Source organism: Zootoca vivipara, chromosome 9 (genome assembly GCF_965207765.1).
Source record: "Zootoca vivipara chromosome 9, rZooViv2.hap1.1, whole genome shotgun sequence".
Classification (NCBI taxonomy): domain Eukaryota; kingdom Metazoa; phylum Chordata; class Lepidosauria; order Squamata; family Lacertidae; genus Zootoca; species Zootoca vivipara.
This window is the reverse complement of record NC_142592.1, coordinates 44,062,922-44,206,399: the sequence shown is the minus strand read 5'-3', so window position 1 is coordinate 44,206,399 and position 143,478 is coordinate 44,062,922. Positions and strand designations below refer to the sequence as shown.

General features: G+C 45.9%; 3 protein-coding genes and 1 long non-coding RNA gene across 4 annotated transcripts; all 4 read left to right on the top strand.

Moving 5' to 3' along the window:
* Positions 1-27,064: 27,064 nt before the first annotated feature.
* Positions 27,065-35,363, top strand: LOC132592733 (uncharacterized). Its single transcript, XR_015945808.1, has 3 exons — positions 27,065-27,166; positions 33,413-33,545; positions 35,150-35,363. It is a non-coding gene; the product is annotated as an uncharacterized LOC132592733 (long non-coding RNA).
* Positions 35,364-38,619: 3,256 nt separating this feature from the next.
* CDC42EP1 (CDC42 effector protein 1) lies at positions 38,620-56,260 on the top strand. The gene is made up of 3 exons (XM_035128003.3): positions 38,620-38,864; positions 44,876-45,932; positions 50,964-56,260. The coding sequence occupies exons 2-3, from the start codon at positions 45,515-45,517 to the stop codon at positions 51,788-51,790; spliced, it is 1,245 nt and encodes a 414-aa protein (XP_034983894.3). The 5' UTR covers positions 38,620-38,864; positions 44,876-45,514; the 3' UTR covers positions 51,791-56,260.
* Positions 56,261-78,869: 22,609 nt separating this feature from the next.
* Positions 78,870-100,439, top strand: GGA1 (golgi associated, gamma adaptin ear containing, ARF binding protein 1). The gene is made up of 17 exons (XM_035126672.3): positions 78,870-79,395; positions 81,375-81,459; positions 82,843-82,918; positions 86,391-86,489; positions 87,011-87,134; positions 90,315-90,415; positions 90,930-91,010; positions 91,643-91,780; positions 92,700-92,781; positions 93,162-93,269; positions 93,547-93,705; positions 94,211-94,275; positions 95,327-95,508; positions 95,629-95,915; positions 97,159-97,328; positions 98,458-98,568; positions 98,814-100,439. The coding sequence occupies exons 1-17, from the start codon at positions 79,353-79,355 to the stop codon at positions 98,922-98,924; spliced, it is 2,022 nt and encodes a 673-aa protein (XP_034982563.3). The 5' UTR covers positions 78,870-79,352; the 3' UTR covers positions 98,925-100,439.
* Positions 100,440-105,482: 5,043 nt separating this feature from the next.
* SH3BP1 (SH3 domain binding protein 1) lies at positions 105,483-142,980 on the top strand. The gene is made up of 18 exons (XM_088652096.1): positions 105,483-106,100; positions 118,912-118,954; positions 120,951-121,055; positions 123,437-123,513; positions 125,553-125,664; positions 128,374-128,450; positions 129,896-130,031; positions 131,453-131,521; positions 132,145-132,235; positions 133,274-133,416; positions 133,490-133,601; positions 134,196-134,277; positions 135,733-135,813; positions 136,013-136,129; positions 137,682-137,779; positions 138,260-138,389; positions 139,022-139,134; positions 140,870-142,980. The coding sequence occupies exons 1-18, from the start codon at positions 106,039-106,041 to the stop codon at positions 141,304-141,306; spliced, it is 2,085 nt and encodes a 694-aa protein (XP_088508222.1). The 5' UTR covers positions 105,483-106,038; the 3' UTR covers positions 141,307-142,980.
* Positions 142,981-143,478: the final 498 nt, after the last annotated feature.

Here is a 143,478-nt window from a genome sequence, read left to right as displayed (position 1 = left end):
AACACAAAACTTTCCCTGCCCTCCTCCCATTTACTGAAGCGGCAAGCACCCAAAAGTCTCTAGGTCATGGATGAGGACGCTTTCCTCCTTCGGGTATTAATGGACTACAGTTCCCATCCTCTCTGACCATTGGCCATTTCCCTCCAAAGACTCTTTGGATTTTTATCCAGCATTTAAAAGTTGGACATTCCAGATTAAAATGTGTGCTTAACATCTCTTGCCGGGGGCATCTAAATGTCTAAACATGAGCAAATGAGGAATTATCCTGCTTATGTACCAGATAGTCAAGTACCCAGGTAATTTCCCCACCAGGCTGTCTCTAAGAGAGTAGGAGATTGATACCCATTTAAGGTATTCCAAGCAAATCTTCTGACTCACAGAATTAGCATCTTATTTCTTTGTTCCTCTCTCCATCCCTCAAACAGGCTTGTTCTGAGGGCTAATCTCCATCTCTCTCAAGAGACAATGGGGGGGGGTGAAGTCAAACTGCTGTGATTCTAGATTCAGGTAGGTAGCCATGTTTGTCTGACGCGGTCGAAATAAATTTAAAAATTATCCAGTAGCACCTTAGAGACCAAGTAAGTTTGTTCTGGGTATAATTTTTTAATTTATTCAAACTGCTGTGTTAGCAGCACCGAAATGACCTCCTCGGGGTGCAAGCCTGGGAAGTGTGTCTGGGGGTCCTGGGTTGCCCAGATAACAAGACCCTCCTCTCGGCCTCACTGATGTGGTCCAAAGGAAAGCAGAGCAATATGCTTGGCACCAGCTTGGCTGCAGGAGTTGCTAGAAGCAGGCATACAAGGCGCCATCCAACTGTCTTAGGGACTTCATTCCAGATTTGTGTAGGGTTTTCTTCTCCCAAAGATATCCTGCAAGGCAGCGGAGGACTAATCTCAATAGGGTTGTTGTTTTTTTATACTGTATTATGGCTTTGAAAAGTTCAAAGTGATGGGGACTACTTTCTCCCTGCCCACCTGGGGTTGGGTGACTCCAGACAACCCCTTGATTGGTTTGTTTTCAAGATCTCTATGCCTCTTTTCAGCTTCTGCTAACCAAGGCAGTGCATGCAAAGCAGTCACATAAAACGCTGTAAAATGCTGCATTAAAACGAACATCAACACTTAAAAAAATGAAAGCATATCATAAGGTTAATTTCCCTATTCCTTACTTCACTACACGTGTTAATTAGCTTGGCAATGCTAGGATGGTTTTAACAATTTCCAGACGAGTGGCCAGCATGTTAGTCTATTGCAGCAGAGAGTCTTGTAGCACCTTAAAGACAAACAACTTTAATATGGCACAGGGACTTTCATGAACGAGAGTCCGCTTCATCTGGTACGTTAGGATTGCGGAACCTTTGGCCCTCCAGATGCTGCATAACTACAACTCCCAACAGCTCTAGCAAGCATGGCCAACGACTGGGGATGATGGGAGTTGTAGTGCAGCAACACCGGGGTGGCTAAAGGTTCCCTTCTGCTCAGATACATACTGCAGAGCCACACCAAGCATTTAAAGCACATTTAGCACACATTTAAAATGCACGACTTCTCCCAAAGAGAGCTACACTTCTTTGCACTCTTAACAAACTGCAGCTCCAAGTGTTTTCCTGAGTTGCTGATATACACATGCTTGGGTGGGAAGGGGCAAACAGAGAGGTCAGAGGGAAATAAAATTCACAAAGTACTTGATAAAACACATTATCCTGATTTAAGCCAGAAGTGATGGGAGCGATTCTCTTGATAATTTCTAAACTGTTTCCTGCTTGGCAGGGGGTTGGACTGGATGGCCCTTGTGGTCTCTTCCAACTCTATGATTCTATGGTAGCTTCTAAGAAGCAATCTCTAATTTCTATACATTTTAAGCTTTAGTTGAATTGCTGTAGGCTGCACATTTTGCATTTCATTGTCATTGGGTCCTCCTGTTATGTTGGGTAGAGTGGCTTGCAGCTGTTCACAGGTGCGCACTGGTGAGCCAACAGCAAGGGCAGCCAACACAGTGGCCTCCAGGTGTTGGACTACAACCTCCATCATCTTTACCTATTGGCTGGTTGGGAGTTGTAGTTCAGCATCTGGAGGGCACCATATTAGCTACTCTTGGCCTACAGCAAGGCATGGCCAAACTTGGCCCTCCAGATGTTTTGGGACTACAACTCCCATCATCCCTAGCTAACAGGACCAGTGGTCAGGGACGATGGGAATTGTAGTCCCAAAACATTTGGAGGGCCAAGTTTGGCCATGCCTGGAGCGGAGGCCTAATTATGTTGGCGGGGCAGATTTCTTGCACATAGCGCTAACCCTGTTTGATTTGATTTGATTTTGATTTATTTTATTTCCATGCCGCTTTTCATTCAAATGAATATCAAAGCGGCTTGCAATCAATAACAGTAACATAACAAAACATCGCATAAATCATATAAAATAATTAACAAATCATCAATAAAGCACTAAATGTATTAACAAAAGCAACTAAAAATAAGCTGAACATCACAATTACAGCAAAAATCATATTATATTATTAACAAATCAATACAGCATTTATAATCTATAAAACATTATTAGCAACATTAAGAAAACAGTAACTTTAAAAAACAAGCTAAGCAGAGTTAACGTCATACAACACTCTCCACACACCCAGGTCCAGTGCTTTTTTCTGGGGGGACACATACCCCTAAACATTTTGTGAATCTTTGTACTTTTGTCCATTTACTGTATTTATTTTTCCCAATTGGAACTATAAAATGGTGATTTTCTTGAGTCAAAATAAGAGTACCCCTAAACATTTTTTGTGGAAAAAAGCACTGCCCAAGTCTATACCTGGTAGGAGTGGGGGAGAGTACCATTTTCTGCTCTGCCCCAAGAAGCAAAATATGTCTGAGTTCTCAAGGGGGGGGGGGATGCAAAATGTTCAAAAATAAATAAATTGGCTGTAACAGTAGCATATCCCTCTTAAACCAGAAGTACTCCAGCTACAAAAAAGTTTAGGAAACACAGTTCAACTTAATGGCTTTACTTGCCCTTAAGTAACAACAGGGTTCCAAACTAGATGCACAGCTTCATATCCAACTGTATTCCCCCACCCCAATACATCACACTGGTCTGCAGGCAGGCAGCCGAATTAGACGACCTCCACATCTTTTATAGGCCTACGATTCACCAGTCCCCAGAGAGAAAAGGATTGGTATGAGCCCCTTACTAGATTATGGCCACTTTCCTCCTGTGTTCATTAGAACCGCAGGCCATGTGCCGGGGCAAAGGAAAGCAGGGCTTGAGCGCCTGCAGCAAAAGCAAATCTTAGATACGGTCTTTTAAATGGAATCCATTTTTCATAACTGAATCATTGCTCAGTGCAAAGCTCGGCCCATCCTTCAGCCAGTGATGAATAAGCCTGCATCAGAATTAAACCATAAATCTCCATCTTCAGATAGGTATACCCCTGGCTCTGCTTCCGAATTGTCTTCTTATTAAAATACTGACTTATTATTAAAATACTGTTGTGCTTGCAAAAAATAAAATAAAATAGCTGATTTTCTCCCTCTATCCTTCTATATCTCTCTCACACACACAAACACACACTTTCAACCCAGACTTTAGTCCCTGGTCCCAAAGCATTCAGAAGCGTGTGTCTTATTGAAGCTGATTAGGATGCTACAGGGGAACCTGTGGCCCCGCAGATGTCACAGGAGAAGGATCTAGACACATCAAAGAAGCGTTTCAGTTAAACGTGTTGCAAACTTTGTATGAGAAATCGGGTGAGCAAAAATGAAACTCCACAGCGCCACCTGGTGTCACAGTGTTAGAATGCATAAACAACGCATATAAAGGGTTTTTTTTCTTTGCCACTGTTGCTGAGTCATGGCTATAGCTCAGTGATAGAACATCAGACTTGGATGGGGAAGGTCCCAGGTTCAATCCCCAGCATCTCCAGATAGAGCTGAGAATCTCCTCTGTTTGAAACCCTGCAGAGCCGCTGCCGGTCAGTGCTGAGCTGAATAGACAGAACGTCCAATTCATTGTAAGGAACATTCCTATGTTCCTGCTTTCACCAGCCGCAGTCAGCCTGGCTAATGGTCAGGGGTGGTGGGCATTGTAGCCCAACGTCATGTGGTGGGCTCATTGCTCCTGGAATAGCAGGTGTTTGAGGCTTTTAATTGCCCCTCTTCTGCCCCATAGCTCCCTCTTTCTGACAGTAAGAGCTGGTTGGCAGTGGAACGGTCTCCCTCAGGAGGTGGTGGACTCTCCTTCCTTGGAGGTTCCTAAGCAGAGGTTGGGTGGCCATCTGCCATGGATGCTTTAGCTGAGATTCCGACATTGCAGGGGTCCCTTCCAGCTCCACAATTATAGGATTCTATGTATGTCTCATCCTCTCTTGTCCCTGCTATCATACAAGAGAATCCTGAATACAACTTTTACCAGGTCAGACTATTCATCCATGTAGCTCCCCATTTCCTGCTCTTATTGGCTGGAAATTTTCAAGATCTCAGGCAGGGGGGTCCCCCGCCCTCCTCTCTGCTACTTGATTATTTCTTTGAGACTGAACTTGGGTGCTTCTGCATGAGAATCCCGTGCACTATCCCCGAATCACGGTCCTTCGCACACCACTGCCCAAATTTTTATAATACTGCATTTATTGCACTGGGGATCTATAATGCCAACTTGAAATTAAGAGCCTGAGAAGTTGCTACGGGTTTTTCCTTTGTTTTGTTCACTGGCAGAACAAAGAACAACACGTAGCCCTGTGATGAAGGCAAACAAAACAAGTGATCAAAGAAATTAACAATTTAATCCAGTTTAAACACTCTCTCTCTCTGCTCTCCAGCTCCCCTAAGCAACAGTTCGGAGACTGTGCATCAGCTCAATCGAAAAGCTTTGCCATTTCTATTAGCAAATACATAAGAGCTTGATTCTTCACTGTCTGGCCTCGAAACAGGAAGGAGCTGGAATCCTCCCTGTAGACTCGAAGCACAAATTGGAATTACACGTTGGCTGTTGATTGCAACAACACCCACACCCACATTGCACTCAAAGGTAGCTGGCTAACAGAAGGCCAAAACTGGAGGTGTCCATTGCTTAAATGGAATAAGCCAAAGTTACAGGTTGGATAAAATATTGAAAGAGCCACAATGGGAGTATTAAGGCTGTGGGGTGGAGCGTGGCTTTCTTTCACCAGTGTGAGATCTAGCTACTCTTTCTATGTTCAATGTGCAGACGTGGGCTTATGTAACCAAAATGACAGCCTCCATGCACAAGAGAAAGAGTCAGCTGTGGTAGGGGAGGGGGAGAACCAGAGGTTTGTAAAAGTACAAAAGAAAAAGAAAAACCCTCAAGGAAGGGTAGATATGCTAAAAAAACAGCCAATAGGGGATTGAGCATGCACAGTGGCCATGGAGTGCTGATCAGCAATGGGGTGGGTAGGAGAAAATCTGGAGGGTGGAGCAATGGAATGATTGTTTGTTTATACATACATACATACATACATACATACATACATACATACATACATACCCTGCCCATCTGGCTGGGTTTCCCCAGCCACTCTGGGTTGCTCCCAGTAGAATATTAAAAACACTATAAATATATCAATCCTTAAAAACCTCCCTAAACAAGGCTGCCTTCAGATGTTTTCTAAAAGTCAGGAAGAATAATAGAATCATCGAGTTGGAAGAGACCACAAAGGCCATCCAGTCCAACCCCCTGCCAAGCAGGAAACACCATCAAAGCATTCCTGACAGATGGCTGTCAGGCCTTCGCTTAAAGACCTCCAAAGAAGGAGACTCCACCACACTCCTTGGCAGCAAACTCCACTGCCGAACAGCTCTTACTGTCAGGAAGTTCTTCCTAATGTTTAGGTGGAATCTTCTTTCTTGTAGCTTGAATCCATTGCTCCGTGTCCGCTTCTCTGGAGCAGCAGAAAACAACCTTTCAGCCTCTGCTATATGACATCCTTTTATATATTTGAACATGGCTATCATAGCACCCCTTAACCTTCTCTTCTCCAGGCTAAACATACCCAGTTCCCTAAGCCGTTCCTCATAAGGCATTGTTTCCAGGCCTTATGACCATTTTGGTTGCCCTCCTCTGGACAACCAGGTAGTTGTTTATTTCCTTCACATCTGATGGGAAGGCGTTCCACAGGGTGGGCGCCACTACCAAGAAGGCCCTCTGCCTGGAATGGCAGAGCTGCAGTTCTGAATGACAGCTCTAGATTTCTGTAGGGTTTGATCCTTAGCCTTTCATTCTCCCAAAGATATGCCGCCGGTTAGTGGAGGTTTTGGACCAGAGTTTTCCTTCTTCTAGATGGGTTACCTTGCCAGGTTGACTAGCTCCCTGCAGGGAGGGAGGGAGCCCTCTGAAATGCCCACAGTTCAGCAACTGCGATGTAAACGAAGCAAGAAGAGCAAGGTGATCTGTTGGGCTTTGGGGCAAATCCTGCTCCACTTTGCTCCGTAGGAGGCTTGCTGCTGACTCTGCACTTCCATCCACAGCTCCCCAACTAGCAGCTTGTATGAATTCATTGAGAGATTTTGGTTCTATTCGCGACTCTCCCACACTGCACAGTAGCCCACTAATGACTGCCGCATCTCGGATGCATGTTGGCATCCTCCGAGGCCCAAAATAAATATTTAACGTCCCCCAGCTGGATGTGTAAATTCAGAAAGATATTGTTTTCTTCCCTCTCTTTCTGGAGCAGCGGGGAGTTCCGAGCTGCCTTCCCAAGGTCAGTTCTTTTCAAAGAAGAGTACACTGAAGCCTTACAGAGTGCTTGAAAAAAAAAAAAAAACCCGCTTATTGCCACAGTCACATGTAAGGAGGGAAGACATGGGGTGTGGCAGTCCATGCTGGGAGGATTGCCAGCCCCAAAGCAGAAACTGTGCAGGCCTAGGGGGGCTACGAGGGGTGCTTCCAGACTAGGGTTGCCAGACTCAATAGAGGACAGGAGTTCTGTGCCTTTAATTGCCCTGCTCTCTTTTGAGTCTGGAAACCTTAAAGAGAAACCAGCAGACCCTTTGTTTAATTTCCAAGCAAAGGGTCTGCTGGTTTCTCTTTAAGGTTTCCAGACTCAAAAGAGAGCAGGGCAATTAAAGGCACAGAAGTCCTGTCCTCTATTGAGTCTGGCAACCCTATTCCAGACTGTCACTATTTTGGGGTGGGGTTCAATCATTGTTGTTGGCACCTGTCTGACAATGGAGTGTGCTTCCAGGGGTGAACTTAAACCACTGTGTTAGCAGCTCTGAAGTGACCTCACTGGGGCTCAAGCCTCAGCAGTGGGCATGGAGGTCCGGGGCTGCCCAGACGACAAGACCCCCCCCCCCTCTCAGTCCATCTTTTGACAAGCAGAACTCATGGCCACACTGCCCAGGCCTCAGAGACAAAAGCAACTCAGAGGACTGGGTCTAGGCCAGGTGTGGGAAACCTTTATCCTTCCAGATGTTGTTGAACTACAATTCCCATCACCCGTGGCTGTTGGCCCTGCAGGGCCATCTTAAGCCCATCCAGCGCCGTGGCGCAAAGGTCCCTCCAGCGCCCCCCTCTGAAAGCACAGCACCGAAGTGATCATGCTGAGGCAGCCGCCCTTCTATGAGCTGGTGGGCTACAGGCAGCCCCCTCCCGCCTTGCTGGCCAAGCCAGCTCCTGAGCGGCCAGACATTGCTCCAGAGCCTCTCCAAGGACCCGGGAGTGCCAAGGCAACCGTGGCAGCAGCGGGAGGCCACCTCTGAGGACTCCGCACCGTGCCTCCTTCTCCTTTCCCCAGCGCTGGGTTCCGCTCAGTCGAGCTTCGCCACCAGTGCGCACACCGCGGGACCAGCAAGAGCCGCTTGGGAGCTGTGCACGCGCTGGTGGCGAAGCTCGACTGAGCGGAACCCAGCGCGGGGAAAAGGAGAAGGAGGTGCAGCGCAGAGTCCTCGGAGAAGGAGAGAGATGCGGCGCAGCCTCTCAGCTCGTGGAGCGCAGTCCTGGCCAGACCGCCAGAACCCCGCGCTCACTTGGCACCCTCCAGCGCCCTCCAGCGCCCAGCGCCCAGCGCCGTGGTTCACTGCGCCACTAGCCTCTATGGCTAGGACGGGCCTGTGGCCCTGCTTACTAGGATGGGTGGGAGTTGTCACTCAGCTTCATCTGGAAGGCCAAAGGCTCTCCACACCTGGCCTAAGCAAAAAGTGCCTCAGATAAGGACCTAGCTGCAAACTGCCACCATTTATCCTCCCGTTTCATAGCAAACAAAATTGGGCCAGGAATGTCAGGGATTCCTGTGGGGCATAGTTAAAAGCCAGTGTATTAATTACTAGATTATTTGATGAAAGCTTAAAAGAAACATTTTGCAAAGGAAAACCTAATTTCTCTCCTGCATGCACCACCCGTGTCTATGCTATCAAACAGCTACTAATCACGATACCCGCATAACCGCCAACATTTCGCCAACGAAAATAGGGGTGTCCAGTGTTATTTTTCTAGGGGTGGCAATGGTGCCCTCCTGGTAGGTGCCAGAACTGAGTTCCAGCTGAAATAAAGACCTGGAGACGTCCTATTCCTCCTCCCCACCAACAGTTCTCTGATGAAAATAGGGACGACCTAAGGATAAGCAAGACTTTCCAGGATCAAATCCGAAACCAGGATAGCTTCTGTAAATCCAGGACTGTCTCCGGAAAATAGGGGCAACTGGAGGGTCTGTACCCATTCAGCACCTCCGGGGACCCGGGGGGAGGCGGGAGGCAGGACCCCTCTGAACACTTGTTGCCTTCAAGTCCTGCTTGAGGACTTCTCAAGAGCCTCTGCTTGGCCATGGTAAGAAGCAAGACCTTTGCTCCAATCCTGCAGAGCTCATATTAGGTTCCTCTGTTACATGAAAGACCACCCTCTACCACTTAAGGCGGGTCACTGGGGGTGGGTTGGGCTTCTGGCTGGAGAGGCGTTTCTCTCAATTATAACACCCCATTTGTGGAATAACAGTGCCCCTGCCTGCTGTCTGGTATCATTTTGGTGCTGGAGAAGGACCTATTTCTTTGCCAGAGCTTTGTGCGTGCTGGTTGTAAGTTTATTTTCCCCTTTTTATTTGTAAGTTCTCTTTTCCTTTCATTAGTTCCAAGTGAAGTTGGTGGGGCTGGTGTTTTCGCTGCTTCTCGCAGGAGTTTCCCTGGAGTCTTACTGAAGAAAATCGGAAAATGAAATATTAGAGGCTATTTAAGCATTTGTGGTGGGCGGATGGGTAGGGAGAAGAGGAAATAAAGCTCCTAGATCAGATTGTTTTACTTCACGTTATTACAAAACCTCGGCTGTACTGGTGAATCTATTGGGGTGGGGAAACAATGAATAGAATACTGACGATCAATAAACCACCATAACCACGGCAGGATCCAACCATAACAGTAGTAGGCAAAGATTCAGCAATAGGTTCATACAGACCTGTGTCTATTTCACACACTTTTTATTTTTTATATATCAGCATTCTCAGCTGGGAGATTAATTAACACCATATGCAAATATATAAATCAGGATTAATCAGGTTTCTTTTGCCAAGTGAGATAATTTATCATTTAAATATTATACTCCCGGCACAGATAAGCAAACTTTAACGAAGAAAAGGCTGTTCGACAAATCTTGACAGCAATATATTTGATACAGCTTCGGGATTACAAATTGACAGCTCACATTTACTCCCGTCTCCTGGGGCGGGGGGGGGCACTTGCACTGCCATAAACAGCCACAAGGAGTCTCTCTCTCACTCTCTACTCGGGTAGTACAGTACAGTACAGTATATGAATTGGCTTCCCAGGAATTGAGAGGAGGAGAAAATACATTTCACGAAGTTGCGGGGGCAAGGATATCCAGGACTGGCCAAAATTGTCACATTTTTTCCCTTTTATGGGAAGAGTGCGAATTTTCATCAAATTCCAAGGCCCCCAAAAAAGCAGGGAATGTGAACTAATATTTGACACAATGGCAGCGTACCTAATCTGAGCCAACATTGCCCTCTGCTGTTCAAAGGGGTAACTTAGTCTGTGTTAAACAACAAGGGCTTCCGCAATGAGTGTTTGCCGTGATTTTCCTGCCCCAGGGCCAGCCCAACCATGAGGCAAAGTGAGACAACTGCCTCAGGCGGCAGGATCCACAGGGGCAGCAGATCAGACCTCCAAGGAAGGCATCGCCCACTGCTGCTGTGGCACAATCCTTGGAGGCCGTAGTTGTCACTTGGCATGTCGGAGGCTCTGCTGGTCTCTTCGAACCCCTAGGGAGGTAATGGCAGGGGCTGCTCTCTGGGGTCTCCTAGGCTCAGTCTGCACCCGCCTGGTGTGTTTCAGAGCAGGCCCCTTCCTTCCCCAGCCCCAGCCCCAGCTGGGAGGAGCTGCATGGTGCCTCAGGGCTGTCACCGTGGGGCAACCCTGAGATGGGCTCCACAATTTGTAGTTTGCTAAGGGTGCTGGGAACTGTAGCTCTGTGAGGGCCAAGCTACAGTTTCCCAAGATTCTTTGTGGGGAGACGTGTTTGAAAAGTGTGAATTGTGCCCCAAACAGAGCTGCAGGGGGTAGGGTGCTGTTGATTGAGGGAGGGGGGCCAACTAAACCAGGTGGGTGTGAGAGCAGCTTATCTTGCTCTTCTGTGTTTAACAGTAGCCCGAAGTGCAGAAATCAGCAGGGGAAGCTATTCACAGCATGGAGCCAACCACAATCTATTGACTGTGCATTAAGCTGTCAAAGGCACAGCTAGAGTGGCCTGTGTGTGTGTGTGTGTGTGTGTGTGTGTGTGTGTGTGTGTGTGTGTGTGTGTTCCTCATGGCACTGCACAGGTGAAAACAGGAATACTTTTGTAACAATATCCTCACATCCAGAGAGAGAGAGAGAGAGCAAATCTGTTTCTGTTGGTGATGACTTTTCTCCCACTTCTCTCCTCCTTTTATTTTTCATTTACTCTGAAACAGCCTATCCCAAGCGAGCTTCAGGAGCAGAATGTGTTAGTAGTAAACTGGCCACCTGATGCCGAAGACTGTAAGTCCGTAAACGCTTATGCCATCATCAATTTGTTAGTCTTTAAGGTGCCGCAAGACTCTTGGCTGCTTTTGCTGTAACAGGCTACCGTGGCTGCCATCTGGAAATTGATCATAACCATTTGCATTTAAGACTATTTTGTTCCACATTGGATCTGGCTGCGCTTATTGTGGAACAGCTGCAGCTCAAAATGCATCCAGCCACACTTGCTGTCTGTCTGGAGAGGGGCTTTCGAGGAGACTGAAAAGGATGCAGAGTGCTGGCCTTTTCAAAATGACCGTAAAGGACGCTCTTATGAGGAAATGTGCCACATAGCAGCACATGGAAACAGCAGTGGAACTAGAGGATGCTGGAGGCAGATCAAACAGCTACTGTGTTTGACCAAGTCAGGTCACTGGTCCAGCAAGCTCATTAATGTCCATCTAGGCTGACTGGCAATGGCCCTCCAAGGTTTCAGACAGGGGACATTCCCAGCCTTACTTGGAACTGAGTTCGAATTCATTGAGTCATAGAATTGTAGAGTTGGGAGGGATCCTGAGGCTCATCTAGTCCAGCCCCCTGCAATGCAGGAATTCTGCCCACAGCTGTCCCTGATCTGCTACCCGATCCTTCTGTCATTGAATTACTTTGCAAAGTTAGCACACAGCTTGGAAGCTGGCTGTATACTGAATATTTGCTGTGGAACACATCTTCTCTTGCTCTGTGCTAGACCCAAAGCTGAGTTTGCGGCATCCCTGGAAACCTAAGCAGCAAAGCAAGATCAGTTGGGGTGTTAATGCCACGAGCCTCTCCAGCCTGTGCTCAGGTTGTATATATAGTGGTACCTTGGAAGTTGAACAGAAGCAGTTCTGGAAGTCCATTCGACTTCCAAAACATTCAGAAACCAAGGCGTGGCTTCCCATTGGCTGCAGGAAGCTCCTGCAGCCAATCAGAAGCTGCAAAAGTTGCGTCGGACATTCGGGTTCCAAAGAACGTTTGCAAACTGGAACACTCACTTCCAGGTTTGCGGCGTTCAGGAAACAAAACGTTCAACTTGCAAGGCGTTTGGGATCCAAGGTATGACTGTATGTGCAAATAAAACCATGTATCCTAAAGACACCACAATCTCCGCTGACTTTCATTCCAAGGAGACTGAACCCTGTAAGTGCTGGAATCCCGGGAGTCTCTCACCACTTGGAGATTAGGGTGGCGTGCAACAATAGGGGCGAGTGGAACAGATAGTCAGGTTGTTTCAATTAAAGTGAACCCTGAACTAGGCTGGAACCTCAAGCTATGCTGAATCACAGGCACACCACCAAAAAAATGCTACCTTTCATTATGTGTTCCTGCATGTTTAGCCTGGAGAAAAGAAGGCTGAGAGGTGACACGATGGCCACCTTAAAGTATCTGAAGGGCTGTCACATGGAAGACGGAGCAAGCTTGTTTTCTGCTGCTCCAGGGGGTAGAGCCCGAACCAGTGGATTCAAATGACAAGAAAGGAGATTCTGAGCCAACATTAGGAGAAGAACTTTCTAGCAGTAAGCTGTTTGATGGTGGAATGGCCCACCTAGGAATTGGTAAACCTGGTTTATGGGAGGGGAGGTTGTGGCCTTCACCTGCCCCTCCTCTTTAAGGGTATTCCGTTAAAGGGATCCGGGGATGTGGATCCTGTCTGAAGCCCGGGTATGGGCTAGGGCCATGCCATGACCCCATCGGTGACCCTGGGGCAGCTCACAGTTGATGCACACATCAACAGGGCTCCCCCTACTGGTGGTTAACCCTTATGAGACTACTTGGATGACGGGCAGGAGTCAGATATAGTCTGTTCAGTTCCAATCCCTAAGCCAGGCATAGGCAAACTCGGCCCTCCAGATGTTTTGGGACTACAACTCCCATCATCCCTGACCACTGGTCCTGTTAGCTACAGATGATGGGAGTTGTAGTCCCAAAACATCTGGAGGGTCGAGTTTGTCTATTCCTGGCCAAAGCCCACCACTCATATCTGTAACCAATAAAGTTGTGGCCTTATTTATCCCATTAACCCAAAATATTGGTGTCCATGTGTTTCATTATCTAAGAAATGGGGTGGGGCTCGGGGGCTCGCCATGCAAGAACTTTCTGGCAGTGAGCTGTTTGACGGTGGAATGGCCTACCTAGGAATGTGGTGGCCTCTCCTTGACTTGAGGTTTTTAAACAGAGCTTGGATGGCCACCTGCCAGGGATTCTTCAGCTGTGATTCCTTCACTGCAGGGGGTTGGACTAGATGACCCTTGGTGTATTTTCCAGCTCTACAATTCCATGATACTATGATGACAGCTGACATTTCAGAAGGACCTTTTAAGGGCAACCATTCGACGCAGGTTAGTTACTACTTTGTGCACTCTAATTACTCTTTTGTACACATAATCAAAGCTATTCCAAGCGGAGTCTCTCTGCTGCATTAATGTTAAACAGCTGGCTCATGTAAGCATCCTGAGTGACTCCCACTTACAATTTTCCTTGCTCTTTGCGGGACACACAATGGAACTCGAAACCACCCTTCTCCCTTAACAGCTTTCACCAGCAGGAGAAAATGGCTAATTATCCGAAGGCTGTCCCTCTGTTTTCATGTATGGAGGTTTCTGTGGGAGCTTTGTGTGTTCCTACATATGGAGATAAAAAAGGAACTGCTGTTTTTAGTTATGCTGCGATTTCAGGCTGGGGAGCATTTTGGTGAGGAGTTCACTGACTGTTGAATTTTATTGCACTGCTAAATTTTAACTGTTGTATTTTACTCTGTACACTACTTTTGGGTACTTCGAAAGGCCAACAGGTACAACCAGGTCATGCAAATAAGCTAAACCTTGGGGTGTCTTTACTCATCCCATGCACTTCATTGCAGAATTTACACAGAGGTAGACCTACCATGCAGTGCTCTAGGGCATTGTCACCTGCACAGAAGCCTGGTTTGCGCATAACGTTAAGACACAAGCCAGCCCTACAGATGATCAAACCAACCATGGGCAAAATTTTCTCCAAAATTGGTTTCGTTCACCAGCTGCTCTTTCTTCACACCTTTGCAGACTGAAGAGCACCTGTGGTAGAATGGGCAAACCAAGCATGGTTAAAGAAGGATGCTAGGTCCACATGTAATGCCAAATGGTAACTAAAAGAAACCAAGGTGGGTAAGCCAGCAGCAAGCCATGACTTCAGATTGTGGTATGTTGGCTGTAAACCAATAATAATAATAATAATAATAGTTTCCCCAGCCACTCTGGGCGGCTTCCAACAGAAATGTTAGAATACACTAATTTCTTAAAGATTAAAAGCTTCCCTAAACAGGGCTGCCTTCAGATGTCCTCTAAAAGTCTGGTAGCTGTTTTTCTCTTTGACATCTGATGGGAGGGCGTTCCACAGGGCGGGTGCCACTACCGAGAAGGCCCTCTGCCTGCTTCTCTGTAACTTGGCTTCTCGCAGCGAGGGAACCGCCAGAAGGCCCTCGGCACTGGACCTCAGTGTCCAGGCAGAGCGATGGAGGTGGAGACGCTCCTTCAGGTATACTGGACCAAGGCCGTTTAGGGCTTTAAAGGTCAGCACCAACACTTTGAATTGTGCTCGGAAACGTAGTTTGGGCAGTGTTTGGACAATCAAACAAACCATGGTTCAGTGTTATGTGCTAACCAGGCCAATGCTTTCAAATCTGATCTGTTTACCATTTCCACTTCTCTCTCTCTCTCTCTCTCTCTCTCTCTTTCTCTCTCTCTCTCTCTCTCTCTCTTTCTCTCTCTCTAAAAAAGAAAAAAGAAAAGCCTGGAACAGCAGCAACAACCAACCAAGAAAACCAGCTGAATTTTACACATTGGGTGCTATTTTGTCCCAGCCATTGTAACCTGTTGGGGTAAAAGATTTAAAAACAAACAAACCTTATCCAGTGTTGCAGGTTTAAATACTCTGATGGAATTTGCTTTTGAGCCTGGGAGGAAAAAATACTCTGAGAAACCTATTGATTTTTGCCACAGATTTTTTTTTTAAAGCGAGCCGATATTAACATATTTAGGATGAAAATGTCACACAGCTTTTTCAGACAAACACTTAGGTGCCCTTCTCCTGACGCAATGCGCATGGTTTTGCTGGACGCCGAGATACATTGGCATTTCGTTTGGGGTAGAAAAATGTCCATCAAAACCGTTTGTGTTAGTTTTTCGAGGGTCTAGATTACTGTCAACCTCCCATTAGTAGAAAATCCCAAGGCACACCAGGGTCAAAAGTGGAAATCGCTTTCCTTGCTCTTTCAGTAGCTATTTATGTGTTGTCAAGCAATGATATTAATTTATGTTAGCAGCTATAAACTCAGAAGCTCTAAGAGGGATGGGGTAATTGTGGCCCTCCAGAAGTAGCCTAACTGCAACTCCCACAATCCCTGACCGTGCTGGTTTATTAGGCTGATGAGAATTATAGTCTCTCAACATCTATAGGGCCACAGGTTGCCCATTCCCCAAGTTAAAAGAACCAAGCAGCCTCAGTTATTCAGACAGGCTTAAAGACGTCCTTGTTCAATTGGTGCTATTTATTGCCTCTCTTTTCAAATCATCCACTGCTACATTCTCCACTATTTCCAGGGCTTGATGTCCGAAGCCAACATTTATTTTCTCTTCCCGCTCCCCCAGATACCTACAGCAGCCAAGGACAGAGACAAGATCACATTCAAACCAAGATAAACAAAGAAAAATCTATAGACACAACTTGCTCGAGGGAGCCCCGTTGCGACAATATTTTGTGCCAGAGCCCTTGAGAGACAAACACCCAGTTTTTCTGTACCAGGAAGAAGGACATTCATCCCTGGAGAATCTGACCCAGGTCTCGACCTTTAAGATTAATTAAACTGTAGTATCTGCACTTTGAAAAATCAAAAGCTGAGCCACACAGCAGCAATGGAATCTGTGCCACAGCCTCTGGGACAATAGCCTACCTGGGAATTCGTTGAAGGGCAGGATATACAAACCTCCAGAATAAATAAGTAAAATCAATAGCTGCTTTTGCAAAACGCAGGGTTCTAAGAAGGTACACAGCTACACAAGGAGCAGAAAATGGTAGCCTCCTATAGGGCATTGAGTAGCTTCTATAGAAATTGGAGAATCTAGGCCAGGCATCCCCAAACTTCGGCTCTCCAGATGTTTTGGACTACAATTCCCATCTTCCCCGACCACTGGCGTGTTAGCTAGGGATCATGGGAGTTGTAGGCCAAAACACTTGAAGGGCCGCAGTTTGGGGGTGCCTGATCTAGGCATTTGTTTTAATTTCTAGTTCTCATTGTTATGGGAAAGAACTAGAATTAGAGGTATGTTGATAGTTTCTACTGAACATTAAGTCAATACAGTGGTACCTTGGGTTAAGAACTTAATTTGTTCTGGAGGTCCGTTCTTAACCTGAAACTGTTCTTAACCTGAGGTACCACTTTAGCTAATGGGGCCTGCCACTGCTGCCACGCCGCCACCGCACAATTTCTGTTCTCATCCTGAAGTAACGGTCCTAACCCGAGGTACTATTTCTGGGTTAGCGGCGTCTGTAACCTGAAGCGTCTGTAACCTGAAGCGTCTGTAACCCGAGGTACCACTGTACTTATTTATGTATTTATTTTGCATTTCTTTCCCACCGTTCCTCCAAGCACCTCAAGGTGGCGAACATGGTTCTCTTCCTCCCCGTTTTTATCCTCACAACAACCCTGTGAGGTAGGTTAGGCTGAGAGACAGTGACTGGCCCATGGTAACCCAGTGAGTTTCATGGCTCAGTGAGCATTTCTTTATTTCCCAGCGCCACATGTATCGTGGTCGCGCATGAGTAGGACGTGCATCATTTGGGGGGATGCTTGTATTATGAGGATAAATTCATGATAAGATTTCCATGAGGATTTTTTAAAAAAACAAACAAACAGCTGATTGCTGCAGAAAGGAGTAAAAATAGATTGGGAAAAGAAGCAACCAAATTGCAGCTCGGCAAAATCAGGAGGTCGCCAAGTTGGAGAACCATTTGAAATAAACTACATCAGACAAAGAGAGGTTAGGATGCAGTTTTATGCCAGATCCCTCACTCCTCAGTCACAAGGAGGCTTTTCAGCTGCAGCCCTTCATCGGAGACAGCGAGGCAGCCTGCCTCCCTGCCAAAACACATGCATGTGTACCCACAACAGGCCGCTGAGATTGCTTTTGGTTGAGCTGCAGCCACTCAGACCCACCCTGGCTCGCTCCCTCCCTCCCTCCCCTGTTCTTGGGGTCTGTAAGTCGCATAAACAGGAAATGCCTGGCCCTCTCCCCCCTTTGGAGTTAAACAAGGCTCTGTGTTATGTGTGCAGGGCTTCCCCCTTCCCCAAATCCCAAAGGAGGGACTGCTGGCTGGCCCTTGACCTCCATGCATTTCCTGTGGCAGTTGAAAAGGCTGCCAGAGACAGATGCTTAAGCCCCTTTACTCTAGGCAGGGAGAGACGTGAAAACACAAAAGCAAAACACACACACACACAGGCAAGGAATACGATTTAAAACAACAACAACGAGGGGACAGTCTGGGGTTGTGGTGTCTGAGATAAGGGACATCCATTATGTTCCATGGCACCAGGATGTGCTGGAATAAAGACTAACAGATTGCAAGAAGGAACATCCCTTCAAATAAAATAAAAATGGGAAGGCAGATGAATTGGGGGAAAGGCCTTTCGGTTTAGGCAGATCCCCGGAGTGGAAGGAGCCGCATCCCACATCACCTGGTCCCTGCTCTCCCCCCCCCTCCCAAGTGGGCCTGAGCTTCTTTGCCTGCTCAGAGAAGAGGGAACATAAGATGCCATCTCACACTGATGTTGGGTCCATCTAGCTCAGTACTATATGATGTGCTTTGACTGGCAGAACCTCTCCAGCGTTTGAGACAAGAGGGTATTCCCAGCCCTATCTGGAGATGCCAGGGAATGTGAACCTGGGACCTTAGGCATCCAAGGTACATGCTCAACAACCGAGCCATGGTTCCTCAATAACATCTGAACATAAGAGTGTAAGAGCCAACAGAGCCCATCTAGCTGTCAGGCTTCACGGAATCCAATCCCTCCCACAGTGGGCAGCCAAGAAGCAGATACCAAGAAGAGTTCTTACCCAGTCCTTTCTTCAATATTTACAGAGAGAGGCATTGAGAAGTGCCTCTACTCTGCAGTAATGGCATTGCTCCAAGGAAAGTCCCACGCGCTCCGTCTCTCCTATCATATGTCATCTGTGCTTTCTGCCTCTGAGATTTCCGTTCTCCTACTCTCAATGCTCTCCAGGACCTGGGGGGAGGGGGGGACCTGGCATGCTTTCCAAAGACACCGAGTCTGTCAGCTGTCTCAACCCAAGTGCTCCTCCTCTCCCAATATTTTCCAGCTTCTACCCTCTGCAGCCTCTAAACCAAATCTATACTGTCTCCCTCTTCTCTGGGAAGTGCAGGAGGAGGGGGAAGGCAGTCTCCATCATTCCTCCTCAGTCCAGTCCCCAACACTAGCCCAGCATCCTGTCCGCACGGTGGCTGACCTTATGCCTCTGGGAAACCCTTAAACAGGACTTGAGCACATTTATATGCTTAGCAGCCATTGATAGCCTTCCCCTCCATGACGTTGTCTAATACTCTTTTAAAGCCAACCAAGTTGGTGGCCATCGCTGCCTCCTGTGGAAGAGAGTTCCATGGTTTAACTATGAAGAAATACTTCTTTTATCTGCCCTGAATCTTCCAAGATTCAGCTTCATTGGAGGCCCACGAGGTCCAGTGTTATGAGAGGAGGAAAACTTTCCATGCCATGGTGTTCCCAGCCCTGCCTGGGGATTGAACCTGCAACCTTCTGCGTGCAAAATGAATTATTATTATGTTTTACCAATGAGCCGCAGTGCAGCCCTTTCTCTCCTCCTGAGCTACAGCTCTGTGAGGTCCTCAGGCTGTTTTCTTAGTGTCGCTGGGAGGAAGGCAAAGCGAGGGGAAACTGCTAAGGATTTCACTTCCACCACCTTAGTCCATTTCAGAGTCCATTTTTAGAGGGGTTTTTTTTTTTGCTGCTGTTGTTCAAAGGGAGAAGGGGGGGGCGCAAACAGAACCTCTGTGGTGCTATTCCAGTCAAACCCAAATCTCAAGTTTGGTGTGGGCTGCTGCTGCCAAGGAGGGTGCGGACTTGGTGAGGCCTTTAAAAAAAACCCTCCCAAAGTGCCCACAAGGGAGGGGCCCCACTTCCTCCTCCCGCAAGTCTGGATTGATTTGCCTTCGCTCCCACCATCTGCCAGCTGCCAATGCGTTTTAACCCTTGGCACCTCGTGCGCTTGGATTGAGGAAAGGAACCAGAGGGAATGAGCAGCTCCTCGGAGACAGAAGCGCCTGAAAAACCAAGCAAACAAACAGTAGCAGAACAAGGCATGGCCCTGCTCCTTCTCTCAGCCATTGCCAACCCCATAGGGGAGTGAAAGGCTGAAACGAAGAAGTGAGGCAATCTTGCAGTGTGAGTATGCGATAGAGGCAGCTGTGAAAACAGAACAGAGGAGTATTGATCTACCTCCATCCATTTTTGCCCCTCCAGAGAGGTGGCTCTGCTCATATCCCCCAAGTGCCCCAGAAAAAAGGGGCACCCCAATTTTCGCACTAGGACTCGGCAGCCCTTTTGGGTGCTGTGCTCTTGCCCTGGGAAAAGCACTTTCTGGAGGGGGGGAGAGAGGTGAGAGCAAGGTGCAGGTCACATGACTCACCCATCAATAGTTTTTTAATTCAAAATATGTTTAGGCCCCCTTTGTGAATCTCCCTTTCTCTGGAAGTATGTCATTTATCCTCCTTGCGGGGTTTTTGTCATTAAGACAAAGGCTTTGGGGACATCTCAATGTTCCTGTGAGGTTGGAGTAGCTGCTTTAATCTGTCTTCTGTTCTGCTATTGCTTTTAGGTGTTAAATTGCAGGTTTTAATTCTTTTTCATGTTTTAGTGATGATCTCGAGATGAATTGTATTTCATTGCCTTTAGGTTGAATCATGAACCACCCTGAGATCTTCATCAATAAAGAGGGGTCCATAAACGGGAGCAATGAATAAATAATGCCACCTGTAAAAGTAAAACTCTCTCAAAGCAGTTTCCACCAAAAAAGAAAAAAAAAACATTAATATCCAATGCAATATACTCACGGATAAAATATTAACAAACCAGCAACTCATAAAACAAGCACACTGGCCCCAAATTGCTACGGCATAACCAAGACCCCCCCCCCACACACACACACGCACAGAGTAGAACCTACCAGCTGAAACCCCTGGATGAACTGAACGAAAAAGCCAGCAAAGAGGAGAATGATTTCTCAACCGTTTCCAAAAAGCCTGCAATGTTGTGGCCTGACAGAACTCCACTGGCAAAAAGTTCTTCAACTGGACACTGCTTTCCCCACTACGGCAAAACATGTTGTGTTTCTACTGAAATCATGTTCATTATTTCTAAATTTGCATCGATACCCATAAATTATCCTATGCAAATCTACACCCTCTCCTTGGGGGGGGGGGTTGATGCATAAATGGCTATCCTACCTATCTTGAGGGGAGAGAGGGTCTTGCCTAAAGACTCCAAGTAATGAGTACATATAGGGACGCGGGTGGAGCTGTGGTCTAAACCAGTGGTCCTCAACCCCCCCGGGCCACGGACCAGGACCGGTCCGTGGATCAATTGGTACCGGGCTGCCCAAGGAACATTGAAATACAATTAAATTAAAATTATTAAATCAAAACAATCTAAATAAAATATAAACCAGGCCCTTCCCCCCAGCGGGCCGCGGTAAAATTATCAAACGTTGACTGGTCCGCGGCGATAAAAAGGTTGGGGAGCACTGGTCTAAACCACAGAGCCTAGGCCTTGCTGATCAGAAGGTCAGCACTTCAAATCCCCGTGATGGGGTGAGCTCCCATTGCTCGGTCCCAGCTCCTGCCATAGCTGCCAAGTTATCCCTTTTTTAAAGGGATTTTCCCTTATGCTGAATAGGCTTCCTCGCGAGAAAAGGGAAAACTTGGCAGCTATGGCTCCTGCCCACCTAGCAGTTCGAAAGCATGTCAAGTGCAAGTAGATAAACAGGTACCGCTCTGGTGGGAAGGTAAACAGGATTTCTGTGTGCTGCTTTGGTTCACCAGAAACGGCTTAGTCATGCTGGCCACATGACCCAGAAGCTGTCTGCGGACAAACGCCAGCTCCCTCGGCTTATAGAGCGAGATGAGCGCTGCAACCCCAGAGTCGTCCGCAACTGGACCTAATGGTCAGGGGTACCTTTACCTTTTCATGAGTACATGGCAGAGACATTTGCATTGGAACTTCCTGATTCCCAGCTGCATCAAACAACTGGGGAAGCTCAGTCGGTAGAGCATGAGACTCTTAATGTCAGGGTCATGGGTTTGACCCCCACATTAGGTAAAGTATTCCTGCATTGCAGGGGGTTGGACTAGATGACCCTCATGGTCCCTTCCAACTCTAAAGTTCTATGACTCTATGTGATGGTGCCAGCATTAAGAACCTGGGCTTGTCCTTGAGGCTAGAGAAACAGATGGAGTATGCATGCGTACTCAACTGCCTAATGGCATCCATGTCACCCAGGAGATCGCAGCCACAGAGATAAGTAAACAAGAGTCATTCTGTTATCTGGAGAGGTCACTTCCTGGTTTGCATAGAGAAGCCATTTTCAGCGGAGGCCAGCAATGGAAGTGCTAGGGAGAGGACAGGCTGGTGAGGCCCCCTAGATTTAGAGGCCTGATTTGCTCTGCCCTTGCATGAAGTCTTGGGTTTACAATTTTGGGAGAGGGGAGACTGCGGCACTGGGGAGAGGGCAGGCTAGTGAGGTCCCCTAGACTTAGAGGACCAAGTTGCCCTGCCCTCACATGAAGTCTTGGGTTTGCAATTTTGGGAGAGGGGAGACTGCCCGCTATGGGCGGGCTAGCGAGGCCCCATAGATTTAGAGGCCCTAGGCTTCAGCCTACTTAGCCTATACATAAATCCGGCACTGACCGAAGGGCATCACAACTATGACATAGTGAATTGAGCAGAACAGAAGGTGAGAGGTGGAAGGGCTTCACACAGTGCGACATTGAAATTTGAAATACCAAAGTCAGTCCCTTATATATGTCTTTGTGTGAACAGGTTCTCGGGGAAGTAGGCTGTCATCAGAGTAAACTTAACAAGAAGCCGAGGGTCGGAGTCTGTCAGGCGGCAGAGGATCCAACCCCCACGGCAGGTTGCCAGGAACGGATAAGACAAGGAAAAGTTCTTACCAACTGCTTTTTATTCAATATTCACAGAGAGGGGCTTGGAAATGCAGCCTTAGAAGAATGGTGATGCCCCGAGTGAGTCTCCACCCCTCTCTCCCTTCATGCTTCATCACTGCAGGTGCTGAGAAGTGCCCTCTACCTCTGAGCTCTTCGCTCTCCTACTTTCAATGCTCACCAGGTTCTGGGAGGTGGGGTCTGGAATGCTTTCTAAAGACACTGTGTCCATCAGCTGTCGCCCCTCTGGTGCTTCTTCTTCCTCCTCTCCCATTATTTCCCAGCTTTCCCCCTCATCTGCCTCTGAGCTGTGATCTCCCTCAAACTCCTGTTGTAATTCTGAACTGTCTTCTTCTTCTCTGGAAGGGTCAGGCTGGGGAGGCGGTCTCCACCATTCCTCCTCTGCCCAGTCCCTGACAGAGACTATGGAGGGCAAGATGGGTAGGCATCTTTAGAATGCCCAAGCCAGGCTGGGGCCAGTGCCAAGAGACCTGTGCCAGAGGGCAGGCCAATGCAAAAGCATCTCTATTTAAAAAGATCAGTGAGGGCTCTGCAGAACTTCCACCAGTCAGAGCATAGAATTCTGGGCTAGCAGGAAAAGCACTGTGGTCTTGTATAATTTCCCTAATGAATGCTAGTGCTGCTGAGACCTAGGCACCATGCAGAGGTGGTGGATGAGTGAGCAAATCCATCTCAGAAAGTCCAAGTTTAAGGCTCCCTGCTGCGTAACACAAGTTGGATCAGACACTGCAGTTGACATAAGCGTAGCAATGTGTTCTGTAAACTTACTTTGGAAAAGCTCCCCGGTGCTTTCAGCGACTGGCTGAAGCACAGGTCAATTTGACCTGTACAAAGGCTCACTTGGTATTAAAGACAAATGCTCAACAGTAAGAGACTTGATAAAAGAGGAGCTTCTCATCTGTAGTGCTAACTGCAGGAAAATCTCAATAATCTCTGTAAGTTATGTCATCAAAGTGAAATGGGAAGGAGTGTGTGCAAAAACACTTCATGGAGAGTACAAGGTATAAGATTAGGATATATATTTAATAGACCCACTACTCCTTTGCATTTGACTAAGAAAACCACGAATCTACATGAAAATGTTCATTGCCCAGCATGTAGAGATAGGGGATAAATTGCATTTTCCAAAACAATTTGCAAACTGAAACACAGGCTGCCCTTTGAATTTTGCACTTTTTCGAAATTTGCAATGTAGTTCTCCAACCAAGTAGTACATACAAAAACGCATATATTCACGGAAATGAAATGCAACAAATGCATTGTGTTAGGGAGCATTGTTTTTGTCAAAAAATGTATATTAGGAAAAAATGCAAAGGAACTTTTGCCTGTTAGGATAAATTCACACTACAATGCTGGTGAAATTTCATGATGACTTTAAAAAAGAAAAAAGAAAAAAACTGATGTGGAAATATGTAGAACAGAATTTAAGATTGGGGAAATGAGAAATGGAGAGAGAGAGAGAAATGGTCAGATTAGCCTAAAGGGTAAACTTGTGGGGAAGGAGAACTGGGAGTTTTAAAAGCATCATGGGAATGGTTTGGCCAAGACTGAGGCAGTAGAGGCTGGGCCTTCCCATGACACAACATAGAGCAAAACGACTGAGGTTACCATTGCCCAATAACAGTGTATCATTTGTTGGCTTCACCCCAGCTACAAGAGTTCCTGCAAATCAGCCCACACAGCTCTGCCTGAGTGTCACATGCCTGCCGCCATGTCAGCCGTCTGGTGTAGAACGGCTATGGAATGCCTCCGGGTGCCTGACAGAAGCCCCCTCACATTCTTGGACTCCGCTGTGCGTCCCCCTCAGCCCAGGAATGCAGCTAACAAGTTGCGTGTGGGAAAATGGACTCAGCAAAGACCTTGAATGTGTCAGCTCCCAGTTGAGTAAACAAGGGGTTTTTTCTGGCAGGAATTCGGCCTTACCCATCGGAGACCTTGAGCGAAGGGTTGGAAAGAGGTCCCCCGGCACAAAGTCGAACAAGCCTCATTCCCTCCCTCCTCCCCTGCCTGCTCTCCGCGGTGGTCACTGGCCGGCGAGTCATCCTGTCAAGACCATAAATGTCGGGTGGCAGAAATCCTCTCTGCTCCGAACGGTCGTTGACCAAGCTCGGGACATTCCAGTAAAACCTTCTTTAAAAGGCATGAAAGAAATAGACTTTGTAAACAGATTTTCCCACAAACTGGGTTAAGGCTTAGGCGAGGACTCGAATACTGGAATGAGAGATTGTCTCACCCTTCTGAGCAGACAAGAGTCTAACCATAGGAAAATTGAAAGCTGTCGTAGGCCGAGTCAGACTATTGATGTATCTACCTCAGTAGATGCTCTGCACCTTCACCCCAAATGTTTGCTGCTGCTACCCAGTGGCAGGTGAAAGACTGTCTGCATATGCCCAGAAACACCACTGTCTTAAATATTACATCTCTTGTGCTAATGTTGGAGCTCTGTCAATTGGGGCGGGGGGTTGATTGAAGTCCTGGTGAGTTCTAGTTCTGGAGAGATCGTGTGCATTTTCACCAAATGTTTATAATCAGTGCATGAACTTCATTTCCTGCTATCCCTTCCACCTCTAGCTCTTATCTAACCTCTTAGCCCAGGAGCCACACCCTGGTCTTCTAGGGTTGCTTCTTATGCCTATTTTCTGAGCTCTATAAGAAGTCAATCCTGACCTCTATACAGGCTCTCACTGTCTTGCAAAGGAGTCTGTTCTCTCCCCTTCCACATCATACTGGCCAGTTAAGAGAAAAGGATGCTGTCTGGTTTGCAAAGGGTGATGGCATTGTGCAAGGCATCAATAACTATTCTTCCTTTCACCCTTCCATACACTTGGAGACTTGAGGGGGGGGTTGAGACCCAATGCCAGCAGGCTGGCCACTTGCCCGCTTCCCTATCGCTGAGCACCAGGCATTGACTCCAGCAGAATGAGCCATTGTTCCGCAGCCTCCAGGCCTTTTCCTGTCCTCGCAAGAGCTGGGACACAAACAAAGGCAAAGCCAGACAGCTCAGGGCGGAGACCAGGCTTGCTCCCCTCCGCACCACACCCTGCCCCCAGCACCCACGCAAAAAAACCCCAGATGGATTATGGACAGTCACTTTGGGGCAGAAAAGCGCCTATTTTTAGCTGCCCGACTTCTCCGCTTCCGCAGGCCAAAAATACATGAGCGGCGTGGAGAGGCAAAGCACTTAAGATAAAGTAGCTCTCCAAAATTCTCCGGCCCTCGGTCTCTCTTGTCGTCCTCTTGCTTGTGCTCTTCACATCTGCCCTCCTCTGCCACGTTCATTCTCCATGCTTGTTTATTTTTGACACGCAGCTAAAAGAGATGATGCTTCTCCTGTACTGTACAGGAATATGCAATCTTCTGCTTAAATCTAAACCTGGGATGAAAGTGTCAGTCGTCGATCCAGCCATCATACGAGCCCCTCACTCACTCTGGCTGCCAACCACTACATATGTAACTCTGGGCGGGGAAAGACATGCTTAAATGCCTTGATTAATGAATTTTATAAAAATATAATAAAAAGGATAATTGGTAGGCAGGCTGAGTAACTGTTCTTGTGGCAGTGGTTGCTTTCTTTATAGAAGCAAACCACATTTTTTAAAATTCCACATCAGATATATTGGGCAGAGCAGTGCCGGATATACGTATAGGCTGAAGCCTAGGGCCTTTAAATCTGGGGGGCCTCGCCAGGCCTCCCGCTCTCACCCGCTCTCTCCCTTGTGTAATGGTTTCTTCGGCAGTATACATGTGATAGGAGATTCCTCAGAGCAGCAGTCCAGGTCCAAGTGACTCACATTGCTATTTTATATCCCAAAGCATATGAATGCAGGGAGATTCCATTGTTAAGTAGTAGACAGTGATGTCAACTTTCCCTTTTTTTGCGGGAAATTCCCTTATTCAGCGCCCTTACTTTCATATCTGGGAGTTGACAGCACAATAGGATTTTCCTTATCTTCAAATCTTGGGGTTGACAACTATGGTAGTAGAGCGCATGTTATGCATAGAGAAGCACAAACTTGGAAAGTTGTTTTTTTTTTTAAGGGAACTAGATCTAGTTCAAGTTCAAAATGGAACTAATTTCAGTTCACTGTTGTACCTTAAGGAACAAATCTTTTCATGTTCAGTTCACAGTTCAGTTCAAGTTCCTCCTAATAATCCTTGGCAACTCCCCCCCCCCCCCCGGCATTAAGAATGTTACAAGCTGCTAAACTGAACCACAGAAATATACTGGGGAAGACTAAGAAAATATCCAAACATACACACACAGTGGAATGGGAATTGTTTTATTTCTTTCCCCCAAGAACTATGATCTTCAAGTTTAAAGGCCCAAAGAGTCAAAACGGTAAAAAGCACATGGAACAGAATGAACTTAAAGATGAACTAGAAATCATTCAGAGGTTTACCCCCAGATGAACTTAATTCACATTCGGTCCACTTGGTAATTATGAGAAATGCTTTCACATGCAGTTCAGATATTTTTTTAACTACAGGTGGCGACCATTTAGCACGGGGCTCAATTTGCAGAGGTTGGATGGCCATGTGCCATGTATTATCTAGTTGAGATCCCTGCATTGCAGGGGGTTGGACTAGATGACCCTCAGGATCCCTTCCAATTCTACAATTTTATGATCAGCCTATGCCAGCTTGGAAAAAGGCCAGGGATAACTGGAGCTGCAGTCCAACAATATCTGTAATGTAAATCATGGGTGTGGAGACACAGATTTTGATGCTATAATGCTACACAGAAACACCATGTTCTTAAAACATCGAGTTTGGCCTTTAATTTGTTAAGTTGCATCATGAGCCATGTTGAGTCACTGCAGCATGAGTCACATTGAGGCTCACATGAATCTTGGTCAAGTCGCTAGCTGTCAGCCTGTCCAACTTTGCAAGGTTGTTGTGAAACTAAACCCCTGCTCTGAACATCTAAATGAACTCCTTGGAGGAAAGGTGAGTCACAAATGTGATAAGGAACAGGAAGAGGTGTTGTCCCATCTCTCTTCATTTGATGAAACTGTTTTACCCTAGGATTATCTCAGAAGGAAAGGAAGAGTTAAAGAGGGGAGGGAGAGAATAAATTGCAGTCAGATCACCGTAAAACAGAGGAACTAAAAGTGAGTCTGAACAGCTGGAAGGGCTATAGAAATGTCAGTGGAATTTCAGACACTTGGGATAGGATCCCACCTACTTTCCCCCCAAATCCCCTTTAATTCTCTAGATCGTTTTCATAGGCCCTTGGAGGGCTGGCATTTCAAGTATCTGCTTCCCCTCTTGCAGGAGACTTGATGGTAGCAGTAGATAAAATATAAGCCGATAGGCACTTTGGGGTCCATTTGTTCTCACTTCTCCATGCTTTATGTTCAACAAGCTGAAGTGTGTTTGTGTTTGTGACTTCTGTAAAGTGTAATCTGAACAGCTGCATTGAAAATCTATGCTGAGAGCTGGGGAAAAATAGAGGCAGAGGAAGACAGAGAGAGAGAAAGAAGGAATGGTTAAATATTAGAAAGCAGGGGCAGGACAGCAAACTTATATAAAAAAACGCTTTATTTAAAATACAGTCATATCTCTTGTTGTGATCCACTCTTCTTACGGACTTTCAGCTTACGAACGTGGCAAACCCGGAAGTGTTTACTTCTGGGTTTGCCGCCCGCGCATGCCCAGAAACAACCTTCGCGCATGCGCAGAAGCAACCAGCGCACTTCACACACGCAGAAGCGCTCAATCACGTCACGCACATGCGCAGAAGAGGCGCTCTAGTTGCGGACTTTTTGGGTGCGAACGGCACCCTGAAACGGATTAAGTCTGCAACTAGAGGTACCACTGTAAACAAATACAGCTCAGTTCGCTAAAGTGTGGTGCTGATAAGGCCAAGGCTGCAGGTTTGATCCCCACATGGGACATCTGCATATCCCTGCATTGCAGGGGGTGGACTAGATCAGGGGTCGGCAAAGCTTATCAGGCATGGGCTGGATCACTCCCACGGAGATCCTCCGTAGGCCGGACTGGTGCAGCACAACGCCGGAAATCACTTCTGCACATGCCCAGATGCAGAAAATCGCTTCTGCGCAGAGAATTGCTTTTGCAATTTTCAGCGCTGTGGACATGTGCAGATGCAATTTCTGGCATCTAGGCATGCGCAGAAGCGATTTCCGGAGCCACGGAAGAGAGTCCCCACGCTGCGCCGGTTTATCGCAGTGCACGCGGACTCGCTGAGCGGGCGGCTCAGTTTGGGGGTGGCTCATGGGCTGGTGAGGCCCCCTAGATTTAGAGGCCCGAGTTGCCCTGCTGTCACATGAAGTCTTGGGTTTGCAATTTTGGGAGAGGGGAGACTGCCTGCTGGGGAGAGGGCTGGCTGGTGAGGCCCCCTAGATTTAGACGCCCTAGGCTTCAGCCTACTAAAGCCTATACATAATCCGGCACTGCCTGCAACTGAGCAGTGCTCCCAGTTAATGAGGAAACATGAGCCAGGAGTGGACTCTGGGCAGAAACAGGATACTTGTTTCACCTCTGCAAGAGTAGACACCCTCCCACCCACCACCTCAACCCTCAGCATCATTCCTCTCCCCCCGCCACACTCAATCAACTCTTCCTCCTCTTAGTGCGGTTTTTATGCATAATAAAAAGACTGTTTAAAACCTTTCCAATGGCAAATAGAGCTTCATCAAACAGGAGCAATTTGCTAAGGAGTTATTATTATTGCGAACTTGCGTTAGTTGCTTTTCCGACAAAGTAACTCAAGGTGACATACATTGAAAGCAATTAAAACCAGCGATACAAACTTAAAAACACAGCGACACAAATTAAGGGCTGAAAACACAGCCGTGGCTTAGCTGCAGGGCTACAGTTACTGCCCAACTAAAAGAGGCCACAATGGCGCCCTTCATGTTAGGACCCAAACACCCAGAAAAGAGAAACGCCGTTACCTAAAACGGCATGAAAATGGCACCAGGCCATCATTGAAAAGGACTGTTCTCATGTTGCCACCCTCCAAACCACCCGTGGAATGGGCACTCGAAGAAGGGCCTCAGATGGTGGCCGCAGGGCTTGAGTGGGTTCATTGGGGGAGGGGAGAGACAGTCCTTGAGGTACCTTTATGTGCCTAAATGCCACATATTCTTATAGGCAGCATGTGAATACTTCAAATGTCCAAAAGGGGCATCCTAGGGGCATCCCACATTTCATTATGCTGTAGGGCAGAGATGGGGAACCTACAGCCTTCTTGGTGTTTTTGGAACACAGTTCCCACCATCCCTGGCCATTAGCCATGCTAGCTCAGTGTGATGGGGGCCTGACTCCAACAACATCAGGAGAGCCACAGGTCCCCCACCCCTGTACAAGCCTAAACAGCACAATCCTATGCATGTTCACTCAGAAGTGAGTCCTTCTGAAAGGAGCGCCATTTGGGAGCCACACGTAAGCCATGCCATGACTGAAGAAAGCTGGGATTAAAATGTCAGAAAGCATTAATAAATAAATAAGTATTAAGTATGTTTAGGATTAGTGGGATGCGGGTGGCGCTGTGGGTTAAACCACAGAGCCTAGGGCTTGCCGATCAGAAGATCGGCGGTTCGAATCCCCGCAACGGGGTGAGCTCCCGTTGCTCAGTCCCAGCTCCTGCCCACCTAGCAGTTTGAAAGTACATCAAAAGTGCAAGTAGCTAAATAGGTACCGCTCCAGCAGGAAGGTAAACGGTGCTTCAGTGCACTACTCTGGTTTGCCAGAAGTGGCTTAGTCATGCTGGCCACATGACCTGGAAGCTGTACGCCGGCTCCCTCGGCCAATAGAGCGAGATGAGCGCCGCAACCCCAGAGCCGTTCACGACTGGACTTAATGGTCAGGGGTCCCTTTACCTTTACCTTTTATGTTTAGGATTGCAATTTAAGCACACTTGCCTGGATCTTACTTTTGAGTAGACATGTGCAGGATTGCCTTGCCAGTCCCTCTTTTCTATTTCTTTTGCTATTTTAATGTGACATCTCCCATACTACGGAGTCTTTCTGGAAGCTGGATTTGCATTTATATTTATGTCTCTCTATTTATTTCCCAGATTTATGACCCCTCCTTATGGCTCAGCTGGGGCCCTCGATGCAGTTTACAACAAGCACTTCTATTCAAAACGTAACATAAGAATTACAAACGCAAACACTTAAACATCTCTTGTGCCAAAACACATTACTGATATTGCCAAAAGCAACGTTCCCTCCCCCTCCCCCCACCTCCCGAATTATGGGGCCTGTACTTTCTTAAGAGCCCTGGGAATTATAGCTCTGTGAGAAGTAAACTGCAGTTCCCAGGATTCTTTGAGTGAAGCAATTGCTATAAATGTAGGGTTTTGTGGATAGGATTATTCCTGCTTTCCTGTATGGTGAATAGAGGACTGTGTGTATGTGTTGAAATTAGCCTACAGTTGAAAGGTAAAATGTACGTGTATTCCAGACTCCCCAAGTGTCCCTATTTTACAGGGACATCCTTGAATTAGAAAAGCCAACCCGGTTTCTGATTTGAACCCGGAATGTCCCGCTTTTCCTTAGGACATCCCTATTATCATTGGAGAAATGTTGGAGGGTGTGGAGTTATCCGACCCCCAAACCGCCTGAAGGCAACCTCGTAAAGCGAAGGGCTTTTGAAAAAACGTTTAATGTTTTATTATGTTTTTATATATGTTGGAAGGTGCCCGGAGTGGATAGGGCAACCCAGTAAGATGTGTGTGGTATAAATAGTAAAATTATCATTATGGGATGGGACGTCCCTATTTTCATCGGGAAAATGTTGGAGGGTATGGTATGGTATTCCTCAGCCCCCTTCAGTCTGTGACTGCATCCATTACTGGCCCCTGGAAGACCAACCAGAAAAGAATGTGGCCCTGAGGCTGAAAAAGTTTCCCCACCCCTGATATTTATCATCATTATACAGTGGTACCTTGGTTCTCAAACTTAATCCATTCCGGAAGTCCGTTCAACTCCCGAAACCATTCGAAAACCAAGGTGTGGCTTGCAATTGGCTGCAGGAGCTTCCTGCAGCCAATCGGAAACCACGGAAGACATTTGACTTCCAAACAAAGTTCGAAAACCGAACACATCTGGGTTTTTGGTGATCAGGAGCTGATTTGTTCAACAACCACACCGTTCAAGAACCAAGTTACCACTGTATATTTATTGATGTATAAATTAACCACCCTTCACTCTAAAGCAGAGTGTCCTGGACCCCTGGCCTACCTGGCAGCAAGTCAATATATCTGGTCCCCAGTCCAGGGTCAAGCCACATGTCCAAAGTCCAGACCAAAGCACAGTCCTGCAGAGCTCCAGGAGCATCCAAGTCAAGGCCCATCAACCTGGGCAGTTAAGCAGACACAGCCCCTCAGCTCTGCTTCCCTTTTGTACCCTGCATGCTGATTGCAGTATCTGAGCCAACCCTCACCTGTTCCAAGCCTCCTCCTGCTGAGGAATCACATGCCTTTTGCCTGCCTCAGCCTCTAGACCTAGAGCATCCCCCTGCTACTCCCTACGCCCCAGAGCCCGCCATGTTCATGGAGACAGGAGCCCCCCTGGCTCTCGTGATGGGTCCTGCCGCTCTGGTTCCTGTGCATTGACCCCCATCCCCTCGCCACCCTCTGAGTTCTTCTTACACCAACCTCTCCTTCCCCACCCCCAGCTTGCCCGGTGTGTCCTTGTCCTGGCTACACCCCTTGCTGGAATCCTCTTCCTCCTTTCCCCTCTCCATTGTCCTGCCAGTTCATGACATAAACCCTTTCCCTGCCACCCCTTGTGCCCTTGGCAATCACCAGCTCTCCATCTTTCTTTGTGTGTGTGCACCCCCAGGCCTGGGCCCTTGGTGGGGGCCAACCTAGGTACACCCCTGCCCTACAGTCCCAGGGCAGGTTACAGCATTAATTTAAAACAGCTTCCTGTTTGCTCAGTCATTTTTGATTTTGGAGGATGCTTGGAATTTTGTCGTATTCTGTTACTAATTCCCCCCCCCCCCCGGCCAAGTTTTGGTATTTGCCTCTTATCTCCTAGTTTTCTGCTGCTATGTTTATTTATTACTTTTAAAATGCATTTATATGTTGTGCGAATTAGTTTTATTCACATTTTTGTACAGACGCTGAAGAAATATTGCAAGCAAGACAAACAATCTTTCTGGCCTGTGCAGTTATACTTTTTCCCTCTCCTCCATAATCTGGGCTCAAGGAAGATGCAAAGTTTCACGCACCATCCATTTGAACAGAAAAACTATGTCCTGCAGTGTCTCCACGCAGTCTTCCCCAAACCTGTAGCCTACAACTATTTTGCCCAACAAGTCTGATGGGAGCTGTAGGCTAGAACAACCGGTGGAGTTCAGGCTGGGGATGCCTGACCTAACAGAGGAGTGATAAGAGTAACCTTGCTCCCTTTGTGACTTCTCTGCCCCAGTGTTGGCAGCGCAGTGGCCTGATCCATGGTGGTCCACTATTTAAGCATGCCTAAATAGGAAACCTTCATATTTAAGAAGATAAGGATGGAATCACAACCCCGGGTGGTCTGACTGCAGGACCACAAGGGAGCGTTCCATCCATTTTATTGGAAAAGTTAGCGAGCCTTTGCTGCCCTGGAGTACAGAGATGCTGAGAGCTAGTGGGGGGAGAAAAAGGGGGGGGATGGAAAGGGCTTGCAGCCCCTTCCAGCTGAGAGTCTTGTGACTGCACCCCCACCAGACCCCAATCTGGAAGAGATTTGTTCTGCATTCCCAAGCAGGGATGATTACAGCTTCTTTGGAATCAACTCCCCCCCACCCCACGACAATGAGAGAGTTTGGGGGCGGGGAGGATATCCCATGATCTTCCAGCGAAGGGGTGGACATACTCATCTGGCTAAAGTTAAAACTTCTGCTGAGCAATGCCAGCTGGGGCAAAAAAGACAGAGTGAAATAACGTTCTGTGACAGGGGATGGGTTGTATGGCACCCTCAAGGTACTACCCTGGATGAATGGGCGGCTGGATGGGTTCAGAAGCCAGAGGGAATGGACAGCTGCTTTTAGCCAGGACTTGCTCAAACATCACGCCCTGGTGCACCCAGATCTGTAGGTTTGGCAGAAAGCCCCACCCCATCCGCCAAGGCCGAAAGAATGCAGCACTCCTGCACGTTAATAATAAATTGGTCTAGCAAGTCTGGCCTCAGAAGCCCGGCTGTGGGGTAAGTAATTGTTAACCCTGTTTCACAGGAATCCGAACCCTCCAACATTTGACAGATGCCACATCAAGCAAGGGCGAAAAGAAGCATGCTTTATCGAGCATGGAAAACCACCTTTTAAATGCTGCTGTTGCCGTTAGTCTGAAACACCAGCCATGTATCTGGTAAGTTATTGTAGAAATGTTGAATTTAAGAAACGAAGGCTGAAAGTGAGTTCACTGGGGGCATTGCTGGGTGGTGAAGTGGGGGTAGCTGAGCCTCTGGCCTTTTGTGTCGAGCCCTGAATTTCCGCTCCTGCCTCGCTTTTAGAAACCTTTACCATTTTGCTTAAAGGGCAGGGGAAGCTGGTGGCAGTGAACAGTGAGTGCTGGGGGTGAGACACCCCCAGCTATCCATCTTCTCAATTTGCCCAGAGGGACATATACGTGTACATTATAAGATGCAAATGTTATGTCAATTTGTACCAGGAGCATGTGCTCCAAACCCTTTAAGTGCCAAGCAATGCCCCTGGGGCTCATGGTATCAACTGGCCTGACAATATAGGATAGAGGTAAAAGGTAAAGGTACCCCTGACCATTAGGTCCAGTCGCGGACGACTCTGGGGTTGCGGCGCTCATCTCGTTCTATAGGCTGAGGGAGCCGGCGTTTGTCCAGAGACAGCTTCTGGGTCATGTGGCCAGCATGACTAAGCCGCTTCTGGCGAACCAGAGCAGCACACGGAAACACCGTTTACCTTCCCACTGGAGTGGTACCTACTGTATTTATGTACTTGCACTTGATGTGCTTTCAAACTGCTAGGTGGGCAGGAGCTGGGACCGAACCACGGAAGCTCACCCCATCACAGGGATTTGAACCACCGACCTTCTGATCGGCAAGCCCTAGGCTCTGTGGTTTAGACCACAGCACCACCTGCATCCCTTAGGATAGAGGTAAGAGTGCTGAATTACATTTCCAGAACTGTAAAGATGTAAGAGATGGAGGGCTAAACCCCTGCACAGTCATGATGCTCGCTGGGTAGCTCTGAGGATGCAGGTGGCAGTGCCCAGATCCAGCTGTCATTTTAGACAATAATCACACAAAACATTTGATGAGGATGAGCATCGCATCAAGAAGATGCATCCAGCCAGTTGAAGAGGGATTTGACAAGTGTCAATCTATAATGGCAACACTCTTAGAAATTTCTTCATTAAGTTTTGGAAACAGATTGGTATAGAATTAGCGAGAAGTGTGGAAATATCTAAATTAATGGTTCTTATTGGTCAGGGGTCCCTTTACCTTTTTATTAGCCTGGGTAGCACTGGATTAAAAACAAAAGAGGAATGTAAATGGGTAAAATTGATGGTAATTGCAGCTAGACAGGTTAGAGCAAGTAATTGGAAAAATGCAGAAGAGCTAGGGGTGAACAAATGGAGGGAAAAATTGAATATTATAATTTTAGAATACCTAACTGTGAAGATGCGTAAAATGAAATGGTTTAAGGTCAATGAGAAAGAGGAGGATTGGTTTGAAAAGATATTGAATCATTTGGGTAGGTTTGAACAATTTGGGGTAATTAAAATGTTAAAAGTGAAATAAACCTTGTGGAATGTGGAGCTTAGTATATATAGAATTGTCCATATGGTTGATTTAAATATTTTTATTATTGTTGTTGTTTATGTATACCTAATGTATCGGCCGCCTGGGGGGTTTCACTGTTTGTGTTTGGTTGTTGGTGATTTAAATAAAAATTTTAAAATAAATAAATAAATAAATTTCTTCATTCACACAGATCTGCTGCCTCTATTGTACTTCAGGCTTCCTCAACTTCGGCCCTCCAGATGTTTTGAGACAACAACAACAACAACAACAATCACAATAATTTATTATTTATACTCCGCCCATCTGGCTGGGCCTCCCCAGCCACTCTGGGCGGCTTCCAACAGAAAAATAAAGCACAGTAATCTATTAAACATTAAAAGCCTCCCTGAACAGGGCTGCCTTCAGATGTCTTCTAAAAGTCTGGTAGTTGTTTTCCTCTTTGACATCTGTTGGGAGGGCGTTCCACAGGGCGGGCGTCACCACCGAGAAGGCCCTCTGCCTGGTTCCCTGCAACTTGGCTTCTCACAATGAGGGAACCGCCAAAAGGGCCTCAGCGCTGGACCTCAGTGTCTGGGCAGAGCGATGGGGGTGGAGACGCTCCTTCAGGTATACTGGACCGAGGCCGTTTAGGGCTTTAAAGGTCAGCACCAACACTTTGAGCTGTGCTCAGAAACGTACTGGGAGCCAATGAAGGTCTTTCAAGACCAGTGTTATGTGGTCTTGGCAGCCGCTCCCAGTCACCAGTCTAGCTGCCGCATTCTGGGTTAGTTGTAGTTTCCGGGTCACCTTCAATGGTAGCCCCACATAGAGTGCATTGCAGTAGTCCAAGCGAGAGCGAACTAGAGCATGCACCACTCTGGTGAGACAGTCTGCGGGCAGGTAGGGTCTCAGCCTGCGTACCAGATGGAGCTCATAAACAGCTGTCCTGGACACAGACCCCCTGCAATGCAGGAATATTTTGCCCAACATGGGGCTCAAACCCACTGTCAGGGGATTGTTGCGGCTGCTCTCGAGTAAAGACGCACCAGTCTGCTCTGTCTTTAAGAGCTTTATTGTGCATACTATTTACAGTGCAGAGACATCAGAAAACATGACTGCCTAGTCTGATTCAGAACCCGGCAATGGCGCTTATCTGTTTTTGCACCAGCATAATAGTCTGGGAACCCCAAAACGCCGCCCCCTTGCCCTATGTCTGGGTGCATGACCCAACGTGGGCGCCAGAAGGGGCTGCGTTCCTTCTCCCATCCTTTGGCTGGAGCGTTGCAGAGGCTCCGACAGCTTGCTGCGCTGTCCTTCCTCCTCTGGCCAGCTGGGTCGGTGCTGAGGCTCTGATACGTCTTGGAGCCCCTTCTCCATTCCGCTCCATTCCTCATTCCCTCCTCCTGACCCGCTGCTTGCATTGTCACTGGGCGAAGTGCTGGTCAGGATGACTGGGGGAGGGTCCCTGTATTGAGTCCCCCAGACATCCACGACCCCGAGATTAAGATTGAGCTCTCCCAGCTGTTAGATCTTCCCAGTCAACCATGAGCCCAGTGGAGGGCAGCATCAGGGATGCCAAAGAATGTTTCCTGGGTCCTCAGGCCTGTGTTATCATCCTATCTGCCTGCATTCTGCATTTAAACAGCATGTCATTATGTAACTTTGAGGAAGTTAGTGCAGCACATACACGAATCCCCCCCCCTCCTTTAATCCCCACTTGTCTGAGAAATAATTATCTTGTTATAGCATTGATGATAGGGACTCTCAGGCTCAGAGGGGCCTACAAGCCACACCCCTCACTGTCCTGCCTCTGCACCCTCCTCTATCTTACCGGGCTGGAATATATCCTTGAGTTGTGTTAAAACTCCTTGCTTGATTGCCTTGATGGATGGGCAGATGAACGACGGAGTGTGGGGTGTGTCCTGGCCACACCCACTACTGTTATGTGGCCCCCTTCCGGTTGCCCACAAGTAAATGTGGCCCTCGGGTTGCAAAAGTTTCCCCACCTCTGCCGATACAGCCTGACCTAAATTACAGGGCTTTTGTGAATGGTCCCACCCAGTGCTGGCTCTGACTATCGACACTGGTTTGCAGCACCTGCCCCAAACACCAACCCGTTGCTACATCTGGCCAAATGTCCCCTGCTTCTGTCCCTACTGCATCAAGGACTCAGTAACTGCTACAGACGAGAGTCTCCCATGTACTTACTGGGAGTCACTGCACGGGTGTGTTTGCCCAGGGAACTTTTATCTCAAGACTTAGCAAACTGTTTTCACACATGGAACCCGGTCGTACCAGGTAGGATTTGCATATTTCCAGGATAAGACCTGCAGCGGAAAGTATGTTTTCTGAACTACCTTAAAATGCCTGTACAGGATGCCAGTGTTAGAAAAGAATCAAGGACAAGATAGCAAAGATCTGTGTTTGGTTTGAACCGAGTCCAGAAACAACTTGCTAACCAGTTTTGCTAGAAGAGAATAGTTGTAGTATTATCTCATCTACTGACTCCAGGCCGAAACCTGGTAGCTGCATTCTGAACCAAAGGGCAGTCCCACCTGGAGCTCATTATGGCAATCTGTTCTGGAAGTAACTAGACTCACTATAGTAAGGATGGAGAACTTGTGGCCCTCCAGAGGTGGTGGAGCCCAGCTCCCATCAGCCCCAGCCAGCATGGCCAATATAGACGCAACTGTAAAGGATGGAAAGGTGGGGAGGAGAGGAGACAAGACAAAAGTTTACTGTGTGCTGCACAGCTGAAGGTCTGCGGTGTAAGGCTTATTGAGCATGCATTCTGATTTGCTTGCCCAAAGCTTACACAGAAGTTGCCTGGCCTTCTTTGAGCATTTGTTCTGATTTGATTGTGGGCTGGTTACACATTCATCCTGATTTGCTCCTGGGCTGTTGTTTATCTATGCTTACTGGTGCATCCCATGCATAGGAGCCGACTCCTAGGGGTCGAGGTGTCTTGAGGGGGCCCAAAAATATTTGAGGTGGGTCCAGCGCCCCCCCCCCCAGTTGATGGACATTGCCATTCAAATGTTGCGCACACATCACGTCATGCAATTAATTATGCTGGGCGGGGCCGGGGCCTACTTGTCCCCCCCCCATATTTTATTCAAGTTGGCACCCCTGATTCGACATATTTCAGTGCAACCCCCGGCGCTTTCCTATCCTAACCACAAGAAGTCAAAATGGATTTGTTACGCTAGTGCAACAGAGCGCTTGAAGACACTTGGATGGCGCGCGGACTTAAAACTCCCCGGTATGCGCTTGAATCCCTCCCTCCCATAAAATAATGGACGGAGGGCGTCGAAAAGGACCCCGCTGCGCCACTGCCTGAGATCCACGCTCTCAAGTCCCATGCGCGCTGCTGCTCTTTCCGCACGTGTGGCGCACCGTCTAGTTTCCCCCTCGAGTTTTGGGCGAAAAGTGGGTCTTGTTGGGAGCGCGCGGGAAGAGGCTGGCCCTCTTTCCCACTTCGCGAGGCGGGAGCAGCTAGAATGCCAGACGCTTCGTGAGGCGGAAGTCTCATGTGGAAAGACGGGGGGGGGAAATGGGGCTCAGGAGTTCCTGAATTTCCCCCCTGGCCGGACTTTTGAAATCCATTCCTCCGGACTTCGTTCCCTGACGGCTCCGGATTGGTCAGGGCGGGCTGAAACTCCGCCCCGCGCTCTCCACATCCCTCTCGTGCCTCCTCCAGCGGCTCCAGTGCTGGATGCCCGCGGTGAGGGAACGGAGGGCGAAGGATTTGGGGGTTTCCCACGTCACTGGCATCTCTCGCGGCGAAGGGGCGAAGGGAGGGGGGGCAAGAGTGTAAGAAGACCGCTCTCCCCGTGTTGTGGGCGTGCCAGCAAGTTTGCTGTGGGTGGAACAGATGATCCAAGCTCCTCAGAAAGTCTTCTCTTTTTTTGTCCCCTCACGATAAGGTAAAGTCCAAAAGTTTTGGGTATTTGTATGCGTGTCACGCATGAGGGGTGTGAGGCAGACTGGGCTGGCAAGGGAAAAGTGGAGTTGTGGGGTCTTAAAGGAAATAGAGCTCTATGGCAACTGCTAATAAAATCCTCATCATCATCATAACGGAGGGAAGCTGTAATAGGAAAATGTGGATTTAAAGAGGCCAGGAGGAGAAATGGAAGGCACGTTGTTTGCGGGATGGGCACTGGAAGGAGAAGGAGAGGGACAATGTAAGAGAAAAGAGAAATGTAAGTAAGTTGAAAGGGGATTTGTAGATGGGGAGAAATGAGCAGAGAGGGAAGAAGAGAGAGCAGGGTGGAGAAAGGTCTAAGGAGTCAAGAGGGAGCCATGTCACAGAGGAAAACGGTCACTGAAGCAGAAGTTGTGATGTGTGTGTGCGCTGGGTGAAAGTAGTTTGGATCATCTTTTCTTTGAAGGGTTAAGCAGGCCACTTTGCTTTTTCAGGCAGGAAAGGGAAAAACGGGGGGGGGGAGTGTGTATATCTGAAGGGACTAGGAAGTACTTTGATCAAAGTCTTGTGGCTCCTTAAAAACTAACAAATGTATTATGGCGTAAGTTTCCGTGACTACTATTCACTTCACCAGGTGCATATGAAGTACTTTGACATTCAAAATCAGATAAAAAACCACACACACACACACACACACACACACACACACACACACACATCACTTTGCTTTCAAGGCTTATGAGGCTGACCTTCCAAACTATTCTCCCGATCTGGGCAGGAAAACTGTCTCCAGCGGAAGGGTCTTCTAGACATTTGCTGGTTCCAGTTCCACATGGCTCAGCTGATAGGGCTTTAAGTGTTGCCTAGCAAGGGGAAATGGGCAAGGATTCGTTGCACTCAAAAGTGTGACTCCAAACAGTTCTAGTTCTGTTCTCAGACCGCCTTGAACCATCTCTTTCAGCCTTTGGTGTGCCTACCTTTAGGGAAGCCAATTTGGATTCTAGCTGTTCCAATCAAGGAGACATCTGTATCACTTCCCTTTCACTCTTATTTGAAAGAGAACGATCTCTTGTGACCTCTTTGAACTTTACCAGGTCAAAACTGAAAGCCTAATGGGCAAATAACATGATACATTGATTATGTTTAGTGTGACTATGACAGCAAGCCAGAAGAATCCCCTAAAAAATAAGAGGCTTCATGAAGATGGTGGCCATTTCATGTTGTTCACTCTCTTCTTTCTTTCGGGTTCTTATAATAGGCAGGACTGGGGTGAAGGAAAGCTGGGTGTCCAACCTGAGAGATGCTAGAAAGGGGGGGGGGAGAAAGTACCTGTGCCAACCTGGTGTCCTCCAGATATGTTGAACTACAACTCCCATCAGCAGGGGCATGCAGGGAGTAGTGGCCCAAAACATCTGGAGGGCCCCAGGTTGGGAAAGGCTGTTCTAGACAGATGGCCAGGGTGGCAAATGCTGTAAAGCAATGGCTGCAATCCTATCCACCCATATATGGGAGTGTGCAACTGTTGAACTCATTTGGACGAGCCAAGTAAATACGCTTAGGAGTCCACTGCACATGTGACAGACGAAATACATAGACTGAGGAGCAGAACAAAAGCCATTGTTCATCTGTTGACCACGAGAGCTTTCCTCAAACAAAGGCATCACTGGATGTTTGGCCTCTGAATTCTAGTGAGTGGGAAAGATTTTTGTTGTTTTCCTTCCAGACTAATTTGGTAGTCTCAGCAGTTGAGGCCTAGGTTGGCTGGAAGGAGTAAGAACGAAAGAGGGAGCAGAGCCAAAGATGGAAGATAAGGAGCTCTGTGGAGCCAGTGGCACACTGTGGTTTGGGCATTAGACCAAGGCCTTCCTGCTGCAGGGGAAGGGCACTGCTTGGCATTTGCCACCCGGGGCAGCAAGGACTCAAAGAGTTAGAGTTTGAACTCGTTGTATGTGTCAGGAATTATTTATTGTTTGTTTCATTATATTTTTGCCCTGCCTTTCTTACAAGGAGCTCAGAGTGGCATACATGGTACTTCCCCTCACAACAACCCTGTGAGGTAGGTTTGGTTGAGAGAAAGTGACTGAACTAAGGTCACCCACTGAGCCTCACTAGGAATGCAGGCCTCCTAGCCCAACACTCTAGACCAGGGATAGGGAAGCTGTGGCCTGTAGATGTTCTCCCTCAGTGTTAAACCATGGTTTAATGTGATGCGTCAACCAGGCCATTGTACACAAATAAAATGAATAGGTCCCTACACTCAAATGCACAAATGGACTGAAGTACGAGGGACTTGGAGGGAAAGGGAGAGGACAGACGAGTTGGTGCTTATCCCTGACTGTGCAGTTGCAGAGATATCCCATGAACATGTAAAGGCTACTGTGCAAGCAATGAGAACATACACACTTAGCTTCCTGCAAAAGCTGCCATGTTGGTCACATGATGTAGGGAGTAATAGAAATATAGTACTGTAGCTGCCAACTACAGTACATTCAGGCTTGCTCACTGGCTGCACTTGAATGTGACGTAACAAAAAGCCTGAATGGGCAGCTCTAGACTGACTGGATGCAAGAGATGCCTGGTGCTTTGTACTTGATAATAGTTTGTGGAAGAGGGAATTGCAGCAGGTGCATCTTTTCTCAAACATGCCACACTGTGACAAGACCAGCTGCAAATATTACATTTTCTTCAACGTTGTCAAAGTTACAGGAGATCCCGTTCTCCCTTGGTTCTGGTCACTCCATGTGTCTACCTTAACCAGCACACATTTTTCTTAAAACAGCGTATATTACAGTTCTGTACATTCCCAATTTCTGCTCTTAGCCTGCAAAGAGAGAAGGCTCCAGAGGAAACAAGGCTCAGGTATGCACCCCCTTCTTCTGCAGCCTTTCAGGCAGTATGGTCCACTGATGGCTCTAGACTCCATCATTCCTGAACCTGGTGCCTTCCAGATGTTTTGTACACCAGCTCCCATCAGTCCCAGCTAACATGGCCAAAGGTCTGGGATAATGGCAGTTGTAGTCTAAAACATCAGCACCAGATTTATGAAGGCTGCTCTAGGAAGTGGATTGTATCTCTGTGGTATATAGGGAATGGGAAAACTAAAAGCAAGATAAATTTTCATCAACAGTCCCTTCTTTTTCCCCTGAAAGGACTCCTGTGCTTTTCATAGCTGCATGACACACAGAAAATCCAGCTGGAAATATTCTCAGCATGGAGATACGTTGATAAGAAAAAGCCTGGGACTCTTGAATTTGTGCTTGTTGTGCAGCTGTGAAATGTACAGAAACACTGCCAGAAAAAAGTTGGCAACTGTTATTTACAATAACTGTATTTTAGGTTGCCACTATTTGTTACTGGCAGGGCTTTGGGGCCTTTAACAGCTGCATGATGGGCAGAATTCAACTATTGCATCTCTGTTCTTGGATAAAAGTACACCTATTGAATTTTGGCCCTCCATGCGGCTGTTAAAGATAGGAGAGCTTTGCCATAAAGAAGGTGGCAAAACTGCTAGCACTTCTGATGAAATATTTTATTTTATTTTTTAATATTTGATTATTATTGATACATATTATCTATTTGTCCTGGATTTCTTTTTTGAAAAAGGAAGGTGGGCTACACATATTAAAAATAAACAAACATTGCATCTTGCAAAATAAAAAAAATCCTTCAGTAGCACCTTAAAGACCAACTAAGTTTTTATTTTGGTATGAGCTTTCGTGTGCATGCACACGCACACGAAAGCTCATACCAAAATAAAAACTTAGTTGGTCTTTAAGGTGCTACTGAAGGATTTTTTTTTATTTTGCTTCGACTCAGACCAACACGGCTACCTACCTGTAATTGCATCTTGCATTCCTCACTAGCTCTTGTCATGTGTGAGAGAGAGTATGTTTGAATTAAGCACATGTATTACCTCCCAGGTAGGGCGAGGGTGGAGGCAGGGAGACAGCCATCTTCTCCTGCCCCTGAAGCATTACAACACTTTGGCTTTTGACATGGAGGGTTCTGCTCCATTCCCTGATGCTGGAGAATATGTCTCCCAAAATGCAGGGTGAACAAGCTTTTCAGGGTCAAGGGCCATATTCCCTTGGGGAAAGGTGGTTGGGAGATGGTGGCAGGTGGAGTAAAAAGAAATGGACATCAATTCTCTCTCTCTACCTGTCTCCTCATCATTCATGTATCATCCATCCATTCAGTCTCTCTCCACACACACAAACACCCATTCTCTCTCTCACTTCATTCATTCCTCTTTCCTCTCCATTCATCCACCATTCATTCATTCTTTCTCTCTCCCTGCCCCATCCTGAGTTTGGGTGCTGCGCCAAAGATGGTGAAGGGCTGCATGGAGCTCAGGTGGGCTGTGGGTGGCCCACCTGTGTACAACATTATCAGTAAAGGCAAGCAAGCTCTTTCTTCAGTAGTGATGGAAGCCATAGTTTGTTGGAGAGTGCACATGGTAGAAGAATGTCCCAGGCAGAAGGCACCATCATGTGCTTAAGACAAACTCCTTCCATTATTTAATAAGAAGGATATAGCACTGCTGGCACTGAATGCAAGCAGCAAATAGCAAATCCACTGGGGAGAGGGAGTTGTTGTTGTTACTGCTACTACTACTGCGATCCATCTTGTGATTTTTTTCATGCTGCCTTTCCCTTCCTTCACCCCCATGGGTGACCACCACTTCTGTGTCCTTTTGTAGACAGACAAGGGACACTGGCTACCCAAGGAATGAAGGGCAGTGGGTCACTGTTTTCTACCCCTCCTGGGGTTGGGGGGGGAGGGCAGTCAACGACTATCATAAATCCCAGTTTGAGGTTTTTAATCTTTCATTTGCCAGCTATGTAGATAAGAGGGGCCCTGAGTGAGCAAACATGAGCCAGGGCTGGGAAGGAGACGTGGCCCTGGCACAGAGCATGGCATTCTAGCCTGCCTTGGCACCTGTGCTTTCCAAGGTGATCCGCAAGAGAGGGAACAAATGGAGAGGGGGGGGATATAGCTCCTGAAAAGGCTAAGGGCAGGGCTGGCCCACAAGGCAACAGGCTAAAAAAAAGTCTTCAGCTGAGAAATGGGCATAAGAGCATTTCTTGGGAGCCAGCTCAATGAAAGGAAATTTTATACTGAAATCTGGCAACATGTCAAACCTGTGAACTTTTCGCCGTTGCTGAAATTTCAAACCCTGAGCAAAATACCATTCCGAAACATTTTTAAAATTATGGTTTTCTGTTGTTGTTTTTTTTATATAAAAAAAGTCAGGGCAATGAACAAGGTGAACAGTTGAAGTCAAAACAAAAAAGCATTATCTGCTACAAGCAGTGAGAACCCGCCAGAATAACAGTGCACAACATGCATTGAAAAACAAGTGAGTGGAGAAGCCAACCCACCACACTTCACAGGGCAAGGTCAGGTGTGTCTTCATCTGGGTGCTGCTCCTTTGGAAGGTCCTCCCACCCCACTGAAGCAGGCTTCCCACCCTCCATGAGACACAGAGAAGGGCCTCTCTGGATCTTAAGAAGCAGACAGGACAATATGGAAGGAGATGGTCCCCAAGGTATCCTGGACTTAAGCCATGCCAGGTTTTAAAGGTAATCATTGGTAACCAATGAAACTTCTGCAGGTAAAATAAATTAGGACAACTCCCACCCGCCATCACATTTTGTTTCAGACTACCTTGTTGGCCATCCTGAACCATGCTAGCAGAGTGGGGAGATAAGGGAGAAAGTTATTTTTACCTGCTTATTGGAAGGCCTTGTGCCTTCTCCACAACAATATTGCACTAAATATCAACCACGAGAGCACTAAAGCATAACAGGCAGAAAACCTCACCCACCTGGTGGGGCATCTGAGAAGAAGTCCTATTTAATGGGCCCCGTGGAGCACAATGCAAAAAGTGCGCTTTTGCTACACAAGTTGTGCAACAAGAAGCAGTTGAGCAAAGTCTCACTTCTGAGGTTTTCAGTTTCGGACCATCTCAGCTCAGGAGCCTCACCTTCATTTCTGTCTTTTTTTTTTCAGAACTTCTTACAGCAGGAATCCAGGATCAAGGCATTTGACCTAAGATTGTCACTCTGGCTCTGGCGACCTGTTGTCCCATCTGTTAGCCAGCTCCCATACCGGTGGGAGGTGGAATAAGAGAAGCGGGGAGAGAGAAAGAGCAGGCGGAAGAAGAGTTAGCGGATTAACATTAATCCTCCAGCTTTGCACACTTCCAGCCAGACAGGAACAACGACCGGTGTAACAACAGCCTCCTTGATAACTGCTTCTCCGCCCTTCTGTCCAAGGAGAGAGAGAGAGAGAGACAGGGGTTCCGCTCTACACACATCCTCTGCATTCCTGAAGGCCCAAACCTGGAAGAAACAAATTGGGCTGGTGGCTTCCTTAAAGCTGTGAAGAGGCGCTTTCTAGGGGGTCTACAGAGGTGGGTGGAAACCAGGTGCCCACACCCAGCTGGAAACCTAGAAGTTCTATGTTGGTCTTCAATAGGTCGGAAGAAAGACCTCTGAAGCAAGCAAGAAAGCAAGAGGGACAAGTGATGGAGGGATCCTGGACTGTGACCAGTCACTGAGACACAAACACCTCCAGAGTTGTGCCCACCTCTCTTGAACGGCACCTCGCTGTGTTTCTGAGACAGTGTTTCGATAAACGGGCTAGGAGATGAGTCTCGGGAAGCTGCCGGTGATTGGTTGGGTGTCTGGCTCCCACAGCAAGCGCCGTCTCAAAGTGGAGCTGACGCCGGACATGATCAGCCCACCGCTGGGAGACTTCCGCCATACCATGCATGTGGGTCGTGGCGGCGATGCCTTTGGGGACACTTCCTTCCTCAGGAACCATGGCGGCGAGGATGCCAAGCCCAACAACTTCTTTGCTCGGACACTGTGGCACGTGAGGAGGAGCCCGCTAAGGAGCCGAGGAAGCAGGAACAAGGATGAGGCCTCTCCTACGCCCCCTGCCATCTCGCCCATCATCAAGAATGCTGTATCACTGCCGCAGCTGAATGAAGGAAGCTACGGGAGTGATGGCTTTGGAGTACCCTTTGCCTTCAAGAGCACTCCCAACAGCTTCTCTGGCTATGGTAGGTGGCATCTGGTGATGGGTTGGTTTGTCTTGCTTCACAACCTTTGCTGTGCCATAGTTTTCTTAGGTGTGCAATCAAAACAATCCCACGCATATGCAAATACTTCGTTATTGAATACTTTTGAGATTTCTGTATATTTAGGAGTGCTGTGCATGTTTAAGGGCAGCGTACTGAACTTGGCCTCTTCCGTAATAGCACAACTATTCTTCATCTCTCTTTCTCTGTCTGCTCCATTAAATCTCTTTCCTTCAGTTATTTCACTTGTTGCAACACAAGTCTGCAGCTTGCTGTACTAACAAATCAGTACTTTCTCCTGAGTCATTGCAACGTGTCCAATAACCAACATGAAATGACAGGCTTGCAGAGTTGTTCCACGGGCATCACCGGCAAACATGACTGTACATATGTTTAGGTCTAGAGGACTTTAAAGTGAGTAACATAATATAAAATAAAAGCTAAGGAGATTGGAGGTTTTTGGTTGGGACGTAGCACTCCAGGGCTCTGAGTGTTTTCATGTATCCCCCTCCCCCAAGAAAGCAAATGGTAGCAAAGCATTTAAGTATGCGCCATAGATCTCATCAGTTTCCTTGGGATGGCTTTTCCAATATACTTCCACCAGTGTACAAGCAGTGATATTTCTGCCAAGTCATGCAATCCCAGAATGCACTGGGCATAGTCCTGGCACCATTAAGAAGAGGCTAGAAATAGCTACCTATGTTTTCTGGTCTACCCAGTTCTCCACAGAAGTCTGAAAGACTGATGATGGGAAACATGGTTTGGAAAAAAAAACAAGGGAAAAGGAAAGGAAGGGGCAGGGTATATCTCTCATTGCAACTATACATGCTGTTGGTGAATATTACAGGATAGGATAGCAGAGTCCCTGGATATTTTCAGGAATGACTAATGTTTCAGAGACGTCTTATTTTCCTAAGAGTAAACATTAGGTCAGTGCGGTGCATAGGGTCTTCTATAAGACAGCTACTGATTTTTTCTTGTTTGCTTGCATACCTCCACTACCCTGGCTTATTGACTAGCTTATTCCTTTTTTCTCTCATCTGTTTCTTCATTGTTTACTTTAAATCAAAGCGCTACTCTCTGAAGTCCTTTGCTGATTTATTTTCTTTCTTTCTTTCTTTCTTTCTTTCTTTCTTTCTTTCTTTCTTTCTTTCTTTCTTTCTTTACCATGTTACTAGCAAATAAGCAAGCTTAACTTTGCAAGAACTAAACTGGTATAAATTAGAGCAAAATAAATAAGAGCAACAAGATCAGCTTTGCAGACATCATGAGCAAGCCAAATAAGATTAAAATGTACTAGCAGACCAGGAGAGAAAAATAATTGATGTCTGCTGTACTGAGAACAGTAGCAGACAGTTATATGTGGCACCATGGCTCACCTGGCCTCTCATTGGTCACATTGCTGCTGCTTACCAGGAAGTAATGGGGGAGGGGAGAAGTGGGTGTGGTGCAAACACACCAGCAGGAGTGCTGGATTGTCCCTGCCAGTGTGTTTGCACCATGTTGGCCTTGCCACTGCCTCACCTCTCCACGCTAAGCAGCAGCAGTGCAAGCAACTGGAAGTAAGGTGAGCAGCAACACCCCACCCCACCCCACCAACTGCAAATGGCGACAGTATGGAGCATCCTAAGGGGAGGATAGTGCTATTGCTGTCCTTGCTAGAGTTGCCAGGTCAGGTCAGGAGCATCCCAGACCCTGAGATTTCAGGGCCCAAACCAAATACCTTGGGGTGGCCCTTGGTGATGTCATGGAGATGGGTCCTGGAGACAGAGGTTAATTGGGAGAGGAGAGGAGAGGAGGGGAGATGCGCACACAGTGTGTCTATGCTATAATTTGCAGCCAGCTCATGCCAGACTGAAACTTGCAAGCTGCATGCACTATCTTCTAAATATATTATTATTATTATTATTATTATTATTATTATTATTATTATTATTATTATTAAATGCAGCCTTGCCCACTTGGAGATTCAAGCCTTTCACCCACGACCTGGAGAGGGCCAGGCAAGCCCTTCAAGTCTGGAAACTCTAGTCTTCACTTCTACCTCATCTGCATGCTCAGTGTTATTTGTGGAAAAACCCTGCACATTTACAAATTGTAACTCTGGAAAAGACAGATTACCCCCAACTGGCATACAGAACATATGTGTGTATCATTTGCACAGCATGGAAAAACTTTCCACAACTTATGCTGAATGTGTGGGTGCAAGTAAAGCTAGTGTAACACTTTTGCTTTTAAAATATATTTGATTTGTGATTGGAATCAAGATAACTAATGAGTCTTGCTTGTCATTGTTCCCATGTAAGCCATACTGGCAGCCTTTTCAGTTTAGATTTTTTTAAAATAATAATAATATGTGAAACAAAAACTGGCTGGTATTTTACTGGCATTACTTTAGGGGTTAGCAAGTGTGGAAGAGAAGGAAATAAAAGACGGAGAAAGAAGTCTAAGGCTTCAGTCCTGTGCCCAATTGTTTTGGAAGTCTTAAATGTGCAAATGCAGTGGAGCTTATTTCACTGTCACATAATTTAGGATTGGGCTGCACATCGGTTTCCTGGTTTGTCCAGTATCGTCAGATAGTCATGGACATGTAAGGTGATAGTTAAATAATTTGGGAGCAGCCTTGTCAGAAGCTCTGGAAAAGCCTGTCTTTTTTGTCTCGAGTCTGGATGTTTGTCTCAGGCAACAAATGCCAAACATGCAGCTGTTGGGCAATAGGACTGTGTGTGTGTTTTGGGTAAGGAATTTGCAGCATGTTTGGCAGAGGAGAAAGGAAGAGAGGGGGATATGGGGGAAAGGTGACAGTAACATGGGGGCCCTGGAACAGAGAGTATTGAACGGAGGGAGAAGCAGACAGAGAGAGTACAATAGGGCAACCCTGCTCCATTGGCAAAACGCATTGCTCCCCTAAAAGGGAGAACCTAGACTTCCACTAACCAGCATAACTAAAGCTTCTAGCCCTATGGTGATTTGAGCTCAAAGCTTGGCATAGCAGCTAGCCTGACTTTCACTGCTTAAACAGAGACGCTGCTTGCTCTGTCTAGACTCTGCATGCCCAATACGAAATGCCCACACTGCAGCATTTGCACTGAGGTGGGACTAGGAGGGAGGTGAATAATGGTCTCTGTTCTGAGCTCCTGTTGCTGCAGAATGGCTTTCCCCCAGCTGCCTGGCCCCCTCTAGCATTGCTGGCGCCTGCCTGGCTTTCATCAAGGCAGAGAGCAGGGCAATGCTGCCCTCTGTTGAACATTGCAAGCCATGCAGCAGTTGCCGCACGCACATCCTTCTGCCCCCAGATTTCTTCATACCGTATCGCCTTTCCTTTTCACCCAGATTAATTCCAGCTTTATGAGTAAAAGAGAAGCCTGGTCAGTCATTCAAATGTAGACCTGGTTCCCCATTCTCTCCAATTTATCCAGCCAATATTGCAGTGCAATCAAGCCTGCAATCCCATTGCTTGCTATTTATTTGTGGTGCGGCCAACCCTATGATTTCATCACTCAGACCAAACATCCCTGGTGCAGAATTCGCCCTGCTCTTACACAAAAGACTGAAGCTTATTCACAAAGGCTATTAACTTAAAAGTGATCAAAGTATATTTAAACCAGTGAGCCCCACACTACTTGTTGTAGCACTTGAGAGGGACTGGAGAGTGCCTTGAGTTATTAGGCAGTTATTGAATCGCCCATCAGTTTGTGCAAGCAAGGCAGCATCGATACCCCTCTTTCTGCCTCTGTATGGAAAGTGATAGTATCCTGATAGAGGACACAGCCCACCCTACAGCTGACAGGCATAGAGGCAGGGGTAGCCAATGCTGTGGTTGGACTCGCAGCTCCCATCAGCCCCAGCCAGTATGGCCAATGGCTGGAGTTTATGGGAGATGGAGTCCAGCAACAGCTGGAGGGAACCACCTTGGATACCCCTGGCTTGAGGTGATGTAAGAAGCATCCTTCTTCTTATTCCAAAATCTTGGTATTTCACCCCTGAGCCATGACTGATTGGGCAAAGGAAAAGTATTAACTAGCCTGCCCCCCCCCCCTAACTCCAAGGTAAACACCTTTCTCCTACCGTTCTGGGAGCTGACTGAATAAATGATGTGTTTTTGTGAAAGTACATTGTGCCTCCAAGATGGAAAAACACCCTCTGCCCTGGTTTTCAAAAGTTTGGGAAGCTCAGGCCACAGAGTTTTATTTGCCAAAGGATGGAAAAGACAAGCAAGAAAAGTGGTGTGCCATTATCATACTGAGATGTCACATATTTCCTCTCCTCTCTACATCTGATACAGACTCTGTTGGAGGGAGGGGGGATACCGGGTGAGCTCAGGGATGAACCATTTGCTCTTGGCACCGAGAGCTGCTCATTGGAAATAGCTCATAAGCCACTGAGCTGTGGCTAATTTGCATATTTTAGTTGCATGCTATTAACACAACATGCATGAGCATAGCAAATGTGAATCAACATTAGCTTGACACAGTGCGCTCGTTCTACGATAACCTCATCTTGAAATTGCTATCCTCTGATGCAAAGAAACCTTGACTAAGCACTTGAAAAGCAGCAAAACTGGGTCTTAGAAGCCATATCAGTTGTCAAACGTAATAAATGTGGTCTTCATTCTGACATGCTTGCTTAGTTTTTACCCTTCTTTTGCTATCACATCTGTTAACATCTCTCCAATTGTGAGGGACAGAGACTCGCAGCGTTTTAAAAAGAAGGATTGGGCCACACGAAACAGCTTTCCCTTTCCCTGGAGACTAATGCTGACCCATCCCTATGTTTTGCATCATATATGGATAAGAGGATTGCCATCCTACACCAGCCTCCCCCAACCTGATTCTCCCTAGAAGTTGTTAGATTACAATTCCCATCCTAATGGATGTGGGGGTGCTGGGTGTTACATTCAAAAACATCTGACGGGCACCACATTGGAAAAGGCTGCCCTGTGCTCTCGTGTGTACTACAAAGGACAGGTTCTCCCATGTTTTGTTCTCACCATTGGTTTCACTGCCTTTTCAGGAGTGGAATCTGGATTCTGCACCATCCCTCGTGTTCCTCGCTCAGAGAAGACCCAGGAAAGCTCCCACCGTGCCGAACCGGCGCTGAATCGCTCAGACTCCTTGCTGTCTTTCCGCCTTGACCTTGACCTTGGCCCCTCCCTGATGAGTGAACTCCTTCATGTCATCAGCTTCTCGGGAGATCACGGTCGCAGCAACGTGGAAGAGGAGGAAAGAGGGGAGAGCAAAAATTCAGCCTGCAGCGACACTGCCTCACCTCTTCGCCCAGAGGACACCAGTGGGGAGGACTCATTGCCCTGGAGACCAGGATCTCTTCACGCTAAAAGTGAAGAGAGCAAAACTGCACCAAGCTTTTGGGTTCACTCCGAGGCCAGTTCACCACTGGTGCAATCAGTTTGTGCCAATGGGGATTTTCATTCCAGAGAGTCGTCACAGGAAGGGTCACCCTGCTCTAGGGGAAAGAACCCGCCCTCTGAGCTGGGAGCAGTGCCGAAGGAAACCCACTGGCAAGGGCACCAGAATGGCTGTGACATGGAAGCAGGAGAATTCAACCAGGCAGCCCAGGTTTTAGCTTCCTACCGCAGCCTGCAGCAGCGAGAAGAGCCAAGAAACCAAGCCTCATGGGAAAGCCCAGATGCCAACATGTGGCGATTGAAGGCTGAACAGCAGGAACGCAAAGCCAGATGGCACCACAGAGCAGATGAGGAGGAAGACGAGGAGGAGGAGGAGGAAGAAGAGTTCTACAGAGATGGGGCAAGCATTGCTAGGGAGGGGCACAGTGATTCCTTTGACTATGTTGATGAGGAGGACGATGAAGTGAAGGTTTGAACAGCTGTAGCTGCTCTCTTGTGACCTCCCATCACACTTCCAGGAGAGACCGGTGTTAAAGGGAACTATGCACCTTGCAGGCCAACTGATGTGTGAACTCACAGGGTTAGCCTTCTTTGGAGATGTTCTAGGTGGTGATAGGCCGGTGAAGGAGGGAGCTCAGTTATCTGCTTTGCTCTCCTGCTCCTCCTTCCGGCTTTGGTGGTCTAAAGAAAGGGACAGAAGTAAAGCAGAACCATACAATGGAGATGGCCAGCCCTTGTTGCTCTTTCATTGAGGTCATCGCTCTGCAATGCAGCCAGCAATTTACAGGTGTTAATGAGTTCACATTTCCCTTTAACCCCTTTGACTGACTGATTCTGTCACTGCAAATTGTGCCATGACCCCTCCATGGCCTGGTAAAAAGAATTTATCCTTAAGGAAAGAGGGGGGGAACCAAGGAGACTCTGCACACCACTATCAAACAATTATAAGAAGGAAAGTTTTTTGAAAAGGGAGCAAACCTGAGGTCTAGGTGGAACAGGAAAACCCAAAAGATGCTAGGCTTCCTTCAGTCCTAAGGCAACATTATTCACCTATCAGGAGATACTTATGTCCTCTGCTTGAGGTAAAGATCACAGTAACTAATCTTCCAGTCCAATATTCGAACATCAAACCATCCAAGATGTCCTCTCTCCTCTGATTATAAGGAACACCAGACTTGGATTGGATTTGATCTCAAACTGTCTCTTTGGTGTTCCATCCATTTCTTCATTTACTGAAACCTGGATTGGACCTGGTCTGTTTATCCTTCCTTTTGCAGTCTAGTGAGGAAATGTACATTTTGGTCTTCTATGAGGTATCACTCTGAGCTCATTCCAGGGAAGCCTATCTATGAAGTTGTTATTCACCCTGCTTCCAGGGATTGCACAGGAATTCAGTTCAGGATCCTCCATTTTGTGTAAGTGTAGGAATCCAATTCACAAAATGGGAGACAGAGGGAGACCTCTTTTCACCCTGCTCCCTGGGTCTCCTAAAGCAGGAATAGGGCATGTAAGGCCCATAAGCCATACCTGTTGTTGTTTTTTAACTGTGTCCTCAGCACTCACAGCCTCCCTGCCATTTTGGTAGCTCACCCACAGGCTGTTTGTTCTGGAAGAAAAGCACTTCTCAGGGTATAGCTGGGTGTAGCCCCTCAGTCTGCCTTAACATGCCTAACTTGTCCCACATGGGAAACATGTGGCGCTCCAGATGTTGGAACCAAATTCCCACCAGCCCTAGCCAACATGGCCAATGGGCAGGATGATGGGAGATGGAATCTAAAAACATATGGTTTCCCCCATCCCTGTCCTCAAAGATGTGGCCTCGGGGGGCCATTCAGACAAACATAATGGCATTATCGAGTCCTCGAAGACTGCACCCCACCTCAAGTTTCACTAACAAAGTGGGGAGAAGTACGTTTGAAATGTACCTCACAGGAAATATTCTCCCACAGCAATGATTTCCCACCCCAGAAAGAGTGAATATGGTCAAGCCTTCTCTTTGAGCTGGTAAATTACACTTAGGGGTGGTTTTGGCGGGGAAACACCTCATGTGAAACATGAGGTGGGTCACTCTGAATGATCTCATGAGGCACATTTTGAAGAGGTCCTGACAGAAAAGCCTGGGAGTTGTTGTCATCTTCTCCTAGCATAGTAACAACATTAGAATCAGGCTCCAAAGTACAACTCTCCCCTTGCCCCCCACTCTGCATATTTTAGGAGATACTAATACACAGCCTTTTCCCAGCCCTGTCTGCATTTTTCTGTGGTCAAATCACTCTGCTCTCAAGAAACTATTTAGATGATAAACAAAAGGGATGAGGCGGATGCCAAAGAGCGAAGGCTTGGTATTCAGAGGACATACCAGCCATGAGGAAGAAGTCATTGTACAGCATCTGATATGGCTGCCAGTAAGAATCAGAATGCACCACACAACATGATTTCCCATAGAGATCATGTTTAGAAAGACCCAAGAAGATGCATTTTTGTTGCTCTCCCTCCCTGACTCAGTTACTGCAAAAAGATTCCATAAAGTTTGTTGTCTTGGTGCCTAGCTCGGTTGACTCAAGCAAACACCAGTCCAGAGTAGGGTCTCTCTGCCCTTCTCCCCAGTGTTTGGGAGGGACAGATAATGCAAAGGAGTCTTTTCTTGCACATAATATATACCCTTCAGGAGCTCTTTTCTCCCCGATTCTGTCCAGCAAGGTCCGGTATTGTATACTGTTTGTATACTGCTAGTTCTGTCCAAGAGCGTTAATGATTAGAGCACACAATTTCTCCAAGGGCTTGGGGAACCCTTGCCTGTCCTTTCCTGTCCTTCCTGGTGTCTCTGCTCAACAAGGGGTGTTGGATCACAGCATTCCACGTGTCCTCTGGTTTAGATGCCTCTTGGCAATGCCGCCTCTCTGGAATGAGCCCGTTCTCCCCGACGCTCACACAGAGAGGTTTTTGTGCCAAGGCAGAGATTTCTGGGGGATGAGGTCACAAAGCTTGTCCCTCACAGCACTCTGATTGTTCAACGAGCTGGCAGTGGGCTGGAGGAAGCCCATTCCTGCAAACACTGCCAAGGAGATCTATGTGGCTGGAGCAGGGAGAGGAAAGCAGGAAGTAACAGCAGGAATATAGTAGGCAAGCACTGTGGAGGAAGGCTTCGCCAATGGCTGTTCCTCACTCCCGTGGGTTTTGACTTGCTGACCTCAACCCACTGGTGGCCTGAGGAACTTGAAGAGTTGCAGTTGCAGTTATACGTGAATGGCATTTGTGGGGAGATTCAATACTCTGCTCACACTGGTATTCCAGGGCTGGTCATCCTGGTAGTTACTGCTGGGTTCTAGGAAGCACTGGGTTAAATCTAACAGCCAGACTAGATACAGGTAGGTAGCCGTGTTGGTCTGACGTAGTTGAAACAAAATAAAAAAAATTCCTTCCAGTAGCACCTTAGAGGCCAACTAAGGTTGTCATGGTATGAGCTTTTATGTGCATGCACACTTCTTCAGATACCACTTCAGATATTCTTCAGATCCTTATTAAGATACCTCTTCTTCAGATACTTCTTCAGATAGTATATGAAGAAGTGTGCATGCACACGAAAGCTCATACCAATGGCAAACTTAGTTAGCCAGACTAGACGTGGTGTTAAGTGTGTCTTTGCATTTAACATGCACTTTTTAAAAAAGGAAGCTGCCTTATACTGTCAGCTAATTGGCCCACCAAGCTGAGTATTATCTCCACTGATGGGTAGTGGTTCTCCAGAGTTTCAGGTGGGTGTTTCTCAGCACTACCTGGGAAGGCCAGGGCTTGAACCTAGACCCCCAGCATACAAACATTCCCACTGAGCTACAGCCCTTGTCGTCAAAGGAAGTTTTGCTCCCAAGGCGAACAGCAGTTTCGAAGGATTTTTTTGTCAGGACAACAGCAGGGAAAGAAAGAGTTACTCTCCTCCACTCTGCCTGCTGTTGTGCAAGTAGTTATCAGACATACATGCCACAGCTGCTAATTGCATTGTATATTATGTGTGTAAATGTTAAATGCAACGGCACATTTAAGAACACGTCTAGTTTAGGCCTAAAGCAGGGATAAGCAACCTTTTTTTTTTTTGCCTGTGGGCAAACCAGAGAAAAGTGTTGCTGCAAGACACCATGCTCACACCAAAACCAAGCACGCATAAATACATGGCAACTACACACACATGCAAACTCCCCCCTCTGCCAGCAATTAGACTTGGGGGGGGGAGAGTGTTGTTGCTTCCTTTTGCAACCCCAGTGGAGGTAATCTTCCTGGAGAGTGAGGATGGGGAGGCAAGAGTTATTCTTCCCTCCCCAAGCTCCAATAATCAGGATGATCGCTTCCCCTCCACGACGATTAGGCTGCTGTATTATTATTAATTTATTAAATTTTTATACCTTCCTTCATCAGAACACCACAGGGCAGTTTACAACATAAAAGGGGGAAAATATGAATCTTCAAAGCCTAATTGTGGTACGGGTGTGTGTGTGGATTTTTGGTGGTGGTGGTGGTGTCACAAGCCACCCTCTCCACATTGCCCTTGGCTCCACAATTAGCCTTGGAAAAAAGCTTTCCACTGGCTCCAATTTCCATTGGCTTAATTTCAGCAGGCAGGGAAACTGAACCTTGTGGGTGCCAGTGAATGTGTCTGTGGGTGGGTGTGGGCCCATGGGTGTCATGTTGGCAACCCATGCCACAAGGGATTGACGGTGTGTGAAAAATCAGTCACCCACTGGAGCTTCCAGAGCTTCCTAGCCATTGTTCTATATGTTATAGGGAAGCAGAGAGGGGACCTTGTGCTGCTTGCTCTTGACAAACATCTCTCCAAGATCTTTCAGCTGTATCTGATAAGCTTCAAGCCAAAGATTTCCCCCCTTCTGTGTATTCCTTGCACTTATTACTGTTCTCAATATTACGATTTTTATACACATATATTATATACTGATTGGTGATGTGGTAGTCTTTTTTTCCCCTTTGAGACTGGGACAACTTTAGGGATCTAGAATAAGGGTCCTTGGTTGCAAGACCCACCCATGTACCCTACACCAACATATCACACCCATTCAGAGTTCATCCTGCAGTTTCCTAACAACTGAAGTCTCCTTCCTTTGGCTAGTAAAATGGTGATGAGACTGGGGATGAATGAATGACTAATGATTTTACCAGACTCCTAGGAAGAGTCTGATTGAACAGCGTTCTTTGGTTGTGAGTCTACATGATGCATCAGAGGTTAGTTACCCAAATACTCAGAACCACAGAAGAAGCATTCTTCTTTCTTGCAGCAACACATGCCCCAGAATTCTCAACCTCTTTTTGCCTTATAGCCAACCTAGTTCACGAATGTTAACAGCCCCCTTGAAAAGCATCTTTTGCAGGCCTCAGCCTTTGTGTTTCTTACCCTGACTTCCTGCACCAGTAAGTTTAAAAGGGAGGAGGTGCATTTGAAAAGATGCTTTTAAAAAGATTCACAAACACAGATAATTCACAATCCCATTTCAGGCCCACCACCATCTTGGCCCAATATGTGTATTTGTAGAACGGTTCAACAAATACGTATTCAGTGCTGATTTAAAAAAAAAATGGGGACTGGGGAGAATTAAGTTCACAGTCCTCAGAGGAACAAGTATTATGTGGGCTGGTAATGTGCAAAGATTCACTTCTAGATGCAGAAGGCCAAACTGAAATGAATTGATGTGAAAGTGCAAGACACACCCGAGTGCCTGTAATGCTCCAGGTCACAGCAATTTCTGGGCTTCATCAGATGCTTGCTAGATGCTGCCTGTGGCAGATGATTGCAGGAAGGACACAAGCTGTCAAAGAGTTTTCATTCTGTAGCAATTCCACTCCCCCTCTCCCAGCTTGAGGAAGATAAGATATGGCAAGGCCTAGTTAATGCCTAACCTGGCTGGAATTTCCCTAGAGATAAAAGAGAAGCAAAGATAATATAAGAGGAGGACTCTCCCTTGATGTGCTTCAAAGCACAACACCTGGGTGCCTCTTTCCCCAAACTGAAGGTGTCTGGTACTAAGATGAAGCTGCCTGCTTCTGCATCAAACCACTAAGTTTAGGCAGACTGGCAGAGAGAGGCCATAGTGCTGAAACTTGCAGGACAAGCTACACTTGTTGAAATTCCCTCTTCTACATAACTATTAAAACCTGTCCTCTTTTTCACCTGACCATACTAGACTGAAATGGTACTGTCCGTTCTTACCACTTCATCCTGACTGATGCAGATCTTGGACTTGCACACAGCTATTTCTGTTGCTAGGTTTCAAACAGAAGAGCTAAGGCAGCGGGAACCATGGAATGGTTGGACTTGCTGCTTGGCACCAGTTGTTGGCACCAGTGTCATGCTGTTCTGTGCCATAGGCAAGGCTAACTACTTACATCAGCCCCCACCCCATCAAAACTGCCACATTTATTTTAAATTTCAAGAAGAATAAATACAGCAATCTTTGGTGATCTTTCTCAAATGCAAAAGAAAATGTTTTTAGCACGCAAATCATTCTGAATGATTTTGTGACCTGTGAGTTCACAACATTTAGGTCTCTTAAAAGTTTCAATTTCAGAAACCTCACTTTTGTGTGCCTTCTCCTTTGCAGATTTTGTCACCAATGTCTTCAGGTCAAGTGCTAATGCTTGGGCATATTCAGTTAATATAGTTGCTAAGCCAAGTTGCCTCTTTAGCAACATTGTTGAGAGTATGTAATTTTTTTTAATAAGTTTGAGCTTTAAGAAACTGTGTTCGCTACTTGCCACTGACACTGGAAGTATAAGCAGGATCCTTAGAGCAGGGGTCAGCAAACTTTCAGCAGGGGGCCGGTCCACTGTCCCTCAGACCTTGTGGGGGGCCGGACTATATTTGAAAAAAAATATGAATGAATTCCTATGCCCCACAAATAACCCAGAGATGCATTTTAAATAAAAGGACACAGTCTACTCATGTAAAAACATGCTGATTCCCGGATCGTCCACGGGCTGGATTTAGAAGGCGATTGGGCCGCATCAGGCCCCCGGGCCTTAGTTTGGGGACCTCTGCCTTAGAGCAACAGAAACATTAGGCACATTATACAGGTGTTTTTGTTGTAGTATGAAGAGAAGTACTCATTGTGGCCACATGTCTTTGAGTTCACAGCACAGATCTTCCGCATCAATATCATTGTTTCCATTGTGTATCAGTGATTTTTCCAAATTCTTGCAGGCCTTAAGTACATTTTCAGTAGATTTTTTGTTGATATTTTATATAACATACACGAAACCAAATAGGAAATAATATTGGACTCTCTCTGCAACAGATTGTATGGCCATGTCTAAGACAGTATAGCAAAAATCTACTTTGAATTTCTATTTTGGATCTTGTGGTGCATCTCCTTAGGCCTCATCCTCGAACTTCCATTTCTTTCTCCTTTTCTAAATTTCTCCTTTTTCTAACTTGTTCTGCCTCAAAGTTTGGTAGTATTTTTAGCTCCTTTGCAATCTCAGTAGCATCTCTCAAAACTTAGCAGGTTCACTGTAATTCAAGTCAGGCACAATACCATCTTCTTATGCAGACTTTGCAGACTCTCACTTTTCTTGACATCCTCTTTTTCCTCTGAGTGTTTTCTATAAATATATCCCATTTGTGAAACTTCCGCCTTAGAGTTTATATCATTTGCAATAGGAGCACCACATTCAGCTCCCTCAGTGCTTGTTTCAACAAGGGGATCGTCATACTCTTGTTCTTCAATTGCTTTCTGTGTACAAAGGTATTTCAGGAAGAACCCTCTTGCTTCGATTCCTCCTTAGCTTTCTCTACCTCTCGTTTGCAGTACTGAGCTCCAGATGGTGGGTTGTTTTCCCCCAGCCATAGCTCACTAGAAAAAGGAATACATTTTCTTTCCTTTGTACATACATTTTTTATTAAACCTTTCTAACGTTTTCACAATAACCTTCAAATCAACTACATTGTTTCGTAAGTTGTCCTCCCACCTTCACCCCTGCAGTGTTTTTACTGAAACCTCCACAGTGTTTTTACTCAAAGCTGCAAAAGAAAGGGAAAGTGGTCTGTAGCTGTTTTATCTTTTTAACCTCTCTCTTATTGCATAAGCACAATGTTTGATAAAAGAGAGCAGCAACCCAGATTATGACTGCAATGATGATGATATATTGTGTATACTCCACCCACAGTGTGATAGATATATCCATTTGCCTCCTGTTTTAGGCTTCCCTTGTCCCAGTGGGTCTCCCATGTTAAACAAACACACAAGCAAGTAGATATGAGAAGGCATAAAATAAGACAAACCGAAGAGGACATTCCCACGGCAACTTACTTTGTTTATTGATTTATTATTACATTTATACCCCCACGTTTCCTTCAAGGAGTTCATGGTATATGCAGTTCCACCCTTTCCCTCTTTTATCGTCACAACAACCCTGTGAGGTAGGTTATCTGAGAGAGCGTGGCTGACCTAAGGTCGCCCACTGAGCTTCAGGACTGAGCAGGGTTTTGAACTTTGCTTTGTTCCAGTCAACGCACCAGAAAGATCAATGGCAAAAAGGGAGGCATTACATTAGCCAATAACTTCAGCTGAGTGTAGCTTGTGTCACAAAAAGAAATCGTATTTCTGCATCAAGGCAATCCTAATTCTGTGCCATGAAAACCTGATTGCTGCATCAGTCCCATCCTGACCTCTTGAGATGTCATCCTACGTTTTTCACTCATTCCAATATTTCTTTATGGAAATAGGGAATTATAAAATTCCTTAAGGAATTTTTATAATTTGCTTGTTAAACTGTGCTTGGTACCATATCCCACCCTTGTCATCAGCTTCCACAGAATACATGACATCTGAAAGAAACCCTATTCAAAACCTTTGCAAAAAGAAAAGGTCATGAATTCTGACACTGATCCCCAGGCCAAAGCAAGGAGACACATTGGATTGGGCTCAATTTATGCCTTCTCGACAGTCAATATATATACCAGATGTGGATTTATATCACAGGGTGTTAGAAAGAAGCTTGGGCCCTGACTACAAATTGTAATAATATAACATGAATAAAATTGTTTCTGTTTTTATTTTTATTTTAAATGAGCTTGGGCTTGTTCGCTTATCTTTAAGTAGATCATCTCACACTTTAGATACCCAAGTGTGAAGTCATACGATTGACTGGATCAGAATTTGGGAACTGGTGCAATTGTTCTTATTTATCTTTGTAACAGACAGAGGAAGGAGGTTTGGAACAATTAACTTTGCAGAGGAAGATAGGTTGTGATGAATGACACAGAGGAACAGGAAAGGAATGAGACCAGCGATGAGCAAAGTGCCAACACTCTTTGCCTGCTGGAATCCTTCTCATTTCTAAGCATTTACCCTCCAGAAACACATACTCTGTTTCTTTACTGTAAGAGAATTAGAAACCTGATTTAAAATAATAAAATAATAATAATAAATAAACCTCGTTCATGAGCTACATTTAATGCTTCCTGTTTCCACACAGCCATGCATGAGCATAGCCAAGGAGGGGGCAGGGAGGGGCAGCTGCACCCCACCAAAATCAATAAAAAATACATAGCAAACAGCTTCTGCCCCCCCCCCAGCAAAAGGCCTGCCCCCCTAACAAAAATCCTGGCTTTGCCCATGCAGCCATGTATTCTTTTTACAATAATTCATTTTGGTACAGTTGCTTTTTCTGTGGATCTTCTCAGTAGGTGCCCGCATAAATATATGGTTGGGATGATGATGATGATGCACCCCCTCAGCTCAGTGTTCTGTGCTGGAAAATCACCCACCACCCTAAATCTGGTGCTACCTTAATCTTATGCAGCAGAGATGCAGAGGTTGTCTGTAACCAGATCCCACTGAAAGCAGTAGACATTGCAACCATTCATTTATTGCATTTTTGGCCCACCTTTCACCCCAAGCAGCTCAGGTGAGCATACTCCCTCCCACCCCTGTTAGGCCTTCCTTTTCTTGTCAATCATGCGTTCAATCTCACTGTCATTCTCATCAAACCAGTCCTGGCGTTTCTTGGTTTGGTATCCAATAGTTTGTTCCCAGGGTGCAATAATGGATGTTTTTAGCTTGGTCCAGTGTTCCTCGATGTTATCAGGGAATTCTGAAAGCAGATGGTCCTCAAGAGTTGTTTGGAAGCAATCCCACTTAATGGGATCTTGAAGGGCTTGGATGTTAATTTTGCGCCTTGGTTTCCTTCCTTTAAGCCTGCATTGAGGTACAATATTGATAGCCATTGTGGAGCGTATTAGTCAGTGATCTGTCCAGCAGTCTCCGGTGCTCGTCATAGCTCTGGTAAGGAGGAGAAACGTGCTAAGAGGAAGGCACGCTTGGCAAATCCACACCGTGATCAACTCCTGCCCGGAAACCAATGTCCCCACTGTGGAAAGATGTGTGGATCCAGAATTGGCCTTCACAGTCACTTACGGACTCACTGTTAAAACCATGTTTATGGAAGACAATCTTACTCAGCTACGAGTGATCGCCAAAGAGAGAGAGAATTGCTGCAACAGCAGCAGTACAAGGCAAATTAAGCTGTGTGATTGTGACTGACCCGAGGTCATGCTGTTCGGCAAAGGAACAAGTTGTACGATTCAGGTACAGTCTTTTTGCATAACAAGTAAAGAGAAGACGGGATGCTATTTCCTCCCCCTTTATTAAAGATGCTCTTCTAGGAATTAGATTAGACTGGGAGGAAAACTAATGGGAGTGAGAGAAGAGAGAGCTTCATGGTGGAAAAAGATGCAGAGGAAAGAGGGTGCATGAGCTAAGTAAAAGAAATGTGGGTTTGACAAGGAGAGAGAGAAATTGATAAAAGATTGGGGGTTAGTGAAGAGAGCAGAGAGACGTCTCAGCAGGTTGGGGAAAATCAGATATGCAGAAGAAGAAGAAAAAAAATCAAGAGGAGAGTGAAAGACTGTTCATAGCAGTTTTTAGTCAGAGAAAGACAAAATTCAGGCTGAAATGGTTGGCCTGCTTTTGCTTTCAGCAGATTAGAAGAAACCAGAGCAAGCAGAAAGCTATTCATAGGCAACCTTGCCGACAGTGGAATTAAATTGAAACACTTGGATTTAAGCCTTAAAATTAAATGCTACGGCAATGAGGCTAAATCTGCTGTAAAAGTGCAGGTCCTTTGGTTTGACTGGGTTGCATTTCAGACTGGGCTGCCTTGAAGGAAGGACTATAAGCAGAAAGAAGAAGACAGGAAAGGAATGAGATTGTAAAGATCTCATTTGCTAGATAAGGAGAAAGCATTTATTATAGACGCCTTCAACCATCCTGAAACAAACCCTGGCTAAGGAGTGCTTGCTTACCTGTATTTTAATTACATGCTCCTCACACAAAAAAAACCCAACCCAAAAATTTTATTGGTTTATTTATTTGGCTCTTACATATTAGCAGTTTTCCCACCAACAGAAATCACTGCTGGAAAAAATAAACTTTGATTCTGAGAATGACTTAAAACACATCTGAAGTACCGGTACATTTCCCTAATCAAAGAATTTTGGGCACCATATTTTACTCCTCACAATTCCTGGCAACCCTTAAACTACAGTGCCTAGAATTCTTTGAGGGAGGGGAATGTGCTCTGAATGTGCTTTTAAAGCATAAGTGTATGCAACTTACTTTGCACATAACAGAGCCTCCCTTGAATGTTTGCTACCTCCTCCCATGTTCCATCTTGAGATACACACACAGTGGCATCACCATTGGCCAAGCTATCTCATCCTCAAGGGTCTAGCACAGACAAAAAAAATCAGTCAATTAAATTGCATATGTAAACACTCTAGAACGCAAAATCAGATTATTATTTTTAACGAAAAAGTTAGACAACATTAGCTATTTATTGAGCATTTATTCTGATTTGTTTGCAGTGAAGTGGCATCAAGCGTTACTGCACACTTTCCAGGGCATTTCCCATCACTTTCCTTGATGCAAAAAAAGACCATTGAGGGAAGAAGGGACTTTGTTGCACAAGAATTCCAAATCATCTTCAATTGCACTATCTAAATTTGCTGATACAGTCAAACCTCAGTTTCCGAAATGTTCGACAACTGAGGCTCGGTTTCCGATTGGTTTCAAGAGCTTCCTGCACTCGAGCAGAAGCCATATTGGACGTTTGGCTTCTGAGAAACATTCAAAAAAACCCGAGTATTTACTTTCGGCGTTCGGGAGCAGAATAATTCAAAAACGGAGCCGAGGTTTGACTGTATGTCATTGAATCCCACCTGCAAAACTGTGACAGTCTGGAAGCGCCCTTGATGTGTGAGGCACAAGACAGCCTTAAAAGGGTATTGAAAGATTGTGGGGCAGTGACATTTATATGGATGGATGTCCTCGGGCCTTCACTTCACTATCTAAATACTATGTGCATCGACCCCAAGTGAAAAGGCTAAATATGAATACAATTATAGAGCAGCACATGGGACAACACTGGGTACAAACTTTCTTCATTATATAGGCCAGGTCTCCCAAGTTCCTTAATGCTCTTGTTTAAAGGGTTAGTTTAGATGTGCAAGATGCAGGAAAGTTTTTGCTTATGGTGTGCTACACCGAGGGAAAGCAATGTTTAACTGTGTGCCAAGCCACAAACTCCTAGAAATAAATGAATGGTAATCATAGGATGTTTTGCAAAGAATACCCATATATAGAACAGTATTTCTAGCTCCCGTAGGGCAATTAGTGGCGCGCAGGGCATCCTGGAAAGAAATAATAGGAAGGGACCATACGAAGGGTGAAAACAAATGTAATATTTTAAGTGTGCCAAAGCTGAATTGAAAGTGCTGTAATTGCTCTGAAAATGCACATTGACGTAAAAGGCTACATTCTGTCTGGAAAAGTGAGCTAGAATTCCAGGTCCATCTATTTTGCTGTGACCACGGTTAAGAATGCTGCAAGCATTTTTTTATTTTAGTCCTGCCTTAAGAATTGCATTTCACATAGAAAAACTTCTCAGATTAAGAAGTGAGTTGATGTGCCTTTCTGAAAAATCAGCCCATTTTTCTGCTTCCGATTTGATCCCAGCCATGCAGTCTCTTGGATAATGTAGGAGGGAACTGTAATTTGGTCATGTGGATTTCGTCCTTGTTTGGTGAAACGGCAGGCAACTTAAATTCAGGTGAAGTAACATGGAAAAAACTGAAAAGTTGCGCCACTAAAGAGATGGCAAATAAATGCCCACATCCGATAACTGACTGAGAGAACATCAGGCTAAGCAGAAATTCTGTTATTTTAATCACGTGCCACCAAAACTCCATGGGTAACTTGTCAAATGAGAGAGCACAGAAATAAATGTTTCCGGCTAGAAAAGAATACAGTTAGAAAAGCTGTAAGAGTTTGCCTGGTGAGAAGCGGCAGGGGTACAGAGGGAGGAGAGAAAGGAAATACGATTGTTTCCTAGTCATCATATCTCCAACTTCAAGCTCCAGCTTTTGTGAGGCTCTGCGTGAGGGTCCCTGGAAAGCACAACTTCAATGGGAGTCTGCAGCACTCAGCACCTCGTGAGATCAGAGGCTTAAAATAATCGCTGCATCTGCAGGATGAAAACGTCAAGCCGAAAACCATATGTTGCTATGAAATTAAATGGAACACGTTCTCTTTGATTGTCTTTGAAATTAAATGGCAAGAGTCGGGGTTGGATGGCAGAGAGTGAAATGGAAAAGCTGCTAAAGGGGGGCAGGAGGAAGGGGGGAGCGCCACACAAAAAGGGAAAAATTGACATTCCCAAAGGAATGACTTGCTGCAGGGAAACAGGCTTCTAAAAAAGGGAACTTCATACGGCAGAAGAAGAAGAAGGAGCTAAGAACAGCCTGGGAGAACAGAAGGAAATCTGCCAGGGGAGAAACACTAAAAATAAAACAAGCGGATAGACTCTGGCAGCAGCACACAGGGGAGAGAACGGAATCTAGGCTACACAAGGGGTGTGGGAGAGCTAAAAGAAGAAGAGAAGTACACACAGTTTCAGATGGGGCAGTTGCATATTCTGAATCGACAGCAACAAGGACTCCCATCTGTTTTACTTCAATTCCTCTATCAGAATAAATTACACACATTATGGGTATTTTAGGGATTAGTTCTCGGGCAAAAAACGCAGCTCCAGAAGTGAAACAACTTATTTCCCACCCAGCCAAGGCCTTCACAGGTTGCAAGTCCAAATTCTCCCTCCTTCTTCCCTTGCTAGAAAGAAGCACAGTGTGTAGGATATGAGCATGTGGAGCTGACGTATACAGATTGTTCACCCATAAAGTTTAGAGCCGGTTCAGCTTTTATTTCCTTATTATTTTAAAAATTATATGCCGCTTGATTGTAAGAAAACTTAGTGGGGGGTTATTTTAAAAATACTGTAGATGGAGCCATTGCTGACCTGATTTCTCAATAATCAATTCTGCATCTGTTCGCTGCTGCCCATCTAGTGATCTCTCAGGGGTTCCTCAGTTGATTCCTCCCACTGTTCTTCTGCATCCATGACACCTCCCTACTCTTCATCACCAGAACTTTACAATATATCCTTTGGACTGGTTCCATGGCAAAGGCATGGGTAAAGCCCCGATCCCTCCATGTCAGGGTTGCACCCACTTTTTTTTTTTAAAGCAGCTACTTGGGGTCTAAAGATGAGGATAGCATAATATATCATTTGATCTTATGTTCACACCTGAAAAAGAAAATGGGTGGGGGGATACTGTCATGCAGAGAAAAGCAAGAGCACATGCAAAATTTCTGCAATTCCAGATGCGGTTATAAATGAATAAATAAATAAGGTGGGGCAAAACTAGAGATCACGGCCAGGGATAACCCATTTGACCCAGAGTCATCCCATATAGGTGTGGCCAGCAGTAGTGATCTGTTGTTATTGTTTAGTCATTTAGTCGTGTCTGACTCTTCGTGACCCCATGGGCCAGGCACTCCTGTCTTCCACTGCCTCCCGCAGTTTGGTCAGACTCATGTTGGTGGCTTCGAGAACACTGTCCAACCATCTCGTCCTCTGTCATCCCCTTCTCCTTGTGCCCTCAATCTTTCCCAGCATCAGAGTCTTTTCCAGGGAGTCTTCTCATGAGGTGCCCAAAGTATTGGAGCCTCAGCTTCACGATCTGTCCTTCCAGTGAGCACTCAGGGCTGATTTCCTTAAGAATGGATAGGTTTGATCTTCTCGCAGTCCATGGGACTCTCAAGAGTCTCCTCCAGCACCATAATTCAAAAGCATCAATTCTTCGGTGATAAGCCTTCTTTATGGTCCAGCTCTCACTTCCATACATCGCTACTGGGAAAACCATAGCTTTAACTATACGGACCTTTGTCGGCAAGGTGATGTCTCTGCTTTTTAAGATGCTGTCTAGTTTTGTCATTGCTTTTCTCCCACAGTCAAATGCTTTTGCGTAGTCACTCTTCTTAAAACCCCACCTTTAAATCAATACCCAAATGGGAGCGAGCTCATCTGCAACCAACTTGGGATGCTAAGGGAGCATTTTGCTCAGTGGCAGGGCATTTCCCATGCTGTAAGGCAGGGAAAGTTACTATAAATCAGGCAAGGCATGTTTTTATCATACTCAAAGCAGTGCAAAAATGTGCCATTACATGACAAAGAACATAAAATCTCATCCAGCCAGGAGATCTGATAAACGCCACTGGGAAACTAGCAAAAGATAAGTTCTCTCTTTAAAAATATATATAAATATGGTTTTATCTCCTGCACTGCCAACATGAGACATGCACAGAGATTAAAGGCACTACTGTTGGGCACAGTCAGTGATGGATCTTTTTCTGCTCCAGTCTGTGCACACAGACAGCACTTGGTTGTGATACCAGCCATTATACTAGAGATAGGGGGCAGGGTCCCCTAGCAGGTCTCCAAAAGGCATAGGATTATGGGTGGGATTGCAGCTTGGAGCCAGGGAACTCTTGGGCCCTCCTTGCCTCACCTAGCAGCTGTAGCTTCGGGAAACTGCCCTCCCAGCTTCTGCGGATTTGCTGCCTGCGCCAAGTACCAAAGCAGAGAGGCTTAATCACTGTCATTCATGCCTTGGTGACTTCCAGATTAGACTATTGTAACACGCTCTCCGTGGGGCTGCCTTTAATGACTGTCCAGAAACTTCAATTAGTACAAAAATGCTGCTGCCTGGCACACGTCAGTGGGAATATATTAGGTAAAGGTAAAGGGACCCCTGACCATTAGGTCCAGTCGTGACCGACTCTGGGGTTGCGGCGCTCATCTCACTTTACTGGCCAAGGGAGCCAGCATACAGCTTCCGGGTCATGTGGCCAGCATGACAAAGCCGCTTCTGGCAAACCTGAGCAGCACACAGAAACGCCATTTACCTTCCTGCTGTAGCGGTACCTATTTATCTACTTGCACTTTGATGTGCTTTCGAACTGCTAGGTTGGCAGGAGCTGGGACCGAGCAACGGGAGCTCACCCCATCGCAGGGATTCAAACCGCCGATCTTCTGACTGGCAAGCTCTAGGCTCTGTGGTTTAACCCACAGCGCCACCTGCATCCCAAATATATTACACCAATCTTATGGCAAGTTCATGGGCTGCTAGTAGGTTTCCAGATGCAATTCAAGTCCCTGGGAGGTCTGGGTCTGGAGTTTCTCATGGTGCATTTTCTCCCATATGCCCACCCCACTCCAGTGGTTTAAGATCTGGGACCCTGTACCAATTTCGGGGGCTGCAAGATTAACACCCACTAGGGATCAAATTACTATTGCTGTTGTGTAGGGGTGGAATAAGAAGCAGAAGTGCCAATAGCTACGCTTCTCCAGCAGCATATGGGAGATGTGGGGTGCATTGGGACTAGGGGGAAAGAGCTAAACTCATCCATGGGACCAATCTTATTGTTATTTAAAAAAATAAAAAGCCACAGGAAGGAGACCAAATCAACAGATATACTAAATGCAGCCACACTTTAAATATATAGCAGGCATAGGCAAACTCGGTCCGCCAGATGTTTTGGGACTACAACTCCCATCATCCCTGACCACTGGTCCTGTTAGCTAGGGATGATGGGAGTTGTAGTCCCAAAACATCTGGCGGGCTGAGTTTGCCTATGCCTGATGTATAGTTTCTCCCTAGGAACAGGGCCTTTTCAGCTGTTGCCCCCATACTGTGGAATGCTCTCCTCCAGGAATGCAGACCGTCCAAGTATCCCTATTTTCCAGGGTCATCTCTGATTTAGAGAAGCTGTCCCAGTTTCTGATTTGATCCCGGAACGTCCCGCTTTTCCTTAGGATGTCCCTAATTTCATTGGAGAAATGTTGGAGGGTCTTACTTTACAATCCTCTTTTTTTTAAGGAGTCCTGTTTGAAGGGCTGGCTGCCCAGTCCGTCTGGTTAAAAATAGATAGAACCGTAAGAAGGGAGGGCATGGGCCTTGAAATTGACCATCAACACAGCTAGCAGACTTGTGTTGCCAACAGGCACACAGGCAACCTGCTCACAGTCTCCCCCACTATCTTGAGATATATTGTGCTTTTATTTAAACTTCAGTAATTATGTGTTCATTTTCATCTATGCCTATAAATTTGCACCTGTAAATTCTAGGCACTTCCCCATCTGCATTTGGGATCAGGGGTCTCCTCCTTTCTAGTGCTGCATAAGTGGCTCCCCTACTCCAAGAGCTTATTTGGCTCTTCCATTTGCCTCTTTTCAGAGACAGTTAAAAAGCTTTTCCCGTTCTGCTTGAAACAGAAGCCCTGTTTACAAAGAGGTATTGAAAACGGATATTGCTGCTGATAGCCAAATAGCTTTTGATTACTTTGGCTTTTTTGTTTCTAATGGATTGCACTTTGTTTTTTAAGGTTAGGAACAGCTTTGCAAATTAGGTAATTGAAAAGCAGTATATAAATATGTGAATCCATCAAATCGATACAGGAGCACAGCCTGCATTGGCAGAGAAATATAGCTCTTTAAAGGAGCTGCCTGCTTAGCTCTGTTAAATTCAAATGCTCCTCTACTCCACCGGGCAGAATCTGACTCCCTTTTCATTTTTGGCTCAAAGATACAGGAACTCTCTTCTTTTTTGTAGTTGGTAAGGGGGGGGGAACACTACCCCAGCCTGGAGACTATTAAAAGCTTGAAGGGAAAAGGAGGAGGAAGAAATCTTCAGCCTACTCCTCTTGAGCACCTTCTTCATTTTGATGTCTGGCCTTTCTAATTTCACAAGCACTGTCTGTAACTGGAGTCCAGCTTTCTGCAAGAACTTCTAATCAACCCTATTCTTAGTTGGACGGTGCAGAGCCATCGTTGAAGTGGGAAGGGGAAGACTGCAGAAGATTCTTCAAAAGGCAAGACGACAGCATGTGGAGCAGTGCGGGTGCATGGCTCAGAAGGGGAGGGGAGCTGAGAAATACTGATCAGTCTCAAGCAGGCATAGGCAACCTTGGCTCTCCAGATGTTTTGGAACTACAACTCCCATGATCCCTAGCTAAAAGGGCCAGTGGTCAGGGATCATGGGAGTTGTAGTTCCAAAACATCTGGAGAGCCAAGGTTGCCTAGGCCTGGTCAAGGGACCAGAGTGGCGGTTCTTCTACTGGACCTTGTAGACCTTCAGGAGTGATGAAAAGTTCCCCCATTCATTCATACGGGGCTCTGGCTCAGACCAACATGGATGTGGCACTGCGTGCTTTTTAAATGCATGCATGGGGGGGCCCTGACCAACGTTGGGTCTGCAGGAGTTGGGGAGAGAAAGTTTAGTCCTTCCCATCACCGCCACCCTTGATCCCGAGGAATATTTCCTCTCAAAAGCTACTTGCACCAGGAGGGAAGCCTGTTTCCTCCAGATCCAAACAGCAGCTTCAGATGGTATTATATTGTGTGTGTGTGTGGTGATATACCCTCACGGAGGGTAAAGAATTCAGCGGCCACCAGACATGATGGTGATGCTCTGCCTCTAGTGTCAATCTAAACATAGGCCTAACTGCTGGGATAGCTCGGCCAGCAGAGCATGAGACTCTTAATCTCTGGGTCGTGGGTTCAAGCCCCACAATGGGGAAAAGATTCCTGCATCGCAGGGGGTTGGACGAGATGACCCTCACAGTCCCTTCCAACTTCTAGAGGGAGGGAGGAGAATGGATGAGTTGGAAGATAGAAACATGGGTGGGGACGATGTCATCCAGAGGGGAGCTGTTTGGCCCTGCTTCAAGGGGAGGCATAAAAAGGTGACTCAGCCAAAATCCCAGGTACCTTCTACTGCAGACAGCTAACACAGGGAAATTAGCAGAGAGGACAAAAGCACTGCGGTAGATCAGTTGCTGCTGCCCTAAAGCATAATGCAGAGAAGGGAGGAAACGGGAGGGGGGGGGAGAGAGAGAAGAAGAAGAAGAAGAAGAAGAAGAAGAAGAAGAAGAAGAAGAAGAAGAAGAAGAAGAAGAAGAAGAAGAAGAAGAAGAAGAAGAACAACAACAACAACAACAACAACAACAACAACAACAACAACAACAACAACAACACTCTCTTCCTGGTGTATGAAAATCTCAGGCAAGGGGGTGGGTGGGCAGGGAACTAAAGAGACTCAAGAGCAGGCATCCCCAAACTGCGGCCCTCCAGATGTTTTGGCCTACAACTCCCATGATCCCTAGCTAGCAGGACCAGTGGTCGGGGAAGATGGGAATTGTAGTCCAAAACATCTGGAGGGCCGAAGTTTGGGGATGCCTGCTCAAGAGCATGGAAGCCAGTATTACTGAATGAACTGTGCAGAAGCTGTGTTTAGATCATCAGATGTAGAGGCAGACAGGCTCAGGGGAAGATGACAACACACACCTGAGTTCCAGGTGCCCAAAGCATGGCACCTGATGCAAACATCTAAAATGCAACATTTTTCGCTGCTGCTTATTCATTCCGACTGCAATTCAGTGGGTCCATAAAACATTATAGCACCGAGGGACAGAGTTAACTGAGCATGAGGAATCATGTTGATATTACCAGATAGTTTGATCGCACCCAAAACCTTCAGATGGACCAACTTCAGCCAAGTATAAAAGCATCAGGACTACACAGATATGTGGGTCACATTCAGGTAGGGGGAAAGGGCAAGTTAAACCTGAGTTCCACACCCAGGAAGGTTACTTATCTGTGAATTGCTGTGAGGCTTTACGCAAACATGAAAATCCTGTGGATTTCAACCACAACTAGGCTACTTTGATCTCAGGTTCATCTGCTTGCAATGTCATTTAAACATAACCTGTGGCTCTTTTGACTTTACCAATGAATTACCTTGAGGCGTTACTTTGAAGTGGACTTCTAAGCAATCACAAGGTCGAAGCAAACTTCTGTGCTGCCAGCTCTTCAACCTGCTGCCCTCCAGATGTTATTGTTTTATTGCCTCATGAGTACACAGTCCAACCCCTCCCTATTTTCTCCTCACATCCACCATATGAAGTACATTAAGCTGGGAGAAAGTAACTGGCCAACGGTCACCCAGTGAGCTTTGTGGCTGAGTGGGGATCCGACCCCTGGTCTCACAGTCCAACACTCTAGCTACTACACCAGACTACACTGGAGCTGATGGAAGCTATAGTCCAAAACATCTGGAGAGCATCGTGGTTGGGGGATGGCTATTGTAGGCAAGTACAACAAAAGCGCAGCACTGAAGACTACCCTACAGTGAGTTCACACTTCCTTTGTCTCATGCCTGTTGTGGCCTAATCCGTATTTTCAAATAGCAAGTCATAAATTACCACCACCAGGTGAGTGGTTGCCAGGTGGCTGATAAGTGTCAGTGACTTTTAGTATGGAATAGAAGACATTAGATCAGGCATCCCCAAACTGCGGCCCTCCAGATGTTTTGGCCTACAACTCCCATGATCCCTAGCTAACAGGACCAGTGGTCAGGAGTGATGGGAATTGTAGTCCAAAACATCTGGAGGGCCGAAGTTTGGGGTTGCCTGCATTAAGATGGTTCCCGTTGTTTATTCCTGCATAACAGAACAGGCCAAGAAGTGAGCCTTGAATAATTCCAACATAGAATCCTAGAATCACAGAGCTGGAAGAGGACCTGGGGGTCCCCTGGTCCAACCCCCTGCAATGCTGGAAGATGGGGATCCAACCTGCAACCTTGCCATTATCAGCACCACACTCTAACCAGCTGAGCTATCCAGGCAGATCTCCTAAATAAGACAAGAGAGCCATTGGTGTATTTAGAGAATATGTGATGCAAATGGGCAAGTTGTAGCCTGGTTTCAGCACCAATGCAGCTGTATCTCAAGTTTGAGTCAATATTTTGGATGCCTTTCTTGCCGGTGTGGTCCATTTGACATTGAATTCAAGTCCTGTTTTTGGTCATGGACTCCAGGGGTGGCTTTGAGCAAACCAATATATGCCTGAGTTTTCCCCAACTTTGAATTGGGAAAAAATATTCAGCTAGTGCACAGGACTGCTGTGAACAAAATAAGAATGGAAACGCCCTTTGCATATTAAGAGGTGTAGTAGTGTAGTACTGAATAAAGTTCTCTGTCTCACAACCTAGCCTTTTCATAGGGTTTACTGAAGATAAAAAAACATGTAAGTGTCATAGGGAATGCTGAATTTTCCAACTTTCCAATTCCCAAAATGAGGGGTGCTAAAAAGTTGTTACATGACTTGGGAATTCAAAATATATTTTGGCTAAGTTTATATAATTTAGTTTTGCTTGGTAAGTAAAATCTGCATAAAATTGCATAGGAATCATTAAGACGATTGCCGGGTTACATTACATAGTATTTATTTTTATTATTTAGCATTGCCTGACATTTTCTGAACGTAAAATTAAAATTCTTTGGTTTCTCAAAAGCAGTTTATGTGCTTCTCCATCAAACGTAGACTTACCAAGCCAAATGTTGTCCAATCACAAAGATTTGCGTATTTGAATTCCACACACCCACAAACATATTTTTAAGACAGAAGAAATTTGCAAGACTTGCCACCCACTCTATGAGTGGTATTCAAACTAAGCTTTACTCAGTATAGACCTACTGAAATCAATAAGCATCACTAAGTTAGGTCCATTAATTTCCATAGGTCTTCTCAGAGTAAAGCTTAGTGGACTACCACCCTTTATTTACTACTGTCCACTTTTGCCTCCAGTGTGCCCACGTAACTGCATCATAATCATTTCGGGGTTCTGCCATATGAGGAAGAGCAGGTTAAAATAGCATTTCCCTCAATTGCGGGTATAGAGCTGCTGGGACCAGATGCAAAAGGAGAATGCTCCAAGCCAAGGTGTGGGTGTTCTCTTCAAAAGAAGGAAGCACGTAATGGAAAAAGAACAGGTAATTCTGCCTTAATAGGAGCCAACAATGTTCTGTGCAATGAGCAAACAGCTTTGGCAAAAATTTCCATGGTGATTATCGATGGGATCAAAAATTTGGCAGGATTCAAACAGTTTCTATTTATTTTATCGAAACACTCCAAGCTATTGTAAGAGATGCATTAAAGCACATAGGCGCTTTTGGTAGGAGCTGCCAACGCTCTGGGTTTAAGCCAGCCTGCATTTAGTATGTATCAAGAGGGATCCCCCTCCGAGGTCAGGTTATCACATCCCTGCTTATTGCAGGGATTTCTGTGTCATCTTCTTTTGAAGAATTGGTTACTTTTTCTTTTTCCTTTTGCCTGCCACCACACAAGCTGCCCGTCCTAAGCTGATCTGGAGCAGCAGTGACTGATTATTAGCAGGATGGGCTGTGAACGCAATTAATGTTTCACTGCAACGATGACGCATGCGAGAATTTCTCAGAACATCTTCCCTGCAAGGAGGGGGGGGGGAAACAATGTTGTCTCCTCATTGCATGGGAAGTGAACGACTGCACAAATAGGTACTGTATAGAGAAATAGCACTGAGGAGCAGCAGGGCTAGGGACTAGTGCTGCCATTGTCTCAAATGGTGAGCTTTAGCATTTGTACAAAATGTAGTAGCATCCCCTCAGCCCATCATTTTGAAGAGAGCAAGAACAAAGACAGAATACAGATTTAATACAGAGAGAGAGCTCAGAGCATGCCCCTCGGCCATAAGACCCCGATCCTCTTAGCTTTACAACCGATATGATAGATGTGCACATTGGCAAATTGAACCCGGGTTTAGGAACCCTTGTTGGTCCTGGCCCCCCCCCCCATCGTTCTACAGACAGGCTGGCTGGCTGGCTGGCTGCTTTTTATTTTCAAAAAGCGCCACAAAAATGTTCTGTGTGTTCATCCACTCATTCATTCATTGCCTTGTCAACTAGGAAATGAAAGTTTTACAAGTACAAAACTGCTCCAGGGATTGCAGAGGGAGATTTCTGGGTAGCACTGAATGGAGGTGGAAAGCAGCAGCCAATCATAGGTCTTTGAGTTTGAATCCTGTCCTCTGCTCACTTGTGATTCCCAGCAGCTGGCATTCAGAGGCATACTGCCTCCAAGAGAGGAAACAGAGCATAACCTTATCCTCCACAGCATTTCTATCTCATATTTCCTGCAGAGACCTGTAGCTCGTGTAGTTGTGAGTCTCTTACGCAGGCACTGGCCAGACCTAGATCTGCTTAACTTTCTCAGGTTGCTCTCTGGACCAAGCTCAGATGAATGTGAAGGGATGCTTCTTTTGGGACTGAACAGGCCTTAGAGAGATGTCAGTGCTAAACGTACTGGATCTACATTCTGCTCCATCACATCTAAATAGGTGAGATACTTGGAGCCGTCCTCTCCATTAGGCTGTGTCCGTCTGCAAATGGAGGACTCGGCGGGGGCGGAGCTGGCATCTTTTCCGAGCATTAAATTAAAAGCACTTCGCAGAGTTAACATGCAATGTTCCTCCAGGACTGCTAGAGCAGAGAAAAGGAAAGCAATTTTTATTAAGTGTCATAATTACAGCCAGACTAGATTATTGAGGCTGAAGGAGAAGGACAAATGGCTTATAAAATGGCTTGTGTTTTTTCCACGGGATTGTTTAACTCCCTCTGCTTCGAAGGAGGAGGAACAAAAGTGCCCTCCAAACTAGAAGAAAACTCAATCACTTTTTTGAGCCAGAAATGGGGAAATGACAGCAGATTCGTCAGTTTTCTGACTGTGACTATTCACAAAGCAGGGTTGATGACAGAATGAACTTCCTCACATTGGGAAACTTCTGACATTCCTATCTGCTGCAGCTTCCAACAAAGGACCCTTGGGACATAGCTGCATTCTCTGTAAATGACTTGGATATCCAAGATCTTAGTACCCTCAATCCTCCACAATACTCAACTTCATGTCATCCTCTCTTCCTACCTTGGTTCTTATGCACATTTGCTGACTGTCAACAGGTTATCATATTCTGTTATTTCTTTCTATCATTTTAACCTGACATTGGCCTCTCCAACAACAGGCAAGAAAACACCTATTTTGAACTATAATCAAACCTCCTCAGCGTATGGTAATCAGTTGAGAAGCCAAGGCAAGCTTGCCATCTGAGCTTGTTAGAGACTCATTTGGCTCAAATGATGGGGTCAGAGTCGCTTTAAGGTTTCACCAGCCTCTGTGACTAAGCCCCCTGCACTTCCATTAGAAGGAGTCATTGTTATAGCCTTGCAGATGCTGTGAATGTTTTAATACCGTAATACACAAGCTCAGAGTGAGTAGCCAACTTGGCACTGCTGCCAAAGCCTTAACTTTCCAATTCCCAGCTTCTGGTTCATTTAAGGTCTTGGGCACATCATTTCCAATTACTGCAGTAAATAACACTAGCAGCATTATTATTATACTCGGAAGGAAGCAAAGAGATGCATTAGATATGATCCTAGCCGCTTGAGCTCTCGGAAACAGCAGAGAAGCCAAGAAATCATTGTACTATCAGACCAGCACCTGCCTGCCTCCAACAAATTAGTATCTTATATTTCAGAGAAAGGGGTTGAATACTAAACAGAGAGATAGAATAGTTACCCAATTGATAACTGGAAGTGGTCTGTCAGAAACAAAGTGGCGACATGACAAACTGATACTGTGACTGAGAATATTACTGGGCGATATCCAATGTTAATCATAAGCCTGTGGATTTCAATGAGTCTACTTCAAGTTTAACTTAGTTGGGCATCATCCATTATTTATATCTGCTTTTCTGTTACTGTACATTTATCCAATGTGGTGATGGGGTGTTACTGGCAAGGAGAGGTAACATGCCAAATAAAAAGGAAAGCAAGATTCCTAAAATGTGGAGGCAGATATGCTGGTAATTCCATCTATGGTGATTTATGTGCTGGAGAAATAGGGACAGATTTGTTTCACGGGTATCTGTTGGCAGTGCAGTTGCCTTCTGCAGTCAAGGATAGCAGTGGGGAAGCTGTGGTCCTTTAGGTGTTGTTCAACTTGAATTCCCATCACCCTAGCTGCATGTCTGATGGCCAGAGAAGAATGAGAGTCCAGCAACATTTGAAGCTCTACAACAGGGGTTCCCAAACTAAGGCCCGGGGGTCGGATGTGGCCCAATCACCTTCTAAATCCGGCCCGCGGACGGTCCGGGAATCAGCATGTTTTCACATGAGTAGAATGTGTTCTTTTATTTAGAATGCATCTCTGGGTTATTTGTGGGGCATAGGAATTTGTTCATTTTTTTCAAAATATAGTTTGGCCCCCACAAAGTCTGAGGGACAGTGGACTGGCCCCCTGCTGAAAAAGTTTGCTGACCCCTGCTCTACAAGCTCTCCATTCCTGAGTCTAAAAAGATTACATGAGCCCCCAGAGCTGTTCTCTTGCTGAGGTTTTCCCAGTCTTAAAAACCCAATAACTGAGCCTTGACTCCATTGCAGTCGTTTTGCTACCCTATTCATGCCCAACAGTGGACAAGGTGACCCTTTCCTTTCCTAGAATTAAGCAATAACCAAATAAAAAAAATTAAACACAAAAAACTGGAAACTATGGACATTTGAAAATACATTCTGTATACTTTTTAAAGGGAGGGATACACGAACTGAAAGCACCTCAACCTTAATATTTCTCATATTTACACTAACTGGGGTCCAAATTGCATTTTTTACCAACAGCGACAATTAAATGAAGAACAGCAGTTTCCGGAGGGTTGGGGGGGGTTGTGTTTTGCCCACTGCTGAAGACTTTAAATATGGGGAATAGACTAAATAATAATATTGTCCCGAACTTTTCATTAAAGAGCAGCGTAAAAATGTATGAAATGAATAAGAATGGTGTGTAACTCAAAAAGCTGACATGCAGTAATTTTAAGGAATATTATCTTTTCAAGCTAATCTTCTTCCAAGGACCTTAAGATACTGCTTAACAACCCCACGTGTAATCCTATACAGATATGGGCCAGCAGGGTGTCTCCATCAGTTATGAAGGGAGTACCAGTTCCACTGGGTTCCTCCCTAAGCTGACAGCTCAAGAGTCATTCTATTAGGCTTTAAAGAAGGAAATAAATGGGGCTGCTAGGCCTCTCCTTCATTTCTCATCTACAGGAGTCATTTCATCAAACTGCGGGAGAGGAACATGGGCCCAGAAAATTCTTTCCTTGAAATATAACCATTTGTGGTCAAGTATTCTGTATCAAACTAATGTGTCTCAGTTTTCTTTTTTCCTGTCTTATTACTGACAACTGTAAGTTGGGGGGGGGGAGAGAATGGGATATAATGGGTTAAACAACACATCATGCCAATCTTTAAATAGAGGGAAACACCTTTCTGCTCAACACCTTTAATTACCTTGCAAAAAATGTCAGTGACTGGAAGGTCCCCTCTTGTAAATAAATCTAAAGGCATTATAGTGCTACAATGCTCCTTTAAGTGGCATTTCACTGTTTAATTTTAAATTTTTATATATAGCTAGAAAAAACACATTGGAAGCTCTCTATTAATTGAACAGCCAACAAAAAATGCATTATTATTATTTTTTAAAAAGCATGCCCATTGTATTCAATGGGCCTCATCACTAGGGTTGCCATATTTCAAAAAGTAAAAACCAGGACACCCCGAAAGTTGTTTAGCTTTGTTGAGGGTTTTTCGGACGCGAATTCCAGGTCGTGTCCTGAAAAATCAGGACGTATGGCAGCCCTATTCATCACTCCAGGCGAACTGTGAGACCGCATCTAAATTTAACTTGCTTGCTTTTATAATAAATAAATAAATAAATAAATAAATAAATAAATAAATAATAAAAATATAGAAACAATGTGTTTTCTTGGCGCCGAATCAACCGATTCAAATCACCCTGGAGTCTGGAGTCTGGACACTTAGGCTGACACTCGTGCCTCCAGTCCCACTTTGCGAATATTGGCAGGTCCCTTAAAAGAGGCATTTGCATTTTTGCCATGAATGCGCCCCGCAAAGTTGACAGCCCAACACGCAGCGCGCCTTCAGACGTTACGGAACGGCTACCACCCGCCCTCTCCCTTAGCCGCGCCCTTTCCCGCCGTCGACCAATCAAACCGCGCCACCCATAACCCCGCCTCCGCGATAGCAACGCCCTATGGCAGCTTTGCGCCCTTTCCTCTCTGTAAGTTTTCAAACAAGGACACGGGACTCAGAGCGGGAGTTACTCCCTACGTCTCCCCGCCCCTCCCTTCCCGTCTCTCTCGCGGAAGCCTTCGCGCTCCAATCAAAGGCCGCCAACCATCTTGACACAAGCTTGAGACGTTCTAGGCCCAGCGTTATTCTTCTATGATATCCCGTCAGAGGCTTCCGCGTTGTACCATAGAGATGAAAAAGCAACCTCCCATGTAGGACTTGAAAACCATTGTGTTTTCTTTTCTCTAGTCTAGGACTATCCCGGTCCTTATGCCAGGCTTCCGGCTTCCTTCGTTTCCGTCGCGACCCAGGAAGTTTACGCTCGGTGCCCATTTCACTTCCGCCCTCGGGGACGTTCTAGGCCCAGCCTGTCAAGCTCAGTGACTCGGAGGAGGAAGCGGCGGACGGGGTTGTTTTTTTCTTTGGTTTTTTTTTAAACCCCGCTCTAGCCCTCACTTCCGCGGCTGTCTATAGTTCCAAGAACGGCCCACTCTCTAGACTCTTCTCTGAAGCAGTTCCTTCTCTATGGCTCCGCGCCGCCGGAGCGGGAGGGCGGCAGGGACGTCGCGTCTTTAGCCGGGAGGCCGCGGCTGAAGCGAGGAAAGGCACAGCCGAGAGCAGATGGAGCCTGACATGGAGGCGGAGACGTTGGAGTCGAGGATCAGTGAGTGCGGGGTGGGAGGGGCCCCCTCGGCGATTTCTGGCCCCACCCGGAGCCGCAGGTGTTGGTCCTGAGGGGAATCGTTGCCCTGGGCCTAACGCTCACCAGGGCGAGGAGGGGGTGCTCGGAAGCTCTGGTCCAGGTAGCCCAGACGCCACCCTTCTCGCTTTTGTTTCCTCGCGAATCGCCGGGATGCTTTGCTCCCCTGCCCCGACCCACGCAGTTCGTAACGTGGGAATGTGCAGGCGTGTTCCTAGAATACGTACTCCCAAGTAAAGTGCCGTTGGATTCAGTAGGTTTGCTCCGCAGTCAAGCACACCTAGAATGATTATTTTCCCCATTTCATTTCTAATTGGTAAACCGCCTTTTTACATTGCCATACCCAAGGCGATTTACACACACACACACACACAAAACAAAGATCGCACACCTTATAACGATCTGATCCAGTGCAAAAGCTTAACTTTAAAATGCACGCAACCACTGAAAGAGAGGGGATCAGACGCCTCTCCTACCACACTCTTGTCAGCCCTGGTCCTAAAGTAGCAAGGGGTGCTTAAAATATATTCAGAGACATAGGTAATGGGCAATATCCCAGTCAAGTCATACTTGAAAGTTAAGTCCATTGATTTCCCTGGTTCTGCACTTGAGTGTGAGTAAGATTGGATATCACCCATAATTTGCACTTGAATTGACAGGGAAAGAGACATTAGCTTGGGCTAACAATCTACCCCAAAATGAAGTGGACAGGTTTCATTTGGGGGCTATCCACTTTGAAGGTCTACATCCATTTCATATGAGAATGAGTTCTGGTCTGTGACAACTTCTGTCACAATATGGTTGTTGGTCTTTAAGCTGTATTTCTTTTCTAGAGCTTCTTTCTGCCCCTTTTATTATCTATCCATGTTGTTGTTGTTTAGTTGTTTAGTCGTTTAGTCGTGTCCGACTCTTCGTGACCCCATGGACCAGAGCACGCCAGGCACTCCTGTCTTCCACTGCCTCCCGCAGTTTGGTCAAACTCATGTTCATAGCTTCGAGAACACTGTCCAACCATCTCGTCCTCTGTCGTCCCCTTCTCCTAGTGCCCTCCATCTTTCCCAACATCAAGGTCTTTTCCAAGGATTCTTCTCTTCTCATGAGGTGGCCAAAGTATTGGAGCCTCAGCTTCACAATCTGTCCTTCCAGTGAGCACTCAGGGCTGATTTCCTTAAGAATGGATAGGTTTGATCTTCTTGCAGTCCATGGGACTCTCAAGAGTCTCCTCCAGCACCATACATATTATCTATCCATACAGAGATTTATTTGTGTCATCCTGTTCTCCAAAGTGGCTTGATTAATGCTTTAGGATTAACACAGCCTGCAGTTGGTAGATCATTATAAAAATGCATGTTGTTCTTCTTGTGCCAGAAGATTGTTGATTAGGTATACCAAGATGAAAGCAAAATAACAAACAAACAAACAAACAAAACACAGTGTAGTTATTTTGGCTATGGTGAGCATCTGGTCTTTAATGCAGCTTCATTTCACTTCATTTTTTTTACATGATACTTAATAACGTAAGCTGGTGAAAATGTGGGTATGTCATCTTCCCAAGAGTCGGGGAGCTAGACTGAACCACTCTATGCTCCAGTCCCAGATCTCATTCATGACCATACGAAGCTATGTATATTGAGTCATACTGTGGATGGCACTTGCAGATCTGTTCTAATCCTGCTTTGAAAGAGCTTTTCAAGCAGTGGTGCTAGGGATTGAACCTGGGACCTTTTGCATGCAAGACATGTGCTCCTTTCCTGAGTTATGACCTCTTTCAGTTGCCTAATTCCCACTGTATGTCGTGGCACCCTTTGCAGGAAACTCTCTTCTTCTTTTTTTAACTTCCCTTTATGTGGGATACCGTTGGAAAACCACTCTGGGAAACTGTTGTTCCCCTTGCAGGTAAGATCTGCTCTTGACAGAAGTTTTTCTTTTCTTTATCAATTCAGATAGAGCTACCAACCCTCTGAACAAGGACCTGGAATGGGACAGCATTAATGCTTTCTGTGACCAGCTCAATAAGGAACTAGAGGGGTTGGTATACCTAATCTGTTGCCCTACAAATTATAGATAAACTGTTTTTTCTGTGGGTGTCACTCAGGAAGTAGCCTGAGTCACTCCAAATAACTGGTTAAATGAGGGGCTTCTAGAAAAGCATTCAGAAGAAGCATATGGCTGCATCAGCACCCTGTTATTTCTGCTCTTCTGGTTTTGTTTTGTCCCCCCCCCCTCCTTTTCATTTGTACCTTGATGTCCTAAGACTTTGGTTCATTTTCCTATTCTACATGAAACTGTGTTTCCTCTCATTGGGATAACATTTGTGTGGGGAGGGGTAGGTATTAAAAATGGGAACCTACTTCTTTGTGAAGTAGTCAGGAGTTGGGGAATGATGGAATGACAAATAGAAAAAGGAATCTGCTAAAGAAGACATGGTTTATTGGATGGGTATGCACAAAATCAGATCTGAAAAGGTTTGATGGCACACTGTGAATGCTGAATTAGATAAATACATTGTGTGGGGTAAACCTGTTTAAATGCTATGGGGATTTAGGAGATTGCAAAAAAGAATTGCTGCGCTGTGTGGGTGGGCTATAATAGATAGTGTATAAGGAAATGGGAACATGGCACACCTTTCTTTGTCAGTATTGAGTCAAGTTTCACAGTGTGGCCATTCCAGGTTACTGGAGTCTTTGACTAAGGTCTTGAATTAGGATTATGAATTCATGGGATAGACTATTTAGACCCCCGCCAGCATGGAAAGGGATGATGAGATTTGTTGTCCAGCATCACTTAGAGGGCACCATGTTGGCTATACCTAATCTGGAGCAACAGAAAACAAATTTGACCTATAATCTGCTCAAATTATTACTATTTCAAATTACTTCTAATGTATTTCAGATTACTGCTGCTACATATCTTCCAAACCTGAGACCTTGAAATTATGGTCTGGCAAACCACAGTAAATTACATAAAGCCTCTCAGTAAAATGCCAGAACCGCTGATCTGTCAGGGGCAATTCCATTTCAGAAACCTAGGCAACCTAAGTTGCTTCAGATGCTGCTGCTGCTGCTGCTGCCTGGCCTCTGGGGGCTGCCTAACAACAACTGCTAATGGGATCAGCTGAGTTAGGAGGGACAGGCGGAGACAGTGGCTGGGTGTTTTGGCTGCAAGCCCAATTCTGCTATAGCTGGAGAGTGCTGTAAACCAAACTGCATCAAAAGTGTGCTGAGGTTGCTGGAGCTAATTGGACTGTGAAATAAAATGAACACGGGGGTAAAAGAAGGCACCCAACAGGTCCTACAAACTGCAGCACACACAGGAGTTAAGACCAGACCATTTACCCCAAGTGTTTTCGCAGCAAGATCTTTATCACAGCAGCAATTCCTCCAGTAACCATTCCTGTGTCTTATCATTCAGCCCACCGCTTGCCACTCGACTTCTAGCCCACAAGATCCAGTCTCCACAAGAATGGGAAGCCATTCAGGCTCTTACGGTAAGAGGTTGTGAACCATTTCCTGCCAGTTTTAACTAAAGCAGGTGTGTGGAACGGTTGGAACCACAACTCCAGTCAGCCCCAGCAAGAATGGCCAATGGTCAGGGATGTTGTGGAGTTTTAGTTCAGCTGCAGCTGGAGGGCCAAAGGTTCCCCACACCTGGGCTAAGGCTGGAGGGAGGGAGGTGGAGTTTCCATGTGAATATCTCAGTCTGGGGTGTCATAACTTTGTGGTTTGGATGCAGCCTTGGGTAGGGGTTGACCAAAGCTTAACATGAATCTGTTTGAAGGCTGAGGCAGTTGGCTCAGGAGGGATGGTGAGTCCCCCCCCCACTGTAGAATAGCAGGTAAGATAGTTTTGCCAGATGTCTTTGTTTTCTCATGGGATTCTCAGTATTTCGGAAGAGACACTCTAGCCCCATTGTTTTCAGCACTTCAGGGATGATGTGGGGAGTGTTGGCCCAGAGCAGTGGTGGAAAAACTTGCTCAAGCCTCCATTGAAACACTTTGGCAAGTTACAACTGATTTGTGTGGTTCTAGACACAGGATCAGTATGGAATTGGGGCTTGAATGGACCTGATGGTTATGTACACTATGCACATCTCAAGGAAAAATCAGATATGTGAAACAAGTGAACCAACTCTCACGTTGCAGGGAAGGAAGTTTTCCCAACCCTCCCACTACTGCCTCCATAGAGATTAAGAACAAATAGGTTTCCCAGGCTAATTTCTGATCCTCAGATGGGCAAACGTAAAGAGCATGAAAAAAAATCATTTGCTTACGCCACACGTGTTTTTTGTCTTGGCTCTTCTATCACAGTCTTTCATGCACAGCACTTCCCACATGCTCATAAAGCCAGTGCTGTCCCATATAAAGGGGAAGAGGATCCCCCTCACCCTTACATATTATTTAGGAAGTATTCTAGCCAGTTATGTTTTCCACCCTAATGAAGGCCTTTTCATCTGTGACTTAAGTATTCTCATGTAAATAGTTGCATGATGAAAAAGTGAATCGCAGCCAGTATTTTTTTTCTTCACTTCTGTGATGTCTCACAAACCATCCCATCTTTTAAATTTTATCTTCAGTGAGTAATTCTGGCATGATGGCGAGTGAGACAAGTACTTTTTCACAAGCCCAATTATTCTAGTCCTGCTCCTCTTCATACCACCTCTTCAAAGTCATGAGCCAGCTCCTTGAAGTCATGGGATTATTTTCTTTCAAAATATCTGAGCTCCTTTGACAAACTGCATTTCTCGTGTTGGAATGCTTCTTTACAGCCATGAGGACTAGGAACTTGCCTTGCCTGTGGCAATTGTGTAGTATGGTTATGGCATATGGGATTTGTTCACCATCCACACAAAACAATTGCTTTAGATGGTTAGCAACAATAAAAGTGCTTGTAATTAAATGAGCGGAAATGCTAAATAAATTACCAAACAAAAATTGGGGTACTTAGAAATATCACATACCAAATAAATTCACAAACGATCACTTTAAAAACATCTGAATAAAAATGCCTCAAACAGTGTTCTATTTACGGTAAAATGAAGCTTATAGACAGGGCTTTCTAGCTATTAAGTTCCCAAATACCAGGGTCACAACTGGAAAATCCCTGTTATTTCTTCTGGCCCCACTCCTTACATTAGATTTGTATCATGAATTGAGGGGACTCTGACCAGGGTGCCTTCTGCTGATGTGATAGAAGCTTTCTGATTCTAACAAGAGTAAATGCAATTGGCACATAAGAGCTTGGGAAAGAGTAAATTCCCATCTGACTAATGACATGTGAAACATGGGTTCAGGTGCCTAATAAGGATACTCTTGCAGCATTCAGCGTGTCTAATGAATTCTTCTCGCCTGTGCACACGGCAGCGGAGGAGGGCAGGATCTTTTGAGTCTCTGGGAACAGCAAACATTGATCAACACATGTCATTGACTGGTTATGTCATCATGTGTCTGTTGTTCTAAGGCTGCATGGACAGTGGTCAAGGATGATGGGAACAAACACCTGGAGGGCCATAGGTTCCCTATGCCTGAGCTGATGAGCTTCAGCCCCTACTCAGAGGTGTCAGGAAGTGGTGGCCAATTCTCCATTGAGTTCAGATGGGATTTCCTTTGATTATTTCCAGCCCTGTGAGATAGGGAAGGTAATTTGTGCAGGGAGCCACGTGGGAGCTTAAAATAGGTCTCCAAGGGACCCTATTAATAGCTGGAGTAGATTTACTGGCTGGATTCAGCCAAACATACATGTAAAGCACAATGATGAGCTTCACTGCTGTGAGTAAGATAAGATAAGATAAGATAAGATAAGATAAGATAAGATATCTTTATTGTCATTGTCCCCTTGCGGGAACAACGAAATTACTCGGTTGCTACATCCACTCAGATAAAGCATTCCGCATAATCCAAAATTACAAAACCTAATTAAAAACAGTAAAAATAATACAAATAACAAGTAAAATAAGATGACTTCAAAGTCCAGGCTTTCCATTTAAGGCCAAAATTGCTCTAGAGAAGAAACTGTTCCTGAGACGGCTCGTTCTTGCCTGCATAGTTCTATATCTCCGTCCCGATGGCAGGAGCTGAAAGAAATGGTGACCAGGGTGCGTTGGATCTCTTGATATGTCTAGTGCTTTTCTATGGCACCTGGTGGTATAGATTTGTTCTAAGGTGGAGAGTGAGCAGCCAATAATGCTCTCTGCTGTTTTAATAATTCTGCACAGCCCTGCTCTGTCCTGAGAAGTACAGCTTCCGTACCACACACATAAACCGTACGTGAGCACGCTCTGTATGGCACAGTGATAGAAGGCAAGCAGCAGCTTTTGTGGAAGATGGTTTTTCCTTAAAATTCTCAAAAAATACAGTCTCTGCTGCGCCTTCTTCACAAGCCCCCTTGTATTAACACTCCAGGACAGATCCTCCTGTAACTCAATGCCTAGAAATCTAAACGTTGTTACCCTCTCCACACAAATTCCATCAATCAAAAGTGGCTGGACCTCGTTCTTCTGTCTCCTAAAGTCCACCACAAGCTCCTTTGTTTTCTTTGCATTTATGAGCAAGTTATTAACTCTGCACCACTCTGTCAGCCGCTCCACCTCATCTCTATAGTCCGTTTCACCCTCCTTATCAGAGATGAGCCCGATCACGGTTGTGTCATCTGCAAATTTGACAACCCTATTTCTAGGGTGGGCAGCGACACAATCATAGGTATAAAGAGTATAAAGGAGCGGAGTATAAAGGAGTACGGGCATCTGGAGAACAAAATGATAAACACGGTAGTACATTTTTTAAAAAACAGGGAGAAGCGTGTGATGTATTCCTGTACATATACTTCATGGGGTGCTGTTTGTGCCCTGTTCTAAATAGCTTCCCAGTGCTCTGTTCTATTGCACCCTGAAGCAGGGAATGGGATTAGGGCCTCCTGGAGGGTTGGATATCTGTGCTCACTCCCTGCTGTCTTGGCCATGCACAGGTGCTGGAGGCCTGTATGAAAAGCTGTGGCAAACGCTTCCATGACGAAGTAGGCAAGTTCCGCTTCCTTAACGAGCTCATCAAGGTGGTGTCGCCCAAGGTGAGTCCCGTCAGTGGTGTGGCAGGAACAAGAGGGGTGGCGACATAGGCTTCATTGAAACAGCCAAGGAGGAGCTGTTTTACGCCACACAGACTTTTCCACAGCTTCAATTCCAGAGCAGTAGAAGGCAACTTAGGGATATGTGTTGGCTTTATGGCAATAGCATGGGAAATCCAGAGCTGCTTGAAAGAATATGTCTTTTATTTTGTTCCTTTGATTTGTGTCCTAACTCATGCTTACAAAAAGCCTCAGGTTGGCTTTTGAATCCCCCTTCTCCCTTTGTGGGAATGCTGAAGTAGAGATCAGATTCCATTCTGCCAGCAGCTACAGATGGTTTGATCTGGACTCCTTAGCTTTCAAAATACAGCAAAGGGGTAAATCCTCACTTTCCTCACTCCAACCAAGTACACAGAATGTCACCTTGAGCTTGTTACAAACCTCCCTGCAAGCCTTTCTCTCAATATAAATTCCTCCTCTAAGTCCTGTCATGTTTGATGTGGGTGTGTGATTGTTTCCCTTAGTATCTAGGAAGCCGGACCCCAGAGAAAGTGAAATCCAAGATCTTGGAGCTGTTGTATAGTTGGACGTTGGGTCTGCCCCATGAAGTGAAGATTACAGAGGCCTATCAGATGCTGAAAAAACAAGGTGAGAGACCCTTTCTGAGCCCAGAGAATCCATGGCTATGTTTTCTGATGCAGAAAAATGTAGCTTGTCAAGTTTTATTTATTTGTTTTTTTACATTTTATTTTCCAACTTTGCCTGCAGGGAACTCAAGGTGGTATACCTGGTTCTCTTCCCCCCCCCCCATGTCACCCTCACAGCGGCCCTGTGAAGTAGGTTAGGCTGAGAAATTGTGACTTGCCCAATGTCACCTAGTGAGCTTTATGACTGATTAGGAGTTTGAACCCTGGTCTCTCAGGCCCTAGTCCTTTTTTTTTAATAATTATTTATTAAATTTTCCAAAATAAACACATTTAAAACATTATACAAAACAAACAAACACACAAACAAACATTCAAAAATACATACATCCCAAAAAACATGCTCCGCTGAGCTTGACTTCCCTCCCTCCCCTCAAAAGGTTTTCTAATCAGTTCTTATCTCGCAGTTCCTTTGTATCAAATCTTTAAGGTCAATTCGTAGGATTTATTTCACGCCTGCAAGTGTCTTTAAACCTTTACAGTTCATTTCCATATAGTCCACAAATTTACTCCAATCCCTTAGAAACCTTGTCTCCCTCTGGTTACGAATCCTGCTAGTCAGTCTCGCTAATTCTGCATATTCAATCATCTTTGTCTGCCAGTCTCCAATTGTCGGTAAGTCCTGGGTCTTCCATTTTTGGGCTAATAATGTCCTCGCCGCGGTTGTCGCATACAAAAAAAGGGTACTGTCCTCCCTAGTTATCTCTTGGCCTATCAGTCCTAACAGAAAGGCCTCTGGTCTTTTGGGAAAGGTATACTTAAATATCTTTTTCAGTTCGTTATATATCATTTCCCAATATCCTTTAACCTTTTCACATTTCCACCACATATGATAAAAGTCCCCTTCCTTTTCATTACATTTCCAGCACATTCTGTTACTCATTCTATACATTTTTGCTAATTTCACTGGAGTTAAGTGCCATCTATACATCACCTTCCAAACATTCTCTTTCAAAGCAGTACATGCTGTAAATTTTATTGTTTGGTTCCATAATTTCAACCACGCATCATATTCAATATTATGCCCAAAATCCTTAGCCCATTTTATCATTACCTCTTTCGTCAACTCATCTTTAGTATACCACTCTACCAGCAAGTTATACATTTTGGACAACAATTTCATTCTGCCCCCTAGCAACTCTGTTTGAAATTTGGACCTTCTCTCCTCAAAACCAATTTTTTTATCTTTCACAAATACATCATTAATTTGATGATATTGCAACCAACTCGTCAAATATACTTTCACCTCTTCATACGGTTTCAGTTTCCATCCTTGTTCCGATTGTCTTAGAAAATTTTCATATGTTGGTCTCTCGCCTTCCATGTTCACTTTTTTCACTATGATCACTTCCATTGGTGAGATCCACCATGGCGTCTTGGTCTCTAACAAGGCTTTGTTTCTTTCCCATACTTCAAATAACGATCTTCTTATAACATGGTTCGTAAATCCTTTATGGGTTTTTTTCTTATCATACCATAGATATGAATGCCAACCTGCTCTGTTGTCAAATCCCTCCAAGTCCAACAAGTCCGTATTTTCCAATGTTATCCATTCTTTTATCCAGCAGAGACATGACGCTTCAAAGTATAATTTCAAGTCTGGCATGGAGAATCCGCCTCTTTCTGTCTTATCTACCAATATTTTATATTTTATTCTTGGTTTCTTCCCCTGCCAAACAAATCTTTGTAAATCTTCTCAGGCCCTAGTCCAACCCTCTCTAACTACTATACCATATTGGTTAACATTTTGGCATTTCATAGAATCATAGAGTTGGAAGAGACCACAAGGGCCATCCAGTCCAACCCCCTGCCAAGCAGGAAACATCATCAAAGCATTCTTGACATATGCCTGTCAAGCCTCTGCTTAAAGACCTCCAAAGAAGGAGACTCCACCACACTCCTTGGTAGCAAATTCGACTGCCAAACAGCTCTTACTGTCAGGAAGTTCTTCCTAATGTTAAGGTGGAATCTTCTTTCTTGAAGTTTGAATCCATTGCTCCGTGTCCGCTTCTCTGGAGCAGCAGAAAACAACCTTTCTCCCTCCTCTATATGACATCCTTTCATATATTTGAACATGGCTATCATATCACCCCTTAACCTTCTCTTCTCCAGGCTAAACATACCCAGCTCCCTAAGCTGTTCCTCATAAGGCATCGTTTCCAGGCCTTTGACCATTTTGGTTGCCCTCTTCTGGACACGTTCCAGCTTGTCAGTATCCTTCTTGAACTGTGGTGCCCAGAACTGGACACAGTACTCCAGATGAGGTCTGACCAGAGCAGAATACAGTGGTACTATTACTTCCCTTGATCTAGATGCTATACTCCTATTGATGCAGCCCAGAATTGCATTGGCTTTTTTAGCTGCTGCATCACACTGCTGACTCATGTTAAGTTTGTGGTCTACCAAGACTCCTAGATCCTTTTCACATGTACTGCTCTCAAGCCAGGTGTCACCCATCCTGTATTTGTGCCTTTCATTTTTTTTTTTGCCCAAGTGTAGTACCTTACATTTCTCCTTGTTAAAATTCATCTTGTTTGCTTTGGCCCAGTTATCTAATTTGTTAAGGTCATTTTGAAGTGTGATCCTGTCCCCTGGGGTATTAGCCACCCCTCCCAATTTGGTGTCGTCTGCAAACTTGCTCAGGATGCCCTCAAGCCCATCATCCAAGTCATTGATAAAGATGTTGAATAAGACTGGGCCCAAGACAGAACCCTGTGGCACCCCACTAGTCACTACTCTCCAGGATGAGGAGGAGCCATTGATGAGCACCCTTTGGGTTCGGTCAGTCAGCCAGTTACAAATCCACTGAATGGTAGCATTGTCTAGCCCGCATTTTACCAGCTTCTTTACAAGAATATCATGGGGCACCTTGTCAAAGGCCTTGCTGAAATCAAGATAGGCTACATCCACAGCGTTCCCTTCATCTACCAGGCTTGTAATTCTGTCAAAAAATTTTTTTAAAAAATTAAAAAATAATTACCATTATTAATAATAACAACATCAGCAGCACTGGAAGGTTAGTATTAAGAACTGCACATTCCCCTGTTGTTGTTATTCCATAACAAAAACCATGAGAAATGCAGAGACCTTTAAGTTGGTTAAAAAAACCATTGTTTGCTTGCAGGGATTGTAAAATGTGACCCCAAGTTGCCGGACGATGCCCCCTTCCCGCTGCCTCCTCCCAGGCCAAAGAATGTCATCTTTGATGATGAAGAAAAGTCCAAGGTAAGCACTAAATAGATGACTTTAAACTTTTCTCATTTTTCTTGTTCATCCAAGATAAGAGTTTTCCGCTTTCTCAAGGTTAACTGGGGGAAATACTTCCAGGTGCAGAAAGAGCCTCTATCAGTCCCTTTAAATTTTCTCAATTTCTCACCTGCTGCAGTTTGTTTCCCCTGCAGTAACAGGCAAAAGTCTCCTGCAAAAATGGTAGAATTTCCCCCCATTTTCCCTTTAAACATCTTAATTTCCTATTTTGTTGCTAAGAGACTGGAATGTTATAGCAGGCTACCAAGGTAAATGTAAGCTACCAATCATGTGTGGTGGGTTCAAGAGACCTCTTGTTTTTGCTGCCTGTCTGGAATAGCCAAACAAGGGGATCCTTAGGGCTCTGGCAGGTCCCAGCATATAGTTGTTGGGCTTACTGGTTACAAGCTGTAAGGCAGGGGTACAGAAATGCTCCCAGAGCAGCCTGTTTGCCCCTCAGACCTGCTTTCCTCTGATCTATGTGCCTTTGCAGATGCTGGCTCGCCTGCTCAAAAGCTCCCACCCTGAGGACCTCCGGGCTGCCAACAAACTTATCAAAGAGATGGTTCAGGAGGTAAGCTTTCCCCACTGAGAACTCTTTCCACCTCCAGCTGTCAACCAGGTTTGTGCTGTTTGTGTGCCATTCTGCTCTTTTCCAAGGGATCTTAGAGCAGAGTTGTATCCCCACGGCAACCCTGTGACGTAGCTCAGGCAGTGAGTTGCATATCTGTGCAGGGATTTGAACCCGGATTCCATTCTGTGTCAAGCCCTCTTGCCTGGAGATGTGTAGGTGTCTGGTGGGGAAATGGGAGGGCCCTTCATAGCTCTACTCTTGTCCCTTCGTCCACATTGGGTAGAGGGGAGGAACAGTAAAATCCATGGCTGGAGCAGAGCAAGAAAATGGGTGGTGTGTTTTTACCTGGTCCTATATTGTCCTTTGCTGTTGTGCTGAGGGGTGGAGGGGGGAAGAGATTCTTGAGATTCAGAAGTACGGTTTGCTGTTGTAAAAGGAGCTGTAATAGTTCTCTATAATGCAGCTGGGTAATGTCGCCCAGTGTCGGTGGTGTAAAACAGGAGGGTCTCAAATGCACTGTCCAAACCAGAATCCCTTCCAAGTGGCATTCCAGAAAGTGGGCCACTTATTTTTAGTTTTCCAGAGGGGTAAGGAAGAAACCCAGGCTGCTCTCACCCTTCCACTTCTTCCAGGACCAAAAGCGAATGGAGAAGATCTCCAAGAGGGTGAACGCCATCGAGGAGGTGAACAACAATGTGAAGCTCCTGACCGAGATGGTGAATAACTACAGCAAAGGGGAGACGACTGAGAGCAGTGAGGACCTCATGAAAGTAAGAAAAAAGCTCTCCTAGTTGTGGGAGCTTTTTACAGCGGTACCTCAGGAAGTCAAACGAAATCCGTTCTGGAAGTCCGTTCAACTTCCAAAACGTTCAGAAACCAAGCTGCGGCTTCCGGTTGGTTGCAGTAAGCTCCTGCAGCCAATCGGAAGCCATGGAAGTTGCTTTGGACGTTTGGGTTCCAAAGAACGTTCACAAACCGGAACACCACCTGGGTTTGCAGTGTTTGGGAGCCAAAACGTTTGACTCGCAAAGTGTTCAGGATCTAAGGTATGACTGTAGTTCCTTCAGCTTGTCTTGGTGAAGTTAATGGTGATTTCAAATTGACGCAAACCATAAATATCATTACAGAAATTTCAGAAACCTCCCCAAATACAAAACAATTATGTTTTTAGACTGTATATCAGGAGTGTGGAGCAGGTTCCAGCTGGAGGTCTAGATCCTGACCATCCCCCACCCTCACAGGCCATTTGGACAGGTGGGCAGGACCTGTCAGTCCTGGCGTCACAATGACATCAGGTGATCCAACGTAACAGATTTCCTTTGTGGGCCTGGATTGAGTTCCACCTGCTGGGGAGGATCCTTTGCATTGCTGGCTTGGATTCAGGTCAGCAGTGCAAAGGAATATTTGCACTGAAAGCAAGCCCTGCTTTGGATCTTGCTCTAACTGTTGATCTCAGCCGGGCTTGCTGTCCAGTGATTGCTACTGACAGCAAGTCACCTATGTCAAGGAGCAGCCAGAAGCATTTTTTAAGGTTCCCAGGTGTTCCTTGTGCCGTTTCTCTACCTGACTCACACGTGACATCGCCTGTGGTATCAGGTGTGGGCAGGTGCATGAGACTTGGGGGGACGGTGACCTTGTGAGCCAAATTGCAGCCCCTGCTGCATATAACCGACTCTTTCCCCATTGCAGGAGCTGTACCAGCGTTGTGAGCGCATGAGGCCCATGCTCTTTCGGCTTGCTAGTGATACAGAGGACAACGATGAGGCACTAGGTAAATGCAGCCTGCCACCTTAGATGGTGACAAGGGCCTTCCTATGCTTACCCATTCTCACCCCCACCTTCCCTACTTCCACCTTATGCTGAGCAGTTCAGGACAGGTTACGTGGATGGGTGGGTGGAGGTCCTTGAGAAGATTCCAAATTTCAGAACTGGATAACTGGAACCGTTTCAGCTAAGACTGTACTTTAATTGCATCAGTAGACCCACCGGGGTGGCAATCTAACTCTCAATAGCCATCTACATTCTTTTAGCAATGCGGTACATTCTTGTTGCAGAAAATCCAGTTTTAGGATTCAACATTCACACACATTCTTGTTGGATAATGGGGTGCTGGGGCGCCCTGTGATCTTCAACTTTATCCTCCTGTTGCAGCGGAAATTTTGCAAGCCAACGACAACCTGACGCAAGTGATCAACCTGTACAAGCAGGTTGTGAAAGGAGAGGAGATCAATGGTGAGACTGCGGCTGGTTGTCTCCCAGGTAAGGAAGCCCGAGGAACGGACTGCCCTAAAGGGAAGGTTTTGCTTTGTCCTTTCCAAAGCAAGAACCTGACCACAAAATATTGCCGAGTGAAATTGGTTGGGCATCCAAACTTGCAATTAAGGACGTAGAAGGAGGAAGGTCTTGGCTGCTCTCTTAGGTGACTTCGCAGCCAGCAGACCAAGAGCTGGGTCAGTCGAGCAGAAAATATAAGAAACGGGGGATTGTGGAACAAGCATCTAACTTGCATAATTGATTTGCTTGCTTCTTCTCATAGGCAGCACTTCAGCACTTCTGGATCTATCAGGACTCGACATGCCAACCACGAGCCCCTCCTACCCAGCCTTACCAAGCTTCTCAAGTGGTGGCTCAGCAACTTCTGTGCCAGAGCAGACCAGCTCCGTCTCTCTGCTGGATGACGAGCTCATGTCATTAGGTGAGTCCAGGGAAACTTTTGAAGCCACTGGGAAATGGAAAGTGTTTGTGAAGATGTTTGTGATAATGAAATGTAAGGGGGAAACTGGTTAGTTTCTCCACCAAACCTGGTGAGAGTAGGGGAGGATTTCCTTCTCCAGTTTCTATGCTGTACATATTTATTTAAAACACTACCCCTCCTGCTCCTCCATAGAGCTCAGCACCTCTAAAGACAAGGACAAAAAACACATATTAACAATCTGAAACAACTATTGCAGGGTAACACTGAAACAGGAGCAGGAAATAACAGAATACAACAGTAATCTTTAAACACACACACACAGAGAGAGAGAGAACACCATTCTGTAATAGAGCAACTCAGAGCCCAAGGAAGGCTCTACCCCTTTCCCTGGAAGGGTGTTCCAAATGCAAGATACAGTTTACAGATCTCTGCCTGGTCCTACGCTCCTTGGCTTCTCCATTCTGGCATCATGGGATCTCATTTCTCTTTTTCTCCACCTCTCTAGGGCTTAATGATCCAGCAACTCCCTCAGCCCAGGGTACGGATAACAGTGGCTGGAACAATTTTCAGGTAAGGGCTTGGTTTTTAGGAAACATTAGTTTTTTGTTGAGAGAGTTCAGCACCCTTTTGAGATGGGGAAAGAACTGCAGCTGATGCTGTAGGTTTTTCAAGGAGGAAAGAAAGTCAGCTGTAAGGCCAAACTGTATTCATTTTCTCCATTGACTTTGTCCTATGAAACCTGCACATGGATGATCACAACTGAAGATTGCATGCTTGTATTTTTTCTCAGAGTGCATATTCTGATGAACTGAAATTCGCTATATTCCCACAGCATGTGTACAAGGGGAGGAAAAACATGCATACATACGTACAATCATTGAATACAGCAATCTCTGTGTATGTGGTTTCTACCTAGAAGTAACAAATGAAGGAAATGCTGTAAATTCTGAGGTAGTTCTCATCATCTGCTACACCTTCAGGATGTTGGCTCTTCGACTGGGAATGGGGAGAACTTTCAGTTGGACTAGAACAAAGCTCCATTGCACATGAAAATCAATCTCCCTGCCCCCAGTGGTCTTTGTGAGAGGAAGGGGAAGTCCTGCTTTCTTGGAGTGGAGAGAAAAGGATTGAAGTAGCTTGAGGCTGCAGCTTCCCTTCATCGTATGAAGGCTAAGTCTCCAGCAAATGGAGAGGTGCCTCTTATTTTTGTGGGTGAACAGACATTTCCCTCTATTGCTCGAGAGTGCACATTAATCTCTGACTGCTGCATTGTTGGTATATGTGGGATCCCCTTTTTAGCTCCATGCCTCAGCGCCAAACCTTGTAGTAATAACACTCCCATCATCCCCATCATTCCTTCAGTGGTGCTGTTAGTGCGGGGCTTGTGCAAGTCCGCTCTGTGGAAATGTACAAACTTGCAAACCACTGCAGTCCTTCCAGCTGTGCTCTGAAGCAGGATCACAGTAGTTCGCAAGAGCTGTCATTGTGTGTCGAAGGCCGTGTATTGAACTGTGTTCTGTGCACTGGATGGTAATATCGGTGATCTCGCTGCCCCAGGGGTTTTGCTTCAGTTTGCCTGCTCTTGGTTGCACTGCTGTTAGTTCTTCTCTTTCCACCGCAGTCTTCTGACAGCCCTGAACCTGGCGCCCCCCCAGTCCCACCCACCCCAGCGGGGAAAGGTGATGCTGGACCACCTACTACGACACCTCCTGCTGCTGCCACCAGCGGCATGGATGACCTGGATCAACTGGGCAAGACTTTGATGCAACAGTCTCTTCCCCCGGAGTCTCTGCAAGTCAGATGGTAGGAAGCAAGGTGGGGAAGGGCCAGCTGTGAGGAGGGAGAGCAGCTTCTAGCTGAAGTGGAAGCACATCTTCCTGCTCCTTCTCTCAACAGCATGTGTCTCTCTTGCCCACTTTGCAGGGAGAAGCAGCCCCCACCACGGTTGACACTGCGCGACCTCCAAAACAAGAGCACTTCCAGCCCAGCTGTGAGCACCAGCAGCGCCCTGCCTCTCTTCCCGAGCCTCTCTTCAAACCCTCCTGCCCCCTTGCCCCTGTCCTCCGAGCAGCCAGCAGCTGCCGCAGTCCCTCGGGGGCTCACAACACCTTCTGGAGCCACGGTTCCCACAGCGGGTCTTCCTGCTTCCACATCCCCCCTGGAAATCTCACTGATAAACGTCACTGTGCCTCTGGAATCCATCAAACCAAGTGAGTCTGGGCAGAGGCGGAGGGTGGCCTTACCCTGGGACATGTGGCTTGGCTCAGCTGCTTGAGATACTTGGGGCTATTCATTCTGTAAGCGCCTTTTCTCTCAGGTGGGTGGAAGGGCCTTGATCTTTGCCACGGTGGGTTGATGAATCTACTTCCCATCAAAGTGTTGGACTCCAGGATGCAGGCTGGTGGCTCTTTTCAGCTCTCTGATGGACTGGTAGGAGAGGAGGCCGCCATGTGTTGAAGCCCTTCTTGTAAATAAGTCTCAGCCCAAGAAGGTCTTCTGCGCCTGTTGCGAAGCATCTTCACTTGCCCCGACTTTTAGAGGCTAAGTGTTAGCTGGGAGCAGGGCCGTCTTTAGCAAATGCCCTGCCGGGGTGCAAAGATCCACCCAGCGCCCCCAAATTTAGTTTAGCGAAACATCAGTCGTGTCAAAGGTGCCGCTGGCCCCGCTGATGCATAGCAGCTCAATACAATACGTAACATAATATTTTGATGTAAGAGTTAATTTCACATGCATGGCACCATTGTGAATGACAAGCACCGTTGTTGAGCACTGCTGCTAGCACGGCGCATCTTTAGTAAATGAGCGCACAAAGTCGAAAGCCCTTTAGTGAAACAGAAGGTATGCATTTCGGTAATACCTAGGTATACCTGTATATGTATTTTGTTCTTCTAGCTTGCTCAAAATTATTATTTGGGAACAGGTAGATTGTTAAGAGCTTAGGCGGTTTTAGCGGTGGGCGCCTGGTGCCCCCCAGAATTCGGCACCCGAGTGCCACGCACCCCTTGCCCCCTCCCTGGGTAAAGATGGCCCTGACTGGGAGGAGATTGTGGGGAAGGGCTTATGATCTGCTTTTCAGTATTGAAATTGACGTGTCTTTGCCTCTTTACAAACCTTTTGTTGCCATCCTTTGCTGCATCTGAGAAAGGATGCGCTATTAACTTAAACACCGTTAAACAAGGAGATTGAGTTACAAGCTGTTCTCGGCCTTATTTGGGCTCCAGAGGGCGCCTGTGGCAGCACAATGGGTCAGGGTGTCTGGCAGCTAACCAGAAGGTTGTTGGCTTGAGCCCACCCAGGGACAACTGGGGGCAGAATCCCTGCATTGCAGGGGGATGGACTAGAAGACCCTCAGGGTCCCTTCCAACTCTGCAGTGTGTAATTGCATTTAGCCTGCAGAATGAACCAATCCTCTCTCTTCTGTTTTGTGGTTCTCCTGGTATTTCTTCACTCCAGGCAACATCCTTCCAGTGACAGTGTATGACCAGCATGGATTCCGCGTCCTTTTCCACTTTGCCAAGGACTCTCTGCCTGACCGGCCTGATGTGCTGGTGGTGGTCATCTCCATGCTCAGCACAGCCCCCTTGCCCATTAGGAACATCATCTTTCAGTCTGCCGTCCCCAAGGTATTTTATTGACTTACTTCGTTCGTATCCCGACTTCCTTCCGGTGCAGGATCCAAAGCAACTCACAGCATGCATTAAAACAGATGCAACCAAAACCACAGATAAATATCACTAAAAGCAATTTTAAAAGTAACTCTTATTATAAACAGGTTCTAGTCCAACACACTAACCACTACTCCACACTGCTTTGAGAAGGTGGAGGAAGACAGCAGGCCCTGCAACCCTTCCCAGGGCCCCATGAACACTACCTGTGCAATCTTCATACATTCCTTTTGCCTCCGTTTTTGATAACTTAGGAGTGGGAGGTGGTGTAGCTCTGTGGTAATAACCATGCTTTATTTTCAGAAGGTCTCAGGTTCATTACCCTGGCATTTCCTGTTAAAAGGATCTTGAAATAGCAGAGCTAAAACAGGGAAGATGCTGCCTGAGACCTTGGAGTCCTGCTGCCAGTTGAAAAAATATGTCCATGAGCTTTGTCTATCAGTGGTCTAGTTTTATAAAAGACGATTTCAAATGTTGGCCCAGCAGTCATTTGCTGCCAATCCCCATGCCAGAGGTGTGGGACCAGTGTTGGGCCTCAATTTCCATCATCCTCAGCCAGCATAGCCAGTGGTCAGGAATGCGGATGGCAGGAAATTGTAGTCCAGCATCATCTCAAGGGTTGTGGGTCTGAGACCCACATTGGGCAAAAAGATTCTTTGCACTGCAGGGGGTTGTGTCCCTTCCAACTGTACAGTTCTGTGATTCTATGTACTCCTTTGTATATTGGCACTTGTACTGTAAAGATTAGCTGTATTTGGAACACCAAATGTGAGGACCCTGCCCCCTAAAACAGTCAAAGATCGGGAAAAGTATTGGTCCGGTTTACATTTCCTACGAAAAAGAAAGAGCCAGGTTTCTTAAATCCTGAGCCAAAGCACCCAGATTATTGCATTAAATCAAGGTTCTGGCACTAGGGGGAGCTGTTTTCACAGCAGCATAGATGAAGACTGGAGTGTGGAAAACTCTTAACCAGGTGATCTTTCCATCTTGGCTGCTTAGAAGCTTGTTTATGAGATTCTCCAGTTTGTGCACTTTAACAGCTTCAGGTCAGTCACTGAATCCTCCTAATGCACTCTTGGTTTTGTAGGTGATGAAAGTGAAGCTGCAGCCACCCTCGGGGACAGAGCTCCCGGCATTCAACCCTATTGTGCCCCCCACTGCAATCACCCAGGTCCTCCTGCTTGCTAACCCCCAGAAGGTAATGGCACCTCGGCAGAGGGGTAGGGTGGGCGGCGTTTCTTGTCCAATCAGTGTCAGTGTTCCCCCTCCCTCCTTTATTAAGGACATCAGAAGAGCCCTGTGGGATCAGGTCAGTTGCACTTCGGGTCCACCATCTTTTCCCCTGATGCCTGTAGGGAAACCCTCAAGCACGACCCCCTGAGCGCAAGAGCCACCCCATAAGAAGGGAAACCTCACCTGTTGCTCATCTTTCCATCTGTCCAGGAGAAAGTAAGACTACGATACAAGCTGACCTTCACCATGGCCGACCGAACCTACGATGAAATGGGCGACGTGGACCAGTTCCCCCCTCCAGAGTCATGGGGCGACCTTTAGTTGATGCTGCCACTGCACTGCGTCTGGCTTCAAAGGATCCTGCCGCCTCTAGGACAAGAGCTTTCCCAGAGCTGGCTGGCCCTCAGACTAAGCTCTCAGACTGGAATGGCTGGCAGCTGGCCGTAGGCTATGTGTGGAAGACAGTGGGCCAAGGGGAGGCCTGGTGGGGTTGGTGGGGGCAGGGCTGGTTGAGTGAGTTGTTCTCCGTTCTTCTAACTTGGTTTCTGAGCCCCCTCCTCTCACCTTGCTCTCCCGGCTGTTGCTTTTCTCCCCACGGAAGAGGACGGTCTCAATCAGCTCCGAGAAGTCCGGGGAGAGACTCCTGGAACCGTTTCCCCTCCTCTTTCCTGCTTTAAGGTTATGTTGGACCTGACCCCCTCCCCAACCTCCAGCTCTCCCCACACTCCACCCTGTCCACACACAAGCCCGATACTTGGGAGCAATGCCCCCTCGCTCTGCTTCCCTGTGTCGCAACACAAAGCTGGGCTGGGGTCTCGGGTGGGGCAAAAGGCACCATCGTTTTGCCACCGGAGGCCTGGTTGGCGCCTGTTCACGACTCCGCTGGCAAAACAGCCTTGACACAAGAGGAGGGTATTTGGGTCTGTTTTGCTCACAGGGCCTTTCCTTCACCCTGGGCTGGATAATGGCCGTGGGCTAATGCTCACCAGGCTGAATGAGCCACCAGTGAGCCGAGTCTGACTCAGCTAATGGGGTGGGCGAGGAGGGAAGCGGGTAGTGTGCCTCGTCTATTATGCCTTACGTTCAAAGGGTTGGTAGTTGCGGCCTGTTGTGCAGGGAGGGGTCGTAGTCCACACTCTCCTCTGCTTTCTGGGAGAGGAAGCTGACAATACCAAGAGGCTGCCTACAGGGTGACGAGGGGCCCACTATATTGCCTGTGTGGCACTGTGGAGCTCCTGCACACCTCTCTGCTGTGCTAAATATGGCACAGGCCTGGTACTTGGGAGGAGGGCGTTGAGGAGGAGAGAGTTGCCATAACCATGTCTGGTTCCCCACAGACCTTTGCCAGCTGAAGCTGCCCCTCTTCTCCCTCCCCCCCCCCAACTGGTGTGCTCACAGGATTTGGGCTAGGAAGCGCCCACTCTGACTGACTTGAGTTCTCCTCAAGCCTGGGTGGGAGTGAGGCCTCAGCAAGCTACTGAACAGGCTGCTCCACGGAAGGTGGACTTGAGCTTTACGGTTGAGAGCAGTGGGTGGGATTGTGAAGAACGATGTTTTGCCCAGGGGGGCTTGTGCCCCTGTTTCCGACAACAATTGTCTCCTTTTGGTAGGAAAGCCTTTCTGAAGTGGGTTTCTGCTGTGACTGGATACTTTTACTTTCTGGTCTCTCTTTCAGGGTTCTCTTTGACCCCTTTCTAGATTCGGTTTGGTTTGGTTCTTGAAACAGGCTTGTATATATATTTTTGGTGAAAATTCTGCCTATGGAAAAGGACTTTAAAATAGACTCTGTGTGAAATCTGCTGTATTAATGGGAAATAAAACAATTTCTTTCCTGAAGCGCATCAGTCAGGACTTGATTGGAAGTTGTTGGAAGTAAAAATTGTGCATCACTTTAGTAACCCCCCCCCCAAAAAAATTAACCCTGTTCATCTTGGAAATGGAAAATGAGACCACTTTTTCTGTTCCGTTTTGCAATCGAGGAAGTGCTGCAATAATTAGTGACTTCAGGTGCTTTAATTGTTTAGACTGGATAATTGCATATGTTCCGATCAGGACAAAGAGGTAAAAGTTTTAGATGCCTGCAATGACTATGCCCTGGAACATTTGGTCATGAAACTGACTAGAGGGGATGCAACCCTTAACTTAAAGGGCACCCAAGACCTGGTGCAGGATGTAAATGTTGAACCATTTGCAAACAAAAAACCTAATACAATGTTATTTTCCAAATCTATATTCTGGTTGCCTCACCTTACAAAGGATCCTTGCGGAGCTGGGAAGGTTCAAAATTTAAGGGCAACTGAAATAACTTGAGGGGCTGAAGCAACTCTCCTGTAGGAAAGGAGATGATATTTGGGCCTTCTTGGATTAGGGAAAAAAGGCAAGGGGACATGATAGAGGTATATAAGACTATGCAAAGTGTGGGGAAGTGGATAAGAAGAAGTTTTTCTCCCTCTCATAACTCTCGAACTCTGGGATATCTAATGAAGCTGAATGTTGCTGAAAGATTGAAGACGGGGAAACGCAACAGATAGTTAAACTACGGCATTCGCTCCCACAAAAGGTAGTGATGGTCACCAATTGGGAGGTCTTGAAAAGAGGATTCGACATGATGGGCTGTGTTTCACTTACCATATTGGAGGTGCTGTTGGTAGAGCATGGGACTCTTAATCTCAGGGTCATGGGTTTGAGTCCCACATACCTACATTGCAGGGGGTTGGAATAGATGACCCCTGTGGTCCCTTCCAGCGCTACAGTTCTATGATTCTGAATACCAGTTGCTGGCAATCACAGGTAGATGGAGTGCTGTTGCCTTCTATGTCCCACTTTCTGGCTTTCTACAAGCGTCTGGTTGGCCACTGTGAGGCCAGAAGGCTGGATTAGAGGGGCCATTTATCCTATTAGAGGACTCTGAGCCCCAGCAACCATTTCCAGTCATCCCGGCTTCTGTTCCTCTATCTCAATTCCTGTTTCAGTGCCAGGAACATCCAATGTGACATTAAGTTACGAATATGGCAACCACCGTTGGCTCCTTGTTTTTGTTAGGGTTGCGATGGTGCGATGATCTCCTCAAGAGTCAGATTGAAGTATTTCTGCATTTGTGGAGGCGTGGAGTTGCTACCAAAACTAACCAAGGCATTAACTCTGGAAAATGTCACCTCCTCTTCCTCCTCCTCCTGCCGGCAAGCTTGGTGTCAGCTCAAACTTGTAGGCTTGTCGTTTGTGGCCGAGTCTGCTGTGTGCATGCGAAGAGCTCACACTTCCTCTTCTTCCCCACTTCCCACTCCTTTTGCAGGGGCCTCTGCAGCAATAATTGCTGCTATATGTTGCAGAGCTGGATTCAGCAGTGGTTGTGGAGGTCAGAAGGTGCAGCTGGATGTCTTGTTTGGGGACATAATACTGCGCCCATCTCCAGCTTAGGAGCTGTCTTGAAGATCTTTTCTTGCAAACTCTTCTTACAATAAGAGTCCAAAATCTGCTGCAGTCTCTAGACAGCACAAATCTTGTGTTCCATTCCTTGCAACGGCCCTCTAATCGAAATGGCACTACTATTGTCAGCTTGAATCCTCTGCAGTACAGTAGACTTCCCGCACAAATCTTAGTTTGGGTTACAAAAAGGGAAGCTGGAAATTAATCATAATTTGCATTGTAGTGGTAGTGTAGTAGTAATTTATTATGGTCATTCCTTTTTTGCAATATTTATTACTATTTCAACTTATATCCCAACCTTCCTCCCAAAGGAGCCTAAGGAAACGACTTGTGTGGCTTCTCCAGGTGATGGGGTAACCTCAAAGCCTGCATAGCCCTAGCTCAACAGATGGGTACCAGTACTCTGTACAAGATGGAAACAAAACACTGATAGCAGTTCTAACCTAGCCCAGCTAATAGATAAATTTAGCAGGCGTGAGAATGCAACCTTTTTAGCAGCCGGCCTGAGGCAGTTCTTTCCTCCTCTCCTTTCTCATTTACAATTATAGAACTTTTATCTCTCGATGTGCGCACTCTGACCACATCCTCACCTTAATTTTCCCACTTCTCAGTAACTTCATGCACTTTGTCCCCTATAATTCTTTGCCTGCCTGGGCTTTCTCTGCAACCAGTGACTTGCAAACGGCTGCAAATTGAGAGGCTGCTGACAGAGTTGGTGGGGTGAAGGTGGGGGTGCTGGGGGTTTAGAGCACAACAGTCATTTCCATCCAGGGTGTGCTTAGGAAGGTTACTGCACATTTCAGAAGACCTAATGTCGCCTCGTTGAGCACTGCTCCCTGCATCATCGCTCCAGATCTCATGGCACCACGTGGTTGAGGTCCAGCTCCCAAACGATCATGTGAACTGCCTCGATGGACAAAGCAATAGGTGTCCAAAAATTGGGGGGTGGGAATTGTTTGAGGAAGCGATGTCAGGACTTTGGGGCAGATGCCCAGGACTCCACTCAGCAAAAGGAGCAAGATGCATCAGGGCTCGCTTCCCACATTTTGAACTAATTCACATTACCATTTAAAGGTGTGTACGCACTACATGATAATAGGCATTCAACACTGGGTGCCAGGCACCTCTTCGGGGTCCTGGGAACATGACACAATCCCCATATTGCCACTGTGGAGTATTGGTTGGAGTGTTGGACTAGGACCCGGGAAACCAGGGTTTGGATCCCAAGCCAGCCGTGAAGCACACTGGGTGGCGCTGGCCTAGCCGCTGTCTCTCAGCCTAACCTACCTCACAGGATAAAATTGTGAAGGGTGAAACATTTATCCTGCCTTAAGCTCCTTGGAGGGAAAGGCCGTACAGTGGTACCTTGGTTTACGAACATTCCAGAAGTCCGTTCTTAAACCAAAGCGTTCTTAAACCAAGGCACGCTTTCCCATAGCAGCGGGGGACTCAATTTACAAATTGAACACACTCAACATGTCCTGCTTCCAAGACAAAGTTCACAAACCAAAACACCTACTTCCGGGTTTGCAGCGTTCTTAATCCAAGTTGTTCATAAACTAAGCTGTTCCTAAACCAAGGTATCGCTGTATATGCCACTGTAAAAAAAAAGCAGAGACATCACCTTGCTGACGAAAGGTCCGTATAGTTAAAGCTATGGTTTTCCCAGTAGTGATGTATGGAAGCGAGAGCTGGACCATAAAGAAGGCTGATCGCCGAAGAATTTATGCTTTTGAATTATGGTGCTGGAGGAGACTCTTGAGAGTCCCATGGACTGCAAGAAGATCAAATCTATCCATTCTTAAGGAAATCAGCCCTGGGTGCCCACTGGAAGGACAGATCGTGAAGCTGAGGCTCCAATACTTTGGCCACCTCATGAGAAGAGAAGAATCCTTGGAAAAGACCCTGATGTTGGGAAAGATGGAGGGCACTAGGAGAAGGGGACGGCAGAGGACGAGATGGTTGGACAGTGTTCTCGAAGCTATGAACATGAGTTTGACCAAACTACAGGAGGCAGTGCAAGACAGGAGTGCCTGGCATGCTCTGGTCCATGGGGTCACGAAGAGTCAGACACGACTAAACGACTAAACAACAACAACAACCACTGTATATACATGTAAGAAATAAAAATGAATAAATATAAAGTGCCTTCTGCTGGAACAATTATAATCTGTTTAGTACTGAGAATGTTCTTCTCAAGAACTTCCTGCCTACATACATGCGCAGAGGTTTCCCAGGGCTCGGCCATTCGTCCTCACCATGCTTAACTTGGGTATGAATGAAACAGGCAAAATAGGAAGCCGCACAGTAACTTAAGTCATCTCTGTATAAAAATATGTACCTTGGATCTCAAATGCCTTGGCTCCCAAAAAAATTGGCTCCCAAACGATCAAAACCCAGAAGTGAGTGTCCTGGTTTTCGAACGATTTTCGGAAGCCGAACATTTGGCACTGCTTCCGATTGGCTGCAGGACTCTCCCGCAGCCTATCAGTAGCCACGCCTTGGTTTTCGAATGGTTTCAGGAGTTGGGCGGACTCCCGAAATGCATTCTGTTCGAGAACCAAGGTACGACTGTAGATCTTCTGCATTCTGCGACGCATATGCAGAAACCCACCAGTTTTCAGCCCCTCTCTTTCGAAAGCAAAATGTTTTGTTTTTTAAGGCAAGGAAGCTATGGTAATGCTATTTGAGGGGAGGCGAATAGAGAACACTGTTGCACGTGAAAACATTCCCACTTATGTGCACAGACAACACAGATGGTAAATGAAATCATGTGAAGGTGTGTACAGTTCCAAACCACTGTGTAGTACTGTGGAAAAATGACCCTTGTGCATTCCAAAGGCTACATGTGTTACAATTCAGCAATTTCACGTTGCAGTTTTCCTTTGCTCCAGGAAAGGAAATTGCTCCTCTGGAAAACAGCATTGAACGTTGTGTGCATGTTTTATGGAAGAGCACACAGTCTTAAGAAGTTGGTCTGGTCTGCAGTATTGTGCGTGCAGGATGCAATTAGATACTTCAGAGACAGGCAGGACAGAGTATTAGTATTTATAATTGCACATTGTAACGTATGGTGCCCAGGGCTGAACGAGCAAGGAGCTGTTGCACATTGCTAGCTTTGCTACCCCAAAATCCTTTGTTTACTCCACCTTGCCATGAATGCTGGTTGGGCCAACCTGAGAAAGACCCTCTCTGGGCCTCTGCTGCAAAAGCTACACCCCCAGCCATCCTCCTGAGTTCATGCAACTTTATCAGCCAACCGTCTTCCTCACCCCAAACCTCAAGCTTCATTTCAGCGTCCCCCCACGCTGTCAAGCGTAAGCTGAGCCAGAGAGAGAGAGAGAGAGAAAGTAGGAAGTGCTACAGAACGAGCCCTTGCAGCATAAAGGCTTGTTCTGCCTTGTTGCATGTTTGCTGTAATAATATTTCCCCTTTAAGGCTTGGCTGAGGTTATTTTTATTTTTTCTCTCTCTTTTGGCGGGGTGGTGACAGGAACTGAGAGCAGCAGCAGCAGTAGATCTTACCTGATCTCAGCATCTGCAAGAGGTGGTGGTGGCGGAGGCAAGAGAGAAAGAGGCAAGTTGCTGCAGAGAAAGTGTGAGAGGACTGGGAAGGACTTGAAACTTAGGGAGGAAAAGAAGGTGGAGAAACACTGAAGATTGCGAGTGAAGGATATCGGAAGAAAGATCGGAAGAAAGGGAAATAAGAGGAAATCAGGGAGGGGGAGGAGGAGGAAGTAGAAATGGGAAGAGAAGAGTGAAGTCAGAGAGAGAGAGAGAGAGAGAGAGAGAGAGAGAGAGAGAGAGAGAGAGAGAGAGAGAGAATAAAATAAGACCAGAGAATGACAAGGAAGTGACAGGAATAAGCCTGCTGACAGGAGGAGAAGGAGGAGGTGGAGAGAATCATCGATGGCAACAAGTGCGAGTGGCTTTTGCTGAAGAGGAGGAGGGAAAGAACACCCAGCTGGCTTTTGGTCATTGTGGTGGGACTGCGTTATCTTTCCCTCAAGATGATGAAGAGACAGTTCAATCGGATGCGGCAGCAGCTCAGTCACCCCAGCATTGGCGGACGGTAAGGAGGACTAGCTCCTTGGCTTGATAATTGGCAGGACCCACCCTTTAGGCAGTGTACAGGTTAGGCCCTCTGGACTTTGCACAAGAACCCGAGTGAGGCAGATGAAAAAAACTTGTAAATTGGGCTCAGATGGTGCCTCGCTGGGCAGTAGCTGCTTCCGAAAACTTGACTGCTGGAAAGCTCTGAGCACGTGGTGACATGCTCTTACCCCCTCCTTTCTTGATTTATCAGGAAGTTTATTTAGCAGATTAGAGGCGACCACATTTCCATGCCACTATCTGGAACCATTGTTGGTTGGTTTTTTGTTATATAATATATATATATATATAGAGAGAGAGAGATCAATAACTTTTGGGTTTTCCTTTAAAAAGCTCGACCCTACCCTTGCCTGAATCTTCCTTTGTCAGGGATGGAGAACCCGTGGTCTTCTCTTAATACTATTGGGCTCCAGCATGGCCCAAAGGTCAGGGAACTGTAGCCCACAATTGTGGGGGAAGGGTGGCACAGGTACCTTTAGAACTCATTCAAAGCACATGTAATTCCCTCAAAAAATTCTGGGCGCTGCATTTTTGGAAAGCTGGAATTCCCAGCAACCCTCAACAAACTGCAGTGCTCCGAATTCTTTGAGGCAGGGAAATGTGTTTTGAACGTGCTTTTAAAGTGAGCACACAGCCAAAGTAAAGGGCCACCACTTTCACAACCAGTGGGCCACCAGTGGCAGGATAGATGAGCATATAACTAGTGACCAGGCCACTCAACAAGCTCTGCCTGTAACCACTGAAAGATCACTAAGGAGCCAGAACAAGAGAGCCCAGGTGGTGATGCCCAGGTGAGACTCCAACCCCTCACCCCAAAGCATAAAATGCTATGGAACTGGGGCCCCAGGTACATGTTCAGGGTCAGTCAACAATCCAGCCTCTCCTGCTTTTATTCTCTGCTGCATCACCCTGCCATCTTCCCCACCCTGGTGTCCTCCAGATGTTCTGAACTACAGCTCCCATCTGCCCCAGCCAGCATGTGGAACAAGTGCTATGTCCCTGAGATCAGAGTGTACTGTGTGTACTCCGTAAAGTGTGCTTATTTCTGCAGGAAATAGGCGCAAGGAAGCTATGTAAGGCACTAGAGCACTGGACTCCAGCTTTTGGGGGGGGGCAATCTGAGTTCTCAGCCACATTTGCCCCTTGGGTGACCTTGGGCCACTCATGCATACTCACGCCTAACCTGCTGCACAGAGAATAAAGTGAGGTAATCCACATCCATGAATGCCATGCTCAGCTCACCAGAGGAAGGGTGGAGTACAAATCTGAAGAAAAATAGTAACAGCCATGTTCACTCTGGTTCAACTCAGCAAGCCCTCTGGGTTTTGTTTTCTTGTTTCTTGGGTTGTTGCTTTTTTGGTGTGTTTTTTTTTAAAAAAAATTATCCAGATACTTCTAACCCTATTTTTTACATTTCACGCAGCTCTAGGCTCTTTTGGGTGGAAGGGCAGGATATAAATTTAATATACGAACATGCTCTTTCTTTTAAATGAAAGCTGAGGTTCTCGGTTGGGTTCTGCTCTTGTGTGGAATTCCAGCAATTCATATATCCCTGCCTATGAGAAAGAAGCGGAGAGCTGTAGGGATTTGCTTTTCAGCAACTCAGGCCACTCCCTCAAGCTGCCCTGAGCCCGGTTCTGTCTGGGGAGGGCAGGGTATAAATAAAAATGTATTATTATTATTATTATTATTATTATTATTATTATTATTATTATTATTATTATTATTATGTACCTGGTGTCAATGGAAGGCCCATGTCTTCCATTTTGCTTTGTGGTGTTGGATATCAAGTATATCTTGGGCGGGGGGGGGGATCTGTAGATATGCAGCCTTTAGACCAGGTAGTATCTGCTAACGGCATACCCTCCAACATCCCATAATGATAATTTTACTATTTATACCCCACACATCTTATTGGGTTGCCCCAGCCACTCTAGGCAGCTCCCAGCATATATAAAAACACAATAAAACATCAAACATTTAAAAACTTCCCTATACAGGATTGCCTTATGACAGTTTGGGGGATTGATAACTCCATACCTTCCAACATTTCTCCAATGAAAACAGGGACATCCTAAGGAAAAGTAAGACCTTGCAGGATCAAATCAGAAACCGGGACAGCTTCTCTAAATTAGGGATGTCCCTGGAAAATAGGGACACTTGGAGGGTCTGTAACTGTAGGTTGTTGATAATAATAATAATAATAATAATAATAATAATAATAATAATAATAATAATTTATTTATACCCCACCCATCTGGCTGGGCTTCCCCTGCCACTCTGGGCGGCTTCCAACAAACATTAAAATACATCACATATCACAGATTAAAAACTTCCCTAAACAGGGGTGCCTTTAGGTATTTTCTAAATGTCAGGTAGTTGTTTATGTCTCTGACCTCTGATGGGAGGGTGTTCCACAGGGCGGGTGCCACTCTGACTAGTTCCCTGTAACTTGGCTTCTCGCAACGAGGGAACCGTCAGAAGGCCCTCGGTGCTGGACCTCAGTGTCCGGGCAGAACAATGGGGGTGGAGACGCACCTTCAGGTATACTGGACCGAGGCCATTTAGGGCTTTAAAGGTCAGCACCAACACTTTGAAGAAAGGGATCAATAGCTGTCGCTGTTTCAGCTAACCACTTTGTGGAGCAGAGGGTTCAAAGGCCCTATAAGTTAGGCTATTACCATTACCAGTATCATTAATCTGTACAGTGTACTAGTTAGAGTGTTGGACTTGGATCTGGAAGACCAGGGTTCAAATCCCCACTCAACCACAAAGTTCAGCGGGTGACCTTGGGCCAGTCTCTCATTTATTTACTTATTAAATTTATATTCCACCTTTCATCCGTGGATCATAAAACCCCCCACATGACATAATGCAAGGGTTGCTGTGAGGATGAAACAGCAAGCAGGAAAACTATGTATTCCACTTTCAGTTCCCTGGATGAAAGGTAGAATATAAATGCAATACACACGCAGGTATTGCAGATATCTTAATCAAAACATAATTAAACATTCCTTCCAGTAGCACTTTAGAGACCAACTAAGTTGTCATTGGTATGAGCTTTCATTGGTCTCTAAGGTGCTACTGGAAGGAATTTTTTTTTTCCGACTGTGTTTTCATGATCTGTAAATAACATTTTTAAAAAAATAGGATTGGCTTGATCATGTATGGCTAACATGTCTCCCTCCAGATGTTGCTGGGCTCCCATCAGCCCCATCCATTATGACTACAGTGATCAGGGATGATGGAAATTGTAGTTCAACATCATCTATCTAGAGTAGGCACCCCCAAACTCGGCCCTCAAGATGTTTTGGGACTACAGTTCCCATCATCCCTGATGTTGAATAGTGGGTAAGAAGGATGAAGACACAGCTCTCAAAACAACCAGCTCTTTATTCTAGCTCTGAGTCCAGACTGAACAGTAGCTTAGCCAACTGGCTTATATAGTACTCAGTAACTTGCAACAGTAACAAACTTCCCCTACCTACCCAATCCATGAACAGCACTCTCAATCTTTCATTTGCATGTTGTGGACCTGAGTGAGAACTGCAGCCACATTGGGCAGGGTAAGAACTGCAGCCACAGTGGCCAGGAGTACTGTACTGCAGTTAACTTAATACATAACACCTGACCACTGGTCCTATTAGCTAGGGGTGATGGGAGTTGTAGTCCCAAAACATCTGGAGGGCCGAGTTTGGGGATGCCTGATCTAGAGAGCCATAGGTTCCCCATCCTGGAACCTGAGGCCTGACTCTTTTGTTGTGTTTTTGAGTTGCCTGCCTGGCCCCACTCAGTGAGTCCATTGCTGGCTTAAAATGCAGCAAGGTCATTCTTTTCTCAATTTGGACTGAAGCTAGTTTGGCGGGAAACACATCAAACGCAGGATTTCATAAGAAACAAGAGGATAGATATGGATTGTGGCCAGGGTTGTGTGTACACCACTTCCCAAACCACTGGGTGGTGAGTCATTGGCAGTGTGTGCACAACAACCCACAGCTGGATAGGATTAGAACTCTGGAATCCCAGTGCTGAGAAAAGTATGTACTCCGCTAGTCAGTAGGAATGGGGGAGGAATTTGGTTCACTTCTCATTTAAAGGCAAACCTTCCTAATCAGAGCTTTCTGAAACAATCTGAGAGCCTAAACACAGCTGTCCTTCAAAATTCACACCTCTCTGAATTTTGCAGCGTGAACCTCCAGCCAAGAAATGTGTATAAAAATGCACATACAAGTACTAGCTTACAGTGTGCACAAAAATGTATCTATTAGTGAAACTAACATTAAAATTGCTTTGCAAAAATATGTTTGTTAGGAAGAACTACATACAAAAAAATTGTATATTTGGAGAAATTCACACTAAAACACTGGTGGATTTTCACGAGGACTTTGTTCTTTTGTTTTAAATCCAAACTGATATGAAAATTTGGAGAACTGAGCTTAAGACTGGAGAAACGAGAAACCGAAGTTGAAAGATTTGCCCACCTCAACTAAACAGACCAAAAGTGGTTTGATGGAGACAGGAAGTTTCTCAACGAGTAGAAGATCCTTTCTCTGTTTTATTTTTCCCCCTGGTCATGCCCAGCCTCTACCATCCCCTGCTCTACTTTTGAAAGCACAAGGAATGACATAAGCAGCAGGGCTGGGCTCCTGGGTGTTGCAGAGCTGATTTTCCAGTCTTCCCTGTCTAGTTGTGATGTGAAGGTTGAATTTAGTTGTTACTCATCTCACTCCAGGCTGAGTGAGGAGGAAAATCTTTTGCAGAGCAAGTAGTTACTCACATCAGCCGCATTCGCAAGAGAGATTTAAATACATTGCTGCATGGGGGGGGGGGAACTACACTTACTATATTGTGCTTTCTGTTTTCACCCTCCTATGTATCAGCAAAGGAGTAAGAAGAACCCTCAAAGTGAGGACAATAGGGCAGATGCAGACTTGGATTAAATCAACAAGATTTAAGGCATGATTACTAACTTTCCACGTTCAGTTTCCATGGAGCCTAAGCGCAACCTAGCGTGTAAAACTCCACACACCCCTTAAACTTTTCAGCCTAAATTAATATCTTCAGAGCTTTATAGTTTGCTTTTTAATGTACAACTATAGTTCCTTATATCTATGCTTTAAAACGTTGGAGCCATCTTAGATCCACGGCAATATCTCTCTATAACTGTAAGAAAAAATCAGTCTAGATTGGCAACATTAAATTAGAATAATTACCAACTACACACTTCACCGTTAAAATACAAAAACAAACTGTGTTTTTTGATAGAGTGTACATCAATTCAACTGTTTTTAATGGCTCCCTCCTACTTTCTAGCCCACTTTAGAAACATTCACTCGCAAGTGCTGTATTTGAATAGATTTTGATACACTTGTATCCTGTCGATGTGTGCATATTACATATAATCCAAATAAATATACATAAACCCCCCCAAACAAGTGATATAGACCTTGCTAAATTCATTGCTACAACAGTTCCTTCTGTTCCCTGACTGCATGCATACAGGACATTTAAAGCACACACACCCCAAAAAATGATAATGGGAACTGTAGCTTACCCTCCCTGACAGAGCTACAATTCACAACATTCTTAACAAACTATGTTTCCCAGTATTCTTTGGAGAGAGGGAATGTACTTGAAATATATGCATGGTATGCACAGCTTCTGTCTCCCCCCCCCCCTCAATTGATGGTTTCCTGTTCTTTCACAGCAGAAAGCATTTCAAAGGCCTGCTCCACACTTCACATCCTCTGGTGCGCTTGGGTCCTTCAGCTAAAGCTGGATCTGCTCTGCAGTTGCTTAACATTAAGGGTTTATCTACACAGCACAGACAACACTGGTTTAACAGTCACTTCTCCTCAGGAAACCTGAGTAGGGGATTCAGTGAGAATTTCTAGATTTCTAGAAATTTGGAGAGAAAGGGAAGGAATACACCTCTGCTTGCTTTCCCAACACTATGCAGAATTTTATAAACCTTGATCAAGTGTCCCTCTTTCCTTACTGCCTCTTCCCTAAATTTAAAAGCCTCAGATGGATTAAATTCTCCTCATAGACAAGTTGTTCCAGCCCACTGATCAGTTGGATGCCCAGTTCCGCCCCTTCCCAGCTCTACAACATCCTTTTTGATTTGTGGCAACCAGAATGTGAACACACCAAACATATAAAGTATCTGGGTTGCCAGATTTCAAAATGTGACACAAAAGTTTTTGAGCTTTTTTTTTTTTTGGCCAAAGTTGTTGAGCTTCCTTTGCAAATTCTCCCAACAAAATATTTTTTCCCCTGTTAGTGAATAGTAGAAGGGGATGTGAAGGGAGAAATGCAAACTGCAGAGGAATTCCTAGGTTTGCCTATGCAAAAGGATCTGGCCACGCTTTGTTGTTGTTTAGTCGTTTAGTCGTGTCCGACTCTTCGTGACCCCATGGACCATAGCACGCCAGGCACTCCTATCTTCCACTGCCTCCCGCAGTTTGGTCAAACTCATGTTCGTAGCTTCGAGAACACTGTCCAACCATCTTGTCCTCTGTCGTCCCCTTCTCCTAGTGCCCTCAATCCCCTTCACCCCTTCTGGCCACGCTAGGGCCATTAAAAAACAACATAAGGCCATTTGAAGAATGGTCCTTCCCCCCTGTCCTGAGGTGTGAACAGAGACAGGAGATTTGGAAGGTTGCCAAGGTAACTGTGTGATGTCACAGGAAGAGTTGGCGGGCCTTTGGCACAACTAAGAAAATGGCAAAACAATCTTGGCTGACTGGCTGGAGGCAGCTGGAGAGAGATGCTGCACTTCTGTGGGGAACAAGCCCCTCTTGAGATGACCATGCTGTAAGACAGGGTTAAGCAAACCTTTTCAGCAGGGGGGCAGTCCACTGGGTAAGCAAACCACTGTCCCTCAGACCTTGTGGGGGGCCAGAACTATACTTTGAAAAAAAGTGAACAAATTCATATGCCCCACAAATAACCCAGAGATGCATTTTAAATAAAAGGATGCATTCTACTCATGTAAAAACACTATGCAGGCCCCACAAATAACCCAGAGATGCATTTTAAATAAAAGGACACATTCTACTCATGTAAAAACATGCTGATTCCCAGACCATCCATGGGCCGGATTTAGAAGGCGATTGGGCCGCATCCGGCCCCCGGGCCTTAGTTTGGGGACCCTGCTGTAAGATCTGCACTCCCTCTCCATAAATTAAGGGTGTAAATATGTGTCATTAAACCATATTTCTAAAGGCATGCCAGTGTTGGGTTCTTTTTCTAATAATAACAAGCATGGAATTTACCTTTTCAGCCGCTGCTGCACGCAGGGTTGGCATTTTCATTTCTGTTCTTAGCGCTCTGTCAAAACTCTTACCACCACCTGAGACTTCATTAGCACGTTCATGATGTTAGGAATTTTTGCTCCTATGTACATCATGTACATGTACAGAGTCTAGGGCTAGCTGATCAGAAGGTCGGCGGTTCGAATCCCTGCGACGGGGTGAGCTTCCGTTCTCGGTCCCAGCTCCTGCCAACCTAGCAGTTCGAAAGCACATCAAAGTGCAAGTAGATAAATAGGTACCGCTCCAAGCGGGAAGGTAAACGGTGTTTCCGTGCGCTGCTCTGGTTCGCCAGAAGCGCTTTGTCATGTTGGCCACATGATCCAGAAGCTGTACGCTGGCTCCCTCGGCCAATAATGCGAGATGAGCGCAGCAACCCCAGAGTCGGTCATGACTGGACCTAATGGTCAGGGGTCCCTTTACCTTTACATCATGTAAGTGCTTCTAGACAGAAGTTTATGGTGCAATTGGTGTTCCTTACATATGCAAGCTTCTGAAGTTTCCACATGAAATTCTAGCATATTTTTTGCCCATTTCATCCAGATTTACCCTGCCTGGGGGTAATCCAAAAAGAAATCATCATCATCATCATTATCAAACAAACCAAACCAGCAGTGCTGTTGCCAATGGCCTGATTACAATATTTATCTTTCTATAAACACCCTTATTTATTTCCCTGTCTCCATGTTTGAAGCAACAGGTTTTCAACAAGCCTTCATTTAATATGTGGAATAGGATGCAAACGAAGTGTTTTAGATCTCTAATTGTCTCAGAAGTGGAAAGTGAGGTGAGGAAGAGAGAGCAAGTTTAATGTTAAGTTACAAACCACAGGAATTACTTCCCCTGCTGCAAATGCAGGATTCCCATGGTGGGAAGGAAGGGCCTTGTAAACATTTAAATCCTGGGAGCTTTTGTCTCCTTATCAGCCTTTCCGCTGCCTCAGCAGCTTCTTCAGCAATGTCATAATAATAATAATTTGTTTTTTGTACCCCACCCATCTGACTGGATTGTCCCAGCCATTCTCTTTAACTTTATCATGGAGTCTCTATGCAAACGCTCTTTGAACTGTGTCACACACCTCAGTATTGCTGAGAGTTCCTCTTCCCCTACCCTTCATTCTGGGTGCAGCCTTGTTCCTGAAAGGAGAAGATCCTGAATTGCATTCTTTCCCCCTGTGTAAGTGTAACCCCATGACAGACTAAGTACAGGTAGTAGGTAGAGGCGGAGCTACATGTCTGAGATTTCCTCTGTTGACAAGTGATGCTGAATAATCTACCCTTGGAGACAACTGGTTTGTAGTTCCTCTGTTTCTAGGCTGCAGTGCTTTGTAGGGTCTAAGAATGGGTGACAACCACAACATACATTTAAAACATACTGCTTAAACAGTCATGGGGAATCTTGGGGACTGTAGCTCATTGAGGGTGCTGGGAATTGTAGCTCTGTGAGGTCAGCACAGTCAGGGGCCTAGGAAGATAGGGGCGGTGGGGGCGGGCCGCCCCAAGCGGCGGGCTCCAAGCGGCGCCATCGCGGGCACCAGCCCCGCCCCCCCAACGCACGCCCCGCCCCCGGAATGCGTGCCACGCCCCTCCAGGAGGAGCACCACACCCCCGGAACATGTGCCAAGCCCCTCCGGGAGGTGGGCACCAGCCCCACCCCCACCCCCGGTTCCGGAGCATGAAGCTCCGCCACTGAGCACAGTTGACAAACTGCATGATTCCCAGGATTCTTTGGGGGAAGCCATGGTTGTTAAAATGGTACAATAGCATTTAAGTGTATGGTATGGATGTGGTTCTCATCTCAAGGCAAGTTCAAAGGTATCCTGTATTACTAGCCGCTGGGAATACCCAACCTTTAGCATGAAGAATTCAGCTGGCAGTCTGAAGGAAGGCAGGAAAGCAAGCCAGACTAGAGTGGCAATATATGTGTTGCGAAAAGAGAGGACATAGATTTGCTTGCAATTTTGCATGTGCTATACATATAGAGATAAATTTAGAACTAATTATTACAATTTAAATAGAAATACAGTATATTTCATCATAATGAGAAAGATGGGATAACCCCCATCCATCTCCATTCAGTCTGTCATACATATGTCTCAGCAGCAGTCTAGATTTATTGCCTTGAAAAACATAGTCATTCAGAAGTATGTGCCAGTGTTTTCATACATTCAAGTTGAGGGGGATGGAGAGAACCTAAAATATATACAGAAACATTGGAATTACCGTGTTTTTTCGTGTATAACACTGGGTTATTTTCCTAAAATAATGTCCAAATTTTGGGGGCCGTCTTATACATGGATAGATCTTCCCCCATTTTCTTAAATCAGAGTCCCCCAAAATAGGGGGCGTCTTATACATGGGTGCATCTTATAGACAGAAACATATGATACTTTCATCTGGATCACTGCAATCCTCCTTAATTAGGACAATCCCCCCAGCATCTACTAATTATTTTCTTTACTTTTTTTACCAATTGACGACAATTTAGAGTAAACAATTTCCTTAATTTTTGGTGTATAAACACCCCCAAGTACTTAAAGACTCTGGGACAGATAGGAATTTCATTAACCACTGTATATCCAATTGGTTTCATGGTTTGATATTGGGGGACAGTATACTAGACTTTTCAAAGTTAATTTTAAGGCCGCCCAGGCATTCGAATGCACTGAGTTTCCTTTCCAGTACATACAAGTATTGCTATTTCAGACTCACAGCTGTCCATGGAGGCGCAGGTCAATTCTGTGTCCAGGGCAGCTGTTTATCAGCTCCATCTGGTACACAGGCTAAGACCCTACCTGCCCGCAGACTGTTTCACCAGAGTAGTGCATGCTCTGGTTATCTCCCGCTTGGACTACTGTAATGCGCTCTACATGGGGCTACCTTTGAAGGTGACCCGGAAACTGCAATTAATCCAGAATGCGGCAGCTAGACTGGTGACTGGGAGTGGCCGCCGAGACCACATAACACCGGTCCTGAAAGACCTACATTGGCTCCCAGTACGTTTCCGAGCACAATTCAAAGTGTTGGTGCTGACCTTTAAAGCCCTAAACGGCCTCGGTCCAGTATACCTGAAGGAGCGTCTCCTCCCCCATCGTTCTGCCCGGACACTGAGATCCAGCGCTGAGGGCCTTCTGGCGGTTCCCTCACTACGAGAAGCCAAGTTACAGGGAACCAGGCAGAGGGCCTTCTCGGTAGTGGCGCCCACCCTGTGGAATGCCCTCCCACCAGAGGTCAAAGAGAATAACAATTACCAGACCTTTAGAAGGCATCTCAAGGCAGCCCTGTTTAGGGAAGCTTTTAATGTTTGATTGATTTCTGTATTTTAATATTTTGTTGGAAGCAGCCCAGAGTGGCTGGGGGAACCCGGCCAGATGGGCAGGGTATAAATAAATTATTATTATTATTATTATTATTATTATTATTATTATTATTATTACCCAACACAACTCAGCATCATCCACATAAAGTTTCAGCATATGTGCTTTTCCCTCTGCCCAGAAACCTTCAATGTCCTTCCAAGCCAGGGAGTAGAGAGGCAGGGAAGAGAGTCTGAACTGATTACAGCTTGATTTTGATTTGTACACAGAGGGGGGGGGGTTGTATCTGTCTGTCAGTCTTTTTATCCATCCACCCCATCTTTTATGCCAATGACCTATCAAGGTATCTAACAGTGATTACAATTTGAAAGCATTAAGAGCAGCTCATGTAAACAATGAAAATAAAATAAAACTAGCAAGAGGGGGGGAAGAGACTCCGCCCAACAACTAAGGGAGATAAATCTTTTCTTTGGGGCTCCTGGCTGCCTTCCAAAATCAACATGGGCCTTCGCCTGTCACCAGAATATCAGCAGCAAATGAACAGAATGAAATTCCCCTGGGAAGGGTGTGCCAGAGCTTTGGTGCCACTGTAGGAAAGGCCCTGTCCTAGGTGATCCCCCGTCATGCTTCAGACAGCATGGGAATTAAGAGCAGGGCCTATTAATAACCTATTAACAATTGGGTAGGTACATAGGAGAGTTGCATAGGCTGAGGGTCCAGGTGGAACTCCTTGGTGTCTTTTGTCACCTGCAGTATTTCTCTTTGGCCACAAAGGAAGCAATGTGCAGCCAGTAGCTCCCTCTTTTGGCAAACTGGTATGGCACTGGCATAGGGAGTCAAATGCCTGGGTCTGGCAGCCCCCTAGTCCTAGTACCTGGTTCAGGACCCCTAGAGCATTAGGGTCATCCAGTCTAACATTCTGTAGCATTATAATCTTCCATTTCATTTTATGGGTGTTTTGGGTCAGGGGTTTTGTGCTAAATGCTCTGATTTTCCCAACAACAGAAATCATAATCCAACATGCCCTTCTATCTTTCTGAAACTCCTGGGCAGGCAAAGGTAGCAACGTTCTAGCAGAAATCAGACTCCTTTTCATGAAGTATATGGCATGAAAAAGACAAGAAGATTAAATGTGAGGGACAGAATAATAAGGTTAAGGACTGTAGTCCGTAAAGTAGTTGTTAGCACTGCATGGCCAGCAAAACTTTCCTCCTCTCTTTTCTTCACATGTGTCCCCTAAAGCCCATTCTCAAGGTTACCCCAATCCTCCAGAGCAGATTTGAGTGGTTGCATGGGGAGGAGAGAGGATGGGAAAGTTTCATTGTGCAAGCAGAAATCTTTGTGCCAACGGAATCACTTCATGGAGCGCTGTCCTGTGTTCAATCATGTAAAAATAATTCTGGACATTCTAAGCAGGTAGTTGATGGATTTGGAAATGGAAGTCCTACTCAGTCGGGAAGTTCACCAGAGGACCTTACCATAGCTGCCAAGTTTTCCCTTTTCTTGCGAGGAAGCCTATTCAGCATAAGGGAAAATCCCTTAAAAAAAGGGATAACTTGGCAGCTATGGACCTTACGCCAGTCATTCTCTCTTTTCCAGGGAAGGATTAAATGGGATCTCCATGATATATGCTGCTCACAACTCCTCAATAAAATGGCCTGGTACAAATGTGATAAATAACACAACAGAGATGCAGACAAGCTCTTCCTACTGTCCAATACTGATGTGTTTGAAAATGTCAAAATATAAAAGCCCAGTGCTTCCCCCCCCCCTTAAAAATAATTGTTTAGGGGTATTCTCGTTTTCCTACTCATATTGGAATCCTGGCCCTCAATGAGGCCAAACTTAGATTCACAAAATGTTTAGGGGTATGTGTACCCCTGCGTACCCCCCCCCCCCCGGTAAAAGCACTGTAAAAGCCTAATAAACACAGACAGAGCATTCTGTCTTATTGTACAAAACAGGAGGCGGATAAAATAAGTGAGTCCTGATATCGAAGACAAGTTTGCCAGTATCTATTACTTTGAAAGAACTTTCTTCTGATTTCCCCCTCTTTCCCCCAAATAGAGAAGGTGATAAAACATATAGCATTAATGTATAGTTTGTCTCTTTGACTCTTGTTTTTTGCTGCCTCTTCCTAGAGCCCAAGAAACAGCAGAATACTTGACAGAAGACTTGCTACAGGTGAGGCGTGGGTCTGATCAGTGGGCATGTGCTTACCTGTACCTGCAGGCATGGAGAGAAAGAGTCCCTTGTCTTCATGTGTAATTTATTTGCTCTCTGCTTATGCCTGAGTCACAGGACAGTTTTGCTCTGGGTTTTTACCCACTCCCTGAAGAATGATCCAGATGTTCTAGTGGGAGAGATGACTTTTAAGCTTCAAAGAGCAACAAACATTACTGTTAGAGTGGGTCCCAGGAGATCTCAAGAACTCAGAGCAAGGGACAGATTTGAAAGCCGCTAGGGCAACTAATTGGCAAAAGAATGGTTTCATGCGCGCACACACACACTCCCCACCCCACCCCCTATTCTGTATCACAAAATCTGCACTTCTGTGATCTTTTTAATGTCTGTAGTACTAAGCCTATGAGATAAAACCAGGCTGCTAAATAGACAGTAAGTTACCGGTATGTAGAAGAAAGTACAGTATTCCACAGCAAACATATTCTTGCCTATTTGTGCTTCAATTTATTCATGCGGGGTGCATTCTGCAGCATGATGCCATAACTAACTCAGGGTTGCAGGAGTTATTAGTATCCCTGGCCAGGAGCATGAGAGTAAAGTAGTACAGTAGAGAGAAACCAGGTCATGGAATCTGATTGCATCTCTCTATAGCATGTTAAGAGTTGCAAAGAGCCATCAAGTCCAATTCATGGCAGGATCACATGGCCTTGACAGGTGCCAACCCATCCATCTTCTCCTTAAAGATCTCAATCAAGCAAATGAGAGCCCACTCCAGTTAATCTAATATTTGAGGAGTTGCATAATTCAGAGTTCCTAGGAGCTGCCTTATACTGAGTCAAGCCTTTAGTCTATCTAGATCAGGCACCCCCAAACTGTGACCCTCCAGATGTTTTGGCCTACAACTCCCATGATCCCTAGCTAACAGGACCAATGGTTGAGGAAGATGGGAAATGTAGTCCAAAACATCTGGAGGGCCAAAGTTTGGGGATGCCTGATCTAGATGAGTACTGTCTACAGTGACTGCCAGTGGCTCTCCAGGGATTCAGCCAGGAGCTTTTCCCAGCCCTGCTGGGAGACACCCAGGATTGAACCTAGGACCTTCTGCATGCAAGGCAGATACTCTCTGAATGTGCCACTGTCCTCCTCCAGGCATAATTGACAAGGTGTGTTGTAGAACAGTGTTTCTCAACCAGTGTGCCTCCAGATGTTTTGGGACTACAACTCCCATCATTCCTGACCACTGGTCTTGCTAGCTAGGGATGATGGGAGTTGTAGTCCCAAAACATCTGGAGGCACACTGGTTGAGAAACACTGTTGTAGAAGACTAGAGATGGACAACTGAGAGGCAGAAGAGCTGAGTAGACAGGAATGGATGAAAGAATAATATGGTGCATATCAACTCAGCCCTTTGAGTCCCTTGACAAACAGTCACCCTTAATCTGAAGACCTAAATGCATCATTTTCTTGGGCACTCAAGCTTTCTCTTTCATTCCTGATCTGAGCACATGTTCCTATAAATGTGTGTATAGATTGCATCTGTTTACTTAAATTAATTGTGTAGCTTTTATGGGCTGCAAAACCTCTGTGACTCTGACAGTTCACCTGGAAGCAATCTCAGGGTGGGGTGCATACCATTGACAGGTCAGTGGGTGGTAGCCAACCAACTTTTACTCAGAGCAGACTGTTAACATTAGGTCCATTCATTTCAGTGTGTCTGCCCTGCCTAAGAGTCAGTTGAATAACCACCCTTTCTGTTTTCAAATATCTTTACATTGGTGGGAGCCAGAATGTGCCATGAAAAACAGAGAAATCAGAAACCCAAATGTTGTCTATAATGCCAAAATCTGCATGGAATCTTGTGGAAGATGAACGGAACAAGACACTTCCCTCTGCGGTGTTGCAGGAGATCTTGGAAAGAGAGAAACACTCTCAAACAGGGACAGATGCAGTGGGGGAGTCTTTCCCCTCATTTTCTTTCACTCTCCTTTTCCCCCAGATTGAACAGAGGATTGAACCAGCCAAACGTGCTGCTCACAATGTCCAGAAGAGGCTCCTGGCTTGTCTCCAAGGCCAATATGGGGCAGACATGGACAAACGGGTGGTAAGAGCATTTGCCTCTCTTCTTCCAGCCTCCAGTGAACCAATGATTATATGGGAGTTCAGTGGTTGGCATATTTTTCTTCCTTAAAAGTGACTTAGGGTCATGGCACAGAGGAAGAGGGTCTAACCCAGGAATAGGCAACCTGGTGCCCTTCAGGTGTCCTGGACTACAACTCCCATCAACCCCAGTTTGGCCACAAGGGTCAGGGACGATGGAAGTTGTAGTCCAGTCCCATTTGGAAGACATAAGGTTGTCTTCCTTTGATCTCTGGGTTGTGTTCACATTACTGCCTTCAAGCCCAGCCCCAATGCATTTCATAGCTCTTCACATCAGCACAACTTCATTAGTGTCAGATTCATTTCTGTTTGTGTAAACACCAGGGGTCATTTTGGATAACGTTGTGTGAACACGGATTTAAAAACCAGCACTGGAAACCCAGTGAATGCACAGTAAAGAGGGGGTGTGAACAAAGCCCTTAATCTTTGCCCTGGGCCAGTTCCCCAATACAAATTCCTCTTTCTGCAGCTCGTAGCTGCTTTGAATGGTGGGGTTTTTGGATTGTGACTACAGCACAGGGGCACAGGAGAGATCCTTCTACGGCTGTTTTATAAGAAAAAGAAAGAAGACAGACATTGAGATTCCTAATCACAGATCTCCAAGTTTATTTTTAGACCTAGCAGTCTCTCTTGGTAATCCCCCCCCCCAAAAAAAATGTTTTGAAATCAGTGTTAAAAATCAGTGCTGCTTTGAAAGGTTCGTTCTGCTATCCTGATTCAAAATGGTATCCAGTTGTACCCAAACAGAGACGAAAACCTGCCCTTGATCTCAGGAACTATCTTACAGAAATTGGTCGCCATGTCTTAAGAGGTGTTTGAATGCATAGTGAATGGACAGGCAACTTTCCAGTATATATATATTTATATAGGCTGTGTCCACACACTAGGGCCTGAATGTGCACGTGGGTTGATTTTTAAAACACCTGCAGATCTAATTCAGCCAGCTCTGCAAGATTTTGTCTTTCATAGAAGGGGATGTAAACAGGCTTCCTTGATCTGTTCCAGGGCTTGGCATAAAATTTAATCTCTACAGGTATATCCAGATTGTTGGGCGTTGTGTAACTTTCTTTTGACAACTGGCACTAAGTAACAACCAAACCTATGATCTGTCATCTTTGGCTAGCGTTCCCTTTGTGGGTTTCATAACATGTGTGCTTGTGCTCAGATATTTTTGTGGGGGTAGGGGCAGAGGGGTAGCAGCTCAGGTAAGGCGACCCTGCTCTTCCTTTACACAATCATCTGCTTGCTTGCTTTTGCCTCTGGACTAAATCCCTAGTACAGTGGTACCTTGGTTCTCGAACCTAATCTGTTCCGGGAGTCCGTTCAACTCCCTAAACTGTTCGACAACCAAGGCACGGCTTCCAATTGGCTGCAGGAGTTTCCTGCACTCAAGAGGAAGCTGCGTCGGACGCTCGGCTGCTAGAAAATGTTCGCAAACCGGAACACTTATTTCCGAGTTTGCAGCATTTAGAAGCTGATTTGTTTGGCATATAAGCCATTCGGGAACCAAGGTACCACTGTACAACCCTTCAGAAAGGAACATGCAGATGTGGTATGATCAGGCAGTGACAGCTGTTGTTCCTTCAGCATTGTGCCTGCCCTTGCTGAGTTTTAGGCCTTGGTAAGTGCCTGGCACTGCCAACAATTGACACTAAACCTTGCTGAGCTTTTCCAGCTATTTTTAGTGAAATTTGCCAAAATTCGCAATTTGCACCTGGACATTGTTTCTGATGTCCAGTATATGTTCTGCAGGTGCTCCTCAATTACTGGAGCGTTTAAAATTTTGTTCCCAATTTGCATCATAGTACCACTGTGCCCACATTGATAATAGGCAACTTGCTATTCCCCCCCCCCAATTGCTTTCAATTGGCATTAAAGCAAGCTACCTAGCATAGCATCCCAAGTTTTCTCCACCTTACAAACAATGTAGTGCACCAAATATTTGAATGTTCCACTAAAGCAGCTTGTATTTTTTTCTTAATTGGTTTTTAGTTAGGTAAATAATGTGTTCTACCTGCTCCCATGCCTGTATTTCAAGAATATTTTCATATTTTGTTTAAACTCTGTTTTCCTTTAAATTGGTCTACTTCCTATTTCCGTTGCATCCAAGTACATTTCTCTTGCCAATGAAACAAACTAGGCTACAAACTATTTGATCTGGTCTAGCTAATTTCACCACCCCATTTACTTATATGGGACATGGGGTAGCTGCTGCAATTATGAATTTTACATTGGCAGTGTTGGAGAGCTTCATGTTTCAGGAAAAGGCTGTGGATTTATCTTGTTTGCTCACTGCATCTTCTCACTTTCCAATTCTTTCTGCAGAAAAAATTGCCTTTGATGGCGCTATCGGTGACCATGGCAGAAAGCTTCAAGGAATTAGACACAGATTCCAGCCTTGGGTAAGAATCAGTGTGTTTTGTAGATTAAGGTGCACACAAACTGTTGATCTGTAGAACATAAGAAAGCAATGTACGTACTCACAGGAAGGATGCCATTATTTTGTTTTTGTTTTTTAAATGTATTTATTAAGAATTTTCTGAAGCAACAAAGCATACAAAAATACACATCTACAAAAAAGAAAAAACAATACAAAAGCAAAAACAAAGTACAAAGTACAAAAAATACAAAAAGAAAACAAAAGTTCTAACTTATAACACTTATTTCCAATCTAATGACTTCCTCATTCCCTCCCCTTCTGCGATTCTTTACATCACTTCTGTAGTAAAGTCTAAATCTTATATAAATTCTACTTATTACTTTAATGTTCCCTTATTTTCTATCTTTTACATCTTATCCTTTCATATTCTATCTAGATCTTATTTCTTAATAAAATTATCTTAATTTCTAACTAAACTTATCTCTTACCATTATATTATCTACAACCTCTAATTTATCTCCCTCACTTCCCTTATTCCTAATCTACTATACACTTATTCTTTAAATAAATTTTGAATTTCTTCCAATCTTCTTCCGCTGCTTCTTCACTCTGATCTCATTATTTTGTCATGGTGGTATGAAAAATCACCACTACATTCTAAATCGGGGATCTTCTTTGCAAAATAGAACTGTGTTTGTTTGTTTTTTTATTTTTAAAAAACGCAGTGAATTTCTTAAAAGGCAATACCCTTTCTACTTAAAATATGGCTGACATTGATCTAGAAACCTTTCTGCAGAAGTAGAACAGCAAACTGAGGGGTCCCTGCATTGGTGTTATATCACAAAATGTGTTTGCACTGTCTGTTTACCATGCCTTGCTTTGGGTTATGGCTGTGTGCTTTAAGGTGCATCTCAGGTATAAAATCTGCATTGCCATTCAGCTGCTGAGGGTCACTAGGTTGTTCTAGATGACCTGCTTATTGAGCATTCATCCTGATTTGCTTGCCCAAAGCTTCTGTGAAGGTTAGGCGATGTACAGTTTTTGCTGAGCATCCGTTCTAATCTGTTTGCAGGGAGGTTATATGACAATGAGCATTCATCCCGATTAGTTTGCATGGTGGTTATACGTCTTCTCAGTGATAACCATTTCAGTCCGTTTCCGTTACTTTCCTAACTGCAAGAAGTCCACTTCTTTCCTAATTGAAATTGTTTGCGCCTTAACCTGGTCTGCGCCTCAGTTCCTCCCACAAAATATTGACAGTCTGGAGGCAACCACTGACTGATATTGTGCCACACAGGCTGATCTCCAGGTAGATCCATTTGATCTACCTTTCATCGGGTAGGTGAAGCATCAGAGCTGAACACAAAACATGACATCTGGGACGTGTGTTTTTGGGAAGGGCTGTGGATCAGGCCCTGGGGCTCAAATTAAAGCCTGCATAAGTTCTATAACCCCCAAGTGCAGTGTTTCAGAACTGGGGTCAAACTAGATGGAATGGCAACTGGTTGCTTTTTTGTTTAGTAAATGCAGTGGTACCTCACTAGACGAATGCCCTGCTAGACGAATTTTTCGCTAGACGAATGGGTTTTGTGACCGGAGGTTGCCTCGCAAGACGAAAGTTTCCCATAGGAATGCATTAAAATTCAATTAATGCGTTCCTGTGGGCAATAAATAAATAAAAATTCAATGCATTCCTATGGGATTCGCAAGACGAATTTTTCGCAGAACGAATTGACTCACAGAACGAATTAAATTCGTCTTGTGAGGCACCATTGTAGCTGCTGGGTATATAAAATGGCACCACAGTGGTGGGGGAAAGAGAGGTTTTAACCCACCTTTTTTTTTTACTGCAAGCATATTGATGTTTTCACACACACAATAACATTTCCCTCCCACACCCTGCAAACTCCTTTACAGTGATGGTTTAGTTCTGCCAGATGGAGCCCCAAAGAGAGAAAGAGCTCATTGAGGACTCATACTCCTCATTTTTCAGGCCGTTGGAGAGGTATTGGCTCTGGTTATATACACTACTGTAACTCTTCCTTCCTTCTTTGCTTACAGGAAAGCTCTCGAAATGAGCTGTTTCATTCAGACTATGCTAGCCAGGATCCTTGCTGAGTTTGAAATGGCCCTCGAGCGAGACGTCCTACAACCCCTCAATAAACTGAGCGAGGTATCCTTCATCTCCCTCTGTTCTCATCTTCCGTTTCCCCTCTTTTCTGCCTGGTCTTCTGGCAAGGGCGTACCCACCATGCGGCAAGTTAGGGCAGCTGCCCTACTCTAGAAGCAGGGCTGGTGGGCAGAGGCGGAGCACAGCCCGGCGGAGCGCGAGTTCGCCATTCCCGCCGCACCCTCCCTCCAGCTCCCCGGCGCGCCCTCAGGCAAGGCCAAGCGCGGCGGGGAACCAGGGAGCGCGGCGCGGTGGGCGGGAACGCCGAACTCGCGCTCCGCTGGGCTGGGCTCCGCCTCCGCCCACCAGCCCTGCTGCTAGGGAGGGGCACAGCCCGGCGGAGCGCGAGTTCGCCGTTCCCGCCCGCCGTGCTGCGCCCTCCCTCCAGCTCCCCGTCGCGCCCTCTGGCAAGGCCAAGCGCGGCGGGGAACCAGAGAGCGCGGCGCGGCGGGCAGGAACGCTGAACTCGCGCTCCGCTGGGCTGGGCTCCGCCTCCGCCCACCAGCCCTGCTGCTAGGGAGGGGCACAGCCCGGCGGAGCGCGAGTTCGCCGTTCCCGCCCGCCGCGCTGCGCCCTCCCTCCAGCTCCCCGTCGCGCCCTCTGGCAAGGCCAAGCGCGGCGGGGAACCAGAGAGCGTGGCGCGGCGGGCGGGAACGCTGAACTCGCGCTCCGCTGGGCTGGGCTCCGCCTCCGCCCACCAGCCCTGCTTCTAGGGAGGGGCACAGCCCGGCGGAGCGCGAGTTCGCTGTTCCCGCCCACTTTGTGGCCCCTCCCCTTCCGTGCCTTGGCCCCTCCCCTTGCCCCCCCCTAGTTTTGATCCTGGGTACGCCCATGTCTTCTGGTTGTTCCCCCTCTGACCCTCCTTTGCTTTCCTCCGCCCACCCCACTCCTTATTGCTGCATGTAAAAAGCTGCCTCCAGATGGGTGTCTCCTGGCACTGACCAAACATTGCTCTTACACTGTAAGCTACAAGAAGAAGGGCAATCAACTTTCCACATTCTTGGGAAGCTCAAGCTTTTTCTATGTGTACATTCTACCGTGTTGTTCTGTCCAAACCAAGGGGGGCGAGGAAAGCAAAGATCCAGTTCCCCTTAACTGCCCATTTGAAGATAAACACATATTCGCTACAACCTTTACAGTGGCGACTGACATTTTTATTACCCATCAATTTGAATAAGTGCTAAAATGCTTTAAAAAGAAATTTGCATAGTGAAATGTAGGGGTGAACAAATCTGCCAGTTTTGGTTTTTCACACTTTCTCGTTTTTCCATTTTTAAGTTCCGTTTTTCACATTTCCACATCACTTTGTGGTTTGTTTGTTTGTTTGTTTGTTTGTTTGTTTTTTAAAGCCCTCATGAACATCCATGAGCACTTTACTGTGACTTTCTCCTATGTACACATTTTCTATGCCATTTCCCCTAATATACACATTTTTGCAGACCAATTTCCCCATAATGCTGCATTTCTGTACGTTATTTTCTAAATTATTGGCATTTTGATACCCTTTTATAAGTAATAATGCTATTTTTAAAAAGCCATGGAGGGGAGGAATCCTTTTCAGACCCTGCAGTTTTAGCAAGATGGTTAAAAGTGGTGAGCAGAAAAGAGGTTCTGTCATATTTATTTCTTCATATGAGCATGGTAGGGTATGAGCTCTATGGAACACTCATTTATCTGTTTAAGGAATTGTTATCATCCTCTTCAGCCAAAAAAAGCTTGCATAGAAACCTAGGGTGACTCCAGAGAATGTCAGTATTTTTCAAGTTCATGCTTTAGGTTTGTGCATTTAAAGTGGATTAAAGCACTGTGTTGCCCAAGCACAATAAATCCACTTAAAACAAAAACAAAAACACTGCATTTTCTGATGACTTCTGATGCTTAGTGATAACCTGTGTGGCAATGGGTGCCATTCTATTGTGTGCTGACTTGTGATAGTGACATATTGCACAGGTGAGCCTACCACAAGCCGGCACACATTTACAAAAGTGACATATTGCACAAGTGTGCCAAGTTGTGTAGGCTCACCGGCGCAATGTGTCACTACCCATATCAAAGCCCTGCTTTGCATCTACACCTGTGGAGGTTGCACTGCTCTTCCGTTCTGTAAAAAAAAAATCAGGCTTTTTTGCAGTTTGGGAAAAGTTGGAGGAACAACAGGGAAAAACACAGGATGGCTAGGATTGGCAATGTAGATGCACTTAGCACTAAAGGTTCTAAGGTGCAGTGTGGCTGGTGGGGGAAATGGAAGTGAATGAAGCACAGTGATTCCACATGTATGGAAGGGCTTCCGCTCAGGGAAAGAGCATCTGCTCTTCATATAGGAGGTCCAAGGTTCAATCGCTGGCATCTTCAGGTGGGACCAGGAAGGATGGACGCTTGAAACCCTGGAGAGCTGTGGACAATACTGAGCAAGTGTTATGTACCGGTACTGAGCTGAATCCTAGAACAATAGGATCCAGAATGCAGCAGTCTGATTGGTCTGCAGGAGCCACCCAATCCAGCTCCAGGTGGAAGTGAATCGGCAACCTGATTGGCCTGCAGGAGCAGCCAATCAGGCTGCTGGCAGAAGTCAATCCGCAACCTGATTGGCCCACAGGTGCAGCCCTGAACGATCAGTAAAAGCCTAGTCTGGAAGTACTGGTGGTAATTCCTAACCAACGGGCAAGTGCTACTGGTGTGTGACTCATCCTTCCCCATCCCCATCTCTTCCAGGAAGAACTGCCCACCATCCTGAAGCACAAAAAGAACCTTCAGAAACATATTTCGGACTGGAATGCCATCAAGTTCCGGTACTGAGAGGGGGAGGGGAGGGGAGAGATGGTGCGGGAAAGCTTGACAAATTCAGCAAAAGAGATCCATTGGGATCTGGCTGCTTTTGCCCAAGAGCAAAAACAGAACTAATTCCTTGAAATGTGGCCCTTCCTCAGCCATGGGTCCATCATCATCTTTGGGAAGTCATTTTCTGTTACATCAGCTCTGCTTTAAACATTCTCTGTGCTGCTCAAAGGCCGTGAAATAACCGAGTAACTTATTTGTAAAGGGGATTGTAGGCTGACACAGATGGTTCTGCACAGGGCCAGCTGATGAAGCTTCTGACTCGACTTTAGTCATCATCCTTTTTCTAAAACAAACAAACCGAAAAATGAAAAGGCTGGGGAAGATGGTGACATGGGGGTGGCAGAAGCATCAATCTTTCAGTGTTAGATCAACATGGACACTGAACTGATATACACCCTATCTACTGAGCCTCTTGGGCTTGCCGATCGGATCCTCACAACGGGGTGAGCTCCTGTTGCTCGGTCCCAGCTCCTGCCAACCTAGCAGTTTGAAAGCACACCAGTGCAAGTAGATAAATAGGGACCGCTGTGGCGGGAAGGTAAACGGTGTTTCCGTGCACTCTGGCTTCCACCACAATCCTCTGTGCACCAGTAGCAATTTAATCATCTTTGCCACTTGACCTGGAAAGCTGTCTGTGGACAAGCGCCAGCTCCCTCAGCCTGAAACAAGATGAGTGCCGCACCCCATAGTCACCTTTGACTGGACTTAACCGTCCAGGTGTCCTTCACCTTTTACCTTTACCTTTACCCTATCCATGTCTCTAATGGCTATCTCCACCTCTTTGCCCATTTAGCTGTGTGTCAACAGAACCTGCACCACCGCACACACACTGTTTTCCTTGCTGGTCTGTATAAAAAACACACATACGCAAAGACTGTGATCACATGCAGTGATACCTACCTTTTTAGTTGTTAATGTTTTTATTTCCACATTCAGCAGCAAAGTACCTCATTGTCACTTCGCCAAGGATTAAGCCAGAAGGAGAGTCACTGTGCTAGTTCTCTGGCTGATGAGTCACTGCTGCTTACCATGAGAGAGAGGGGAAGGGGTGTTGTAGTGTTGAGCAAGTCAGGTCAGTGTGAACACAGCAGCAGAGACCACCCAGCATTCCTGCTGGTGCATTTACATCACACTGACCTCCCCGCTGCTTCACCCCTTTCCTTCCCAGTAAACAACCTTGACCCACCTGCCAGGAAGCTAACACAGCAGCTTCTTGATTAGCATGCTGTCTGAAACCGGCCTCATGGTTACGCCAGCCTTGAGCAGACGCCTACAACTTGAGGTTAGCTGCATGCGTCAGACAGGTCATCAGTCTCTATGTCTAACACATTATTGTATAATTTTTGAATGCCATCAACTCAACTCTTGCCTCTGGCTCTTCTTTGGGAATCTGAAGTCTGAACCAAGCTGCCAAGAACTCCAGCAACAATACCAGTGGTGCCGCTGGCCCAGCCCCATCATCTGCTGCCATCAAACTAGAAAATCTGAAGGAAGAGGAAGAAGAGATGAAGAGGAGGGTTGAACAGAGTAAGGTGGGTGTGAAATGTGCTGGGGATTGACATTCCCCTTCTCAGTTAGAAGGAAGCATGTTTGTATAGGAAATGCCCAAAGATGAGGGGTGTAGAGAGAGAGAGAAATATGACAGGAGTGTTGGTGCAGACATGACCATGCAGAACTCCCATTGATTGTGCTACACTGGGCTGTGGGTCATTGTTTAGATCCCACAAAGGAGATCCAAATGGCAAACTAGAGCAGTTGTTGATATTGGTGGAGGAGAAATTTGATTTGGTTCCCATTTAAAAGCGAACCTCCCCAATTTACACTTTCTGAAACAATGCACAAACTGAAACTCTGCCATTTCCCCCCCCCAAAAAAATTTCGCATTTCTCTGAATTTTGCAGTGCTGTTCTCCAATCAAGCAATGTGTATAAAAATGCATGTACTCAAGTAAAGTGTTCATAAAAATGTGCATGTTCATGAAAATGGCACACAAAAATGCATTATAGTAAGGAAATTTGTTCTGCAAAAATGTGTCTGTTCAGTGAAATAGCATATGAAAGTGTGTATATTTGGAGACATTTGCACTAAAATGTTGAAGAGGATGTTTCTTTTAAAAATCACAAACTGATGTGGAAAATGCAGAGGACCGAAGTTAAGCATGGAAAAATGAGAAGCCAAGAGAAACAGAAACTGACAGATTCACCCATCCCTAGTTACTGATGTGATTATTATCCCAGAAGCAACATGAGATTTAGAGTGGAGTCAGTGTGTGCCAAGTCACATTGCATCATATTCTTCCTACTTCATAAGGTATTAAGGACCTTGCAATATTTACCAGGTTGGAGTAGGAGGTATAGACACACAGCCTAATGATCTCTTAGATCCCACTTGTAGATTTTTTGTGTCCTGAGATGTATTTATGCTGTGTATCCTGGAAACAAGCCACCACTAGGGAAGAGGGAGAAAATCATTTTAGTTCACATGTTAATATGAATCCACCGAATGCACACTTCCTGAAACTATTTGTGAACCAAAACACAGCTATCCTTTGAAAACCGCACTTCTCAAATTTTTGCAATGCAGTTCTCCAACCAGATAATATTTACAACTAGGCATATATTGCGGAAAAGTGTGCATTAAAATGCATATGCTGGTGAAAGGAACTTGCAAGAATGTCTTATAGTACAGTACATAGATTTGCCTGCTAAAATGTGTCCATAAGACAAAATTGCATATATAAAATGCTGGTGAATTCTCATGTAGAGAACCGAGAATGGAAAAACGAGAAACTGGCAGATTCATAGAGCCCTAGTCACCATCTAATTGTGTCACGGTGAGGATATCGCAGGGAGCTGGGATGGTGTAGTTAACAGGAATGGAGGCTGATATATTTCTGTGGTTTGCTCTTTGTGAAGGGAACAAAGTACAATGCTTCCCCTATCTCATTTTCTAGGATGAGTACATGGCAGACCTATATCACTTTTCAACCAAGGAAGACAGCTATGCTAAGTACTTTATCAAAGTAAGTCAATTCCCTTATCTTATCTCTCCTCTCCTTTGCTCCATCCTTCATTGTAAGATGGTTTTGCACACCTTTGGGTAATTCTCAAAGTCTAAAGAGGCATTTTTGTTGGAGTTCTATAATTGCATCTCTCAATTTTCTTCTTCCTGTTTTGTGAGTGTGTATTTTCCTTCCACAACTACTTCCCTTTGCTCTGTTTTCTGTGGGCCCCCTAATCCAAATCAGGGACTTCTGCAACTATCAGAAGAGAAAAATTATACTGGGAAAGGATGCTGTTTTCTGAAAATGTCTAGCTAGGTCTTCCCTTAAGACCTACCCCCCCCACACACACACAGTCATCTCTGCATCTCTGTAAAGAAACCCATCATTATCATCACCTCCCTAATTCCTCTTTACTCTTTCTAGGGCAGGGATGGGAATTCTGTAGCCCTCCAGATGTTGCTGAACTTCCATCAGCCCCAGCCAACATGGCCATTGGTCAGAGGTGATGGGAGTTGAAGTCCAGCAACATCTGGAGGGCTACAGAATTCCCTGCGCCATTGCTACAGGGTTAATAGGACTTGCAGAAGAAAAACACCAATCAGGGGGGAAAATACATGTGCATTTATTTTTCTGTCTGGCAGTTGATGGAAATTCAAGCAGAGTACCACCGGAAGTCCCTGGAATCTCTGGATACTACTCTGGCAGAGGTGAAAGAGACTCACAACCAGCCAGGTATTAGCTGAGCTGCATCTTTTTATTTGCCACGTTGGAAATAAGTTTGTTCATGCTGGGTCACCTAGAGCTTGGGGGGATGCAGTTTATTGTTGTTGTTTTGTTGGCGGTTCCCCGTTTGCACATCACTGTATTTTATTGTGTTCCTGAATGTCTGCCTACACATAGTGTAGCTTCCCAGTGTGACCCTATGTACACAGCTCATTGCAAGTGGGGCCCCTGCTATTGCTTACAGAGAGCTGCCTTCATTAGTCATTTTCAGGGCAGCTTCAGTGATGTTAGCCAGGGACATGGGAAAGACAACAGGTAACATGCAAAGCACAAATTCTGAAGCTCCTCCGACGCTACAGTGCTGCTCTTTTTGTAACTGGACTCTGAGACTGGTACTTTTTCAAATTTATTTTGTATTGCATGTTACTGTATTTCTTATACACCACTCTGAAAACATCAGTTGAAAGCTGGCCTAAAAAGATAGACTACAAACAAAGAGTCTCTGAGACCCACTAGGACCGAAAGAGAGTTGATTCTGCAGAGCAGTGTGTGTCTGTATGTCCCTGAAATAGACTTTAAAAACCCACACTTCCTGTGAGGAAAAATGACGCACCAAGAAGAGGGTTAGGCAAGAAATTCTGCTGCTTGTGTAGACCAGGTCTGAGAAGCAGGGCCAGCCCGACCATTAGACAGAGTGAGGTGACGGTGTCAGGCAGTTGTGGGTGTCGTGAAAGCAGAGCAAAGTGTTAATTGTTTCATTCATTGTATTTTTACTGCCAGTGAGATTTTCTGCTGCTTTAGACACCCAAAGAACTTGGTTGGCTGTTGAGTTCTAATATGTAACTTGGCTTGGGTGTGTGGAGACAAGCATCATTTGCTGCTTGCCTCAGGCCTGGGAAGGGTCTGCAGGAGCTTTTGGTATGGACCACTGCTGGGCTGAGTTGGCTCCGCAGTTGGATGGTGATGAATTTTGGAAACTTCCCATCCCATATGCACCGTGGGTTTTATTCTCTCCCTCTCTCTCCCTCCCTCCCTGCTCTTTTTCAGACTCCCCATTCCCAAGAGACGCAGCTGTGATAGGGGTGTATGGGATGCCGCTAGAGACTCACCTGAAGGCTTCTGGGCGGGAGATTGCCGTCCCCATTGAAGCTTGTGTCATGATGCTGCTGGAATCGGGGATGAAGGAAGAGGTAGGTGCCACTCACTTGCCCAGCCCTTCTTTTGCCACAGATTTCCTTGCCTCACCTTTCTTCCACTCTGCAGGGGCTCTTCCGGTTGGCAGCTGGAGCATCTGTGCTGAAGAAGTTAAAGTACAGCCTTGCCTGTGGCTCAGGTGTCCTGGATGAATTCTATGCAGATCCTCATGCTGTGGCAGGTAGGATATTAAATTAATGTAGGGCTGGGGAACCTGTGGCCCTCCAGATCTTGTTGGACTCCATCTTCTGTTAGTCCTAGCTAGTACCACCCAGTGGTCAGGGGTTTCATTAGGAGTTGGAGTGCAACAACATCTAGAGGTCCACAGATTTCCCCAGCCCTTATCAGAGGTACAGTGGTACCTCGGTTTACAAACATAATTGGTTCTGGAAGTCTGTACTTAACCTGAAGCGTACTTAACCTGAACCCAACCTTCCCATTGAAAGTAATGGAAAGTGGATTAATCCGTTCCAGACGGGTCCACGGAGTGGAGTACTCAACCTGAAGCGTACTTAACCCAAAGTATGAGTGTAATTGGTTCTGAATGTCCGTGCTTAACCTAAAGTGAACTTTCCCATTGAAAGAAATGGAAAGTGGGTTAATCCATTCCAGACAGGTCCGCGGAGTACTTAAACTGAGGTATGACTGAACTGAGGTGTACTTAAACCGAGGTATGACTGTATCAGATAATTAAGCAGCAGGGAGTATCGTGATCCGGGAGAGAGGGAGAGGCATGTTCTACTTCTAAAACAACATCTCTTTGCTTCCATCTCAGGTGCACTGAAATGTTACCTGCGAGAGCTGCCCCAGCCCTTGATGACCTTTGAACTCTACGATGATTGGCTTAAAGCCGCAAGGTACATTGGGACTAGGAAGATAGGCTGCCTTCTTCCAGCTGACACAGTTTGTGATTTCACCTGAATGCTAAGATTAGGTGAACTTGACTAGCAATGGAAATTGCTTGTATTATTGCCTACTCTGGGAATGACCGAAACCTGTTCCAAATGCTACTAGAAATTAAAATTGCACATGTCAGGGTGCACACAGAGTTGAAGAGGAGCAGAGGGTCTCATTACAAACTAGCAAGATAGGGGGGAGTTAAGAAGGATGACCCCTTCCAGCTGGGTTTTTTTAAAAAAAAAAAACACCATGAAAAGTGTTGTGATTAGTAACATACTCAGCTTAAGGCAGAGTGAGCCAACACGGAACCCTGTGAATGTTTCTGACCCAGATTTCCCACAATCCCTGACTATTGGGCTTGCTACTTCTGGCTCAAGTGCACAATCACCTCAGCATAAATCCGTTTGGAAAAAGTGAGACTTAGTTCTAGGGCCAAAGTAGATGAAATGTAGAAGATCTGCCACTGGCTGTCCCAGAAAATCAAGTTCAGAGCATTGGCACTGGGGTGAAGTCTCTACAAAGCTATTTTGCCCATCTCAATCCCCAAATAAAGCTGCTGTCTGCCTCAATGGAGTAAACTACGTGTGCTTTTACCCCAGAGGAGAAAACAGCAGCTTGAGGTTGGGGATGGGGGATTTAATTTAGTTGAAGAAAACGAAATGAAAGGAAAATGGGTTTAACACTGTCCTCCAGCCCCACAGCTCCCATCAACTTTGGAGTTCTCAGCCACTCTGCTTTAAAATAAAAATACAAGTCAGGAAATGCTTGTGCTGATCTTCTGCATCTTAAGTAGTTTGGTCCCAAGTAAATATTCATTGGGTATTATGTCTCTCAGGAACTAAGGGAAATGAATTCTTTCCCCCAACATGTGATGTTGGACTGCCACTTGAAATACCAGGTGGCGCAATAGTTAGAATGATGGGCATTCACACCCAAAGCACGTGACTTCCCCCAAAGAATTCTGGGAACTGTAGTTTCACCAACAAAAGAGCTACAGTTCCAGCAGCTTTAACAAACTGCAGCTCCTACTATTCTTTGGAGGCAGTGATGTGCTTAAAAAGTGCTTGAAAGGGATGGTGCAGATCTGCCCTCGATCTGGGAAACCTTGGCTCTGATCCCTGATCAAGCCATAAAGCTCATTGCAGGACCTTTGACCTGTTGCTATTTCTCACACCTTAACCTACGATACAGGGCTCTTGTGAATTTAAACAGAGTAGTTCCATGCAGTGTTGCCACTCTGAGCTGATAGGAGGAAGGATAGGATTTACACCTGTGGAGCTGCAGCAGCAGACTGGCAGCCAGACAATGATTGAAATGCCCACGGACATGAGAAAATAAAGATAAGACTCCATATAAGCAATTATCCTTTGCTTTTGAAGCTTGTTGTAGCTCTCCTCACCTCTCCCTTTCAGTATCAAAGAGCCAGAGAATCAACTGGAGCATCTTCGGGACACTTGCAGCCGTCTCCCCAAGGACAACTACAACAACATGAGGTGTGGCACACCTGTTAGTATTTAGGGGCTTTAAGACGGAGCTTGGTAGGTGGCGCTTATACCATCACTGTCTCTCGGTGCTGCAAAAAGCCTGCTGCATTTCTGTTGTTACGCGACAGACAGGCAAAAGAGCCCCGCTTGAAATGTCAAGGCAGTGGTTTTCCTCGTTTTCACTACAGTACTTGCCTTTTCCTAACAGGTATCTGATTCGTTTTTTAGCCAAGCTGGCTGAACAGCAGGACGTGAATAAGATGACCCCCAGCAACATTGCCATTGTCCTAGGGCCCAACCTGTTGTGGCCCCAACAGACTGAAGGGTAACTGTATAAAACTGCCAGGATTCATTTTCCTCTGGGGTATTGGGGAGGGGTAGTACTGTAGAGGGAAGTGAGGGGCAGATGGGGCTCGTCAACCTGGGAAGGTAGCCCATCTAGGAGAAGGAAAACTCTGATCCTAAGCCTCCACTGCCTTGCGGGACAACTTTGGGAAAAGAAAAGGCTAAGGAGTAAACGCCACACAAGTCCAGACTGGAGTCCACAAGGCAGTTGGATGGTGCCTTGTACACCTCCTTCCGGCAACTCCTGCAGCCGAGCTCACGCCAATCATATTGCTCTGCTTTCCTTTGGACCGCATCAGTGAGTCTGGTGTGTGTGTGTGTGTGTTATTGTATGGGTAGCCCAGGACCTCCATACACATTGCCCAGGCTTGCACTCTGGGGAGGTCTCTTTGGTGCTGTTAATACAGCAGTTTTACTTCACCCCTGGAGGCACACTCCATTGTCTCTTGTGACAGACAGATGCCAACAACCTCAATCTCCACTTTTTGGTTTAGCATGTATTCAGTAACTGAACTCTTTAGAAATATACAAGTGTCAATTGTAATTGAGAATGGTGCTGCGTACACCTATACCAAGAATTCCAGAGGCCATCCAAGGCAGCTTATCCAGAACTTCAAAATGTCTAGAATACATGTGGAGAACTGCTGGCCCTCAGGTCTAATTAGGCCCCACAAGCTTCCCCATTTGGTCCGTGGTGCTGCTTTTACTAAGCCCAGCCTACCTGCCCCATGCCAGAAGTCACACCTGTCCCCTGGTATGGGACAGTAAAAAGACATGGGGTTTGCAGACACTGCCAACCAGCTGACCAGCGGTGCCTGCAAACCCCTGCCTGACAGCATGCCTTCAAAGTCTGTTTGCAGACTTTGTTTGGATTCAAATCACATATGCAAAGAGACATTTTCCCTCCCTGTTTGCAAGAGTGGTTTGAATGCAAACAGGTCTTTGACGGTGAGCTGTCAGTGTCAATCACTAGGTTGGCTCTGAGACCTCAGGTGATTAACCAGTAGATGTACTTGTGGGAGATGGGGGAGGTAAGGATCCCTTCCACCAGGCAGATCCAGTTCCTCCCCTGTGATCTCAAAGGTGCCATTTTCCTTGTCACTACAACAGACTGATGGGAGAAGTCCAACCTGTGGAACGTCTGCTTTCCTCTAAGGCTATGGGGAAAACTGAAGACTTGTCCCAGATAGGATGTGGCAAGTCTAGAAGTAACTTTCAGTTATGTTTTTAAAGCACATGTTCTTTCCTTCTCCTCAAATGGAGGAAAAAACAGGTTGTGATGCCCTAACAGAAGGGAAAACACTCTGTCTGGTTCCTCTGTGAACTTTAAAGAGCTAATATCTTAATTAAAACAGTCCTAGATTTGTCACCTCTAGCCTTTAAAAAGGCTTGTATAACTTTTATGAGCTGCACGTAAAGAAGAATTTCACTGACTTCACTCCCTCCCATCAGAAACTGTAGAGAAAAAGTTAGGATGAACAGTCTTCGCTTAACATAGTTCCTGTTGCTGTCTCTCAATCTCTCTCCCCCAGGTGCCAGGTGCAACTAGATATGGCTTCTGTATCCTCCATCCAAGTTGTGGGAGTTGTGGAACCCCTGATACAAAATGCTGACATCCTCTTCCCAGGAGGTAGTCCATCATCTGTTGGCCTGAATTTTTCTTTACCCTGGTGAGGAGCTGCATTACAGCTTCCATCATCCCTGACTCCTGGCTGACCATGATGGTGGGAGCTGGAGTCCAGCAACATCCAGAGGGTCACGGGTTCCTTGTCCCTGCCCTCATAGAACTGGCAAAGTCTAGGAATACAATTATATGATCTTAACCCCTTCATGCATTAACTCGCCCTCAGGTTGGTGGTTATGTTTGACTGCAATCCCACCAAAATACATAAATAACCACCTAGTTATAAGGAACTCTTGGCCAGGGTCTCTCCTATTGTCTATGAGCGAGCCGCATCTCCTGGATCATAAAGATCATGAGCCATAAGAGATGGAAGATACCAAAATTTGAACTTCCTCCTGCAAGGGAAGACTACAACATTTCATAATGGGTATGATTCAGTACTTCAGATCGTCTCAATAACTTTGTCTTTCTCCCCTTTTTTTAAAGATATTGACTTTGATGTATCTGGCCTGTTCACTCCCCCATCAGACGTTAAAGAGAGAGATGTCTCTGCAGCAGAAGAACCCGCGTCTTTGCTTCTCTCTGTTGAACCAGCTTCACCACAGCCCGGAGAAAGGCAAGTAGTATAAGCATATGTTTTGTCACACTTTTTCCTGGAACTGTGAGATATGTTTGTTTATACAGAGCCACCCAGGTTACAAGGTGCTTTACAAAGATCTGGCAGGTCTCTACTTCAAGGAGCCTACAATTCTATGATATAGAAGCAGCTTTATTAACACGAGGAAGCATTAATCATGCTCTGGATCCAACCTGTCAATGCCCTACCCTCTGATAGATTTAGTTACCCAGGAGGGACAGGGGTCAAGAAGGCATGCGGTTGGGCGTATAGCTCTTGAAACACACAGCCCATCTAGCCTGGTGCTAGACTGAGTACCCAGATGGACACAGCTGAGTTCGGTTGGGGCCATTCAGCTCACCCAACCAAGTCTTGATAATTATACACGCCAACCCCTTCATCCATGATCAAGCTGTGGATAAGCACCGTCTTATTATGGACTGGCATGGCATCCAGTAACAACAACACCAAACTAGAGGGCTCAACATAAAGAGAATCCTTCAGTGGAAGAGTTTGCTCAGCTGTTCAAATCTGTTTGAGAAATCCAGCCTACACACACACACCCCACTCGTGTCTTTTTGAGCCAAGAGATCAGACTACAAACAGCTTACAAGCCTTTTACCAACTGACAGGAAAAATTCTGAGGCGACCCCTGGAACAGTCCTCTCAAAGGTGACCCAACCTTCGACTGAAGCTGCAGTCTCTTTGCCTACTCCTGTTCCTGCTGAGGATGCTTCAAGGAAGTGTAAGTCTTTTTCTTATGGGTGCTACTGCTTCTGTAGGAACTGTTTGCTCCAGAATAGGCTCTGCCAGCTTGTGCAGCTCTTCTGGGGAATCCAGACGACATTGCTCTCAAACTGTACTTGTGTGCTCTCCCCCCTCCCCCAGGCCCCCACACAAACACACCTGGCATCAAATGCGATTGCAGCACTATCCTTACACTAGTTGAGCTCCTTTTTGCAGGAGAATATTCTGTGGAACAAGTAGAATCATTGCCTGGGGACTGGGTGCGCTTCCAGGTGGGTGGTGGTTTAAGGATGGGCGCTGCTCATGCATTCTAAGGTGCTTCCAGACAGGGGCTTAATTTGCAAGCACACCATTGGCAACAAGCTTTTTTACTTATTGGGTTTCCCTGGAAAGGGGAAATTTGATTACCAGTGGTGCTAGTGATGTCATGTGGACCCACTGCAAAAAAAAAAAAAACTTGCTTGCATGAAGAGAATCCATCCTCTAATAAACCCACATCTGGAAGCAATCTGATTTTTTAATATAGTCCACAGTACACAACAGTTGTAGGAATAAAAAATGTCAGTCCATATCCCCCCCATTAAATCCAAATTGCCCTTTCCCAGGAAAAAAATCTGTGATTTGTGATCTCTGAATGACCCATTTGCAATATTAACCACCCCCACCTAAAGCACCCAATCTCTTTTCCCACACTATTTTTCCACACCTTAGCACACTGCATTGCTTGTTAGCATATCTGTAATTTGCTTTCCTGCATCATGGTCCCTTCCGCCATTAACATTTTCCCACTTTTTTTCCTTTGGCACAGAAGAGCAATAGCTCTTCAAAACATATAAATCATAATGTTTTATTATGAATGTGTTAAAGAATGATTGAAACTTGTGATTCTAAATGACAAAGTTTTGCAACAGTGATTAATTGTTGTAGCTCTTTTTGTCAACATGGCTGGAAACAATGGCTGCTTACATCACAAGTTTGTAGTGCAGTTGGGGACAGCTGGACAGAATCCAGGTTTCAATAAACTTCTCAGGTTTTAGTTATGCTTTGCACCATTTTAATCTACATCTTTTTCATAATCATCACCATTATTGTGAAGAGCTACATTGTGCAGTGGAACTCTTGTGCATGGCTTGTTCCTGCAGCAATGTACCAGAGTTGAGATCCAGCCGCCAGTGTTGTGCTTTTCATTTATGCCAGGGATGGGGGAGGTACTGGACTCCCACCAGCCCACAGCCAGCCTCACCAATACCCAGGGACAGTGGGAGATGGAGAGCCACAGCTTCTCCCATTGCCAAATTATATGCATTTGTAGTGTGGGTGGGAGTGCTGTTAGTGGAGGAAATAACTCACTGTGTGGATCCACAGTTATAGCTCCACTTTCAGGTGACCAGAGAAAAGGCATTACTGTATTTGTACAATGTTGCAAGGCGGTAGTGTGGAAGCAAGCTATGCCTCTGGATTTCTGTTGCCTGTTTTGGGGGCTTGGGACTTGATCTACAACCTGCTTGTAAGGAAATCATAGCTTTTCAGAGGAATGGGAGAGAATCCTTAGAAGGGAATCTTTATTCCAAACTTGCAAAAACACACTTGAGGACAAGCACTGGTAGGAGAAGAAATTAGGAGGGGTGTGAGGTGCGGAGCTGCTGTGCGGAGAAACCATACAGATAACAAGTGACATCCCCGAGGCGAAAATTCTCAGAACCTGGATTTTGTTTCATTGTTTTGCTTTGCAGCAAAGCGAGTTGCTCCACCCCGACCCGCGGTGCCTCCGCCCATAGCCCAGCCTCGAACCCCACCTCCTGTGCAGCTTCAGACCCAGCCTCCTGCCCCAGACTCTCCTTCTATCCCTAAAGCAATGCCTCGAAGAACCGTCGGAGGAAGCGTGCGCGCTCCCTCTGTCCCTCCGCCACTTCCACCCCAGCCAGTCAGGCGTCGTCAGAGTCGCAACGCATCCCCATCCCCGAAGCCTCCTTCAGAAAGCAGGACCAACGAGGCAGATGAAGCACCTCTTTCTCTTCCTGGCGACAGCAGCATAGAGACATCCAAGGAATCCCTCCCTGTGACAACAGAGCCCAGTGAAGCCCCACCTGTAGAAAGAAGCAGCTCTCCATCTGCACCGGATCTGGAGGTTGATGCTCTGGAGAATAGTGAAGAAGGAGCTGCAGCGTAAGGAAGGAAAAGGCGCAAGATCAGGTGTGACTCTGGGCACATCACACAAGGCTAGTAGCTCTTGTGGGGACATAGAGGTGCCATATTGACACCTGTCATTATTGCGGCTTGGAAACCAGCACTTGCGTCTGCAACCTCAAAAGCAATCTCTCTTCTTCCATGTGCCTCTGCTTCTTGCTGCCTTTTCCACTATTCATGAACTTTTGTATTATTTTCCACTATTTTCCTACTTTGTATTATTTTGAACTCTCCTCCCTGGTACTCCTCTGACCTTTCCCAAACAGCATTCAGATGCAGAGCCGGAGACATTTTTTTTTTAAAAAATCCTTCCAGCATGTAGTTAAGTTGCACTGTATAACCTTGTTCTTGATGCAATAGTTCATTCCAGGCTGAGAGCATTCAGACATATGATTCACTTCCCCCACTGCTTTTTGATGTGGTACCGTCCAGAATTCTTCCATTCCGTCTAATGCTCCATTCTGTATAATGTGCAGATCTGCTTTTTTGTGCTTTTAATGTCTTTGCTTTTTATCCCCTTGAAGAGAATTCAGAACCTCAACAAATCCTAACAGGGTGTGTTCACTTATTTCCACTTTCTCTATATCCCACCTTAGCTCAGTCTCAGGGATTATTCTGTCCCTTTACAATGATTTGTAGGGCTGTGATTGGCAGAGTGGGTGGGCCATTTGAAAAGCGACCCTATGTTGATTATTTGCAATATTTCTAGTTATTTTTTATAAGGGCAGCAGGTGCAGCACAATAAAAATCAAAAGTGCAGTCCAAAACACAATTGTCAGCTGTGAACCCCAAAAAGGATCTTGGACCTTGAAGAACTAATGGAACTAATTTTACGTGCAGCTTTTCCCATCATAGAACTGTAGTAACCCTAGAAGCTGTCGCCAATAGACTCCCCCTTTTTGCCGCTCTTTAAAGGTAGAGGCTTGATCCGAGTTACAGTCAGTGTATGTATTCTCACTGTGGAGAGCCTAGACACAGGGCTTGTTCACATATGCACGCACATCGCTTTGTTCCTCTATGCAATTATTGGCAGATAAATGTGTGAGCACCATAAACTAATTCCCATCTTGTTTGAGCTGATCTGAAAATTTGTTTGGACTTTGCCACACAACACCACAAATGTGTATTTGAACCACTCATAAGTTTGACGATGGGTGATTGAAGGATAGGGGACTTCCCACCTTATATTCTGGATGAGCTTTTCGCTGCAGGCACACTGCCCTGCAAACTTTAACCGGTTTAGTTTTTGTGGCTTCTCCAAGAAAGTGTATAGCAGTAGTTTTGTAATAATACTTTGAAAGAGATGTGTGGTGCCCCATTTAAGGAACTACTATTCTCAGGATCTTTTGGGAGAGGACAATTAAGCTCATTTACATTTGCAATGCAGACATGACCTAATAAACTCTTCACATGGGTTTCCTTAAGATTGGAAAGGTGACCACTTATTTTTATACATAACTGGTAAATTATTTTTTAACTGTATGGTCATATTTATGGCTGAGAGAAGGAGCACGTTCCTTCATTTTTTAAAGAATGTGTCTGCTTTGCTTGTGTCAGAGATAAACTGAACTCCTGTATAGTTCTTGAGAAAATCCTGTTAAATGACAAGAGTGCTATGTGACGTCTTAAGGTTTTAATAAATATATTGCAGCATGCATTTTCATGGTCCATAGTCCTCTTCACCAGATGCAATTTATTAAATAAGTACAGTATTTTTTGTTGCTTTTTGTCTTTAGAGATTTGAAGCTCTTTCTCTTACCTTCACACATAAGTTTTGTCTGTATCATCAAATACTGTAGAGTCTCTTACTATTGTCTTGTGTTACTTTAAATGTATACGGCATAAGCTTTTGTGGGATGAAGTCAACTTCATAAGATGCTTCTCATGTAGTAGACTTCAGCTTTGGGGATGATTGCCATACTTTTTAGCCTTCAAGGTGATCACAAGTCTCTTCATAGTTTTTCCTACAGCAAGCTGACAGAGGTACTAACCCTCTGCAAATTCCCACAATAGCATTACTTCTGTTGCACAAAAAAACAGGAGTATTTGCTTTCTTTGATGGTGTAATTCCCCATTATTTCTCTGAAATTTAAAAACATTGAATCTTTTACAATGCAAATCATAATGGCACTTGTGGGAGAGGTATTTCCCCCCC

Bases quoted from the DNA above. Each gene is read 5' to 3' on its own strand.
- CDC42EP1 (XM_035128003.3), top strand. From the start codon at position 45,515: ATGAGTCTCGGGAAGCTGCCGGTGATTGGTTGGGTGTCTGGCTCCCAC. The intron at 45,933-50,963 runs GTAGGTGGCATC...CTGCCTTTTCAG, and splicing joins CAACAGCTTCTCTGGCTATG to GAGTGGAATCTGGATTCTGC.
- GGA1 (XM_035126672.3), top strand. From the start codon at position 79,353: ATGGAGCCTGACATGGAGGCGGAGACGTTGGAGTCGAGGATCA. The intron at 94,276-95,326 runs GTAAGGGCTTGG...TTTCCACCGCAG, and splicing joins GTGGCTGGAACAATTTTCAG to TCTTCTGACAGCCCTGAACC. The intron at 95,916-97,158 runs GTGAGTCTGGGC...TCTTCACTCCAG, and splicing joins TCTGGAATCCATCAAACCAA to GCAACATCCTTCCAGTGACA.
- SH3BP1 (XM_088652096.1), top strand. From the start codon at position 106,039: ATGATGAAGAGACAGTTCAATCGGATGCGGCAGCAGCTCAGTCACCCC. The intron at 134,278-135,732 runs GTACATTGGGAC...TCTCCCTTTCAG, and splicing joins GATTGGCTTAAAGCCGCAAG to TATCAAAGAGCCAGAGAATC. The intron at 137,780-138,259 runs GTAGTCCATCAT...CTTTTTTTAAAG, and splicing joins TGACATCCTCTTCCCAGGAG to ATATTGACTTTGATGTATCT.